The 143,811-nt window shown below is 48.4% G+C and overlaps 5 protein-coding genes across 6 annotated transcripts in view; 4 read left to right on the top strand and 1 right to left on the bottom strand.

Moving 5' to 3' along the window:
• Positions 1–29,464: 29,464 nt before the first annotated feature.
• On the top strand, positions 29,465–82,971 carry mthfd1b (methylenetetrahydrofolate dehydrogenase (NADP+ dependent) 1b). 2 transcript variants are annotated; one of them, XM_055640262.1, is made up of 28 exons: positions 29,465–29,563; positions 38,546–38,630; positions 44,369–44,428; positions 45,202–45,255; positions 46,351–46,487; positions 47,351–47,451; positions 48,419–48,555; positions 49,822–49,933; positions 51,587–51,714; positions 52,636–52,733; positions 53,558–53,731; positions 58,777–58,913; positions 60,367–60,413; positions 61,248–61,355; positions 61,452–61,526; positions 62,186–62,288; positions 63,339–63,415; positions 67,058–67,198; positions 68,041–68,109; positions 69,413–69,524; positions 69,996–70,135; positions 71,933–71,974; positions 73,605–73,705; positions 74,637–74,814; positions 76,438–76,545; positions 77,258–77,410; positions 81,567–81,675; positions 82,734–82,971. In XM_055640262.1, the coding sequence occupies exons 1-27, from the start codon at positions 29,526–29,528 to the stop codon at positions 81,654–81,656; spliced, it is 2,805 nt and encodes a 934-aa protein (XP_055496237.1). In that variant the 5' UTR covers positions 29,465–29,525; the 3' UTR covers positions 81,657–81,675; positions 82,734–82,971. The 2 variants fall into 2 exon arrangements, with proteins under 2 accessions (XP_055496237.1, XP_055496236.1); XM_055640261.1 differs by lacking the exon at positions 29,465–29,563 and adding an exon at positions 38,287–38,450.
• Positions 82,972–85,376: 2,405 nt separating this feature from the next.
• Positions 85,377–104,606, bottom strand: LOC129700078 (uncharacterized). Its single transcript, XM_055640260.1, has 4 exons — positions 104,454–104,606; positions 95,926–96,107; positions 93,018–93,844; positions 85,377–89,837 (listed from the first exon to the last, which is right to left on the bottom strand). Exons 2-4 carry the CDS (start codon positions 96,096–96,098, stop codon positions 87,397–87,399), a joined length of 3,441 nt encoding a protein of 1,146 aa, XP_055496235.1. The 5' UTR covers positions 96,099–96,107; positions 104,454–104,606; the 3' UTR covers positions 85,377–87,396.
• A 4,064-nt stretch (positions 104,607–108,670) lies between these two features.
• zbtb1 (zinc finger and BTB domain containing 1) lies at positions 108,671–116,996 on the top strand. Its single transcript, XM_055640259.1, has 2 exons — positions 108,671–108,826; positions 114,577–116,996. Exon 2 carries the CDS (start codon positions 114,621–114,623, stop codon positions 116,457–116,459), a length of 1,839 nt encoding a protein of 612 aa, XP_055496234.1. The 5' UTR covers positions 108,671–108,826; positions 114,577–114,620; the 3' UTR covers positions 116,460–116,996.
• An 11,109-nt stretch (positions 116,997–128,105) lies between these two features.
• On the top strand, positions 128,106–136,630 carry LOC129700076 (heat shock cognate 71 kDa protein-like). The gene is made up of 2 exons (XM_055640257.1): positions 128,106–128,429; positions 134,765–136,630. Exons 1-2 carry the CDS (start codon positions 128,147–128,149, stop codon positions 136,405–136,407), a joined length of 1,926 nt encoding a protein of 641 aa, XP_055496232.1. The 5' UTR covers positions 128,106–128,146; the 3' UTR covers positions 136,408–136,630.
• A 4,750-nt stretch (positions 136,631–141,380) lies between these two features.
• Positions 141,381–143,811, top strand: part of LOC129700075 (protein phosphatase 1 regulatory subunit 36) — a 22,883-nt gene continuing 20,452 nt past the window's right edge. The window contains exons 1-2 of the mRNA XM_055640256.1: positions 141,381–141,513; positions 143,041–143,105. Coding sequence (XP_055496231.1) covers positions 141,487–141,513; positions 143,041–143,105 — 92 coding nt within the window. The 5' untranslated portion in view covers positions 141,381–141,486. The remainder of the gene's footprint in view (positions 141,514–143,040; positions 143,106–143,811) is intronic.

Here is a 143,811-nt window from a genome sequence, read left to right as displayed (position 1 = left end):
TCTGGCCGACCACACAATGGGCCGTTGGACCAGAGACTCTAAACCTGCCTCAGTGTGAAAATAAACCTGAAACAAAACCATGAAAACAATAATGCCAATCCCATCCTACCCAAGCAGAATAAGTTAATACAGAATGAAGAGTTGCTTAAAGAACACTATGCAATCAAACAAACTAAACCAACACCAGACTGCTGCCACCAGTCTGAGGGGGAAGAGAGAGACGGAGAGAGAGACTGCCAGTGCACATGGTCTTTTTAAGCTGCAGCTCCGTCATCAGGCTCACATGATGCAGCTTGGGCCAGGAGCCTCCAACTTTGGAGTGCGGGAGGAAACCGGAGATCTCGGAGAAAACCCACGCAGGTGACGGGGAGAACATACAAACCAAAGATCATCTATGATAGACAATCGACAATAGACAATAGGTGCAGGAGTAGGCCATTCGGCCCCGAGCCAGCACTGCCATTCAATGTAAGTTAGGTCTTTATTCTCTGGAGCGCAGAAGGTTAAAGGGGGACTTGATAGAGGTCTTTAAAATGATGAGAGGGATAGACAGAGTTGATGTGGACAAGCTTTTCCCTTTGAGAATAGGGAAGATTCAAGCAAGAGGACATGACTTCAGAATTAAGGGACAGAAGTTTAGGGGTAACATGAGGGGGAATGTCTTTACTCAGAGAGTGGTAGCTGTGTGGAATGAGCTTCTAGTGGAAGTGGTGGAGGCGGGTTCGTTGGTATCATTTAAAAATAAATTGGATAGGCATATGGATGGGAAGGGAATGGAGGGTTATGGTATGAGTGCAGGCACGTGGGACTAAGGGAAAATAATTGTTCGGCACGGACTTGTAGGGCCGAGATGGCCTGTTTCCGTGCTGTAATTGTTATATGGTTAATGTGATCATGGCTGATCATCACCAATCAGTACCCCATCCCTGCCTTCTCCCCATATTCCCTGACTCAGCTATTTTTAAGAGCCCTATCTAGCTCTCTCTTGAAAGCATCCAGAGAACCGGCCTCCACTGTCCTCTGAGGCAGAGAATTACACATACTCGCCACTCTCTGTGAGAAAAAGTGTTTCCTCGTCTCCATTCTGAATGGCTTACTCCTTATTCTTAAACTGTGGCCCCTGGTTCTGGACTCCCCCAACATCGGGAACATGTTTCCTGCCTCTAGCGTGTCCAAACCCTTAACAATCTTATATGTTTCAATGATCTTATGATCTTTGGGAGAACGTGCAAACTGCGTACAGGCAGCACCCGTAGTCAGGATGGAACCCGGGTCTCTGGCGCTGTGAGGCAGCAGCTCTACCGTTGTGCACCAAGCCGTCCCTTTTTTCTTCATAGATTTTCTCAATTAAAGTTTCCCGTTACTGTATCCAGTATTGTATCCACACCTGGAGTATTGTGCGCAGTTTTGATCCCCTAATTTGAGGAAGGACATGCTTGCTATTGAGGGAGTGCAGCGTAGGTTTACAAGGTTAATTCCCGGGATGGCGGGACTGTCATATGCTGAGAGAATGGAGCGGCTGGGCTTGTATACTCTGGAGTTTAGAAGGATGAGATGGAATCTTATTGAAACAGATAAGATTATTAAGGATTTGGACACACTAGAGGCAGGAAACATGTTCCTGATGTTGGGGGAGTCCAGAACCAGGGGCCACAGTTTAAGAATATGGGGTAAGCCATTTAGAACGGAGATGAGGAAACCCTTTTTCTCACAGAGAGTTGTGAGTGTGGAATTCTCTGCCTCAGAGGGCGGTGGAGGGTGGCTCTCTGGATACTTTTAAGAGAGAGCTAGATAGGGCTCTTAAAGATAGCGGAGTCAGGGGATATGGGGAGAAGGCAGGAACGGGGTACTGATTGTGGATGATCAGCCATGATCACATTGAATGGTGGTGCTGGCTCGAGGGGCCGAATGGCCTACTCCTGCAGCTATTGTCTATTGGCTATTGCTGGGGTGCTGAACGCGAGTGAACAGTGACCTTGTGCAGAGGGAGCAGTGTCTGTAGCAGCAGATGCGTGGGTTAACAAGTGACATAGAACTTGCTGGATGCACTGTGAGGAAGGATTCGAAGTAAGCCATGATTATACGGGGTTGGTACATGTTGACATAAGGAACTGCAGTTGCTGGTCTCTTGAGCAAAACATTAAATGCTGGAGTAACTCAGCAGGTCAGGCAGCATCCGTGGAGCGATTGGACAGGCGACATTTTGGGTCGGGACTCTTCTTCAGATCTGAAGCATTGCCTATCCATTTCCCTCCGCAGATGCTGCCTGGCCCGTTGAGTTATTTTGTATTTTGATAAAAGTTGTTGCTCAGAGGGATATGGGACAGTTGTTTCACAAGATACGGAAAGAAAACGACGGGGAGGGTACATATAGTAGGCCTTTATTGCTAGGATTTGTGTACCGGATTTGTGTATCAGAACCTTGCCAGTGAGCAGTGAGATGCAAGCTGGGGTAATGAGTGGAGTTTAGTTCTGTCTAACCTAGGGCTGTTCCAGCTGCTACGATCAGGCAAAACGCCTCCGTTGCCATGCTGTGAGAACGGAGAGGATGAGAAGGAGTTTCTTCCCAGAGGCCATTAGGACTGTAAACTCCTATCTCACCAGAGACTAACTTTAATGTACCAATCTACTGTTTTTAAAAATCGCTGTTTTTTTCCTTTTTTTTCCTCCCACAAATATGTAATATGTGAATATGTGATTCTGTTCCATTCTGTTTGTAGTTTGTTTGTTTGTTTGTTTTTCTTGCACAGTCCGCGAGCATTGCCACTTTTCATTTCACTGCACATCTCGGATGTGTATGTGACGAATAAACTTGACTTGACTTGAGTCAGCAGCTGTTCATGCTGTTACAGCACCGTGCACCTCTCTCAGTCAGTATCTACCCTGCTGCATCATACCATCGCTTACAATAATAATCAGATAAAAAAAGGACACTTGACTTGCGGCAACTTGAATATTAGGTGTGCTTTTTTCTTAAAACCAATAGTTGCACCTACCCAGCTCGTGCAGCGAGGAAAACGTCAGCCTCATTAAAGCAGCGCCAAAAACTGCCCACTCTGTCTACTGCCTCAGTGTGCTACTGCTGCGAGGTGCTCATCCAACATGTATCTAAGTGCTTATGCATAGTGTAGGAAGGGACTGCAGATGCTGGTTTACACCAAAGATAGACACACAAAATGTTGTTGTAACTCAGAGGGTATAAGGCAGCATCTCTGGAGAGGAATGGGTGATGTTTCAGGTCGAGACCCTTCTTCAGACTGACAGTCAGAGAAGGATTGGGTGACATGAGAAAGGGTCTCGAGCTGAAACGTCACCCCCATCCCTTCTCTCCAGAGATGCTGCTTGTTCTGCTGAATTACTCCAGCATTTTATATGTTTAAGAAGGAACTGCAGTTGCTGGAAAAATCGAAGGTGGACAAAAATGCTGAAGAAACTCAGCGGGAGAGGCAGCATCTATGGAGCGAAGGAAATAGGTGATGTTTGTCATGTTGAGACCCAAAACGTCACCTATTCCTTCGCTCCATAGATGCTGCCTCACCCGCTGAGTTTCTCCAGCATTTTTGTCTGCCAGTGGTTTTTCCAACACAACTTTAAACTCTACATCTCTCACCTTAATCTAAGGTCTCCAGTCTCCGCACTGGTTCTGGCTGTTTCCTTGGCCTAGACTGACTGGAACTAGGCAGCTGTCTGTCTCAGGAATTTTGGATCAAGAGTCGAGAGTGTTTAATTTTCATATGCACGGGGGCCAGGACAATGACATTCTTACTCGCAGCAGCTTTACGAGCGCATCAACTTAACAACACAACAAATAAATATACAACAAACTATAAATCACCCTTTATACTAAGTAACCAGACCATCTGAGTGCAAGCCAAGGTATATTTTATACTTTGGAAGAAGGGTCTCGGCCCGAAACGTTGCACATTTCCTTCGCTCCATAGATGCTGCCGCACCCGCTGAGCATATAAAATTATAAAAGGTCTGGACAAGCTAGATGCAGGAAAATTTTTCCCAATGTTGGGCGAATCCAGAACCAGGGGCCACAGTCTTAGAATAAAGGGGAGGTCATTTAAGACTGAGGTGAGAAAAAACTTTTTCACCCAGAGAGTTGTGAATTTTTGGAATTCCCTGCCACAGAGGGCAGTGGGGGCCAAGTCACTGGATGGATTTAAGAGAGAGTTAGATAGAGCTCTAGGGGCTAGTGGAATCAAGGGATATGGGGAGAAGGCAGGCACGGGTTATTGATAGGGAACGATCAGCCATGATCACAATGAATGGCGGTGCTGGCTCAAAGGGCCGAATGGCCTCCTCCTGCACTATTTTCTATGTTTCTATGTTTCTCCAGCATTTTTGTCTACCTTACATTTTATACAAGGTCCATAATGGTTCTGTGCTGAGGTGGGGTTGTGGTTGGGGTTGGTACCAGAGAGGTGTTGAGGGGAAGGGTCGGCCGGTTTGGGAAGTGCGGAGATATTTAGACTTTAGACTGTAGAGATACATAGATAAAACAGGCCCTTCTGCCCACTGAGACCATGCCGACCAGCATTCATCACATACACTAACACTATCTGTAAATTGGTTACGTCCCTGTATGCGCCATTAGCGTTTGGGGTATTTACTGTATTATTCAGTCAGTACATAGCAGTGTGTTTATTCTTATAGGTCACCTAGATTTAGATGTGCTTTCTTTTTATTTCTACAAGGAAAGATGTAGCTTGGTTACTTCACTTGCTAAATAATGTAGTGCTTTATTACTAGAAGCTTCATCTACTACACTGTTCATATTATCACAACCCAACTCGTGCTGGCAGTCTACGCTGCTGCTCAGCTGAAGCAACATGCTGAAGGGTGCTAGAAGTACCTTTCAATAAATACTGTTGTACCATGTCTGTGAGCATGACTGGGCCATTTGACACCACCCTGCACACTAGGAACAATTGTCACAGAAGATAATTAACCTACAAATCCGCACGTCTTTGTAGTGTGGGAGGAAACCGGAGCACCCGGAGAAAACCCACGCAATCACAGGGAGAACGTAATACTCTGTACAGACAGAATTGAACCCGGGTCTCAGGCGCTGGGAGGCAGCAACCCGGTGGGCCGAAGGGCCTGATTTCATGCGGGTTCACAAAATGTTGCCGTTTACTTGGGTGTGTTGAGTGATGGGCTAGAGAAGCAAACAGGTTGTTGAGGAGAGGCTCACCTGGTCAGTCAGGTAGTCGAGAGGGTCGGGTTGCCCATCAGGGTCCACTCCCAGCCCACGTGCAAGCTTCTCCACGCCGCTGGCTAGTCTCCTCTCCGCACTGACTGCTCTCTGCTCGCTCTGCTCCCTCTCCCGAAGGTGCAGCCTGCAACAGGGAGACAGGGAGTCACTCGGACCGGACCCCAGACCCACACATCTCCTCCCCAGACCCACCCTCCTCTCCCCAATTCAGCCCCTTGCTCTCCCTGTGTCTGTTCACTCCACAGCTCACTCCCACTGTCTCCTTCATGCCCGCGAGGGGCGGTATCCCTGTAGTAAACGGGACCCATTGAAACATATAAGATTGTTAAGGGCTTGGACACGCTCGAGGCAGGAAACATGTTCCCGATGGTCGGGGAGTCCAGAACTAGGGGCCACAGTTTAAGAATAAGGGGTGAGCCATTTAGAACGGAGGCGAGGAAACACTTTTTCTCACAGAGAGTTGTGAGTCTGTGGAATTCTCTGCCTCAGAGGGTGGTGGAGGCAGGTTCTCTGGATACTTTCAAGAGAGAGCTAGATAGGGCTCTTAAAAATAGCGGAGTCAGGGGATATGGGGAAAAGGAAGGAACGGGGTACTGATTGTGGATGATCAGCCATGATCACATTGAATGGCGGTGCTGGCTCGAAGAGCCGAAGGGCCGAATGGCCTACTCCTGCACCTATTGTCTATTGTCTATCGACCCATCCCACAGTGGGTGTCACCACCCGAGGTGGGAAGGGACTCATCCCGCAGTGAAGTGCAATACCTTGAGGTGAAGAGGGACCCATCCCACAGTGAGGAATGACACCCCTTGGTGGGGAGAAACATATCCTCAGTCTGCCATAACCCCATTGTGCAGTGGGGCCCATCCCCCAGTGAGCAAGCACCCTAGGGTGCAGAGAAACCCATTCCCCAGTGAGCCAGCACCCTAGGGTGCAGAGAAACCCATCCCCCAGTGAGCCAGCACCCTAGGGTGCAGAGAAACCCATTCCCCAGTGAGCCAGCACCCTATGGTGCAGAGAGACCCATTCCCCAGTGAGGGTGACCTACCTGAGTCGCTCCTCCAGTTGGGAGACCCGGTTCCTCAGCTGCTGGTTGTCCGCCTGCACGGAACGGATGCTGCCGTTGGCCTGGTTGTCCCCGGCCTGGCCCTCCTGCGCTGGTCTCCCGCGGACCCTGACGGACTGCAATAGTGCAGCCTGCCTTGCGTCGTTATCCTTGTACCTCTGCAGCTCCGCGCTGAGGCGCAGCAGCGTAGCCTCGTTGGTCTCTAGCCGGCCCCGGAGATCTCGGACCTGCACCAACACCCAACCACGGTGGAGTTTAGAGACACAGCATGGAGACAAGCCCTTTCCCACTGAGTCTGCCTCGACCAGCGATTACCCAGTTCACTACCATCACACAAACCCACCTCCCTTCAATTGTCTCAATAAGTTATAAATATCCATAAAAGAAGATTGTTCCCGATGTTGGGGAAGTCCAGAACAACGGGTCACAGTTTAAGGATAAGGGGAAAGTCTTTTAGGACCGAGATGAGAAATAAAATCTGTGGAATTCTCTGCCACAGAAAGTAGTTGAAGCCAGTTCATTGGCTATATTTAAGAGGGAGTTAGATGTGGCCCTTGTGGCTAAAGGAATCAGGGGGTATGGAGAGAAGGCAGGTACAGGATACTAAGTTGGATGATCAGCCATGATCATATTGAATGGCGGTGCAGGCTCAAAGGGCCGAATGGCCTACTCCTGCAGCTATTTTCTATGTTTCATTGTTTCGATCATTCAATCATGGCTGATCTATATTTTTCCTCTCAGTTCCATTCTCCTGCTTTCACCCCACAACCCAACTCCCATACTAATCAATAATCTGTCTATCTCTGCCTTAAAAATACCCAATGACTTGGCCATGGCTGTCTGTGACGAAGAATTCCACAGATTCATCACCCTCCGACTAAAGAAATTCCTCCTCATCTCCTTTCTAAGGTACGTCCTTTTATTCTGAGTCTGTGGCCTCTGGTCCTAGACTCTCCCATTAGTGGAAACATCCTCTCCACATTCACTCTATCCAGGCCTTTTCACTATTGGGTACGTTTCCATCTGCACCACGCTGCTCGGCAAGTCCACCAGCATAAACAAGGACCAGTCTCAGCCCAGACACCCCATATTTAAACTTTACCCCTCTTCTCTGAAAGCTACGCCCTCTAGCCTTTGACATTTCCATCCTCGGATAAAGGTTCTGAATGTCTACCCCTCTATGCCTTTCGTAATCTAATACTATATACTTCTATCAGGTCTCCCCTCCCCTCAATAGAGGCATGGATGAGTTGGGTCAAAGGGCCTGTTTCTGTGCTGTGTGACTTGATGCTAGTTTTCACTCTGGTGGAAAAATCATGCTATCGGGACAATGAACCACCCTACCAGCAGATAACTTAGTAACTCAGCGGGACAGGCAGCATCTCTGGAGTGAAGGAATGTGTGACGTTTTTGCTATTCTTGCCATTGAGGGAGTGCAGCGTAGGTTTACAAGGTTAATTCCCGGGATGGCGGGACTGTCATATGCTGCGAGAATGGACAGCTGGGCTTGTACACTCTGGAGTTTAGAAGGATGAGAGGGCATCTCATTGAAACATATAAAATTGTTAAGGGTTTGGACACGCTAGAGGCAGAAAACATGTTCCCGATGTTGAGGGAGACCAGAACCAGGGGCCACAGTTTAAGAATAAGGACTAAGCCATTCAGAATGGAGACGAGGAAACACTTTTTCTCACAGAGAGTGGCGAGTCTGTGTAATTCTCTGCCTCTGAGGGCGGTGGAGGCCGGTTCTCTGGATGCTTTCAAGAGAGAGCTAGATAGGGCTCTTAAAAATAGTGGAGTTGGGGGATAAGGGGAGAAGGCAGGAACGGGGTACTGATTGTGGATGATCAGCCATGATCACATTGAATGGCGGTGCTGGCTCGAAGGGCCAAATCGCCTACTCCTGCACCTATTGTCTATTGTCTATTGTTTTGGGTCGAGACCCTTCTTCAAAATAGAGAGCGGTCCTGACCTCACATCCACCTCATTGGAGAACCTTGGACCACCTTTGATTGGACTAAACCTAGTTCCCTTTATCATGTATCTGTACACTGTAGACGGTCACTTGTAATCATGCGCAGTCTTTCCGCTGACTGGATAGGACACGACAACAAAAAAGCTTTCAACGTACCTCGATAGACGTGACAAATATAAACTAAACTCAACTCGTGAAGAGGTTTCAACTTATTCTGAATTAAAGAGGTTTCATGTGGATGGCGTGGAAATCAGTGAGGGATGTGAGCATTTGGTACCTCGGTGTCTGAGCCCTCGTACTTCACCAGTTGTCCAGCGTACTCTGGCCGTGATGTGTCCTCCAGTGCCGTGTAACGAGGCAGGGCGTCCCGGCCAAAAGAAACACCCCTCCGACCCTGAAGGAGACGGAGCTGTGGTCAATAGTAGGCCAAGCATCAATGACCTCCTGCGACAGTGATGCAGCTGGGATAGAGCCGCTGCCTCACGGCGCCAGAGACCCGGGTTCGATCCTGACCTCGGGTGTTGTCTGTGTGGAGTTTGCACATTTAGCTTAGTTTAGAGTTTATAGATATAGCATGGAAACAAAGCCCTTTGGCTCACCATGTCCACACCGACCATCATCGATTCAGTCTGAAGAAGGGTTTCGGCCCGAACCGTTGCCTATTTCCTTCGCTCCATAGATGCTGCTGCACCCGCTGTGTTTCTCCAGCACTTTTGTCTACCATCGATCACCCGTCCTATGTTATCCCACTTTCTCATCCACTCATAACACTATAGTCAGAGGGCCACCAAAAGTGCTGGAGAAACTCATCGGGCAAACTCCGCTCGAGCGTGCAAACTCCACGCAGACAGCTGCCGAGGCCAAGAATGCACCCGGATGCGCTGTGAGGCAGCAGCTCTACATTCCCCCTGTGATCGAGTGGGTTTTTTCTCCGGGCGCTCCGGTTTCCTCCCACTTCCCCAAGATGTGCGGGTTTGTAGATTAATCGGCCCTTCTGTAAATTGTTCCTAGCGTGTGGGGAATGGGATGAGAAAGCGGGACAACATACAACTTGTGTGAACGGGTGACCGCTGGTCGGCGTGGACCCGGTGGGCCGAAGGGCCTGTTGCCACGCTGTATCTCTGAACTAAACTAATCTAGGTGAGCACACCAACACAGGCATCATAGGTGGACAAAAAATGCTGGAGAAACTCTGCGGGTGAGGCAGCATCTATGGAGGCGACGTTTCGGGTCGAGACCCTTCTTCAGTCTGATGTGTGTGGGGGGGGTGGGGGAAAAAAAAGAAAGGAAGAGGCGGTCTTCAGACTGATGTGGGGGGGGGGCGGGAAAAAGAAAGGAAGAGGCGGAACGCCTCTTCCTTTCTTTTTCCCGCCCCCCCCTCCACATCCTGAAGAAGGGTCTCGACCCTAAACTTTGCCTCCATAGATGCTGCCACACCCGATGAGTTTCTCCAGCATTTTTGTCTGCCTTCGATTTTTCCAGCTTTTCTTTTGATTGATTCCAGAGTTTCTCCAGCATTTCTTTTTTAAACAGCCCAGTCATCATGCCTCCTTTAAAATTCGCAGCCAGTACAATGCTTGCTGTGAGGCCAAACACCAACCCAACACAATGTATAAATTTGCAGACGACACCACCGTTGTGGGCCGGATGTCAAATAATGACAAGACGTAGTACAGGAAGGTGATTAAAGGCCCTGTCCCACTTCGTGATTATTTTCGTCGACTGCGAACGTTGGCGACTGACACCCTAAAAACCGTCAGGTTGTACGACACTCCGCGTCACCGACACGCCAAGCTACGAACCTCTGCGTCACCCGCCTTCACAAGAACATGACCCCGAAGTGTAATAATCACATTGGAAATGAAATTATCCACAATAAATCTAAGGAACAATAACTTTTTAATGGATAAGTCGGCGCTTTTATACACCCGCGCCACCGGCCGTCACCCGCAGGACAGCGCGTACGTCAGCGTGTGACAGGGCGCACGACATGATGACACACCCAGATGTCGCCTGAAGATTTTGAACATTCCAAAATCCAGGGGCGACAGGGAGACACCGCGCGTCACGGCATGCGTCACCCCGCGTCACGCCCCGACCACGCCGCGACAACCTCTTTTCAGGCTTTGGCCGAAAATGTCACCCAAGTGGGACAGGCCCTTGTCTATCTCTCCCTTTCAATGTCAGCAAGATAAAGGAGACTGTGATGGAATTCAGGAAGTGAAGCAGTACACATATCCCAGTACACATTGATGGCACCAACGTAGACTTGGCTGAAAGTTTTAAGATCTCAGGAATAAATATCACCAACAACTTGTCCTGGACCAGCCATGTTGAAACTGTGGCAAAGAAAGCACACCAATGCCTCTACTTCCTTGGAAGGCTTAGGAAGTTCAGCATGTCCCAAACAACCCTCACCAGCCTCTACAGATGCTCCGTACAAAGTCCTCTATCGGGATGCATCACAGCTCCATCCAAGACCGCATGAAATTACAGAGAGTTGTGCACGCAGACCACACCATCACACAAACCAACCTCCGTTCCATTGACTCCATTTACACTATGCTCCCTCAGCAAGGCCACCAGCATAAACAAGGACCAGTCTCAGCCCAGACACCCCAGATTTAAACTTTACCCCTCTTCTCTAAAAGCTACGCCATCTAGTCTTTGACATTTCCATCCTCGGATAAAGGTTCTAAATGTCTACCCCTCTATGCCTTTCGTAATCTTATACTATATACTTCTATCAGGTCTCCCCTCCCCTCAATAGAGGCATGGATGAGTTGGGTCAAAGGGCCTGTTTCTGTGCTGTGTGACTTGATGCTAGTTTTCACTCTGGTGGAAAAATCATGCTATCAGGCAAATGAACCACCCTACCAGCAGATAACTTAGTAACTCAGCGGGACAGGCAGCATCTCTGGAGTGAAGGAATGTGTGACGTTTTTGCTATTCTTGCCATTGAGGGAGTGCAGCGTAGGTTTACAAGGTTAATTCCCGGGATGGCGGGACTGTCATATGCTGCGAGAATGGAGCAGCTGGGCTTGTACACTCTGGAGTTTAGAAGGATGAGAGGATATCTCATTGAAACATATAAAATTGTTAAGGGTTTGGACACGCTAGAGGCAGAAAACATGTTCCCGATGTTGGGGGAGACCAGAACCAGGGGCCACAGTTTAAGAATAAGGAGTAAGCCATTCAGAATGGAGACGAGGAAACACATTTTCTCACAGAGTGGCGCGTCTGTGTAATTCTCTGCCTCAGAGGGCGGTGGAGGCCGGTTGTCTGGATGCTTTCAAGAGAGCTAGATAGGGCTCTTAAAAATAGCGGAGTCAGGGGATATGGGGAGAAGGCAGGAATGGGGTACTAATTGTGGATGATCAGCCATGATCACATTGAATGGCGGTGCTGGCTCGAAGGGCCGAATAGCCTACTTCTGCGTCTATTGTCTATTGTTTTGGGTCGAGACCCTTCTTCAAAATAGAGAGCGGTCCTGACCTCACATCCACCTCATTGGAGAACCTTGGACTACCTTTGATTGGACTAAACCTTGTTCCCTTTATCATGTATCTGTACACTGTAGGCGGTCACTTGTAATCATGCGCAGTCTTTCCGCTGACTGGATAGGACACGACAACAAAAAAGCTTTCAACGTACCTCGATAGACGTGACAAATATAAACTATACTCAACTCGTGAAGAGGTTATAACTTATTCTGAATTAAAGAAGTTTCATGTGGATGGCGTGGAAATCAGTGAGGGATGTGAGCATTTGGTACCTCGGTGTCTGAGCCCTCGTACTTCACCAGTTGTCCAGTGTACTCTGGCCGTGATGTGTCCTCCAGTGCCGTGTAACGAGGCAGGGCGAGTTGTGCACGCAGACCACACCATCACACAAACCAACCTCCGTTCCATTGACTCCATTTACACTATGCTCCCTCAGCAAGGCCACCAGCATCATCAAGGACCAGTCTCACCCCAGTCACTCCCTCTTCTCCCCTCTCCCATCAGGCAAGAGGTACGGAGGACATTTGACAATGCATACCTCCAGATTCAGGGACACCTTCTTCACAGATTCCTTTTCAGGTAACTGAGCCATCCACTCACCAGCGAGAGAGTGGTCCCTGACCTCACATCTACCTCATGACACCCTTCAAGAGAGAGCTAGAGAGGGCTCTTAAAAATAGCAGAGTCAGGGGATATGGGGAGAAGGCAGGAACGGGGTACTGATTGGGGATGATCAGCCATGATCACATTGAATGGCGGTGCTGGCTCGAAGGGCCGAATGGCCTACTCCTGTCCTATTGTCTATTGTCTATTGTCTATCGTCTTACCAATCAAGTATCTGTTAGTCTGCGTTAAAAATACCCATTGACTTGGCCTCCATAGGCACAGGGCAACAGGGGGGGGCGCAGCGGTAGAGTTGCTGCCTCACAGCACCAGAGACCTGGGTTTGATGCTGACTACAGCTGCTGTCTTACAGAGTTTGTATGTTCTCTCTATGACTGCGTGAGTTTTCTTGCGTTGGTCCGGTTTCCTCCCACATTGCAAAGACGTACAGGTTTGTAGGTTAATTGGTTAATTTGGTAAAACTGGATATTGTCCCTAGTGTATAGGATAAAATGAGTGTATGGGTGATTGCTGGTTGGCACAGGCTCGGTGGGTAGAAGGGCCTATTTGTACGCTGAATCACTAAAGTCTAAATTAAAGCCATCTGAGGCAATGAACTCCACAGATTCACCACCTAACTAAAGAAATTCCTCCTCATCTCATTCCTAAAGGTATGTCTTTTTATTCTCAGGCTGTGCCCACTGGTCTTAGACTCTCTCACTAGTGGAAATATTATGGTCTGGATACCTAATATCGCTGATAATTTTCAGTATTATTAATGATTGCATATTTATTTGTTCAGTTATTATGATAATGTGCCTGTTAAGCTGAAGCAAGTATGAATGTCATTGCCGATGAGTATCTCACTCTAGACTGTCTCGTGTTGTATTTCCAAGTTTGCTGACGACGCATAACAAGGCAGGACTGTGAGTGGCGATGAAACATAGAAACATAGAACGTAGGTGCTAGAGTAGGCCATTCGGCCCTACGAGCCAGCACCGCCATTCATAGAAACATAGAAAATAGGTGCAGGATGAAGCCATTCTGCCCTTTGAGCCAGCACCGCCATTCATTGATCATGCCTGATCGTCCCCAATCAATATCCCGTGCCTGCCTTCTCCCCATATCCCTTGATTCCACTAGCCCCTAGAGCTCTATCTAACTCTCTTAAATATATCCAGTGATTTGGCCTCCACTGCCCTCTGTGGCAGGGAATTCCACAAATTCACAACTCTCCGGGTGAAAAAGTTTTTTCTCACCTCAGTCCTAAATGACCTCCCCTTTATTTTAAGACTGTGGCCCCTGGTTCTGGACTCGCCCAACATTGGGAACATTTTTCCTGCATCTAGCCTGTCCAGTCCTTTTGATCCAGAATCAGTACCCCGTTCCTGCTTTCTCCCCATATCCCTTGATTCAGTTAGCCCTAAGAGCTAAATCTACTGTGACTTTCTCGAAAACATCCAGTGAATTGGCCTGCACTGCCTTCTGCGGCAGAGAATTCCTCAGATTCACAATTCCCTGGCTGAGAAAGTTTCTCCTCATCTCAGTCCTAAATGGCCTACCTCTTATTCTTAAACTATGGCCCCTGGTTCTGGACTCCCTCAACATCGGGAACATTTTTCCTGCATCTAGCCTGTCCAATCCCTTAAGAATTGTATATGTTTCTATAACATCCCCTCTCATCTAAAAATGAAAGTACAAAGAGGCTACAAAGGGAGATAGACAAACTCAGAGGGCGAGGAACAAAGTTTTATGTGGAGCTGGGTGCGGAAAGCAATGAACTGATGCTTGGCTGCATGAGCGGGAGGTTATAACTCAGTGTAATTATCGAGACCTGCCCATACAGATCCATTTGCTGTGAAACACTGACATCTGGTGGTGAAAAGGTAAAATGGGAAGCTTTTTATTTTAAAAAAAGACACAAAGTGCTGGAATAACTCAGCGGGTCAGGCAGCATCTCTGGAGAACACGGATAGGTGACATTTCCGGTCGGGACTCTGCTTCAGACTGACTAGATCTGGTGACAGAGAATGTCACTGAGGCTGCAGATGCTGGAATCTTAACTTAAACGCAAGTCGCTGTAGGAACTCAGCAGGACAGGCAGCATCTTGGAGGATATCCTGAAAGATGCCCCATCTAAGCTAGCCCTATTTTCGCACATTTGGCCCATATCCCTCAAAAGCTTTCCTGTCCAAGTGTCTTTTAAATGTTGTTAGAGTATCTGTCTGAACTACCTTCTCTGGCAGCTCGTTCCATACACCCACCACTTTCAGAGTGAAAAAGTTCCCCTCAGGTTCTTATTAAATCCTTAATAAGATTTAACTTAAACCTATGTTCTCTAGTTCTTGAGTCGCTTACCCTGGGAATCTTATTCTCATGAATGTATGCATTTCTGTAAGATCCCCCGTCAGTGTCCCGTGCTCCTGGCCTGTGCAACCTCTCCCTATAGCCCGAGCCCTCAAGTCCTGGCAACATCCTCGTACGTGCAGTTCTAGTAACCTCATTACAGGAAGGATGTGGAGGTTTTGGAAAGAGTGCATAGGAGGTTTACCAGAACGCTGGCTGGATTATGGGGTATTAGCTGCAAGGAGAGGTTTGACAAACTTGGAAGGTAGACAAAATTGCTGGAGAAACTCAGCGGGTACGGCAGCATCTATGGAGCGAAGGAAATAGGCAATGTCTCGGCCCGAAACGTTGCCTATTTCCTTCGCTCCATAGATGCTGCCGTACCTGCTGAGTTTCTCCAGCAATTTTGTCTATCTTCGATTTTCCAGCATCTGCAGTTCCTTCTTGAACATTTTATCTACTCCACTTTGACAAACTTGGTTTGTTTTCTCTGGAACACTGGAGGTTGAGATGAGACGAGATATGAAAGAGGCATAGATAGAGGCATAGATGGGGTAGATAGCACAACCCTTTTCTCAAAGACAGGCCCTCATAGCTTTGAGGTGAGAGGGGCAAAGTTTATAGGCGATGTTTGGGAGGATGTTTTTTTATGCAAAGAGTTGTGGCTGCCTGGAATATGTTGGTGGTGGATGTAGAAACGATAGGCAGAAGTGGGTCTGAAATGGTACGGTGTAACACCGCATGGACATGGAGGTGTACTACGTACCTCCGACTGGCGTGGGTCACTCACAATACCAACTGTTGAATCAGCAGTTCCTCTGTGGAAGGAAGGACACAGGCCGTTAGTATTAAACCCTGGGAATACACAGTGACAATCAGCCCAACAGACTGAATCTCTGGGATTGAATGAATGAATGAATTAATAAGTTTATTGGCCAAGTATTCACATACAAGGAATTTGCCTTGGTGCTCCATCCGCAAGTGACAACATGACATACAGTGACAGTTAGGAATGATACATAAAACATTAATAATAAAACATAATTGATTAAAGATGTGCATTCAATAAAATACCAGAGCAAAAAGATACTGGCCTGCTTTTGTTTACTTTCATTTAGAGATTCAGCCTACAGATACAGGCCCTTCAGCCCACCGAATCCGTGCCAACCAGCGATCACCCTGTACACTAGCACTATCCTACACATCAGCGACAATCTACAATTTTTGCTTTAACCGAAGCCAATTAACCGACAAACCTGTACGTCCTTGGAGTGTGGGAGGAAGCCGGAACACCTGAAGAAAACTCAGCAGGTCAAAGGGAGAACGTGCAAACTCCGCACAGACAGTACTTGCAGTCAGGATGGAACCCGGGTCTCTGGCGCTGCGAGGCAGCAACTCTATCGCTGCGCCACTGTGCTGCTGAAACTGGAGCGTGCAGCTTTACACACTACTTTCCCACGCCGCTGTGTAGCCGGGATCTGAGTCTACACGGACTTGGACTGGCCACCCTGACCTTGTCCAAGCACCATCCGCTTTGCTGAGTTCAAGCCACTGCTGGATGAGCCAGGACCTCACACAGTTGTCGAGCTGTAGTTGCAGCACCAAAACAGGCCCTTCGGTCCACCTTGTCCATGCTGACCAAGTTGGTATGCCAAGCTTGTCCCGTTTTGCTGCATTTGGCCCACACACCCCACCAAGTGTTGGAGTAACTCAGCAGGTCAGGCAACATCTCTGGAGGAAATGGATAGGTGATGTTTCAGGTTGGGACCCGAAGATGTGTCCCGACATGAAGCATCACCTATCCATGTTCTCCATAGATGCTGCCTGACCTGCTGATTTACTCCAGCACTCTGTGAAACGTCACCTATCCATGTTCTCCACAGATGCTACCGGACCCGCTGAGTTACTCCAGCACTTGGTGGTTTTTTTTTTTGTAAACTAGCATCTGCAGTTCCTTGTGTCCTTAGGTTGACCCTAGTTAGGAACATTCCCTGGGGGGTATATATGTTCAGCATGTGGCGCGGCAGGGTGGTGCAGCAGTGGAGTTGCTGCCTTACAGCACCAGAGACCCGGGTTCCATCCTGACTATGGGTGCTGTCTGTACCGAGTTAGTATGTTCTTCCTGTGACCGCGCGGGTTTTGACCGGCTGTTCTGGTTTCCTCCCACCCTCCAAAGATGTACAAGTTTGTAGGTTAATTGGCTTTGGTAAAATTGTAAATTATCCCCAGTGTGTGTGAGGTAGTGCTGGTCGGCATGGTCTCAGTGGGCCAAAGGGCCCGTTTCCACGCTGTATCTCTAAATTTAAAAATGACATCGCTCACCTGAGAAGGGTCAGGGTTCTGATGAGCTCGTCCTTCTTGTCCAGCTCCCTGCGGTGTACCTTCAGCTGCTCCTCCAACTGTCGGGCAAGAAAGAGCAATGCAGTCAGCAACAAATCCCTGCATCTCAACGGGAATGGCCCTCACTGGTACATCATATTGTGCATTACGCTACATGTCCTTCCTCAAATTAGGGGACCAAAACTGCACATTAGTGATACCACACAGGTTGGTATCACTAGGGCTCTGTACTGCTTGATGCAGACACCATGCATCGCACCACACATTACAATGCTTGTTGGAGATCCCATGCAATACACTGCTCACTGGAGACACTATGCATCACACCGTGCATTACAATGCTTGTTGGAGAACCCATGCAATACTGCTAACTGGAGACACCATGCATTACACTGCTTCCTGGAGTATCGTTTAGTTTGGTTTATTGTCACGTGTACCGAGGTGCAGTGAACAGCTTTTGTTGCGTGCTAACCATTCAGCGGAAAGACAATACATGATTACAATCGAGCCGTTCGCAGTGGATAGTTACATGATAAGCAAATAACTTTTAGTGCAAGATAAAACCAGTAAAGTCCCATCAAAGATAGTCCAAGGGTAAACAAAGAGGTAGATAGTTCAGGACTGCTCTCTAGTTGTGGTAGGATGGTTCAGTTGCCTGATATCAGCTGGGAAGAAATTCCTATTCCAGTTCCAATTCATCATGTGCATGCAGAGAAGACGAGTTTATCTTGGCATCAAGTTCGTCACAGACATTCTGTCCTGTTCCGGTACTGTTGTCCGATGTTCAATTGCTCTAAGCTACGTAATGCTGCATATTGGAGCGCTGCCCACCAGTTATCTGACTCGCCCACTTCACCCCCTATTCCTCCCCACAATATCTCTGCGCCAATATGTGAGTGGAGGGTACTCATGTTCATGTCATAGGAGTGGAATCAGGCCATTCGGCCCATCAAGTCTACCCCGCCATTTGCTGATCTATCTTTCCCCCTCAACCCCATTCCCCTGCCTTCTCCCCATAACCTTTAACGTCCTTTACTAATTAAGAATCTGTCAATCTCCGCCTTAAAAATTCCCACAGCCGTCTGTGAAAATGAATTCCAGATTCACCACCCTCTGACTGGAGAAATTCCTCCTCGTCTCTTTCCTAAAGGTATGTCCTTGTATTCTGAGGCTGTGACCTCTGGTCCTAGACTCTCCCATTAGTGGAAACATCCTCTCCGTATTCACTCTATCCAGGCCTGTCACTATTTGATAAATTTTAATGAGGTTTCCCCCCGTTATCCTTCTAAACTCCAGCGAGTTCACGCCCAATGCTGTCATGCGCTTGGGATAGATGGAGAAAGGCACCGTGGAAGAGACAACACCTTGTTGTGACTCGTTACCAACTCGTTGCCAGGACTCGAGGGCCTAAGCTTCAGGACAATAGACAATAGACAATAGGTGCAGGAGTAGGCCATTTGGCCCTTCGAGCCAGCACCGCCATTCAAAGTGATCATGGCTGATCATCCCCAATCAGTACCCCGTTCCTGCCTTCTCCCCATATCCCCTGACTATCTAGCTCTCTCCTGAAAGCATCCAGAGAACCAGCCTCCACCACCCACTGAGGCAGAGAATTCCACACACTCACCACTCTCTGTGTGAAAAAGTGTTTCCTCGTCTCCGTTCTAAATGGGTTACTGCTTATTCTTAAACTGTGGCCCCTGGTTCTGGACATTGACGAGGTGGGCTGAATGGCCTGATGCCCTGCTGTATGATTCGAAACTTACTTCCATTTGCTTTACCCCATCCAGAGGATCCACCTGAGCCTTGTAGGAGCGAAACATCCTGTGATTTCACCGACAGACGTTGGAGCTTTGACTTGACGAGTTGTCCTTGCCCATCTGACGCTGCACTTCCCTGGTAACTGGGCTCCAATATTATGAGGCAACCGCCCCACCTTGCCCAGCCCACCCATTGGTGCTGCTGCTACCGGGCCCAAGAGAGATCCACTGGCCACTGGCTGCACAAGGTGCCAGTCGGCAGTTTGCTGGAGGTGGTGCGGCAAGTGTTTCTGTGTTGTCACCATCTCTACAGAAACCGTACACAGCACCTGTTACTGGAGAGCCGGGGCAATTATCAAGACAATAGCTGGTTCCTCCTGCGCCCTGAAACCCCAGCGGTTAATTACCACCCCCGTCGATGTGTAAATTACCACCAGCTAACACAGCGCTGTGAGACTCTCAATCACTGACGCTCAGACAATCGCATCCTGTTCGGAAATGTGACTCAATCTCTACTTTAAATCATGCATTCATCCCACTAATTTAAATTGGAGATGACAGCCTTTTATCTGCCTCTGATACCTTCTGCATTTCCTTTCCGAAGAACACAAAAACAGCGCAGCAGAGAAACAGGCCCATGTTTGTGTCCATAATAGACAATAGACAATAGGTGCAGGAGTAGGCCATTTGGCCCTTCGAGCCAGCACCGCCATTCAATGTGATCATGGCTGATCCCCATATCCCCTGACTCTGCTATTTTTAAGAGCCCTATCTAGCTCCCTCTAGAAACTTACAAAATTCTTAAGGGGTTGGACAGGCTATATGCAGGAAGATTGTTCCCAATGTTGGGGAAGTCCAGAACAAGGGGTCACAGTTTAAGGATAAGGGGGAAATCCTTTAGGACCGAGATGAGAAAAACATTTTTCACACAGAAAGTGGTGAATCTCTGGAATTCTGTGCCACAGAAGGTAGTTGAGGCCAGTTCATTGGCTATATTTAAGAGAGAGTTAGATGTGGCCCTTGTGGCTAAAGGGATCGGGGGTATGGAGAGAAGGCAGGTACAGGATACTGAGTTGGATGATCAGCCATGATCATATTGAATGGCGGTGTAGGCACGAAGGGCCGAATGGCCTACTCCTGCACCTATGTTTCTATGTTTAAAGCATCCAGAGAATCCACCTCCACCACCCTTTCCTCATCTCCGTTCTAAATGGCTTACTCCTTATTCTTAAACAGTGGCCCCTGGTTCTGGACTGCCCCAACATTGGGAATATGTTTCCTGCCTCTAGCGTCTCCAAGCCCTTAACAATCTAATGCCAAATTGAATCAATGTCCACCACCAGAACGTGATCTCAGCCCTCAATTCCTTGCATAGAGAACCTGGAACAGAGAAAATTTAACAACGCTTCACAGGAACAGCCCACGATGTCTGTGCTGAACATGATGCCAAGTTAAACTAATCTCCTCTTCCTGAACGTGATCCATATCCCTCTATTCCCCCGGCACATCTCCTTTATACTTTGCCACATTCACTTTAATGCTGCGCCTGCTAGTCTTTTTTTAAATCTTCGTTTTTTCCCCATTTCATTAAGGAGTTGAGGTCCTCGTGAGGGTACTTTATTACCTATTGAAATAATTGCATCAAATCAAGTGGCGAATTTGATAGGATGAATGCACAGTCTTTTACCCAGGGTAGCGGAATCAAGAACCAGAGGACATTGGTTTAAGGTGAGAGGGTAACAGGAACCTAAGGGAACATTTTTTCACTCGGAGGGTGTATGGAACGAGCTCCCAGAGGAGGTAGCTGAGGCAAGTACTATAACAATATTTAAAAGACACATGGACAGGCACATGTATAGGAAACGTTTAGAGGGATATGGGCCAAACACTTGTGAGGTTAGATGGAGCATCCTGGTCATTCACTCCTCTCTTTACTCCTGTCGGAAGGAGATACAGAAGCTTGAAAGCGCGAACTACCAGACTCAAGAACAGCTTCTTCCCTTCTGTTATCAGGCTTCTGAACGGTCCTTCCATAAGTTTAGTTTAGTTTAGAGATACAGCGTGGAAACAGGTCTTTCGGCCCACTCACCCTGTGCCGACCAGCAATCCCCGCACATTTAAAGCCCTGTTCCACTGTACGAGTTCATTCCAAGAGCTCTCCCGAGTTTTTAAAAAATCGAACTCGTGGTAAGCACGGAGAATGAACGCAGCGGGTACGTCGGAGCTCGGGGACGTCTCTTAGCGGCTCGTACCGCTAATGGCAGGTACTCGGGAAGACTCGCTAACGGCAGGTAAGCTCGGGAAGACTCGGGAGGATTTTTCAACATGTTGAAAAATGTCCACGAGAGCCCCGAGTACCGACGAGCAGCCATTACCGTAAATCTCCGTGTTCGAATCAGGGCAAACTCGGGAGAACTCTTGGAATGAACTCGTACAGTGGGACAGGGCTATTACACCATCCTACGCAATAGGACAATTTACAATGATATCAAGCCAATTGACCCTCAAATCTGTACGTCTTTAGAGTGCAGGAGGAAACCGGAGCACCCAAACAAATCTCACGATGTCACGGGGTAAACAAGTCAGGATCGAACCTGGATCCCTGGTGCTGAGAACTATATTCTGCACTCTGTATCTTCCCCTTTGCTCCACCTATTTGAGTTTGATTGCATTTATGTATGGTATATCTAATCTGTTTGGAATGCATGCAAAACAAAGCTTTACTCTGTACCTCAGCATGCATGACAATAATAAACCTAGGCTTAGTTGAGGAAGGTACAGTCATGACATTTAGTGACATTTGGACAAGTACATGGATAGAAAAGGTTGAGAGTGATTTGGGCCAAACGCGAGTCAATGGGACTAGCTTAGATGGAATACCTTGGGCTATGTGCATGATTTGGGCCAAAGGGCCTGTTTCCCTGCTGTACGAGTCTCTATCAAACAAATATTTGGATGATGTATCAAATATATTTCCCAGGTTATAAAACACATCAGGCCTTTCCAGCATTGTAATAGACACTGGCAGAAATGTGAGCCTTGTATAAAAGTATTGAATAGTATAGCACTGTTGGTGTCCATTCAGCCCATCGTACCCATGCTCACCCTTCAACAGTGCTCTCCAGTCAATAGACAATAGGTGCAGGAGTAGGCCATTCGGCCCTTCGAGCCAGCACCGCCATTCAATGTAATCGTGGCTGATCATCCCCAATCAGTACCCCGTTCCTGCCTTCTCCCATATCCCCTGACTCCGCAATCTTTAAGAGCTCTATCAAGCTCTCTCTTGAAAGTATCCAGAGAACCGGCCTCCACTGCCCTCTGAGGCAGAGAAGGCAGTGAATTCCACAGACTCACAACTCTCTGTGAGAAAAAGTGTTTCCTCGTCTCCGTTCTAAATGGTTTACCCCTTATTCTTAAACTGTGGCCCCTGGTTCTGGACTCCGCTAACATCGGGAACATGTTTCCTGCCTCTAGCATGTCCAAGCCCTTAACAATCTTATATGTTTCAATAAGATCCACTCTCATCCTTCTAAACTCCAGAGTGTACAAGCCCAGCCGCTCCATTCTCTCAGCATATGACCTGGTGAACCTACGCTGCACTCCCTCCCCTGCTCATTCCACAAAGCCTGGCAAGTATTGATTGTCTGACAGCTTCATTTGAAGCTGCTCCCACCTTCCCTTCAGGCAACACGTTCTAGACCATTTAAAAAATACTGTGTGGGCCAATTAATTATCAATTCTTGGCAGGAATAAAAAATGAAAAATGCTGGAAATACCAGTTTCTTTCCAGATGAACTTCAAACTGTTCCCTCCAGTTACAAGAGTGAACATAAAATGGGCTGCATTATCATGCCGCAGTAGAGTTGTTGCCTCACAGTGACAGAGACCTGTGATCCTTCGAGTGCTCCTGACCTCGAGTGCACCCACAGCCTTAAGACTGTGCTCCCAAAATTCAAGCAATATGTGGATTTTGAGACCAGGGGAGAGAACATCTTGGACTTGGTTTACACCAACACCCCAGAGGCTTACAAGGCAGCCCCACGCCCTCACCTGGGCCACTCGGACCACATTTCAGTGTTTTTAATACCAGCCTACAGACCTCTGCAAAAACAAGTCAGAGCGGAAAGAAAACACACCAGGGTCTGGCCAGAGGGAGCAGCCTCAGCACTGCAGGATTGCTTCCTGCACACTGACTGGGATGTGTTCAGGACAGCAGCATCCTATGATGACCTCATCAACATCGAGGAGTACGCAGAGACTGTAACCAGCTACATTGCCAAGTGCACCGAGGATGTCACTATCATGAAAACCTTCACTGCACGTGGAAACGAAAAGCCATGGATGACAGCAGAGGTGCGCTCGCTGCTGAGGGCTCGTGATGCAGCCTACAGAGCCGGTAACACAGCCGCTCTTCGATCTACCAGGACTGCACTGGAAAAAGGAATCAGGGCAGCGAAACGTGCCTACGCGGGGAAAATCCAGGGACACCTCTGTGACACAGGAGACACCAGGAGGATGTGGAAGGGAATCCAAACACTGACGGGGTACAAGGCAAGGCAGCAGGTAACCGACACGGACACTTCTCTCCCAGATGAACTGAACAACTTCTTTGCACGTTTTGATGCAGCAAACACCACACCCAAGGGGAGAGCCAGCCCCTGCTTACAAACCGACCAGCCAGTCCTGACCATAGACTCAATGGACACACTTAGGTTTGTTCACAAGGTTTTACAAGATTTGCTATTCTGGCAGAAGTCAAATTCAGGCACAAGGTACACGTTAATTAAGTATATATTTAGTAATTCAGTTTGAAAGTGCTTGGCATTGATAAAAGAAGAGTAACTGGAAGGACAATCACATGAAGTTCTGGAACGATGGGGCGATAAACTGCATTGTTCTCCATGGACCATTACTGCACTGGAACAGGCCATTCGGCCCACCACTCTCCTGAACCTGATGCCAGGTTAACTGATCTCCTCTCAAGACCCTTCTTCCGACTGATGTCAGGAGAGGGGGTGGGACAGGTAGAATGTAGTCAGAGACAGTAAGATCAGTGGGAGAACTGGGAAGGTGGAGGGGATGTTTCAATAAGATCCCCTCTCATCATTCTAAATTCCAGAGTATACAAGCCCAGCCGCTCCATTCTCTCAGCATATGACTGTCCCGCCATCCCAGGAATTAACCTTGTGAACCTACACTGCACTCCCTCAATAGCAAGAATGTCTTTTCTCAATTTGGAGAACAAAACTGCACACAATACTCTAGATGTATTTCACTGGGGCCCTGTACAACTGCAGAAGGACCTCTTTGTTCACTGCCTGCTGTACCTGCATGCTTACTTTCATTGACTGATGAACAAGGACCCCCAGATCCCATTGTACTTCCCCTTTCCCAACTTGACACCATTTAGATAATAATATGCCTTTGTGGTGCGTAGGTCTCGAAACGAAAGAGAGGACTCAGGTATTTCGAGAGGCACCTTTATTTGTGTTCCTCCCGGTTGTAGGGAAGCAGAGCTATAGGATCTTTGGTCCACACGAGAGAAAGATGGCACCCTTGCCTTTAAACCCTCTGGTTAAGGGTCACCTCCAGACTGAACCACTCCCGTGCCGAGGGGTTAGACAGTTAGGATGGCACGACCCTTGGGAGCTGCCACACCTTCCTGTTTTTGCCACCAAAGTGGATAACCCCACATTGAATGTGAAACTCTGCCACAAGACTGTCGGGGTCCTTGGATGTAGTCGAGGGGGCTAAAGGGACAGGTGTTGCACCTCCTGCGGTTGCAGGGGAAAGTACCTGGGGAGGAAGTGGTTTGGGTGGGAAGGGATGAGTTGACCAGGGAGTTGCCGAGGGAACGGTCTCGGCGGAAAGCAAAAAGGGGTGGAGATGGGAAGTTGTGGATAGTAGTGGGATCCCGTTGGAGGTGGCGAAAGTGTAGGAGGATTATATGCTGCATGGGGGGGGGGAGGGAGAGCAAGAGTGGAGCTGCGGGATATCGAGGAGACCCTAGTGAGATGACTATATCCATGTGCCTATCCGAAATCCTCTTAAATGCCACTGTAGTATCTGCCACCACCACCACCCCTTTAATTTCTGGTAAGCCTGGTCTTGGTCCAAGGGGATATGCAGTTTCTTACTTTCTCACTTTAAGGCCCGATATCCTGGCGACATTGGATCGAAGAAGGGTCCAAACCCGAAACGTCACCTATCCATATTCTCCAGACCCGCTGAGTTACTCCAGCACTCTGGGTCTTTCTTCATTAACCACCACCTGCAGCTCCTAGTGTTTTTTGAAGTAGATATTCCATTTGTTCTACTCTTCACCACCACCTCGACCTGGACCATGGCTGTCGCATGAACTTGAATCCTCCCCTTCCCAGTTCTGAATGAACATCATACTTTATTGTATGATGAAGAGCAGACCGTTTTTTTCTCTCTCCACAGATGCTGCCTGACCTGCTGAACATCTGTAATATTTTGGGTGTAGACGTAAAAAGCAGGAGTTTGAAGCATTGTGTAGACACAAAATGCTGGAGTTCAGTCTGACCCGCAACGTCCCCCATTCCTTCTCTCCAGAGATGCTGCCTCACCCACTGAATTATCTGAATGGTGTCAAGTTAGGAAAAAGGGAGGTGCAATGAGACCTGGGTGTCCTTGTACATAATCATGATCATATTTTATGTATGTTTTGCAACTCTTTTGCCATACAGTCATATCAATATAAAGCAACAGAACACACAAAATACATTTTAACATAAACATCCACCACAGTGACTCCTCCACATTCCTCACTGTGATGGAAAGCGAAAAAAAGTTAAACCTCTCCGTTCTTTGACCTCTAGGGGTCGGGGGCATCTAACCTTCCGTTGACGGGGCGATCTTATTCCCGTATCCGGCGGCGGGCCTCCCTCGTCGGGCCGATCAAGCTCCTGCATTGGGGGGGATATCTCAGCTCCCCTGTGCCGGGTGATCTACCCTGGGTCGGGGCTAGTTGAATGTCGTGCGGCTTTTGGAGCTACCCGACGTCGGTCTCAACCCGAGACTGCAAGCTCCTGGTGGTGAAATCCGCAGGCCGCGGTTGGAGCATCAATCCCAGGCAAGGAATCGGCTCTGATGGTAAGTCCACGCCCCGCGGTGGGGCTCAAAGTCAGTCCTGAGCAAGGCCTCCAGCTCCACGATTTTGGGCGGCAGAGCGATCAGAGATACGATCCGGAAAACAATCGCATCTGCGGCAAGGTAAGAGATTGAGAAAAGGTTTCTTACGCCCACCACACACATAAAACAAAACAGAGAACATTAATACATACATTTTTAAACACACTAAAAATAACAAAAAAAAGACGAAAAGGACAGACAGACTGTAGGTGAGGCTGCCATCAGATAGCCACCCGGTGGAATCAGTCAATGAAAGTAAGCATGCTGGTACAGCAAGCAGTGAAGAAAGCTAATGACACGTTGGACTTCATAATGAGAGGAGTTGAGTATAGGAGCAAACAGGTCCATCTGCAGTTGTACAGGGCCCTGGTGAGACCACACCTATATTGTGTGTAGTTTTGGTCTCCAAATTTGAGGAAGGACATTGAGGGAGTGCAGCGTAGGTTCACAAGGTTGATTTCTTATTCTTAAACTGTGGACCCTGGTTCTGGACTCCCCCAACATCGCAAACATGTTTCCTGCATCTAGTGTGTCCAAACCCTTAACAATCTTATATGTTTCAATAAGATCCCCTCTCATCCTATTGAAACATAACATTATTAAGGGATTGGACACGCATGGGTCTGGTGCCGGTGCAGTGCGGTCAGTGACTGGGTGGGCGGAGGGACCAGACCGCCCTTAACTCTGCTGCAGCTGACGGGGACGTTGCCGGGTTTATGGCCCCGTGTGTCCGCTGCCCATAGCCGCGGCCCCGCTCCAACCGGTCTCGTGTGTGTGCGCTGCCGACCCACAGCCCGTCACAGTGCGGCTGCACAGGGGGAGACGGGGCAGGGGGTGGCCGTGGCCGGACAGCGCTGACGCCGGGAGGAGAGCGGGGGCTGTCCCAAGGGATGCGCTCCTTTGGCCGCTTATACCTTGGTGCTCGGGTTCAGAGCACTCAGTCACCCTCCAGCCCCGGGCGGCCGTGGGCCGGGACTTGCCCTCAATCTGCTGGCACGCTGCTCTTTCACACGTCAGTGAGCAGCAGTGATTTTGGCGGTTTTCTCTCACGGTTACCCCGAATTCCACAATTTTATACAGTGCAAAAATGGACCATTTTGGCGTTTTTTTACCAGGTAAAAACGTACGTTCGTGTTTCGTGTATACTAATGTATGCCGGAAGCTGCCCTTGTACATTCCAGAAGGATTGAGCTACTCTCCGTATCCCCGTCCCCACACCCTTTACTCCCCTATACGACCTCAACTACGTGCAACCACCCCTATTGACCAAAACTTATCTGGATGTTTTCAACATCGGGAATGACATCAGGTCTCGCTGCAAGCGTCCTACTCACTTATCCTAAAGAGTATATCCTCCAAGTCTATCCAGTCTTTCTTCATAAGACAGTCCTGACATCCCATATTGGAATCAGTCTGGTGTATACACTGCCTGCCATTGTGAAAAGGACCCGTCACCACTTTCACTATCCATCTCTGCACTCCCTCTATGGCAATAATGTCCTTCCTCAGATTTGGAGACCAAAACTGTACGCAATACTCCAGGTGTGTGTCTCACCAGACCCTGTACAAGAACCTCCCTGCTCCTATACTCATTTTGCAATGAAAGCTAACATACCATTCACTTTCTTTACTGCCTGCTGCACCTGCATGCCTACCTTCAATGACTGGTGTACCATGACACCCAATCGGCCACGGGATAACCTCACATTTATCCACATTATACTGCATCACTCACTCAGCCTATCCAAGTCAAGGGATCCCATGGGGAGTAAAAGCAGTCCACCCCACTAGTCACTGCCTGCCACTCTCCTACTCTTTGCTTCCTAGTGATTCTGGATGATCAGCCATGATCACATTGAATGGCGGTGCTGTCTCGAAGGGCCGAATGGAGAGAGACATCAAGATGGCGGATGTGCAGGGGTGGGCGCCGTCTGTGTATGGCAGCCTGCCCGCAGTCCGTCTCTTCACCTTTTTTTATTTTAAGTCCTGTTAGAAAATGTTAGTCAGTTAGTTGGAGGCCTTTTATGTGGGGGGTGGGGGGGGGAAGGGGGAAACTTTATTTCTTAGTCCCCTACCTAGTCTGAGAGGCAGCATCCCTCCAAGCTGCTTCTTCGCCCCGTCCTCGCGGCCTACCATCGAGAATGGAGCGGCGTTTCCTGTCGGGACCGGCCAGGACTACAGCTTCGGCGGCGGCGGCCCAGTGCTTGGATACCAACAGGGAGCGGGCGATACCTTACCGGGTCGCCGTGCGGTAAGCTCCGGAGCGCTTTGGCCGCCGACTCCCAACATCGCTGCGGCTGCAGGCGTCCGGCCGCGGGCGGCGCTGGATTTGGAGCGCCGCAGAGCCTGGGATCGAGTTGCCGGGGTCGGAGCTCTAACCGGCTCGGCCTGAGGGCTACGAGTGGCCCGGTCTCCGGGGAGGAGGCAGCCGCTCCAGACTTTCCAAGCCGTTTGAGGAATGTTTCACCCAATGCCGGATGTTCCATCTTCACGGCAAGAGAGCCCTGAAAATCATCGGACTGGCTGCAAGGCCACAAATGGGCCCTGACCTCGGGTGTTTCAGAGGAAGAAGACTTAACTTTCTGGTGCCTTTCCCCACAGTGGAAATTGTTGATTCTGCTGTGGGGGACGTTTGTGTTGAACTCTATAATGTGTTGTGTCTATTTTCTTTAGTTTTTAACCTTTTTCTATGGTTTGTATGGAAACTTATTAGCTGTTTTATGTAAAGCACTTTGGTGTCAATGCGAGTTGACTTATAACGTGCTATATAAATAAAACTTACTTACTTACTCCTGCACCTGTTTCCATGTTTCTAAATATGGAAATGGTCAACAATGTTGCTTGACGTTCATTGGCAGGTCTCGCGATGGGCCGAGCCATGCCATTTTCTAGGCGTTCGTTGGTCAAACAGAAGAAGGCCGGGACAGTCTAAATCCTGGACGTTCATTGGTTGGTCTTGGAGATGGTGCACGACCATTGGCTGAGCGGCTGTTCGTCACGGCTAAGGGGTAGGTCTGTGGTGACTGGCCGCTTTGATTGGTCGAGAGTGCAGCGATCACTGATAAGTGGGGTGGGAGCTGTGTAGTGATTGGTGGAGTGAGAGCCGGGCGATGATTGGTGGAGCCCGGTAACCAGCTGGTGATTGGTGGAGCCCGGGAGCCGGGTGGTGATTGGTGGAGCCCGGGAGCCAGTGGGTGATTGGTGGAAGGTACACCAGGTGGTGATTGGAGAGCGGAACCAGTGGGTGTGCAGCATCTATGGGAGCGGTGGAAATAGGAACGACGGTTGATTGCCGAAACCCGGTTCAGATGGTGATTGGGGGGGGAGGTGGTGATTGAAGGAAGGTACACAAAATTGGGAGCGGAGCAGCAGCTCGATGGAGCGAAGGAAATAGGTGACGTTTCGGGAGGAAACCCAGCTCGGTGATTGGGGGAAGGAAGGAAAAGGGGAGGAGCGGGCGAGGGCGGGCGGATGGGAGCCCGGTGAGGTGGAGCCGGGAGGCGGCGTGCGGCGCGTGCACGTGTTGTCCGTCAGTGGCGGCGGGAGCGGGGCGATGGAGGCCGCGGCGCTGAGCGGCAAGAAGTTGTCGGCGTAAGTGAGCGGGGCTCCGGCTGCTGCCCCGCCGCACACCCTCTCCACACCCCTCTCCCCCCTCCCCCCTCCCCTCCCCCCCTCCCCCTCTCCCTCTCTCCCTCTCTCCCTCTCCCCCTCTCTCCCTCTCTTTCCCTCCCCTCTCCCCTCTCCTCTCTCCCCCCCCCTCTCTCCCCTCCCTCCCTCTCTCGCTCCCCATTCTGGGGTGTGGGGGGGGGTTGTATATAGTTGTGGACCAGCTGATGAGTGAGTGGAGCTTTCAGAAGGGTGGCAGCAGAAGGAAACTTTCAGAAGGGAGGCAGTAGTGGCAAGGAGCAGCAATGGCAGTAAGAAGGGCATAGGGGCATCAAAGAGGAGCAAGTGACAGCGGCAGAGCCACTGGGGGCATGGGCAGTTACCTGTGATTAGTTTAGTTGAGAGATATTTTATGGAAATGGGCCCTTTGGCCCACTGAGTGCAGCAATAAGAATCGTTTATTGTCATTTGAACATAAGTTCAAACGAAATTACGTTTCTGCAGTCATAATACAAACAAACAAACAAAAACACTGAATTACACACAAACATCCATCACAGGGAATCCCCAAACACCTCCTCACTGTCTTATCTCTTCTAGCAATGTTACAAAATTTTGAGATTTAAAAAATCAAGTCTACAATTTATCCCATCAGATAAAGCATAACAATAAGTTTAATTTGACACCTAATTCACTTTCATATCTCAAGTAATAAAAAAGTTATGGCCATTTTCATACTCGGAAATTAGCATCTTGTTCCCTATTGATTTTCTATGGACATAACAAAAAAGCAGTGATCGTGGACAGTCAAAAGCCCATAACCTTCTTAAAAATTAAGAGAACTGAATGAAATTTTCAGTTATCATAGATTGAAGCATTCTGAAACAAATATAAAATAATCTTACTTGGATGACCTGAAATTAAAGCATATAATTAGTTAGTTACCCAATTGTAGCTAATTTCAAACTTAAATTACTAGATCTAAACATCTATCCATTTCTTAATAAATGATTAACATTTTTAAATGGCCCAAGTGTCCAAATTATATTCCCAAATAATTCACAATAAAACATGATTTTTAAATCTCATTTACATAAATTTAAAGGCCAAATGCAAGGAATTTAGTGTTCAATTGCTGTAAATTAAAGTCAATTTAAATCAGCTTTCTAGTAGGTTCCTGTGAACGCACTGGTTTAGAACGTTCACATTGCGCTGGATTTGTGCCCTCAAGTGCCCAGAAAAATACTGCGGGATATAAAGAGCCCAAAATGAACTACTCGCTATAGAAAACTTTATATACAGGGTTATTTACAACCCCCATTTAATGTAAAAATAAGGTACATACCTTTAATTGTTTGCTTTATAAAACCCTGGGGCTGCGAGAGGTTGCGGGTTGAGAGAGTGATTTTTAAACTACTATAACTATTATACAAGGCCATAAAAACTAATAATACCTTTTGCGACGGGGTCTTTCAGCGATTTTCCGTTAATGATTTACTAGGCTGAACATTTTCGATTGCAACAGCCTAGTAAAAATCGCGTTTTAAACCCGCTCCCTCTAAACAGCGCCAAAATCGCGCACACGGGGTGGGGCAGATGCTCAGCCACGATTCAGGTAGGTTTTGTAACATACCTATCTCTTCTCCGTTCTCTGTGCCCATTCCTCTCCCGCAGTCAAGCTGCCAAACTGCTGCTTCGAGCCGATTGAGGCTCCTGTTGTTAGATGTTAGAGCGCCCCCGGCGGGCGATGGCAAGTCCCGCGGCCGTTTAAGCCGTGCCGGGCAATGTAAGGCCGGGCGGGCGAAGTTTGCCGCTGCAGGAGCTCCGAAAAGTGGTCTCCCACCGAGATCCCTATGTTACAGTCCACAGGGCCTGCAACTGGAGCCTCTGGAGCTCCGAAGTCGGGCCGCAGCCACGTGCCACAGCGCTCCGCGCTCTGAAGTCGGTCAGCTCCGCGATGGAGAGTCCGCGACTGGAGCCCCAGGTCGATTCCGGTTGGAGGCCGCCGATGTTAGGCCCAACGACAACGGAGACTCAACAAGGAAAAAGTCGGGTCCCCGTACAGGGAAGAGATTAATAAAGTTTCCCCCGCCCCCCACATATACACAATTAAAAATAATATAATAACCAAAACATCCACTCAACAGACAAAAAGAAAACAAAAGACAGACGGACTGCAGAGGCCGCTGCTGACAGGCGCCGCCATCTTGCCAAACCTCCACATTAGAGAGAGTTAGGTTTAGCTCTTGGGGCTAAGGAATCAAGGGATATGGGGGGAAAAGCAGGAGCAAGGCACTGATTCTTGATGATCAGCCATGATCACATTGAATGGCGGTACTGGCTCGAAGGGCCGAATGGCCTCCTGCATCTACTTTCTATGCTTCTATTAACACTATCCTACACTAGGGCCAATTTTTACACATTTACCAAGCCAATTAACCTACAGACCTGTACGACTTTGAGCGTGGGAGGAAACCAAAAAAACCCATGCATGTCACGGGGAGACCGTACAAACTCTGTACGGACAGCCACTCTTCCGCTGTGCCACTATGCCGCCCCTGATGGGCACATAAAAGGGAGAAACGCTGGGGGAATGGATGAGAGCGGGACTACACGGGGGTGGAGAGGACGGCCAGTAATGGGGAGTGCATTCCAGGTGAGGGATGTTACGTGATTATGGAGTGTACGTATGGGAGGGGGTCGCCTTTGGGGGAGGGGTGTGAGTAGTGGGTGCACTCATGGGGAAGGATGCGAGGGGATCTTATTGAAACATATAAGATTATTAAGGGTTTGGACACGCTACAGGCAGGAAACATGTTCCCCATGATGGAGGAGTCCAGAACCAGGGGCCACAGTTTAAGAACAAGGGGTAAGCCATTTAGAACAGAGACGAGGAAACTTTTCTCTCAGAGAGATGTGAGCCTGTGGAATTCTCTGCCTCAGAGGGAGATGGAGGCCGGTTCTCTGGATACTTTCAAGAGAGCTCGATTGGGATCTAGAAGATAGCGGAGTCAGTGAATATGGGGAGAAGGCAGGAACGGGGTACTGATTGGGGATGATCAGCCATGATCACATTGAATGGTTCGAAGGGCCGAATGGCCTACTCCTGCACCTATTGTCTATTGGCAGGATTATGGGGTATGCCAAAGGGAGGGGTATTAGGGGGTGCATATATGGGGGAAGTATTAAGGAGGTGCTCTAGAATAGATTACTCTAGCTTTTATGTTTAGTTTAGACATACCTCTTGGACACGGGCCCTTCAGCCCACCGAGTCCACAACAAACATACATTACCCATTCTCCTAGTATCTGTGAATCCCACTTTCTCATCCACTCCCAACACACTAGGGGCAATTTACAGAGGACGATTAACCTACAAACCTGCACGTCTTTGGGATGTGGGAGGAAACTGGAGCACCTGGAGGAAACCCACGCGGTCACAGGGAGCACATGCAAACTCCACACAGACAGTGTCTGAGATCAGGATTGACCACAAAAATATTATACAGGAAAAGGTTTGAGGCAGGGAGATCGGGGGGTGCAGAAGGTTTATGTAAGTTATTAATCTGCACAATTATGGAATTCTCTGCCACAGAAGGCAGTGGAGGCCAATTCACTGGATGTTTTCAAGAGAGTTAGATTTAGCTCTTGAGTTACAGATTTTAGATGATCAGCCATGATCATATTGAATGGCTCAAAGGGCTGAATGGCCTTCTCCTACACCAATTCTTCTATGTTTCTACAAGGCTGAAGTCATTTGATACTTTAACATTTTGGGTTTTTTTGTTGTATCTTTGTCATCTTTATCATTACGATCTTTATTTCATTGTTTTTTTGTTAAGCAGCTTACTTTTGAAGACTATAGTATTTATTTTTATTACTGGTTTGGTTTGATTTGGGCAATTATCTGCTTGTGATTTGAGAGAAGGTACAGCTTTCCCAGAAAAGGATTAGGAGAGTCTTGGCCTTTATGAAAACATTCTGCACAGAAGTATGCTTTGTAAGAGCAATTGTTGCTCAATTAAATTATTAATTTTAATTCTGAGATTTAACTAAAGCTGTTAAGGCAGGTAAATGGAGTTAGATTTTATAAAAAGCAAGGCCCTGTGTTCTGTGAATTGCACCAAGGCATTTATTCGTTGTCCAGTTTATTTGCTATGTTCGAGGGAGAGTAGTACCTTTGTTATTTTATAAGTACTCTGCCCTGCCCAGTTATGTCCTGAGGATCAGGCAGCTGTATTTTTCAGTTCTTGCGTTAACTTAATATCTCCACTCTTGACCCTCCGTTCGGGTTGTTTAATGTTCATCAAATGCAATGCTAACAAACTATTATGATACAGAGAGGGGCCATCAAAGATATCGAAGAACATGTAGATCAAACGAGGGCAGAACCATGAATGTCTGCATTGGTCCAATGTCATAAGATCATAAGAGATGGGAGCAGAATTAGGCCATTCGCCCCATCAAGTCTACTCCACTATTCAATCATGGATGATCTATCTCTCCCTCCTAACCCCATTCTCCTGCCTTCTCTTAACCTCTGACACCCGTAGTAATCAGAATCTATCTATCTGCCTTAAATATATCCACTGACTTTGCCTCCACAGCCTTCTGTGGCAAACAATTCACAGATTCACCACCCTCTGATGAAATAAATTCCTCCTCATCTACTTCCTAAAAGAATGTCCTTTAATTCTGAGGCTGTGACCTAGACCTCTAGTCCTAGACTCTCCCACTTGTGGAAACATCCTCTCCACATCCGCTCTATCCAAGCCTTTCACGATTCTGTATGTTTCTATTAGGTCCCCCCCCACCCCCATTCTTCTAAACTCCAGCGAGTACAGGCCCAGTGCTGTCAAACGCTCATAATATGTTAATCTACTCACAGCAGGGATCATTCTTGTAACCCTCCTCTGGATCCTCTCCAGGGCCAGCACATCCTTCCTCAGATATGGGGCCCAAAATTGCTTGCAATATTCGAAATGCAGCCTGACCAGCACTTTATAGAGCCACAGCATTACATCCTTGTTTTTGTACACAAGCCCTCTTAAAATAAATGCTAGCATTGCATTTGCTTTCTTTACTACCGGTTCGACATGCAGATAAACTTGTTGGAAATCTTGCACCCTCACTCCCAAGTCCCTTTGCATTTGCAATTTTTCCGAAGTCATAGTCCTACAGGAAGGTAAAAGGCTCTTCAGCGCAACTTATCTGTGCTGACCAAGATGCCCCCATCTAAACTAGTCCCACCTGCCTGCTTGGCTCGTATCCTTACCTATTCTTGTACCTGCCCAAGTGTCTTTTAAATGTTATCGAACCTGCCTCAACTACCGTCTCTGGCAGCTCATTCCTTCAATCCATCACCCTTTGAGTGAAAAAGTAGCCTCCGTTTCCTATTAAATCTTTCCCCACACCTTAAATCTTTGTCCTCTGGTCCTGCTGTAAATTTTGATGATCATCTTCACCGTCTACAAGACCACCAACTTCAGTGTCATCTGCAAACTTGTCTTACTAAAATCCATATAGACAACATCCATCTCCTTTGTTATCTGTTCAATGCAGCAATGTAGTGAGCCAGGACCTCCTGTCATAATGCTTTGTTGAATATCCTTCACCAGCCCTTGCCTTCCCTGTCAGGGTCTTTGACCTGAAATATTAACTCTGTTTCTCTTCCATCGGATGCAACTTCACCTGCTGAGAATTTCCAGCATTTTCTGTTTTATTTCACATGGCTGCTAATATGTGCATTTAGCACATGATGTTTTACATGGGATTGTCCAGTGAAGATTGCTGCGTGTGCATTCAACCCCCTGGGTCTGTTCCAGTGAGGGAGGTACAGATGTAAAGCCAGGACTAATACACAGCTAGTTTAAACTCCCTGGGGTTCCACCCTGCAAGAGAAGAGCCTGACAATAGTGAATTTATTAAGCTCAAGGTTCAATCGTGGTTTATGTTTTAGATCAGCTGACGTAATCAAATCAGTGTGACTTTAATCTGTCTCAAAAGGCAGGGGTCATTTCAACATTGCTCTGCTATGGCTGTGTGTTTTCAGAATGTTGGGGGTGGGAAAGTCTACAGTGCACATTTTTTAAGGCTTTAAAAAAATGCTTGTATTGTATTGACTCTGCTCCTAATGTCAATGCAACTTGATCAAAATTAAGATGTGGAATGTGAGGGAAGACTTGATCGAAGTACCGGTATATAAAATTATGAGAGGCATAGGTAAGGTAGTAGCCAGACACTTGGCCTGCCTCGAAATGTCAAAGGCCAGGTGGTATAGCTTTAAGGAGAGAGCGGCAAAGCTTCGAAGGAGATGTCCGGGCAAGTTTATTCACACGGTAGGTGGTAGGTGTTTGGTACGTGCTGCCAGGAACGGTGGTGGAGGTAAATACGTTAGTGATGTTTGAGGCTTTTAAACAGACAGGCAGATAGATAGGAAAGGAATGGAGGGATATGGATCATGCTCTCATTACTCACACTTTTCCGATATGGATTTTGTGCGCTGAAGGGACCTGTGTTTATTGCAAACTGTACAGTCATTCTTCAAATGTCAGCCTTTGATTTTCTCCTGTCTTGCATTTCTTGGATTTGCTTGGTGTGTTGCTCAAAGTTCCAGCCAGGTTTTTCATTGCTTGGATTCAACTAAAAATCTGTAATCTTGTTTGTCCTTCCCCAAAGTCCCCTTTAACTGCAAGATTGTTAATCAATTCTAATTGTTTATAGTGCACTGCAACCATCAGCTGTGGGTCTGCGAGTAACAATCTTATCTGAATTGGAGGCTGTGGTGGATTTAGTTTAGTTTAGAGACACAGCCTGAAAACAGGCACTATGGCCCATCAGGTCTGGGCCGACCAGCGAACCTTTACATTGGTTCCACCCTCACACTAGGGACAATTTACAGATGCCACTTAACCTACAAACCCGCACGACTTTGGAGTGTGAGAAGAAACCGGATTACCCAGAGAAAGCCCACGCAGTCACATGGAGAACATGTAAAGTCAGCACTCATGGTCAGCATTGAACCCGGGTTTGTGGTGCTGTAAGGCAGCAACTCTACTGCTGTACCATCCTAGTTCAAGACATGAACATTAATCCAGATGGAACACTGAGTGATGCTTTCTAAATGAGGCGTTAAACTAGACCCTGCATGGAGATTCCTAGAAGCAATCTGCAACTTCAGTGCAACAATGTGCCTTTTCTGTGTGAGTTCACTCCCAGATAACCAGCTGCTTGCAAAAAAACAGATATACTAGGTCACATGATCCTTCAAAGGTTTATCAACAAATGTAATTACACAGTTAATTTCATTTTCAGGTCACCAGCACACTTGGATTCCGTAAATGTTTCATTTTATTACAGCGCCTGTCGTCAGGATCAAACCCGGGTCAATGACACAGTAAAGTGGGAACTTTACCGCTGCACCACCGTGCTGCCCTTCTAGTTGGGTATTTCCATAGCCTTCTATACTGTGACGGCCAGAGGTTATGTGTAAGGAAGCAGACAGATATGTAGAATATCATATTAACATCATGACTGGGGAACATAGCTTTGTGTCCGTCGTCCTGGAGATAGAGGGAGTTCAGCATGAAATACATCTTCTTCTTCTTCTGTCGTATGTCTTTTAGACCTGCAGCTCCGTTGAGGTGAGCCAGGCCAACGTGTCATCGTCCAGGTCAATCAGACCTCGTTCACCATTCGGTGGCCGGTGTTTGGGGCAACTGGTGACCATGTGCTCCACTGTCTGTGTTGGGTCCCCACACTCGCAGGATGCGCTGTCCACGAGGCCCCACCTCTTCATCGCTACTCCATAGCGTCCGATGCCTGTCCTCAAGCGGTTGAGGGTTGTCCACTGCTTTCGGGGCAGGTCCTGGCCAGGGACGTCCATGGGGCCATCGATGTACTGGTGTAGCCTAGATGGTTCCGCTGACTAAGACAAAGGCAGCCTCTATGCGGCATCCTTTACGAGTAGCTTACAGGCTCATAAGCCCACAAAGCGAAACCAATGTCTTTACCGCGTCTGCAGACCGCTAAAAGCCATGCCTCCCTAGGCCAGGCGGCACCGTTAAATACCGCCAACTTTCGAGGTTTAGCGCTACTGCAGCTCAATGTTGAAGGCCTTACCATCATGAAATACATAATCAACCTGTTTTTTAAACAACTGAATTCTGATCAGGACTATTCACGTGACGTCCAGAGCGATATGTAGAATACTCTTCCTCCCTGCTCCCCTCATGAGGTGAGGGGGAATGGCAAGGTGAAGCATCAGTGTACTACACTACGACCATTTCCCCACCATCCCCCACTGTTTCTCCTCTCAATGTAGTATGTTCATTGCCATTCTGTTAAAGTTCAACCATAATTGGAACTGTACTACAGGAATTTGGACCCAATCATGATCGGCTGGCCTTGACTATATAAAAACTGCATTAAAAGACAAAGTTATTCTCAAAAGCACAGGCTACTTAAATATTCCTTGTATGCTAAGCAGAGGTGTTGATTGTAGTCTGAAGGATTTCTGTGGGAGGCATTGAGGTGGGGGAGCAAAGAGTGGAGGGAACACATCTGAAAATTGTAACTGAATTCTCAGGCAGTGACCATGCAAACAAGTAACACTATCACTGTTCCAACAAGCATCACAGGCCAGTACACTCCAGTGTGCAGGCTAAATCCTGGCACTTTTAGCTGTTTCACTGCCAGTGTCAGTCTCCGCTGTTCCCGTCAGTAATGCACGCGGTAACCCACTCTGTCTTCTTCCTCAGCCCCCTCCCACCCCTCGGTGGGGGCTCCAGGCTGGCCGCAATGCTCTTAAATGCACTAGGCTTGAGGGCAGTGAGGACAATGGCGAGTGTGGTGTCTGGAGTGAAAACCTCCACGTGAGAATTTGTAGAGTTTTTGCAGCTTTCTGTTTTGGTTTGAATCCTGCCCGGCAGGTTCAGTGACTGTGTGGTCTCCTCTTCCTCCCCCACAGACAAGTCAGAGAACGATTGAAGAATGAAGTAAACCAGATGAAGGAACAAGCCCCAGGGTTTCGGCCCGGACTGGCTATTCTACAGGTGAGCGCTTGACGGCACTGGGCCTTAACTCGCTGCAGTTTTCGAGGAGGGATCTTATTGAAACCAACTGAAAAGTGAAAAGCCTGGATAGAGTGGATGTGGAGAGGGTGTTTCCACTAGTGGGAGAGTTTAGGGCCAGAGGGCACACCTTCAGAATAAAAAAATGTTCCTTTAGAAAGGAGATGAGGAGGAATTTGTAGATTTCTTGCCACAGCTGGTGTGGAGGCCAAGTCATTAGGTATTTCTAAAGCGGAGATTGACAGATTATTGATTAATATGGGTGTCAACGGTTACAGGGAGAAGAAAGGAGAATGTGGTTGAGAGGGAAAGATAGATCAGCCATGACTGAAAGACGGAGTAGACTTGATGGGCCGAATGGCCTAATTCTGCTCCCATGACGAATGGGTATCCCTGGGACTTGCTAACTGGCTCAAACATTCCAGATGTGACAAATGTCTGCTCCAACATTCCTGACAAAGTGGTTTCATGTACAAGGAAGAGTACAGTAATCCAGGGCTCGAAATTAACGGTTGCCCGGGTGCCAATGGCGACTTAAAGTCCCGCCAGGCAACCTAAAAACTGTGCCATTTTGCTTGGCTTGCCAAGCACCCGGGACACCAATCTTTCAACTCTGAGCGGGGCTCCCCTCTCTATCGCTCTCTCTTTTGGGTCACTCTCCATCTCGGCCCGCCATCCATGTCCGGGCCGCCGGTTCTCCGCTCTCCGCCCACTCCTCATCCGCCAGCACAGCCGGCCGCCTTGCACATGCGCACTGCCATGGCCTGCACATCCTCCCCCAACACATGCACACATCCACGGCCAGCATATCATTGGCCGTGGTTGTCCCGCCTTGCACATGCACACTGCCTCCTTGACAATGGGTCGGTGCCGGGCACTTTCCCCTCCCTTTGCATTGTGAGCGATCTGGCCGCCATTGCTGTTCGGTTGCCACCTCGCCGCAACCGCTGAAAACTAACGCAGAATCACTCCCTGAAGCTGGAGTAACTCCCTGGAGTAACTCTTGCTTCTTGGTTTCCTGGTCCTCCAAAAATATTCCAATTGGACTGGTGGACCCTCCACCACCAATCTCCAAACTCAGAAAAATAACAACCTATTGCACTTTATCTGTTTTTATTGTATATACATATGGTCTATGGTATATAGACACACTGAACTTTTATCTCCTGTTCTGTATTATGTTTACATATTCTGTTGTGCTGCAGCAAGCAAGAATTTCATTGTCCTATCTGGAACACATGATAATAAAACTCTCTTGACTTGGACTTAAGCAAAAAAGGGTTCTTGGGGAAAAAAGAGCTATCTTAAATTTAGTTGCGTCTGGTTGGGTAAATATGGTAGGGTGAGGACTATTCCATGCTTTAATTGTGCGGGGGAACTCCATGGAGCATCCAGCATCTCTGGATAGAAGAAATTGGGTGACGTTTCAGGCAGAGACCATTCTTTACATTTCCTCTGGTTTTAGTGTTTTTAGTTTAATTTAAAGATGCAGCATGGAAACTGGCCCTTCGGCCCACCGGGTCCACTCCGACCACCGATCACCCGTACACTAGTTCTATCTCACACATTAGCGACGTAAGTCAAGAGTGTTTTATTCTCTCACGTCCCAGTTAGAACAATGAAATCCTTACTGACATCTTACTGAAATCTGAATGACAAATAAAGGATCAAATCTAATCTAATCTAAAACTTGCAGCAGCACAACAGAATAGGTAAACATAGTACTCTGTAAACAATATTATAAATGAGAAAACAAAACAGTGTATATGTATATATCAATATATAACTATAAATAAATATATGTATGTGTGTGTGTGTGTAATACATATATATATACACACACACACACACACAATTTCCTTCCTGGGATTAATAAACTTCTATCGTGTGTAGGAAGAAACTGCAGATACTAGTTTAAACTGAAGATAGACACAAAAAGCTGGAGTAACTCTCAGGTCAGACAGAATCTCTGGATAAAAGGAAAATATTACGTTTTGGGTTGGGTCTGGAAAAGGTTCCTGCACACCTTTGGAATGTGGAACGAAACAAGCGCACCCGGAGAAAACCCATGTGATCAAAGGGAAAAGGAGCAAACTCCATACAGACAGCACCCATATTCAGGATCAATTCCAGGTCTCTGGCACTTTTAGGCAGCAACTTTATGGCCAATGTACTGCCCCATAGTCTTGAACTGAATTAAAACATACAGTAGCTGTAAATGGGCACATTGCGCCCCTTAGAGATTTAAGACTGAAAATGGATAGTTTCTTTTTTTTAGTAACCAAAGTTATCAACGTATAATTTTTTGTGTGTTTGGAAAACAAAATATAGTGGCACAGCTGGTGGACTTGCTGCCTCATGCGCCAGAGACCCGTGTTCGATCTTGTCCTCGGGCACTGTCTGTGTAGAATTTGCACATTCTCCCTGCAAGCGTGTGGGTTTCCTCCCACATCCCAAAGACACATTGCCTTGTAGGTTAACTTGTCTCTGTAAAAAATGCCCCTAATGTATAGGGAGTGGGTGAGGAAAGTATGATAACAGAACTTGTGTGAATGGGTAGACAAAAATGCTGGAGAAACGCAGCGGGTGAGGTAGCATCTATGGAGCGAAGGAAATAGGCGACGTTTGGATCAAGACCCTTCTTCCGACTGATGTGAGGGGTTGGGGCGGGAATAAAGAAAGGAAGAGGCGGAGACAGTAGGCTGTGGGAGAGCTGGGAATGGAAGGAGGGAGAAAGCAAGGACTACCTGAAATTGGAGAAGTCAATGTTCATACCGCTGAGGTGTAAACTGCCCAAGTGAAATATGAGGTGCTGTTCCCCAATTTGTGAGGTTGCCTGGCTGACAACAGAGAAAAAATGTTAAGTGAGAGCCCTGTAACCAAGCTCTGGGATGCTCTGAAATTCAAGACAGCAACTACATCCGTTGTGAGTAAAACATTAAATTTTCATGCAATGATTCGTTGAAAGTAGTCAAAGTAGATTAGTGCTTATGAGACAAGAGTAGTATTGTATACATTGGGTATGCAAGCAAAGAATTTTGCTGTGCCTAGTCACATGTGACTACAGTATTCCTATTCCTATGTGTAGTTTTAGTTTAGTTTATTATTGTCATGTGTACAGACGCACAGTGAAAAGCTTTGTCTGTGAACTATCCAGTCTAGAAGACTATACATGAATACAATCAAGCTGTGCACAGTGCAAAGATAAAGGATAAAACATTCGGTGCAAGATATAACTGCAGTCCATTTCAAGAAAGTTCAAAGGCCTTCAAAGGTGGTTGGCAGGACAGGACTGCAGATTCAGATTCAGATTCAATTTTAATTGTCATTGTCAGTGTACAGTACAGAGACAACGAAATGCACTGTAACTGATGAGGGGTGTCTGATAACAGTTGGGAAGAACAGGTAAAACGAGATGTTGAGCTGGGGTGGCGCAGAGAACGGGTGTTAGCTGACCTCTCAGATCATGGACCCTTCTTCAGACTGATGTGAGGGTGGGGCGGGAAGAAGAAAGGAAGAGGTGGGAAGGGGAGGGGAAAGAGGGAGAAAGCAGGGATTACATGAAATTGGAGAACTCAATGTTCATACTGCTGGGGTGTAAACTACCCAAGCAAAATATGAGGTGCTGCTCCTACAATTTACGGTGGGCCTCACTCTGGCCATGGAGGAGGCCCAGGACAGAAAGGTCAGATTCGGAATGGGAGGGGGAGTTGAAGTGCTGAGCCACCGGGTTATTATCAACCGAGCGGAGGTGTTGGGCGAAGCGATGGCCAAGCGTACGCTTGGTCTCACCGATGTAGAGCAGCTGACACCTAGAGCAGCGGATGCAATAGATGAGGTTGGAGGAGGTGCAGGTGAACCTCTGTCGCACCTGGAAAGACTGCTTGGGTCCTTGGGTGGAGTTAAGGGGGGAGGTAAAGCGACAAGTGTAACATTTCCTGTGGTTGCGAGGGAAAGTGCCAGGAGAGTGGGTGGTTTGGGTGGGAAGGGACGAATTGACCGGGGAATTGCGGAGGGAGCGGTCTCTGCGGAAAGCCAAAAGGGGAGGAGATGGGAAGATGTGGCCAGTGGTGGGGTCTCGTTGGAGGTGGCGAAAGTGTCAGAGGATTATCTGTTGTATAACCATATAACCATATAACAATTACAGCACGGAAACAGGCCATCTCGGCCCTACAAGTCCGTGCCGAACAACTTTTTTTTCCCCCTTAGTCCCACCTGCCTGCACTCATACCATAACCCTCCATTCCCTTCTCATCCATATGCCTATCCAATTTATTTTTAAATGATACCAATGAACTTGCCTCCACCACTTCCACTGGAAGCTCATTCCACACCGCTACCACTCTCTGAGTAAAGAAGTTCCCCCTCATATTACCCCTACACTTCTGTCACTTAATTCTGAAGTCATGTCCTCTTGTTTGAATCTTCCCTATTCTCAAAGGGAAAAGCTTGTCCACATCAACTCTGTCTATCCCTCTCATCATTTTAAAGACCTCTATCAAGTCCCCCCTTAACCTTCTGCGCTCCAGAGAATAAAGACCTAACTTATTCAACCTATCTCTGTAACTTAGTTGTTGAAACACAGGCAACATTCTAGTAAATCTCCTCTGTACTCTCTCTATTTTGTTGACATCCTTCCTATAATTGGGCGACCAAAATTGTACACCATACTCCAGATTTGGTCTCATCAATGCCTTGTACAATTTTAACATTACATCCCAGCTTCTATACTCAATGCTCTGATTTGTATGTGACGGCTGGTTGGGTGGAAGGTGAGGACAAGGGGGACTCTGCCCTTGTTATGAGTGGGGAGATGGGGAGTGAGAGCAGAGTTACGGGGTATATAAGAGACCCTGGTGAGAGCCTCATCTATAGTAGAAGAGGGGAACCCCCTTTCCCTAAAGAATGAGGACATCTCCGATGCCCTGGTCTGGAACACCTCCTCCTGGGTGCAGATGCGGCGTAGACGGAGGAATTGGGAGTAGGGAATGGAGTCCTTACAGGAAGTAGGGCAGGAAGAAGTGTAGTCCAGATAGCCATGGGAGTCAGTGGGTTTATAGCAGATGTCGGTCAGTAGTGTTTCACCTGCGATGGAGAAGGTGAGGTCTAGAAACAGTAGGGAGATGTCAGAAATTGTCCAGATGTATTTGAGGGTGTATTTGAGTGCCGGATGGAAGTTAATGGTCAAATGGATGAAGTCAGTGAGTTGTGGAGGAATCTTACAGAAACATATTAAAATTCGTAAGGCTAGATGCAGGTAAAGTGTTTCCTATGTTGGAGGAGTCCAGACCCAGGGGTCACAGTTTAAGAATAAGGGGTACACCATTTAGGACTGAGATGAGGAAAAACGTTTTAACCCAGTTGTGAATCCGTGGAATCCTCTGCCACAGAAGGCAGTGGAGGCCAATTCACTGTATGTTTTCAAGAGAACGTTAGATATAGCTCTTAAGGCTAACAGAATCAAGGGATATGGGGGAAAAGCAGGAACACGGTACTGATTTTGGATAATCAGCCATGATCATATTGCTGGCCGGATGGCCTACTCCTGCGTCTATTTTCTATGTTTCTATTAACTGTACACTTTACATTTGTATGGGGGTGAAACTGCCTTAACAAGCACTTCTACTGGTGCATCATAGTTCTGTCCCTCTGTTCTATCATTGATGCGCTCTTGTGCTCATTCTTCTCCTCTCACTTCCCCTCTTTAATTCCTACTCTAGGTTGGAGACAGGGATGATTCTAACCTGTACATCAGCATGAAACTGAAGGCAGCTGCTGAGGTAGGAAACATTTTAAATGTTTTCACTGATACACAAACCCAGTTAATTATAAATACAGTCAACAAGTCTGTCTGGTGTTTCTTCCCCCCCCCCTTCTCAGGAATCTCCTGCATGTCGGAGTGTGTTTTACTGTGTTCAGTTTTCAGCCATAGGAAAGATAGGACTAAGTTGAATGAGCGCAGAAAAGATTTACGAGGATATTGCCAGGACTTCAGGGTCTGAGCTAAAAGGTTGGGTGGGCTAGGACTTTATTCCTTGGAGAGCGAGTACATGTAAAGTGATCTTATAGAGCTGTGTAAAATCACGAGGAGAATAGATAGGGTGAATGCACATGAAGCATCCTTTATCCAGTAGAGGAATCAAGAAACTGGTTCAAGGGGAAAGATTTAATGGGAACCTGAGGGGCAACTTTTTTACACAGAGGGTGGTGGGTGTATGGAACAAGCTGCCAGAAGAGGTAATTGAGGCAAGCACTATAACAACATTTAAAATATATTTGGACAGGTACATGGATAGGAAAGATTTTGAGGGATATTAGCCAAAGATGAGAAAATGGGACTAACTTGGATGGGCATCTTGGCCAAGGGCCTATTTCCATGCTGGGTGGATGCTGGTTATCTGAGAGAGCTTGAGTGCAAATCTGGACTCTGCAAGGAGTCTGCATGGCGCAGTGTGCCAGGATGATAAGGACATTGTTCAAGTTGCCTTGCAGTGAATCACAGGTAGGTCAAATGTTATTGTTGTTTGTTGCTGATGTATATCTCTCCCTGCAGATTGGAATGAATGCCAACCACATGAAGCTGCCAAAAACCATCACTGAAGACGAGGCAAGTATAATTCCTGCTTCCCTCCCCCCCACCCCCCCCTCCCCGCCAATCATTTGTACAATAAAATCTTTCTCCCCTCCCGCAAGGAAGCTGTCCCAGAGGGGTTTAATCTGGGAATCCCCATTCTGTTCCCCTCTCAGCCCTAGCCCCTGGCACCCCTTCCTAATTGTGAATACATGACACTCCACTGCACCTTAGTGGGGTAAGTTAATGTTGTACAAATTGAGTGTCCTTGTGCCAAGCTGCAAGGCAGGTTATTCAGTATAAACACAACCCCAAGATCACATGACTATTCACATTCTTTCTCCCTTGGCTCAGAAGTTAATCAGATAAGTGTTTGGCAGCTCTGTCCGTTTCCGCCCTGTGTTTTAGTTTGGCTCTGAATATTTACATCTCTCCCGTCCAATCACCAGAACTGAATTCCCTAACTATTGCTTATCTTTAACAACAAAAAACGTGCTTGTTATATTTATTCAGCATGGAAACAGGCCCATTTGCTTGAGTATGGCAAATATATCCCTCTAAACCTTTTCTATCTATGTACCTGTCCGAGTGTCTTGTTGCTATAGAACCTATCTCCTCTGGCAGCTCGTTCCATATACTCACCATCCTCTGTGTGGAAAAAGTTGCCCCTCAAATCTGTATTAAATCTTTCCCCACATCTTAAATGTATGACTTCTAGTTTCTGATTTCCAGCATCTGCAGTTTCCACCGCAAAATGACCTGGCCCAACAGGTCAACATCATGGGGCATGGAAACAGGCCCTTCAGCCCAACTGTTCCTTGCCTACCAAGATGCCCCATCTGAGCTAGTCCCACTTGCCTGTGTTTGCCCATATCCTTTTACACCTTGCCTTTCCACAGACCCAAGTTCATGACTTCTGGGAGCAGAACTAGGCCATTCGGCCCATCAAACCTACTCCGCCATTCAATCGTGGCTGATCTATCTTTCCCTCTCAACACCATTCTCCTGCCTTCTCCCCACAACCCCTGGCAACCTTACTAACCTGTCCCAGTGTCTTTTAAATGCTGTTATAGTACCAAATTATCTATTTACTACATGTGATCATCTTGCTGTTCCTGATGTATTTTGCAGGTGCTGAGTAACATCATACGCATCAACGAGGACCCTAGTGTACATGGACTCATCGTGCAGCTCCCCCTGGATTCCATCAACCCAATCGATGTTGAGAAAGTAACAAACGCAGTTTCCCCTGAGAAGGATGTTGACGGGTAGGAATCGGGTGCTCCTGCTTTTGCCGTAGATTCATAGTGTCACACAACATAGAAACAGGCCCAAACGGTCGATCTTGCCCATGCCGCCCACCATGTCCCCATTTACACTAATCTGCCTGCGTTTGGCCCATATCCCTCCAAAGCTGTCCAGTCCATGTACTGTCTAACCGTTTCTAAAACGTTGGGATAGTCCCTGCCTCAAGTACCTTCTCTGGCATCTCGTTCCATACACCTACCAACCTTTGTGTGCAAAAGTTGCCCCTCAGATTCCTTTAAAATCTTTCTCCTTCACCTTAAACCTATGTCCTCAGGACCACGATTCCAAATGATGTAGGAAGAACTCCAGATCATGCGCTTCTTAGTGGAGGCCAAGGAGCAGTGTTATTGAGTCATGCAGCACAGAATAAGGCCATGTGGTCCATATCCCTCTAAACCTTTCCTGTCCATGTACTTGTGCAGATGTCTCATGGATGAGCATACCCCTTCCGAATTACCACCAGGGACATTGTAGAGACCAATTGTTGCACCATCAGCGATCAGTGCTTTGAATGTTAACGGGCAATAAAGCCAGGATATTCCTTAGGGTTTAGGTTTAATGTTGTGTGTAACAAAGTGCAGTGAAAACTATTTTTTGCATTCTATCTAAATAGATCAGATAATGGTATATATAAATACAATCAAGAACACAGAACAAAGTTCTATGGAACTGAAGCTAAAAACAGAATAGAGTGCAGAATATAGTTCTCTGTATGTTTAGGTTTATTATTGTCACATGTACTTTTGGAAGGATATGTTTCGTGCGGCTCCTGGGTTGATGTGTTTTCAATTTTCTTGAAATGCACCTTTTGACAATTTCCCAGATTAACCAGCATCAACGCAGGGAAACTGGCTCGAGGAGATGTGAATGACTGCTTCATCCCGTGTACTCCCAAAGGCTGCATGGAGCTGATCAAACAGACTGGTAAGAACAGATTCTGCTATAGAAACTTGGGAAATGGAAGCAGTATTAAGCCATTTAGCAACTCTGCCATCTAGTCAGAGCATCAATGAAGCCTGTCATTGAGTTTATTTTAGGTCAGGATAGATGAATTTTTGAACATTAAAGTACATAGAATCACAACAGCACAAGAATATGTCCTTCGTCCCACAATGTCCGTGCCGAACATGATGCCAGGTCCATCTCTATAGAACATGCAGTACAGCACGGGAAGAGATAGGTATATGATCATATTGAATGGCGGTGCAGGCTCAAAGGGCCGAATGGCCTACCACTGCACCTATTTTCTATGTTTCTATGATCAGCAGATAGGTGGAGTTGTTCCACAAGATCAGTTGGCAATGTTACTAGAGGAGAAAAAGAAAACGGGAAAACTGCAAATAAAAATGTTGGAAGCTCTCACCAGTGTGGGAAACCTGTGGGAAGAAGCAGAGTTAACTATTTTGGTCGGTAGAATTGCGCAGCTGGTAGAGCTGCTGCCTCTGGTTTCCTTCCATGTCCCAGAGACGTGAAGGTTTGTAGGTTAGGTGGTTTCTGCAAATTACCCTCTAATGTGTAGGGAGTGGATGAGAAAGTGGCATAGCATAGAACTAGTGAATGGATGTGGACTCGGTGGGCCGAAGGGCCTGTTTCTGTGCTGTGTCTCTAAATTAAACAGGTCAATTACCTTTCATCAGAAATAGAAAAGGAGAAAGCAAGTTAGTTTTAAATTGCAGAGAGAAAGGGATGGATGGATAGAACAAAGGAAATATCTTGAATAAGGTGAGACCAGGGTTTTCCAGGTGATCCCAATATTTATGAAGCTTTTGATGAATAGATTAACTGGGGGGAGAGGGGGAACTCTTCTGCTTTGACTGAAAGGCAGAGGCAATTTAACACTGCTGTCGTTGCTTTGGCACTGAATGCTCTCCGCTGTAATGGGTTGTTACAGGTGTGAAGGTGGCTGGCTCCAAGGCAGTTGTGATAGGGCGGAGCAAGATTGTTGGTGCCCCCATGCGTGACCTGCTAGTGTGCAACAACGCCACCGTGACTACCTGCCACTCCAAGACAGCGGACCTCCAGGGTGAGGTAAGGTTGTACCCAGAACCATTTAAATAGTGTTAAATAATAGTCTGTTCGAACTTCTACCTTCCGGCAGATGTTACAAGGCCTTCTACGCCCGCACCTCCAGACTTAGAAACAGCTTCATCCCCAGAGCTATCGCTGCTCTGAACCGGCCCTGCTGAGTGCCCTCACCCCCATGAACTATCTCCCTCGGATGGTCACGTCGCGAATCGACCCGGCACAGACCTATTTGCACTTTATACTGTTTTACTGTTCTTTTTTTTATAAATCATGTTTCTCTGGGCATCTAAATTTTAGTTGCTTAAGTTATGACATTGGATGGAAGCTGCATACCAAATCTCTTTGTACCTATGTGCAATGACAATAAAAATATATTATTATTATTATTATTATTATGAAAACATAGAGCGTGGTTGTGCAAAGTGCCAGTGGAAACAAGCGGAGGTGTGCTGGGGACGAGCACAATAACTGGGCTATTCTAATGACGGGTCCTGACCTGAAATGTCACCTATCCTCCAGAGATGTTTCCTCACCCTTACAGCATCTCTTGGGAAGTGATTTGTGTTGTCTATCTCCTAAAGTCAAGAGACGTTCAGCTGGTATAGCAGCTACCTCACAGCGCCTGAGACCCGGGTTGGATCCTGACCTCAGGTGATATCTTTGTGGAGTTTGCATATTCTCCCCGTGAATGTGTGAGATTCCTCCGGGTGCTCCAGTTTCCTCCCGCATCCCAAAGACGTGCGGGTTTATAGGTTAATTGGCCCTCTGTAAATTGCCCCTAGTGTATAGGTAGTGCGAACGGGTGATCGATGGTCTGCATGCATGGCCGGAGGGTCTGTTCCCATGCTGTATCCCTAAACTAATCTAAAGAAGGGTCCGAATAGTTCCGAAAAGTCATCTCTCCTTTTCCTCCAGAGATGCTGCCTGACCTGCTGAGTTACTCCAGCACTTTGTGTCTATTTTTAATACCTTCACCAGGTGGCAGCAGTGTGCCAGTTTCTGTCGATCTCCAAGTAGAACACAAAGTGGTGGAGAACTCAGCGAGCTTCTGGCTCTGTGGGCTGAAGAGCCTGTTTCCATGCTGTGTCATTGTAGTGCATCAGTTCCAGAGTCAAAGTCCTCAATTTTCCTGCATTTCTGCAGGAACTGAAGAAAGATGAAGGTCTGGGATACAAGATGGTACCTGGCCGTCAGGTTGCCCAGAGGGTAAAGCCTGGCCTCTGTGTGTTACCTTGTGCGGGTGTAACCCCTGCTGCGGTTGATTTTTAGGTTGGCCGAGCGGACATCCTGGTGGTGGGAGCTGGCAGAGCTGAAATGGTGAAAGGCGATTGGATCAAACCTGGAGCGGTGGTCATTGACTGCGGAATAAACCATGTACCCGGTGAGCAAAACCCACAAGTGAACGATCAACACCAAAGATGCGAACAAGCCCCTGACGGCTTAACTGTACACCATCCTCATTGAGAATCAAAGTGTGGAAAAGGCCCAACTTGCCCACATTCACCGACATGCCCCATCTGCACTAGTCTCACCTGCCTGTGTTTGTCCCATATCCCCCTAAACCTATCCTATCCATGTACCTGTCCAAATGTTTTCTAAAAGTTGTGATAGTACCTGCCTCAACTACCTCCTCTGGCAGCTGGTTCCATATACCTAAAACCCTTTGTGTAAAAAGGAAAGTTGCCCCTCAAATCTTTTTAAATCTTTCCCCCCGTACCTTAAACCTATCTCCTGTGGTTCTTGATTTCCCCAATCTGCGTAAAAGAATCTGTACGTCCACTCGATCCCATGGTCTTATACACCTCTAAAAGATCACCCTCATCCCTGCGCTTCAAGAAATACGGTTGTGGCCTGCTCAACCTCTCTCTGTAGCTCAGGCCCTCGAGTCCTGGCAATATCCTCATAAATCTTCTCTGGACCCTTTCCAGCTTAACGTATTTCCTATTAAGTGGTGACCACAACTGATTCTCTACAACTAATGCAGGCGGAGAGATTCCTTAAAATCCAAAAGGTCACCTGTCCTGTTTTCTCATAGAAACAAGAAGCTGCAGATGCTGGTTTACACAAAGTGCAGAAGTAATTCAGCAGGTCAGGCAATATCTCACATCCTGAGATGCTGCCTGACCCGCCGAGTTACTCCAGCACTTAGAGCCCTGTCCTGTTGTTCCTTGGGTGATTCAGGTTCAAATTTTAGAAGCCTAGGGAGATGCAGCATGAAAACAGGCCATTCGGCCCACTGTATCGGTGCCGACCAACAACCACTGATCTGACATTGATCACATTTTTTTATTGTCTCCACATTGTTATCATATCCCCTTGAATTCTACCATTCGCCTACATAAAAAGGAGAATTTACAGCAGCCATGTAACGTACAGAGCAGCGTGACTTGGGGATGTGGGAGGACACCGTAGCACACAGGCGGTCAAGGAGAGCGTGCAGACTACACACAGACCGCAACTGAGATCAGAATTAAGCCCAGGCCTCTAGCGCTGTGAGTCAGCAGCTCTACTTCATTGCTCGGTGCATTGAATAGAAAGAGTCACAAAGCCAAAGGTCTTGGACTAGGCTGCATTTGGAGTGTTGCCTGCATCTTTGGTTGCCTCATTGTACCCCAATAAAACATCAGCTGTCATATTTAACTGTCCAACCATCTGATGATTCCATCCTATATCTCATTCAGAGTACCGAATAATTTAACGCCTCGATAGTGTGCATGTGGAAAAAATGATTCCACTAGTGGGAGAGTCTAGGACCAGAGAGCACAGCCTACCTTTAGAATGGAGATTAGGAGGCAGTGGAGGCCAAGTCATTGCGTATATTTAAAGGGGAGATTGATAGATTCTTGATTAGTAAGAGCGTCAAATGTTACGGGTAGAAGGCAGGAGAATGGGATTGGGAGGGAAAGGCAGATCAGCCATGATCGAATGGCGCAGCAGACTCAATGGGCTGAATGGCCTAATTGTGCTCCTAGATCTTTATGAATGAATGCCTTGATTACTAATATCCATCACTCTGCATGCTGTTGTGTTTCAGACAGCACAAAGCCAAGTGGAAAGCGAGTGGTTGGGGATGTGGCTTACAATGAGGCCAAGAGGGTGGCTTCCTTCATTACCCCTGTGCCTGGCGGTGTGGGGCCCATGACCGTCTGCATGCTCATGGAGGTGAGTTCTTGCTCTGCTGTCATTCTGCGTGTTCACTCCTGGCCTCTGGAGACTGAATGTGTCCCAGCTTGGGATTAGGTTTATTATTGTAACCTGTACCGAGGTACAGTGAAAAGCTTTGTTCTGCATGCTATCCAATCAGATCAGATAATACCATACACAAATACAATTGAGCCAAACTCAAGTACAACAGGTAGAGCAAAGGGGAAGTTACAGAGTGCAGAATATAGTTCTCAGCATTTGTCACAGCAAAGTCCTAATTTTTCCTGCATTTCTGCAGGAACTGAAGAAAGACGAAGGCCTAATATACAAGATGGTGCCCACGTCAAGCAACTCGTTGCATGCTGGTTCCAGAATCAGAATCTGAATATGCTATCATCCATTACAATCACCCCGCTCTTTTAAATCTTTATCTCAACAGCAACATTTCTTATGCTAACTATGCTCTTCTTAATCTATATCCTTTATCCAGTTTCTGCACACTGTGGGCTCTTTGATTGTAATCATGTGTGGTTAGGAATAAGGAGTAAGCCATTTAGAACGGAGACGAGGAGACACTTTTTCTCACAGAGAGTGGTGAGTCTGTAGAATTCTCTGCCTCAGACGGCAGTGGAGGCAGGTTCTCTGGACGCTTTCAAGAGAGAGCTAGATAGGGTTCTTAAAAATAGCGGAGTCAGGGGATATGGGGAGAAGGCAGGAACGGGGTACTGATTGGGGATGATCAGCCATGATCACATTGAATGGCGGTGCTGCTTCGAAGGGCCAAATGGCCTACTCCTGCACCTATTGTCTGTTGTCTTTCCGCTGATTGGATAGCACAGAGCAAAAGCTTTTCACTGTCCCTACACGTGGCAATAATAACCAAACTAACAGCTTTATCAGATAGAAACCTCACTCTCGGTCTTTTATTCTCTCTGGCAGAACACGGTGGAGAGTGCCAAGCGTTACTTGGAGAAATGCAAGCCTGGCAAGTGGGCCATTCAGTACACGAAGCTTCAACGTGTGGAGCCTGTGCCCAGGTATACCAGCGAGCCTTCCGCAGCCTGCCAGACGGTAACGTCAGAGATAATAGTGTTGCTATTCATTGAAAGATATAATATGGAAACAGACCCTTTGGCCCACCGAGTCCACGCCAACCGTCGATCACTAGTTCTATGTTATCCCTCGTTCTCATCCACTCCCTACGCACTAGGGGCAATTTACGGAGGTCAATTAACCTACAAACCCACATGTGGGAGGAAACCGGAGCACCCGGAGGAAACCCACGGTCTCAGGGAGAATGTGCAAACTCCACGCAGACAGTACCCGAGGTCAGGATCGAACCCGTGTCTCTGGCACTGTGAGGCAGCAACTCTACCAGCAGTGCCACTGTGCTGCCAGTTAAAAGTGGAAGCAGTGAATTCCATACATTAGAGCATACAGTCTGAGTCATTAGTCTCATCTGCTCTCCTGTGCTACGGACAGCATCAAAGTAGATCTCATCTTCCCACTAGTTAATATGTTATGAAGGAACCTAGAATAATACAGCACCGGAAAAGGCCCTTCAGCCCACAATGCCTATGCCGTACAAACAAAGAACTGCAGATGCTGGAGTAATTCAAGCGGGTCAGGCAGCTACTCTGGAGAACATGGATAGGTGACATTTTGGGTCGGGTTCCTTCTTTAGATGACATTTCGGGTCAGATGATGACCTAAAATGTCCCCTACCCATTTCCTCCAGAGATGCTGCCTGACTCGCCGAGTTACTCCGACACTTTGTGTTTTAGTATTAACTTGAACTTGTTACCTCGGTTCTGTTTGAATTTCATCCAGTTTTCAAAAAATAATGTTTGCTTCCCGCCAGTGACATTACCATTTCACGGTCTTGTGCGGCAAAGCACATCAGCCGCATGGCTAAGGAAGTGGGCTTGTTGTCTGATGAAGTGGAGCTCTACGGAAAGTCAAAGGCAAAGGTGCTCCTGACCACACTCAATCGCCTCATGGACCAGCCGGATGGGAAATATGTCGTTGTCACAGGGTAAGGGTGATCTTCCTTGGAATCTTCCGACTCAGTCCTTTATTGGAGGGATGTTGGATGGATACACAGAAGAAGGATATAAAATCATGAGGGGAATAGATAGGGTGAATGCACAGAGTCTTCTATCCAGGGTCGGAGAAGAGGCAGAGAGCATAGATTCAAGATTCATGAGAGTTTATTGTCATATGTCCCTGATAGGACAATGAAATTCTTGCCTTGCTTCAGAACAACAGAACATAGTAGGCATTGACTACAGAACAGATCACTGTGTCCATATACCATTATATAAATATATACACACATGAATAAATAAACTGATAAAGTGCAAATAACAGATAATGGGCTACAGGTATCAATGTTCAGAGTTTTTTCCGAGCCAAGTTTAATAAGACCGGTCATTGCAGTCTTCAGGCTCCTGTAGGTTTCATAGATATGTTTCAGGTGAGAGGGATAAGATTTAATAGGAACCTGAGGAGCAACTTTTTCACACAGAGAGTAGTGGATGTATGTGAGTGAGTGAGCGGCCTTGTGAGGGAAGTGCCCTGTGAGTAAAGTGTGAGTCTTTGGCTCGAGAGTCTTCGGCTGAGGAGAGGAGACCACGCAATACGCTTGAGAGGTAGAGACAAAAGAAGGAGATGTCAGGCAAGGCGATTCAGTACGATGCTTGCAGTATGTGGGAGGTCAAGGACACCGCTGGTGCCTCTGGCTGCTCTGGTGAGAAGTGCATCCAGGTGGAGCTCCTGAAGGACCGTGTTGGGGAACTGGAGAAGCAAGTGGATGACCTCCGGTTCGTCCGAGAAACTGAGTCGTTCCTCGACAAGTCCTACAGTAAGATTGTTACACCTAAGGTACTGGACGAGAGAAGGTGGGAGACAGTGAGAAAGGGAGGGAAGCATGGAATACCAACGTCCCCGGGTGTTGTACCTCTTGTGAACAGGTTCACCCACTTAGAAGCTGTCGGGACAGAAGACGTGTTTACACTGAGCGGCGGACTGGCTTGCGATGCGAATAGGGCTGTTGAGCCAAAACCAAAAAGGCCTAAGGCAGGCAACGCCATTGTAGTGGGAGACTCCATTGTGAGAGGTACGGACAGGGGTTTCTGCGGCAACAGACGGGATGCGAGGATGGTGTGCTGCCTTCCTGGTGCCAGGATCCAGGATGTCACGGACAGAGTGCAGAAAATCCTCAAGGGCGAAGGTGAACATCCGGAAGTGGTAGTGCATGTCGGCACAAACGATGTCGGAAAGAAGGGGATGAATATTCTGCAGCGTGACTTTAGAGAGCTCGGAAAAATGCTGAAAAGCAGGACCTCCAGGGTTGTTATCTCCGGTTTGCTTCCAGTTCCTCGTGCTGGCGAGAGCAGGAACAGGGAGATACGGGACCTGAACGTGTGGCTGAGGAACTGGTGCACGGGGCAGGGATTTAGATTCTTAGATCACTGGGATCTGGTTTGGGGTAAGGGGGAACTGTACAAAAGGGACGGATTTCATCTTAACAGATGTGGGACCAGCATTCTGGCAGGCAGGTTTGCCACTGCTACACGGGTGGTTTTAAACTGAATAAGGGGGGTGGGGTGTCGAATGGGATAGTGGAGGATGGAGTTAAAGGGAAAGAGTTTCTTAAATGTGTGAGTGTAGAGACAGAGGGGTGTAAAATGAGGGTAGAAGCAATAGGTAGCAAGGTGAAAAGTAAAAGTGGCAGGCCGGCAAATCCAGGGCAAAAATCAAAAAGGGCCACTTATAATTGTATAAGGGGTAAGAGTGTTGTAAAAACAAGCATGAAGGCTTTGTGTCTCAATGCAAGGAGCATTCGTAATAAGGTGGATGAGTTGAATGTGCAGATAGCTATTAATTACTATGATATAGTTGGGATCACAGAGACATGGCTCCAGGGTGACCAAGGCTGGGAGCTGAACATCCAGGGATATTCAATATTCAGGAGGGATAGACAGAAAGGGAAAGGAGATGGGGTTGCTGGTTAGAGAGCAGATTAACGCAATAGAAAGGAAGGACATTAGCTTTGAGGATATGGAATCGATATGGGTAGAGCTGCGAAACACTAAGGGGCAGAAAATGCTAGTGGGAGTTGTGTACAGGCCACCTAACAGTAGTAGTGAAGTTGGAGATGGTATCAAACAGGAAATTAGAAATGCGTGCAACAAAGGTAAAACAGTTATAATGGGTGACTTCAATCTACATATAGATTGGGTGAATCAAATTGGCATGGGTGCTGAGGAAGAGGATTTCTTGGAATGTATGCGGGATAGTTTTCTAAACCAACATGTAGAGGAACCAACGAGAGAGCAGGCTATTCTAGACTGGGTATTGAGTAATGAGGAAGGGTTAGTTAGCAGTCTTGTTGTGCGTGGCCCCTTGGGCAAGAGTGACCATAATATGGTTGAGTTCTTCATTAGGATGGAGAGTGACATCGTTAATTCAGAAACAAAGGTCCTGAACTTAAAGAAAGGTAACTTTGAGGGTATGAGACGTGAATTGGCCAAGATAGACTGGCGATTGATTCATAAAGGGTTGACGGTGGATATGCAATGGAAGGCATTTAAAGACTGCATGGATGAACTACAACAATTGTTCATCCCAGTTTGGCAAAAAAAAAATCAGGGAAGGTAGTGCATCCATGGATAACAAGGGAAATCAGGGATAGTATCAAAACAAAAGATGAAGCGTACAAATTAGCCAGAAAAAGCAGCCTATCAGAGCTGGGAGAAATTCAGAGACCAGCAGAGGAGGACAAAGGGCTTAATTAGGAAAGGGAAAATAGATTATGAAAGAAAACTGGCAGGGAACATAAAAACTGACTGCAAAAGCTTTTATAGATATGTGAAGAGAAAAAGATTAGTTAAAACAAATGTAGGTCCCTTGCAGTCAGAAACGGGTGTATTGATCATGGGGAACAAGGACATGGCAGACCAATTGAACAACTACTTTGGTTCTGTCTTCACTAAGAAAGACATAAATAATCTGCCGGAAATAGCAGGGGACCGGGGGTCAAATGAGATGGAGGAACTGAGTGAAATCCAGGTTAGCCGGGAAGTGGTGTTAGGTAAATTGAATGGATTAAAGGCCAACAAATCCCCAGGGCCAGATAGGCTGCATCCCAGAGTACTTAAGGAAGTAGCCCCAGAAATAGTGGATGCATTAGTGAAAATTTTTCAAAACTCATTAGATTCTGGAGTAGTTCCTGAGGATTGGAGGGTAGCTAATGTAACACCACTTTTTAAAAAGGGAGGGAGAGAGAAAACGGGGAATTACAGATCAGTTAGTCTAACGTCGGTAGTGGGGAAACTGCTAGAATCAGTTATTAACGATGGGATAGCAGCACATTTGGAAAGTGGTGAAATCATTGGACAAAGTCAGCATGGATTTATGAAGGGTAAATCATGTCTGAAGAATCTTATAGAATTTTTCGAGGATGTAACTAGTAGAGTGGATAAGGGAGAACCAGTGGATGTGTTATATCTGGACTTTCAGAAGGCTTTTGACAAGGGCCCACATAAGAGATTAGTATGCAAACTTAAAGCACACGGTATTGGGGGTTCAGTATTGATGTAGATAGAGATCTGGCTGGCAGACAGGAAGCAAAGAGTAGGAGTAAACGGGTCCTTTTCACAATGGCAGGCAGTGACTAGTGGGCTACAGCAAGACTCGGTTCTGGGACCCCAGCTATTTACGATTTATATTAATGATTTGGACGAGGGAATTGAATGCAACATCTCCAAGTTTGCGGATGACACGAAGCTGGGGGGCAGTGTTAGCTGTGAGGAGGATGCTAGGTGGCTGCAAGGTGACTTGGATAGGCTGGGTGAGTGGGCAAAAGCATGGCAGATGCAGTATAATGTGGATAAATGTGAGGTTATCCACTTTGGTGGCAAAAACAGGAAAGTAGACTATTATCTGAATGGTGGCCGATTAGGAAAGGGGGGGAAAGTAAAAGTAGGCATGCAGGTGCAGCAGGCAGTGAAGAAGGCGAATGATATGTTAGCATTCATAGCAAAAGGATTTGAGTATAGGAGCAGGGAGGTTATACTGCAGTTGTACAGGGTCTTGGTGAGACCACACCTGGAGTATTGCGTACAGTTTTGGTCTCCTAATCTGAGGAAAGACATTCTTGCCATAGAGGGAGTACAGAGAAGGTTCACCAGACTGATTCCTGGGATGTCAGGACTTTCATATGAAGAAAGACAGGATAGACTCGGTTTGTACTCGCTAGAATTTAGAAAATTGAGAGGGGATCTTATAGAAACTTACAAAATTCTTAAGGGGTTGGACAGGCTAGATGCAGGAAGATTGTTCCCGATGTTGGGGAAGTCCAGAACAAGGAGTCACAGTTTAATGATAAGGGGGAAATCTTTTAGGACCGAGATGAGGAAAACTTTTTTCACACAGAGAGTGGTGAATCTCTGGAATTCTGTCCCGCAGAAGGTAGTTGAGGCCAGTTCATTGGTTATATTTAAGAGGGAGTTAGATGTGGCCCTTGTGGCTAAAGGGATCAGGGGGTATGGAGAGAAGGCAGGTACAGGCTACTGAGTTGGATGATCAGCCATGATCATATTGAATGGCGGTGCAGGCTCGAAGGGCTGAATGGCTACTCCTGCACCTATTTTCTATGTTTCTATGGAACGAGCTGCAAAGGAAGTATTTGAGGCAGGTACTATATCAGCTTTGATAAGGCATTTGGACAGGTAAACAGGTAGGAAAGATTTGGGGGGGATATGGGCCAAACATGGGCAGGTGGGACTAGTGTAGATTAGGCATCTTTGTCAGTATAGAGGCTACTGCTTGGAAACAGGCTCTTTGGGCCAATTTGCCAATACTGACCAAGATGCTCCATTTATACTAGTGCCACCTGCTTGCATTTGACCCATATCCCTCTAAACCTATCCAAATGCCTTTTAAGTGTTGTTATTGTACCTGTCTCAACCATTTTCTCTGGCGGCTGGTTCATACACCCTCCGCGTGGAAATGTTGGGCCAACGGTCTTGTTTTCTTGATTGATGACTCTATTAACTGCCCTGGTTTCTCCTGCAGCATCACCCCGACTCCCCTGGGCGAAGGCAAAAGCACAACGACCATCGGCCTGGCTCAGGCCATCGGTGCCCACCTGGACATCAACGTGTTTGCCTGCGTCCGGCAGCCGTCCCAGGGCCCCACCTTTGGGATCAAAGGTAATCATCTCACCTCCAGTCTCGTTACGACGTGCTTTTATACCTAGAACAGTACAGCACGGGAACTGGCCCTTCGATCCACAACATCCGTGAGAAATGTGCTGCCAAAATATACTATCCCCTTCTATCTGCATGTGCTCCATATCTCTCCATTCCCGGCATATCTATGTGCCTATCCAAAATAATCTTAAACACCACTATCGTATCTGCCTCCACCCTTGGCTTCAACTGGCATCCATCACCCTCCGTGTAAAAACAAAACTAAAACTTGCTCGGCACATAGATCACTTTTAAATATTTCTTCTCTCATTTTAAAGCTATGCCCTCTAGTCTTTGGCTTTTCAGCATGGGCAAGTTGGGCTGAAGGGCCTGTTTCCAAGCAGTTGACTATACTGACCAAGATGCCCAATCTACACTAGACTTTCTAACAGTCCATCCTGTCTATGCCTCTCTTAATTTTATATATTTCTATCAGTTCTCCTCTCAACCTCGGATGCTCCAGAAATAAAAATGTCCCTGTAGTTAATGCCCTCTAATCCAGGCAGCATTTTGGTAAACCTCTTTTGCACTTTCTCCAAAGCCTCCACATCCTTTTTATTTAAGGCAAGTGAGTTGATCATCAGCTAAGTGGTTCTTATTTTGAGCTCAATTGATTAAATCCATGTTGTGTAACTACTTTAGACTTTTGAGATACAGCGTGGGAACGGGACGGATGTGTGACGTTTCGAGTCGGGACCCTTCGCCAGACTCTGAAGAAGAGTCCTGACCTGAAATGCCAGCTGTCCATGTTCTGCAGGGATGCCACCTGATCTGCTGAGATGCTCCCACACTTTTGTCTTTTTTCCCCTGATCATGAGGTTGCACATGTGCTGGCCCAAATTGAGCCGAAGAGCCTGTTTCCACGTTGTATAGCTCTGTCTACAAGTTAACCAAAGGAGATTCTGCGCAGAATGGCTCCCCACAAACCACAACTCTTTGGTAATCTCTTTTAAAAGACTCCCACTTGGCAGTTTTCTGTTTTTCCCGCAAGCATCTGCTACAAAGGGAGGGGCAGTGATGCAGACATAGAGTTGCTGCCTCACAGCGCCAGAGAACCGGGTTCGATCCTAACCACGGGTGCTGTCTGTATGGAGTTTGTACGTTCTCCTTGTTACCGCGTGGGTTTTCTTCAATTTTCCCCCCACATTCCAAAGACGTGGAGGTTTGTAGGTTAATTAGCTTCTGTAAATTGTCCCGAGTGTGTAGGATGGAACTAGTGCACGCGGTGATCGTTGGTCAGCATGGACTCATTGCTCCGAAGGGCCTGTTTCCACACTGTATTTCTAAACTAAACTAACAATGTACTTCACTAGGTCTTCTCTTGTCCCATTGAAATCAGCTTCCCCAGTTTAGGATATTAACTTGATCCACGCTGCCTCTACACGATTGGCCAATCTCTGGACTTGTGTTACAGGTGGTGCCGCGGGTGGAGGATATTCCCAAGTTATCCCAATGGAAGAGGTAATGTGTCATGGCGACCAGTGCTGTTTCAGATATTTTATTCATTTATCTTTGATAAAATTTAGGTTTATTATTGTCACGTGTACCAACGAACTTTGAAAAGCTTTGTTTTGCATGCCATTTAGTCGTCAGATAATATTACATAAATACAATCAAGCCAAACCCCAGTACAATAGGTAGAGCAAAGGGGAAGATACAGAGTGCAGAATCTAATTCACAGCATTGTAGCGCATCAGTTCCACAGACAAAGTCCAATGTCTGCAATGGGGAAGAAGTGAATCTGGCTGTAAGAAAGGTCTCGACTGAAACATCACTTGCCCACGTTCTCCAGGAATGCTGCCTGACATGCTAAGTTACCCCAGAAATGTGTCCTTTTTTGTAAACCAGCATTTGCAGTTCCTTGTTTCTACATTGGGGTGGCACAGTGGCTCAGCAGGAGGGCTGCTGCATTACAGCGCTAGAGACCCGGGTTCGAACCTCACTATGAGTGCTTTCTGTATGGGGTTTGTACGTTCTCTCTGTGACCACGTGGTTTTTCTCTGGGTGCTCCAGTTTCCTCCCACACTCTGCAGATGTGCAGGTTTGTAGGTTAACTGTCTTCTTTAAATTGTCCCTCATGTGTACGATAGAACTAGTGTACAGGTGATCGATGGTACGTACAGACTAGGTGGGCTGAAGGGCCTGCTTACACACTATCTCTAAAACTAAAATGTGCAGTTCCTTGTTTCTACATCTGGAGTAGCACAGTGGGTTGAGGTGATGGGAGGGGGACAGACCTTGCCTCCCGCGTGATGTTTTGTGGTGAAACTTTCTCCCGTTGCTTCTGTCCTGCAGTTCAACCTTCACCTGACAGGAGACATCCATGCCATCACTGCCGCCAATAACCTGGTTGCTGCTGCTATCGACGCCCGCATGTTCCACGAGGCGACACAGTCTGACAAGGTATGGTCATCCTTTCAATCTGTCCTCCAGCTCCCTGTTTGAAAATGATGAGTTTGGCAATCAATTTCTCCACTCTCTCTCCCTCTTTCATTGCAGGCTCTGTACAATCGGTTGGTGCCTTCCAATAAAGGAGCCAAAACATTCTGCAACATTCAACTGAAGAGATTACAGGTACGAATCTTTACATAGAAACAGGCGAAGCCCATTTTAACAAATTGGGGCTGCACATTAACGCAGCTGGTAGAGGTGGTGTCTCAGCACCAGAGACCCCTGTTCGGTCCTGACCTCAAGTGTTGTCGCTATGGAGCTATCGCTTTCTTCCTGTGATCGCATGGGTTTTCTCCGGGTGCTCCCGCTTCCTCCCACATCCCAAAGATGTGTGGGTTTGTAGGTTAATTGTAAATTCTAGGAGTAGAATTGGGCCATTTGGCCCATCAACTCCACTCTGCCATTCAATCATGGCTGATCTATCTTTCCCTCTCAAACATACTCTCCTGCTTTCCCACAAACCCTGTGTAGGAAGCGGATGCGAAAGTGGGATAACATAGAACTAGTGTGAAAAGGTGAATCGATGATCTGTTTTGGTGGGTTAAAGGACCGGTTCCCAAGCTGTATCTTGCAGTCGATTCAATTAAGGGTCCTGACCCGATGCGGCCTGACCTGCTGAGTTCCTCCAGCACTGTGTTTTGTTCAGTGGATGCTCGATTATGAGGCAACATTGAGGATGATTGGTCCAGCATTGCCTCGAGGAGATGCGCTTGTCATCTCTGTCGTCTCCAACTCAGCTGGAATCTGGTGAATTCTTAATCTGCAATCGTTCTTTTTCCCAGAAACTTGGAATTAACAAAACCGATCCCAGCGCTCTGACGGATGAAGAGATGAGCCGCTTTGTGAGGCTGGACATTGATCCGGACTCCATCACCTGGCAGAGAGGTAAAAAAGCCTTCTGTTTTGCTGTGCTCTCTGGGATATGGCTCATGGTGTGGGGAATGTGATGGTTTACACAGCTGGCTGTGAACATAGAGCAGAAGAGACCAGAAACCTGCCACATCCATGCCGAACATGACGCTAAGTTAAACGCCAAAGGATGGCACAGTGGTAGAGATGCTGCATCAAATCACCAGGTTCGATCCTGACAGCAACAAAAACAAAAAACATTCTCCCTGTGACTGTGTGGGTTTTCTCTGGGTGCTCCTCCCACATTACTAAAACGTGCAGATTTGTAGTTTAATTGGCTTGGGTAAATTGTCCCTCATCTGTAGGAAAGAACCAGTGTGCAATTGATCACTGGTTGAGGAGAAATTAGTGAGCTGAAGGGCCTGTTTCCACGCTGTATCTCTAAACCAAACCAATCTCCTCTGCCTGTATCGTATGTGATCCACATTCCTCCACTCCCTGTATGTCCACATTCCTGACTAAAAGCCTCGTATACGCCACTTTTGTTTCTGCTTCTGGCACCAACCCTGCTGGCTCGTTCCACGCACGCGCCATTCCTTAAAAAACAATCTTGCCCTGTGTATCTCCTTCAAACTTTCACCCTGTGACATTAAACCTATGACATTTCTCCTTGGAGCAAAAGGTGGTTCTGACTGTCCACCCTTATCTGTGCCTCTCAAACTCTGTTCCAGAGATATAGCGGTGTGAATATAATGTTATAGCTTTACGGTGAAAATAATGTTACTGTTTTCTCATAAACAGTCACGAGAAAATAGAGTTACAATTACAGTTGTAACATTGTCGTTACAATCTCTATTTGTCAGGCCAAGTGTGTCTGATCTGCACGCTTTCCAGTGTGGCCTGAACTCTGAGCTCAGCCAAACTTCTGCTATTTTTTTTTCCCTCTGGCCATCAGCTGATGGTTCATTGAAACGAGCTGTTGAAATTCTCAGTAGGCCAGGCAGCGTATGTGGAGAATGATACATCTGTGGCGCTGGTACAGACATTGGCTCGTGTCTCATGCCATACATGTTTTCTGTCTTAAAGTAATGGATACCAATGACAGGTTTCTCAGGAAGATAACGATTGGCCAGTCCAGCACTGAGAAAGGATTCACCAGAACGGTAAGGCTTTTATTTTCAGCACCTCCCCCCCCCCCCCCCCCCCCCCCCCCCCCCCCCCCCCCACCTCGTCCCTCCCATTCAAATGACGGACTGAAGAAAGATTGGTCTTGGTTCAATCACAATAGACAATAGGTGAAGGAGTAGGCCATTCGGCCCTTTGAGCCAGCACCGCCATTCAATGTGATCATGGCTGATCATCCACAATCAGTACCCCGTTCCTGCTTTTTCCACATATCCCCTGACTTCGCTATCTTTAAGAGCCCTATCCAGCTCTCTCTTGAAAGCATCCAGAAAACCTGCCTCCACCGCCCTCTGAGGCAGAGAATTCCACAGACTCACAGCTCTCTGGGAGAAAAAGTGTTTCCTCGTCTCCGTTCTAAATGGCTTACCCCTTATTCTTAAACTGTGGCCCCTGGTTCTGGACTCCCCCAACGTTGGGAACATGTTTCCTGCCTCCAGCGTGTCCAAACCCTTAACAATCTTAAATGTTTCAATAATTCTAAACTCATCCTTCTAAAGTCCAGAGTGTACAAGCCCAGCTGCTTCATTCTCTCAGCATATGACAGTCCCGCCATCCCGGGAATTAACCTTGTAAACCTACGCTGCACTCCCTGAATAGCAAGAATGTCATTCCTCAAATTAGGGGACCAAAACTGCACACAATACTCCAGGTGTGGTCTCACTACGGCTCTGTACAACTACAGAAGGACCTCTTTGCTCCTATACTCAACTCATCTTGTTATAAAGGCCAACATGCCATTCGCTTTCTTCACTGCCTGCTGTACCTGCATGCGTACTTTCATAGACTGATGAACAAAGACCCCCAGATCCCGTTGTACTTCCCCTTTTCCCAACTTGACGCCATTTAGATGGTAATCTGCCTTCCTGTTTTTGCTACCAAAGTGGATAACCTCACATACCTAGGTCTAGTGACGTTCCTTATTTGCTCGCAGTTCAGTGAAAATCTTGCCATACATCAGCACAATCGTACTTCAGTGCATGAGTGTACGAATAATAAATGACACTGAGATCACAAGAGTTGCCACTTTTCTATAATTAAAATACAAAGATGTTAAAAATATAGAGTCTTAACTTGACAAGAACCAGACCCACCCCCGGTCACTCCCTCTTCTCCCCTTTCCCATTGGGCAAGAAGTGCAGAATTTTTAAAAACTCATGCCTCCAGATTCAAGAACATTTTCGTCCCAGCTGTTATCAGGCAACTGAACCGTCTTATCAACAACTAGAGAGCGGACTTGACCTCTATCCCATTGGAGGCCCTCAGACTATCTTTAATCAGACTTTACTGGATGTTATCTTCCACTAAACGTTGTCATTTTTATCCTGTCTCTGACATGGACCTGATTGAGGGAGTGCAGCGTAGGTTCACAAGATTAATTACCGGGATGGTGGCACTCATATGGTGAAAGAATGGAGCGGCTGGGCTTGTATACACTGGAATTTAGGATGATTTGGGATATTGAAACAGAAAAGATTATTAAGGGATTGGACACACTGGAGGCCGGAAACGTGTTCCTGATGTTGGGGGAATCCAGAACCAGGGGCCACAGTTTAAGAATTAGGGGTAGGCCAGTTAGGCCAAGGAAAATCTTTTTCACCCAGAGAGTTGTGAATCTGTGGAATTCTCTGCCAAGTGGAGGCCGATTCTTTGGGTGCTTTCAAGAGAGAGTTAGATAGACCTCTTAAAGATAGCGGAGTCAAGGGAAATGGGGAGAAGGCAGGAACAGGGATACTGATTGTGGATGATCAGTCATGATCACAGTGAACAGCGGTGCTGGCTCGAAGGGCCGAATGGCCTACTGCTGCACCTATTGCCTATTGTAAACATGGGTAATCTTTTCGCTGACTGGATAGCACGCTACAAAATTGGATAGACTCGGTTTGTACTCGCTAGAATTTAGAAGATTGAGCCTGCACCGCCATTCAATATGATCATGGCTGATCATCCAACTCAGTATCCTGTACCTGCCTTCTCTCCATACACCCTGATCCCTTTAGCCACAAGGGCCACATCTAACTCCCTCTTCAATATAGCCAATGAACTGGCCTCAACTACCTTCTTGTGGCAGAGAGTTCCAGAGATTCACCACTCTCTGTGTGAAAAATGTTTTCCTCATCTCGGTCCTAAAAGATTTCCCCCTTATCCTTAAACTGTGACCCCTTGTTCTGGACTTCCCCAACATCGGGAGCAATCTTCCTGCATCTAGCCTGTCCAACCCCTTAAGATTTTGTAAGTTTCTATAAGATCCCCTCTCAATCTCCTAAATTCTAGAGAGTACAAGCCGAGTCTATCCAGTCTTTCTTCATATGAAAGTCCTGACATCCCAGGAATCAGTCTGGTGAACCTTCTCTGTACTCCCTCTATGGCAAGAATGTCTTTCCTCAGATTAGGAGACCAAAACTGTACGCAATACTCCAGGTGTGGTCTCACAAAGACCCTGTACAACTGCAGTAGAACCTCCCTGCTCGTATACTCAAATCCTTTTGCTATGAATGCTAACATGCCATTCGCTTTCTTCACTGCCTGCTGCCCCTGCATGCCTACTTTTAATGACTGATGTACCATGACACCCAGGTCTCGCTGCATCTCCCCTTTTCCTAATCGGCCACCATTCAGATAATAGTCTACTTTCCTGTTTTTGCCACCAAAGTGGATAACCTCACATTTATCCACATTATACTGCATCTGCCATGCATTTAAAAAATGCCCACTCACCCAGCTTATCCAAGTCACCTTGCAGCCTCCTAGCATCCTCCTCACAGCTAACACTGCCCCCCAGCTTCATGTCATCCGCAAACTTGGAGTCTACCTTCGATTTAAACCAGCATCTGTAGTTCGTTCCTACACATAATAAAGTGCAGAATTGATTTACTGAATCAGCAATAATATTCACAACAGAGCCCAGTTGATCTTCGAATATTAAAGGGATTAATATGGAATTGATGAAAGAATATGGCGCTGAAATTGTAGATCAGCCATATATCAAGTTTGAAGGACAGTGCAGACTGAAGGGGCCGAGTGTCTCCCCCCCCCCCCTTGTAATACACTTGGGAGATCTACCCAATCAACTCATCCCCTCGCCCCTCTGCTGTGCCCCATCTGGACTCTTATCTACTTCTCTCCTTCCCCTCCTCTACATTCCTCCCTCCTGCTAACTCACACCATCTGTTTTAATCTCTGCCCTTTGCCCCAACCATCTGCCTATCTACCCCCCACCCCACCAATACCTGGCATGCTTTGTCCAGGTGCTTCTCTCTCATAGCTTTCTTTCTCTCTCCTCCACCCCCCAGTTTGAGGAAGGGCATCGCCACCAAAATGTCACCCATCCTCCAGAGATGCTGCCTGACCCACTGATTTACTCCAGCACCTTGTGATCTTTTGTGTAATCCAGCATCTGCAACTCCTTATTTCCACCCTCCATTTGTTCCTATGAGGGAAAATGACACCTTCTGTGACCTGTGCTGCTGCCTGCCCTGGGTTGGTTTGATGGGACGGTGGTGAGGGGGCTTTTTGTGTGGTTGAGGAATCGGGGATGGTTTAAATTAGGTGGCCTGTGACACGCTAGGAGGATGTGGGAACGAGAACTTGGAACATGCTTGACACGTACCTTCACTTCTCAGACTCAGTTCGACATCACAGTGGCCAGCGAGATCATGGCGGTGCTAGCACTGACCGATGGGCTGAAGGACATGAGGGACCGGCTGAGCAAAATGGTGGTGGCTTCCAGTAAACGGGGAACACCGATCACCACAGATGATTTGGTAAGGCTGGAACTCGATCAAACTACTCAAAGGCTTGGGTGCACAATGAAATGCTTTGAAAGGATAGCGTTAAAGAAAACTTTAAAATCCACTACAAGGGTTGGGTGAGGTAACCAAGGCGATACTTTGTAGATGAGCATCAAGGACAATGGCCGTTGAGAACAGTCAAACCAGATTGTTCCCCGAACAAACATTCATATGGTCTTTTATACCGTTTCTTCACTTTAAACAAAATTCATTGTCACTGCTCTTTTATATCACAGTAACTAGTATTCTTGAAGATACATTGATCCAATGTTAGTTGCATCTCAGAGAACAGTTATCTCAACTCCAGTCTCAGTTAAATACTTGGTTACATTTACATTTTCAGTAAATCTGATGTTATTTAGTTGCTCACAGCTCTTTCTGAAACATAATCCTGGTTCACTACTGATTTCCTCACTACCCCCAGCGGCACCCTAGGTTCCAGAGCCTTTCTGCTTTCTGGATTATCCGTTTTGCCGAACCAACATCCGAGAGGAGTCCAACGGCGCCAGAACGTTCCGCAAAGTCGGCCTTGGAAGTCATCTATGGGCACGGAACTGCTGGCTCTGGCAGGGCTGGAGTGCCAGAGCCCCAGCCACAGGGGGCAAATTCGACCGCCTCACCCGGCCTAGGCTCCACATTTGGTGGGGGTGGGGGGGGGGAGGGTTTTCAAGTTCGCTCACGTAATTTTGTCTGGATTAAAGGTGGTGCCAGACCACCAGTTGCTGGAATATCAATGGTGGAGTTGTACGTAAATGTGACGGAAAGTTTACCCGCGTTCAACAAGCTAAAGGTGGTGATGTACTGTTTTCCTGCAGGGCATCAGTGGAGCGCTGGCTGTGCTGATGAAGGATGCCATTAAACCCAACCTCATGCAGACACTAGAGGTTTGTCATACTTCCCTCACAACCATTAACACGTTTATGTCTTGTTAAATCTGTTTCATCTTCGCAGCCCAAGGAGGACACATTGTTTAGCACAATTCTTGCAATGCTGTGATGTCCTGTGCTTTGAGGCCTGCTCTTAGTAGATGGAAACTTTGGAAAGGATGGAGGGAGAAAAGCACATGTTGCCTTTGATCAACATGGACTAATCATTGAGAGTCGCTGGGGGCAGCAGATGCTAGTTTACAAAAAACACAGTGCTGGAGTCAGACAGCATCCCCGGAGATCTGAGTGTTTTATTGTCATATGTCCTAGATAGGACAATGAAATTCTTGCTTGCTGCAGCACAACAGAATATGTAAACATAGTACATAACGGGAGGAAAAAAAAGTTCAGTGTGTATATATACAGATTCACACATAATAAATAAACAAATATAGTGCAATAATAATAATAGTCTGTTGTAGTTTGGAGCTTATTTGTTGTCGTGTTTAATAGCCTGATGGCTGTGGGGAAGAAGCTGTACGGAACCTGGTCGTTCCAGTATTCAAGCTCCTGTACCTTCTTCCCGATGGCAGTGGTGAAACGAGTGTGTAGCCAGGATGGTGTGGGTCTTTGATGATGTTGGCTGCCTTTTTGAGGCAGCGACTGCAATAGATTCCTTCGATGGTGGGGAGCCGGTGATGAACTGGGCAGTGGTCACAACTTTTTGCAGTCTTTTCCGCTCCTGGACGTTCAAGTTGCCAAACCAGGCCACGATGCAGCCAGTCAGAATGCTCTCTACCGTGCACAGTAGATAAGATAGGTCATTCGGCTCTTTGAGTCAGCACTGCCATTCAATATGATCATGGCTGATTATCCAAAATCAGTACCCTGTTCCTGCGTTTTTCCCCATATCCCTTGATTCCCTTAGCCCCAAGAGCTAAATCTAACTCTTGAAAACATCCAGTGAATTGGCCTCCACTGCCTTCTGTGGCAGAGAATTCCACAGATTCACAACTCTCTGGGTGAACATGTTTTTCCCCATCTCAGTCCTAAATTATTTAGCCCCTTATTCTGTCCAAGCCAATTTGCTAAATGATGAATAAATACTCGGCTGAACCCCTTTGGAAATAGTATCCATGAATTAATTTTGCGTCAGTCTGGTTCAAAATACAGAATGTCTGTCAGAGCAGAGCTCCCTCAATGCGCTCACAGCCTGACTCCTGTTGCACTGTGTGTGAGTTACTGAGGTTCTCCCACACCCCTGTGTGTGTAATAGATTTTGAATATCGTGGAAGTTGACGGATTCTTATATTGTTTGCAGGGGACTCCTGTCTTTGTCCACGCTGGACCTTTCGCCAATATTGCCCACGGAAACTCCTCGGTCCTGGCTGACAAAATAGCTCTCAAGCTGGTTGGGGCTAATGGGTTTGTGGGTGAGTGATGGAATCTCATTGCATGACAGCCTGAGAATGTGAAAGGAGCTGGAGAAACGCAAGTGATTAGTTTAGTTTATTGTCTTGTGAACAGAGGTACAGGGAAAAGCTCTTGTTGCATGCTATCCAGACAGCGGAAATACTACACATAATTACAATCGATCCGTCCACAGAGTACAGATACATGATAAAGGGAATAATATTTTGTGCAACGTAAAGTCTGACTAAAGATAGTCCGAGGGTCTCCAATGAGGTAGATGATAGCTCAGGATCACTCTCTAGTTGGTGAGAGGACGGTTCACTTGCCTGATAACAGCTGGGAAGAAGCTGTCCCTGAGTCTGGAGGGTGTGTGTTTTGGGCTGACAGGTATGTGTCTCTGTGGTGCATGACTAAATATCGCTCCCGACCTGTTCCAGTGTGACTTTGTGCCCGGCGAGATGTTGTTAACGCTCTGACTTGTTTAAACGCAGTGACAGAGGCGGGGTTCGGAGCCGATATTGGGATGGAGAAGTTCTTTGACATTAAGTGCCGCTACTCGGGTCTGCGTCCCCACGTGGTTGTGCTGGTCGCCACGGTGCGGGCTCTGAAGATGCACGGCGGCGGACCCACGGTGAGTACAGTCACCACTCAATTGAGAAGGGACCCGACCCGAAATGTCACCCATTCCTTCTCTCCAGAGATGCTGCCTGTCCTGCTGAGTTACCCCAGCACTTTGTATCTATCACCAGTGAATTGATACAGTTCATAGCAAGACCCTGAACAGCATTGATGTACCGAGGCATCTCGGGGTCCAGGTCCATAGTTCCCTAACAGTGGCAACACATAGAGAGAGTGGTAAGGAAGGAATGTGGTATGCTTGCCTTCATCAGTCAGGGCATCGCGTATAAGAGTCAGGAAGTCACGGTGAAGCTCCAATACTTTGGTCAGTCTGCATTTGAAGTATTGCGTGCAGTTCTGGTCGCCCCGTTACGGGGAAGGGTGCAGAGGGGGTTTACCAGAATGCTACTTGGATTAGATGGTATGGTTGGACAGACTTGGATTGTTTTCTCTATGATTTAGGGAAAGCCTGATAGAAGTATATAAAATGATGAGAGGCGTAGATAGGGTAGGCAGAACCATTTTTCTGCAGCATGGAAAATTTAAATAGGGTGTAGCTTAAGGATGTGGTGGGGGGGGGGGGGGGGCAAAGTTTAAAGGAAATGTGTGGGGCCAGTGTTATTTTTACACAGAGGGTGGTGGGTGTCTGGAATGTGCTGTTGTTGAGGTGGTGGTAGAGGCAGATATGATTGTGGAGTTTAAGATTTTAAATAGGCACATGGATTGGATATACAGGGATATGGACATCATAATAACGGCAGTTATTGCCCATGTTCGAATGCCCATTGACAGAGGCAGCAGACTGGAGACAAGACAGACAAGAAACATTTATTTGTCACATGTACCAATTGGTACAGTGAAATGTGTGGAGTCACATATGAGCCAGACTGTTGGGACAGCTGACATACCAGGGCCATTCCTGAACCATGTGGGTTTTGTAGCATGTTACTGACACTGGCGATCCCCATTCACCTGCCCACCTGGTTTTCATCTCCCATCGTTCAACTTCCCCATCCATCACCTCTCCCACCTGCCAGTATCCCCCCCCCCCCCCCCCCCCGTCTGGTTCCACTTATCACCTCCCCATCCCTTGTCCATACTGTTATACACCGGCGATCATTCTTCTCCCCTCTTCAGTATTGCAGGATCTCAACCCAAAACATTCACTAGATTGGCACAGTTGGGCAGCTGGTAGAGCCACTGCCTCTCAGCGGCTGAGACATGGGATCATTCCTGACCTCGGTGCTGTCTGTGTGGAGTTTGAACGTTTTTCCCTGTGGGTTTCTCCCGGGTGCTCCGGTTTCCTCCCACATCCCAAGGACATGTGGGTTGGTAGATTAATTGGCCCTCTGTAAATTGCCCCGTGTGCGCAAGGAGTGGATGCGAAAGTGGGTTAGCGTACAACTGCTGTGAGCGGGTGATCGCTGGTCGGGGTAGACTTGGTGGGCCGAAGAACCTGTTCTGTGCTGAATCTTTCACTTCAATCGTTCAACTCATTTCCCTCTGCAGGGGGGGGAATTCCACAGGTTCACTGCCCTCTGAGTGAAGAAATGGCACCAGGGATCAATCCTATATCTCTCACCCTACATTCTGCATCATTCACCATTGCCCACATCCTGGGGAAACATTCTCCCCTCATCCAGCCTGTCCCATTATATAGTGACAAATGAAGGAGGCGGTGTGACTGGGGCATGCATGCTAGCACCATCTGAATGGGCTGAATGGCCTGCTTCTGTGTTGTAAACATACTATCAGCCGGTTAGTCTTACTTTCACGGTTATGTTTTAATACCTGTAATTTTGTTTTGTAGGTGACAGCAGGTGTACCATTGCAGAAGGAGTACACTGAGGAGGTAAATGTGGCACAGTTGTTGTCCTCTGTGGTGGGTTTGTATCGTAAAGGTGAATGGATTGGTTTTGGACCAACGTCTGGATAGGGATAGTGTCAAATGGAAAGATTTTGGACATTTGAATGAATCGCATCTGCATCAGCAGAAATTTGCTCAATTAAATGCAGATCCACCATCGATTTTCCAGCACCACCTTTAATCCAGACAAAATTACAAGAGAGCGCACTTGAAATTTCCCTGGAAGTGCCCCCGAAATTGTGGCGCCGAGACCTCGTCAGGACTTCTGTGGCCGATCGGCGGGTCGACTTTGCCTCCTGTGGCCAGGGCTCTAGAACTCCAGCCCGGCCAGAGCCGGTAAATCTGTTCCCATAGCCGATCTTTAGCTCTTGGCAGACTGTTCCGGTACCATCGGACTCCTCTCTGTGGCCGTGACCTCTGGTCATGCAAAACGGGGTTAATCCGGCAAGGTTCTGGAACCAAGGTTGCCAGAAAATTGTGGTGGACCTGTATCAAGCCAGCATGAAAATAGTAAGACTGCCAGCAGAACTTGCATCTCTAGTATCTAAAGAATGTTGATGGATCTACTCAGCATCATTGTTTCGTGGGTGATATGGCTGTACATTCCAAAGGTGAGCTGCTGTAACTAGTGAGTTATCCCTTCATCCACAGAAGCAATCAAGGGGGAGATAATTCTTGATTAGTACGCGTGCCGGGGGTTATGGGGAGAAGGCATGAGAATAAGGTTGAGATGGAAAGGCAGATCAGCCATGATCAAATGGCAGAACAGACTCAATGGGCCGAATGGCCTAATTCTGCCTCTGCCTTATGATCTTAATGGGCTCATGAATGCTTTAAGAATAAGGAGTAAGTCATTTAGAACGAAGACGAGGAAACACTTTTTCTCACAGAGAGTGGTTAGTCTGTGGAATTCCCTACCTCAGAGGACGGTGGACGCCGGTTCTCTGGATGCTTTCAAGAGAGAGCTAGATAGGGCTCATAAAAGTAGCGGAGTCAGGGGATATGGGGAGAAGGCAGGAACGGGATACTGATTGGGGTTGATCAGCCATGATCACATTGAATGTCGGTGCTGGCTCGAGGGGCCAAATGGCCTACTCCTGGCACCTGTTGTCTATTGAATGGAAACACTCCAGCTAATGGCATGGGGTAGATGGGAGTTGGCCTCTTCTATGGGACTAATTAAGTAAATGTGGCATGAGTTAAATCAAAGTTACCTTGCAAAACCTGTAGTTATATATCAATGGAGTAGACAGTCTGGACCTTTTTATTTCCCCAGGATGGAAAATTCCAATATAAGAGGCCACAGCTCTGCAGTGAGAGGGGCAAAGTTTAAAGGAGATGTGTGGGGGAGGGGTTTTAATATTGTGAGTGGTGGGTGCGTGGAGGCAGATACCATAGTGGTGTTGAAGAGACTTTGGATAGACGTATGGATATGGATCACGTGCAGCTGTATATGATTGGTCTTGCCATCATGTTCAGCACAGACATTGTGGGCTGAAGGGCCTGTTTCTGTGCTGTAAAGTTCTATGGACTCGGTGGGCTGAATAGCACCTCTCCATGGGAATAACTAAGTAAATGTGGTTGACTTAACTCGTAGTTCTCCTCCTTGGTACAGAACCTGGACTTGGTGGCGAAGGGCTGCAGTAATCTCCGGAAACAAATCGAGAACGCAAACACATTTGGGGTGGCGGTGGTGGTGGCAGTCAATGCCTTCAAGTAAGGTTTCAAATAAAAGAACACAACTGCTGGAGCAACTCAGCGGGTCAGGCAGTATCTCTGGAGAACATGGACAAGTGACATTTTGGGCTGGACCTTATTTCAGACTCTGAAGAAGAGTCAAGAGTGTTTTATTGTGATTTGTTCCAGATGAACAATGACATTACATGCAGCAGCACCACAGAATATGTGAACATGGTGCTCTGTAAACAATATGCACAAGTATGTGTATCTATATAATATTAAAACTCTGTGGCTGGCTGTGTGTGTTTCTGCCTGACTTGTGGCTGCCAGCCTTTGATTCGTTGCTACGCCAACGTCAGACCCAAAAACAACAAGCTTTTTTCCATTTCGGTAGAGATTTCACTTTTCATTCCAAGTATTCACTTATTAAATTTTGTCGTGTTTATGTACACATTTTTAATAAAATCCTTCTCCCCCCCCCCACTCACTCATTTTGTCGCCTCCTGCTGGCCAGCGACCATAACGGCTGCTGGCGCCCGCATCTCGCCTCAAAGACGCCATTTAAAAAAAGCCGCACTGCTGATTCCTGAGCCACTTGAGTTGGAGGACCATGTCTCCAGTGGGGGCTATGGGTAGGGAACGGCTGCGTTGGGGGAGCAGACCCAACGGGTCTGCACTTGGTCTAGTATATATATATATATATATGTGTGTGTGTATACTCATGCATATGTACATCTATACATACGTATGTACACACATATGTATGCATTTATGTACATATGTACACATAAAAGCCACAATAATAGTGCACCAGAGATATCATCTGTCCATTCTCTGCACATATTATGCCTGACCTACTGAGTTCCTCCAGCACTTTGTATTTTGTTAATGATTCCAGCACCTGCAATTTCTTGCCTTGCATTGGGTGGTGCCCCTGTCAGCCCGTGTTCCCTTGTGTTTGCTGCAGGTCGGACACTGAGGCTGAGCTGGAGTTGGTGTGCAGTACAGCCAAGGAGGTGGGTGCGTTTGATGCTGTGAAGTGCACTCACTGGGCTGAAGGAGGCATGGGAGCTGTGGAGCTGGCTAAAGCAGTACAGAGAGCTTCAGAAATACAGAGTGACTTCAAATTCCTTTATGATTTAGAGGTAAGAATTAACTAATTAAAAACTGACTGGATAGAGTGGATGTAGAGAGGATTATTGAGATCAGTCTTGGGGCCCCATATCTGAGGAGGGATGTGCTGGCGTTGGAGAGAGTCCAGAGGAGGTTTACAAGAATGATCCCAGGGATGAGTGGATTAACATAAAATAAGCGTTTGGCGGCACTGGGCCTGTACTCGCTAGAGTTTTGATTAGAAGGGACCTCATTGAAACTTACCCAACAGTGAAAGGCCTGGATAGAGTGGATGTGGAGAGGATGTTTCCACTAGTGGGAGAGTCTAGGACCAGAGGTCACAGCCTCAGAATAAAATAACGTAACTGTAGAAAGGAGATGAGGAGGAATTTCTTAAAACAGGGAGATGAATTTGTGGAATTCATTGCCACAGGTGGCTGTGGAGCCCAGGACGGTGTGTATTTTTAAAACTGAGATTGATAAGAACCTTGTAAGTGTCAAAAATTATGGGGAGAAGGCAGGAGAATGGGGTTGAAGGAAAAATAGATCAGCCACGATTGAATGGCGGAGCAGATAATGTTTTATGGCACATCCTATCAACATTTCATACATGAACATTGTTTGAACACCTCAGTGGTTCTAAATTATCACATGTACCAAGGTACATTGAAATGCTTTTGCGTACGGTTCGGTAAAATTATTTCCATGCCCAAGTATAATCTCAGAATGTATAGGACCAACCCACTAAGCCTATATGCAAGAGTCGCCAGGTTTTGACACCATTTCCCAGTCCCAGCAGCAGCCATAAAGGCCCGTTGTGGCTCTATCCGAATCGTCTCACGAACCGTCGTCACTCTCCTCACCCGACAGCCTTCAGCCTTCGTGCCCAGTGGGTGCTTCCCGCAGCGACCTTGAGGCGAGACCCAGTGGTTCTTACCGGCCCATAATGTTCCATCAGCTGCCGTTGCCCTACTCCCTCCTCTCCTGTCGTCTGGAGCGAGAAGGGGCCGGGCTCGGCAACTTCCATCTACAGGCGGGTTTCTGGCCCTATAGCGGGCCGGGCCTGCTGCCGGCATTTGACTATAGTGCTGCCACTGCAGATATGTGTGTGGCTGCAAGGAACTGCAGATGCTGGTTTGCAAAAAAGGCACAAGTAACTCAGCAGGTCAGGCAGCAACTCTGGAGAACGAGGATAGATGATGTTTCTTGTCGCGGCCCTTCGGGCTGATGCACTTTGTTAATGTTGGGAAGATATGTTGGGATGTGGAGGCCAGTTCTCTGGATGGTTTCAAGAGAGAGCTAGATAGGGCTCTTGAAGATAACGGAGTCAGGGGATATGGGGAGAAGGCAGGAACAGGTACTGATTGTGGATGATCAGCCATGATCACATTGAATGGCGGTGCTGGCTCGAAGGGCCGAATGGCCTACTCCTGCACCTATTGTCTATTGAAAGTCACTGTGCGCTTTTTCCAATTATAAAGTGCCAGAGAACTGAAGTTATGAGGAAAGGCAAATGGAATTTACAGCACTAATGGGGGAGAGTTGACCCAAAATAAACACTTGTGGAAGCATTGTGCTCAATATATCACAGTATTTGTTTTGTCAGTCTGTCATGTTCCAAACTGCATTTCACTGTGATTTCTGTTTCTTTAAAGCTCCCTATTGTGGAGAAAATCCGTACGATCGCCCAGAGGATCTATGGTGCTGCGGATGTGGAACTCAGCCCAGAGGCTCAGCATAAAGTGCAGGTTTACACCGAGCAGGTAGGGGCTGGCTCCTAGCCATGCAGCGCGGAAACACATCGGCCACCTGTCACACTAGTTGTGTGTTGCCCCACTTTCTCATACACTACCTGCATACCAGGGACTTAATAATTAGAGGCCGATTAACCTCCAAACCTGCACATCCTAGGGATGTGGGAGGAAACCAGAGCACCCTGCGGAAAAGGGAACATGCAAACTCAACACAGACAGCACTAAGGTCAGGAATGAAGCCGGGTCTCTGGTGCTGTGAGGCAGCAGCTTTACCAGTGCCGCCCCTTGTGTGACAATAGTAAACTTAAACTATACATAAATACAATCGGCAAACTTTCGGAGGGAAAGATTTAATAGGAACCTGAGGGGTAGCTTTTTCACACAAAGGGTGATGGGCCTTTGGAACGAGCTGCCAGAGGAGGTAGTTGAGGCTGGGACTATCCCAACGTTTACAAAACATTTAGGCAGGTACATGGATCAGGCAGTTTTAGAAGAATGTGAGCAAAACACAGGCAGGTGGGACCAATGTAGATGGGACATGTCGGTCAGTGTGAGCACGTTGGGCCGAGGGACCTGTTTCCACACTGTATGACTAAGTACAATAGGTAGAGGAAAGGGGAATATACAGAAAATAGTTCTCTTCATTGTAGCGCACCAGATCCATGTGAGTAACATGAGAGGATTTCTCCCTCATCTGAGTCTCTCTCTTGTATTTGAGCAGGGATTTGCAGGACTTCCCATCTGCATGGCCAAGACTCACCTGTCGTTATCTCATGAGCCGGAGAAGAAGGGGGCACCGACTGGGTTTGTTCTGCCAATCCGGGACATCCGAGCCAGCGTTGGCGCAGGGTTCCTGTACCCGCTGGTGGGCACGGTGAGTACCGACTGGGCAGGTCTGAGTCACGAGGCCGGGTCCCAAGAGGTTTTGTATGGCCACCTGGATATGTTGTTGCTCATCTGTTTTCAGTTTCGCATTGATTTGCCCTTCATTTTTCTACATCCCCTCTAGACCCACTTCACTAAACCGACTTTAGAGATACTTCGGCCTACGGAGTCCGCGCCGACCAGCGATCCCCGTACACGAGCACTATCCTACACACTAGGGGCAATTTACAACTTTAACCAAAGCCAATTAACCTACAAACCTACACCTCTTTGGGATGTGGGAGAAAACCGAATCACCCGGAGAAACCCCACGTGGTCACGAGGAGAACGTATAAACTCCGTACAGACAGCACCTGTGGTCAGGATCGAACCCGGATCTCTGGCGCTGTGAGGCAGCAACTCTACTCGATGCGCTGTGTTTTATTAAGATTCCAGAACAGCATCATCCCAGCTGTTATCAGGCAACTGAACTGTCCACTCACCAACTAGAGAGCGATCCTGGCCTCCCATCTACCCTATTCGATACCTTTGAACTGTCTTTAATTGAACTTCTCTGGACTTTATCTTGTACTAAAAGTTATTCCCTTTATCCTGTATCTGCACACTGTGGCCGGCTTGATTGTAATTCATATATAGTATTCCGCTGACTGGTTAGCATGCAACAAAATGCATTGGTACACATGACAATAGACTAAACTAAGAGCGCGTTGTGTGGGAGTGCTACTCTACCAGCGCCTGGCGAGAGTGGGTGGTGATCAAACATTCACACAAGCTCTGTTGTCCAATCTGTCTTGATTATCACACTGCAAAATTTGCACCTCCCCACCGCCACAATGTCTGAAGAAGGGGGGGGGGGGGTCCCCACCCGAAACGTCACCTACCCATGATCTCCACAGATGCTGCCTGACCCGCTGAGTTACTCCAGTACTCTGTGAAACGTCACCTATCCATGTTCTCCACAGATGCTGCCTGACCCGCTGAGTTACTCCAGCACTCTGTGAAATGTCACCTATCCATGTTCTCCACAGATGCTGCCTGACCCGCTGAGCAATTTGTGTCTTTCAATATTCATACCATTGGGTTGTTAATGGCTCAACCCACTTCTTCTTCTTTCGTGTGGCGTGCACAGCCTAAAGTTGTTGGACAACGTGTTCTATTTGATCTTCCGTTGGTGCACGTCGAGTTGATTGCATTAGTCGAAACAGGGCGGACCACGTGAAGGTTGCAATCTTCCACCCCTTCAACCCACTGATGGCGTGATGGTTCCCCTGAGAGTAGAGGGGGCGGGGGGGGAGCCAAATATTAAAGGGTTGAGACATGAGGTTTAATTGACAGTATAATTAACTGCACTAAGTTATGGGAATGGCATCTCCTGTTACATTGCAACAGGTGAGCGAGCGGTGGCTTGAGCAGGGAGGGTGAAGAGCGTTGCTTGCTCACCTTGCCTGGGGTGCTCTACTGCTGATTGTTGGAGTGGTGGAGACACAGCTGTCTGGACCCTGGCCCCATCCACGTGGATCATTTATCCTCTTGTCATTGAAGAGCAGGGCAGTGTGAAAAGAGGCTTGACGCAAAATGCTGTCTGTTCTTCAACAATCCCTATTCATCCTGTAATCCTTCACCAGCAACACGTATCAGCTACAGACAGCGCTCATTGAGTCTAGCTGGCTTTGAGTGATGTTTGTATTCAATACCTGGCTTCATTTGGTGTCTCTGCATTTCATCCAGTTACATAACCATGGTCCTCCTGATTAAATATTACTGGTTGTATGCCATTGTCACCTTCCCCTCAGCTAACAATGAACCAGTCTACATTTCCTTATCATCATCTGCTTTGATCTGTCGTTTTCACACCTCACCCTTCTAAATCTCTAGTCTCCCTCTCTCCTGACTCTCAGTCTGAAGAAGGGTCTTGACCCGAAACGTCACCTATTCTTTCTATCCAGAGATGCTGCCTGGGAAAATGGACAAGGGAGAACCAGTGGATGTAGTCTGCCTGGACTACAGAAAGCATTTGATAAGGTCCCACATACGAGATTAGTGGGACAAATTAGAACACATGATATTGGGGGTAGAGTGCTGACATGGATAGAAAATTGGTTTGCAGACAGTAAACAAAGAGTAGGCATTAACGGGTCCCTTTCAGAATGGCAGGCAGTGACTGGTGGGGTACCGCATGGAACGGTGCTGGGACCGCAGCTATTTACAATATACATTAATGATTTAGATGAAGGGATTAAAAGTAACATTAGCAAATTTGCAGATGACACAAAGCTGGGTGGCAGTGTGAACTGTGAGGAGGATGCTATGAGGATGCAGGGTGACTTGGACAGGTTGGGGGAGTGGGCTTATGCATGGCAGATGCAGTTTAATGTGGATAAATGTGAGGTTATCCACTGGTGGCAAAAACAGGAAGGCAGATTATTATCTGAATGGTGTCAAGTTGGGAAAAGGGGAAGTACAACGGACCTGGGGGGCCTTGTCCATCAGTCACTGAAAGTAAACTTGCAGGTAAAGCAGGCAGTGAAGAAAGCAAATGACATGTTGGATGGAGCTCCTAAAGATAGCGGAGTCAGGGGATATGCGGAGAAGGCAGGAACGGGGTACTGATTGTGGATGATCAACCATGATCACATTGAATGGCGGTGCTGGCTCGGTGATGGCCTACTCCTGCACCTATTCTCTATTGTCTGTCCCGCTGAGTTACTCCAGCATTGTGTGTCTAACCATGGTTGGAAGTTTAGTTTAGTTTTGACAAGGTAGGCTGCTCTAAAAGGTTAGATCACATTGGATCCAAAGAGAGATAGCTGAATGGATTGAAAATTGGCTTCAGGGAAGAAGCAGAGGGAAATGGTAGAAGGTTGCTACTCGGACTAGAGGCCTGTGATTAGTGATGTACCTCGGGGTTCAGTGCTGGGCCCCTTTACTGTTTGTCACCAACATCAATGATTTGGATGAGAACACACAGGGCAACATTGGCAAGTTTGCTGATGATACAAAAGTGAGTGGTTTTGCAGATAGTGAAAATGGTTGTGAACGATTGCAGCAGGATCTGGATCGATTGGTCAGGTGGGCTGAGGAATGGTTGATGGAATTTAATACAGAGAAGTGTGAGGTGTTGCATTTTGGGACATCTAACAAGGGCAGGACCTACACAGTAAATGGTAGGCCTCTGGGTAATGTTGTGGAGCAGAGGGATCTAGGAGTACAGGTGGATGGTTCCTTGAAGGTCGAATTGCAGGTAGATAAGGTGGTCATAAAGGCTTTTGGCCCATTGGCCTCCATCAGTCAGAGTATTGGGTATAGAAGTTGGGAGGTCACGTTGCAGTTGTATAAGACGTTGGTGAGATCGCATTTAGAATATTGTGTTCAGTTCTGGTTCAGAAAAGATTTACGAGGATGTTGCCAGGACTAGAGGGTGTGAGCTACAGGGAGAGGTTGAGTAGGCTGGGACTCTATTCCTTGGAGTGCAGGTGGATGAGGGGTGATCTTATAGAAGTGTGTACAAAATCATGAGAGGAATAGATGGGGTAGATGCGGAGTCTGGCGCCCAGAGTAGGGGAATCGAGGACCAGAGGACATAGGTTCAAGGTGAAGGGGAAAAGATGTAATAGGAATCTGAGTAACTTTTTTGCAAAGGTTGGTGGGTGTATGGAACAAGCTGCCAGAGGAGGTAGTTGAGGCCGGTACTATTGCAACATTTAAGAAACAGTTAGACAGGTACATGGATAGGACAGTCTGAAGAAGGGTCTCGACCCGAAACATCACCCATCCCTTTGCCCCACCCAGTCCACGCCAACCAATGATTACCCTGTACGTGAGTTCTATCCTATACACTAGAGCCAATTAACCTACACCCAGGGAAAACCCTCATGGTCACAGGGAGGACGTGCAAACTCCATACAGACAGCACCCGTTGTCTGCGCTGTAAGGCAGCAACTCTACCCCTGTGCCACTGTTGTGAAGGCACCAGTGAGATGATAATCAGAATGAAGCAAGGTCACAAGGTTCATGGAGATGTGTGCGACAAGTTTTATTGAATTGAACAAGAAGACCGGCCTGTCATTGTGTCCTTTTCAGTCTTGTCAGATCAGATACTAACCCAGCCTCTCTCTGTCTGTGTATGTGTGCGCGTGTTTTTACAGATGAGCACGATGCCAGGACTGCCAACCAGACCCTGCTTTTATGATATTGACTTAGACCCCGAGACTGAAGAGGTAAACGGCCTCTTCTAACCACACACCTTGACGAAAGGTAAGCAAACCCCCCTCACAGGTCTATAAGAACATTGAGGAATACAGCACAGCATCAAGGCCCTTCAGCTTCTGGTCTTTGACATTTCTTTGGGAGGGGAAGGTTCTGACCCGAAACGTCACCTATTCTTTTTCTCCAGAGATGCAGCCTGACCTGCTGAGATACTCCAGCATTTGGTGTCTAAGTTCTATCTACCCTATCTATGCCTCTCATGACTTGCTGCAGTTGTAACACCTGTCCCTACACTTCCTTCCTTGTCTCCATCCAGGGACCAGGTGAGACAGAAGTGTTTCCTCTATCGTCATCTACTGCATCTGGTGTTGCTGACGTGGCCTCCTGTGCATCAGCGAGCCTAAGCAAAGACTCGACCACCGTTCCACCAAAGACTTGCGCACAGACTGCCAAGGCCTGCTGGATCTCCCACTTGCCATTCCCGTTCCCACACTAACCTTTCTGTCCTGGGCCGCCTCCATTACCAGAGTTAGACCACATGCAAACTGGAGAAACAGCACCTTACACACCGCTTGGGTAGCTTACAACCTAAAGGCATGATCATTGAATTCTCTAATTTTAGATACTAAACCCTGCCGTGCCTTTTCCCCCACTTCCCTGCACCCCACCTGGTCTTGCACCTATTTCGCCCGTCCTAATGATCATACACTTATTATCTTCATCTCTAGTCTTTATGCAACCATCTGCCTATCAACCCCCCCCCCCCCCCCCCCCCCCCCCCCCACCTGTACCCCACCTATCACTTGCCAGGGTTTGTCCTGCCCCTTTTCTCCCCCTCACTCCGGCCACAATCTGTCTGAAGGGTCCTGACCTGAAATGTCACCTATCCATGTTCTCCAGAGATGCTGCCTCTCCCAATGACTTACTCCACAGTCTTTGTGTGTGCAAGTAAAAAAAAAGAAATCACCTTAAACTTAGTTCTCTTGTGCTCCTTTTCCCTACTCTGGGCAAGAGTGCGTTTGCCCTTGTGATTTTTTACACTGTCCTGCACGTTGTCTTTTTCAGTGCCTTGTGTCTACTACTTGCATTTTCTGTCTGTCTTGCAGTGTCCAGAAGATTGGAGAGACTGGCAGCAGTCTGGATGACAATGGGGATACATTTCACGGCCTGTGACGGTGCTAAGATTACAAATGGTGCATGATACCAGGAATTGCTTTTCATTCCAACAATCCACCGCCCTGACAGAACTGCTGATTCACAAGCTGACAATCTGTGTATTTTGTGGGGGAAATGCTCGGCTGAATGTTCTAGTTTTCTAACAGAATAAAAGCTCGATTTCCTAGCTCTCGCCAGTTTTTGTTGCACCCCTTCTACCGCTGTGCTTGTGCCTCGGGGCTGAGCAGCACGCCCTGTTCTGGGTACAATCTAGGGAGCACAAAGGAGGAGGGGGTAGAGTGGAGGGAGGAGTGGGAAAAGGAAGGGAAATAATGAAGGATATGGATAAAGTGAACGCTCAGTCTTTTTCCCCAGTGGTAGAGTATTCTAAAACTAGAGGGCACAGGCTTAAGGTGAGACTTAAGGGAGAGATTTAAGAGGGACCCTGGGCGCAACTTTTCCCACCCAGAAAAAGACACAAAGTGCTGGCGTAACTAGGATCTTCTGAAACCCACGACAGAAAGCAAAGAACAAACAACACTTAGCTGAACCAGACACCTTGTCACATTTATCCCAGAAGCCCCCTTTACCTACATTCTCACCCATCATAACCCGTGTGCAGATCAGGCAATTAGTGCGTCTGACCATGGAGTTGTTATTGACCTTCTGGTGAGGCTGCTGGCGGTGACAGGCTTAATGCAAAACCAACGTGGGCGCCACATAGCTGTGTGACATGAGCAGAATTAAGCCATTAAGTCGATTCTGCCATTCAATCATGGCTGATCTATCTTTCCCCCTCAACCCCATTCTCCTGCCTTCTCCCCATAAACTTTGGCACCCGTACAAATTAAGAATCTATCAATCTCTGCTTTAAAAATATCCAATATCTTGGCCTCCACAGGTGTTTGTGGCAATGAATTCCACAGATTCACCACCCACTGGCTAAATAATTCCTCCTGTAACGAGGATAGGTGACGTTTTGGGTTAGGACCCTTCAGACTGTGCCTGACCTGAAATGTCACCTATCCACAATCTCCAGGGATGCTGTCTGACACACTAAACTCCAGCATTTTGTTTTTGTAAACCAGCATCCGCTGTTCCTTGTGTCTAATTTTTCCACACAGAGGGTAATCAGTATCTGAAACGTGCTGCCAGTGGAAGTTCTAGAAGCAATTACAATTACTTCTAAAAGCCATTTGGACAGATAGATGGGCAGGTAAATGTGACAAGCCCAGAATGCCAACTTGGTCAGCATGGGAAACGTGGGCCAAAGGGCCTGTGTCTGTGCTGTCTCTATGAGTCTCCACTCCCCTTCAGTTGGTAGACTGTCCTTGCTCCCAATGGGGCAGTTTTGTAGCGTAACTTAATACAGAAGATTGGTTTCTTGCTTCAACAACATTGCCACTCTGAGCGTGAGAGGCAAGCATGGATCACCCAGGGGGCAGTCGGGGCCGAGGCCCTGGAGACGGGAGGAGGGCGGAATACCAGTGCAGGGCAGATCCTTGGGCAGGGCAAGCCGAGGAGGAAGCCTTCGGGCAGATGGTGGACATCTTTCGGAGACTTGGTGGTGCCTAAGAAGGAATGGAGAAGCTTTGCTAGGAAGGACGTGGAAGTTTTTGGTGGTGGGAGCTGGCGAGAGGAAAGGACAGGGAGCGGGGGTCAGTGTGTTCCTCAGGACCCTTCCCCTACCCGGAGTCCGCACCCAAGAAAAGTGTAGAACCTCCAGGACACTCAGTAACTCTGCTCCTGAGAGACGGAGACACAGGTGAACCAAGACATTCACAGGCTGAGCTCCATGAGATGGAGAGGGGACATTGAGAGAACTGTCCCAGCTGAGCCAAGGGAAGTAGAACAGGGCAGACTGGGAATGGGAGCTCTAAAATGGGAGGTGTAGCCAATCCTAAGGAAAGGTGGTTTCGCCTTGGCCGGGGAAGACCGGAGAGGGAGCTCCAGCCGGACACGTGGATCCTTCACAAGGAGAGACCAAACCATCTCCACTTGGACCGAGGGACCAATGATGGGAGAGGTCCTACCCCAGTAGAATTAGATCACCTACCCTAGCATGAGTTCCTCGAGTTAGAACCAACTCCATTGGCAAAAGTAGAGAATGGAGAAGGTGAGATGTTTAGTGAAACATCCTGCAGGAGATGAGGTCCAACCTGGGTAAACCGGGCAAGGTTATGCCCCACCAAGTTAAGGAGCAGAGGGTGGCACCACAGGGCGCGACCTCCTCACCCACCCTCCTGCCGTCTGCTGGGAAAATGGGGCGGCCCTGGAATCTCAGCTGGGGCAGGGAGAGAAGGAGGGATGGGATGGACCTCCAAGGCAGCCTTGCACTGCCGGGTGACCTCCTGCCTTCCCCGCTGGGCAGTGGAGGCAGCATCCGCGGGTGGCAGGGAACTTCCAGAATCCGAGCTGGAGAACGGGGCGGGGGGGGGCAAGACTTCCCGTTGAAACCATCAGCCCCCCCAAAATGCATCACACAAACCTCATCTATTGCAATAAACTGTCTCCAAAGCACCAGGCAGCAACATCATCTTACAGCTGCTCACAACATTGCCCTCAGAAAGCAGTAATAATAAAAACATTAAAACTCTAGAAAAACAACTTTTATTTTCACTTTCAAAATACATAGATTAAAAATTAAAAATCACGATAGCGTAAAAAAATGATGAACACTTATACTCTAAACACACAATATGCGTGGTTTCCTGTGACTGGACATGAGCTACAAAGATTGAACCCTGAGTAAGGCTTTGCTTCTGTCACACTCTCCCACCACACTAGACTGAAGGGCCCCAACCCAAAACATTGCATGTCCATTCCCTCTGCAGATGCTGCCTGCCTCACTCGGTTTTTTAAGAGCTTGAAAAAATGTAGCATGCAAACAGGCACTTTGGAGCACCAAGCCCACACTGACCGTTGATCACGTGTTCTACGTTATCCCACTTTCTCATCCGCTCCCTGCATGCCAGGCCAATTAACCCATAAAGTGGCCTGTCTTTGGATGTGAGAGGAAGCAGGAGCAGCCGGAGGAAACCCATGGTGAAACCACAGGGAGATTGTGCAAACACACACACACACAGGATCGAGCCAGGGTGTCTGGCACGGTTGGCGGCAGCTCTACTGCTGCACCAGTGCTGTCCCGGCACTTTGTGTTTTACTGTGCAAGACTTTGCCCCTCGTCACACTATCTCAAGACACCAGCTCTCGGGAACGCTCACTTCCACTGGCCATGGAGCTGTGGCCTGTGCGTGGGGAGGATTGTGGCCGTTACTCTTAAACATGGCCCGTGACACTCCAGTTCTGGTGAAGTCATTCTTTTTTACTTAAGGAGATTAAGCTCAGGGATAGACCTGCAAAACCTATGCCCAAAACCCATCAGTTCTGAGTCTATACCTGTCCTGATACCAACCCCAACTGGCAAAGGGTTTGACCATGGCCTAGGGTAGATGGAGGTTGTTTTTTAAACTAACCACTGTATCTACCCCCCTCATAATGATATAGATTTCATGGGTCACCTCTCAGCCTCCTTCCCTCCAGCAGTAGAGATGGTGATCGGGACTAGTTTGCTTCCTGCACTTCGGTTTAGTTTAGAGATACAGCATGGAAATAGGCCCTTCGGCCCACCGGGCTCCCGCCGACCAGCGATCCCCGCACATTAACACTATCCTACACCCACTAGGGACAATTTTTACATTTACTAAGCCAATTAACCAACAAACCTGCACGTCTTTGTAGTGTGGGAGGAAACCAAAGATCACGAAGAAAATCCACGCAAGTCACGGGGAGAACGTGCAAACTCCGTACTGACAGCGCCCGTGGTCGGGATCGAACCCGGGTCTCCGGCGCTGCATAGCAGCAACTCTACCACTGCACCACCTCTCGCAATGTTTCTACGATTCCGGTGAAATAGGGTGGCACAGTGGTGCAGCTGGTAGAGCCACTGCCTCCCAACACCGGAGACCCAGGTTCGATCCTGACCTAGGCTGCTGCCTGTGTGTGGAGTTTGCACGTTCTCCCTGTGGCCAAGTGAGTTTATTCCGGGTGGTCCGGCTTCTTCCCGCATCCCAAAGATGTGCGGCTTTGTAAGCTAATTGGCCCTCTGTCAATTGCCCCCTAGTGAAGGAGTGGAAGAGACTGTGGAATAGCATAAAACTAGTGTGATGGGTGATCAATGGTCGGCGTGGACTCAGTGGCCTGTTCCCTTGATGTATCTTTTAATCAATCAATGCAGCTCTGGGATAGAGCTGCCATAACTCTGTGGACCAGCTCAGTTCCTACCCGTTCCAACTCTGCAGGGGAATAGTGAGGCTGTGAAAATACTGTGAAACTCAACCCATCACGTTCCAGTTTTAATGAACGATCTCTGAAGAACGTGAATAGGTGAAGTTTCTGACCCATGTTCTCCAGCGATGCTTCCTGACCCGCTGAGTAACTGCACCACTTTATGTCCTTCCTGTTGGGTAAACCAGCAACTGGAGTTCCTTGTGTCTCTCTTGATGAACAACCATTCTGATCCACTTTAGAGCATCCAACTGACCTTCCCTCCCACCAGACCTGTCCTGACTCCCAGCCCAGAGTAAAGCCTGAGGGAAGGGCCAAACCCGGGGCCTAGTCGCATAGACTGTTCTCCGAGTCGCTGTCAATGTCGGCTTGGTGCTGCAGAGCTCCCCCCGTCTGCTCCAGCTCCTGCTCCAGCTCTTGTTCCGAGCTCTCGGCCACTTCCTCGGCTTTGACCGATGCCAGGTGGGGCTTGTGCTGGGGCGAGGCCCCAGCTCCGGGCCGCCACTGCTGCAGGAACGTGTGCGCCGCTTCCTCCAGCAACTGCGAGCACTCGGTCGTGCCCAGCTCGGGGCCGTTCACGCTGATGTGCAGGAGGCTGTCGAGCAGCCCAGCGTCCCGGCAGCGGCCTTCCCTCAGCCGGGCCTCCACCCTACGCAAGGCTCCAGCCGCCCGCTCGTCCCACGCCGGGCCCACGGGTGCCGCCAGCGCCGCCTCAGCCACAGCCGCCAGCCCCGGGTAGGAACGGAGGCGCAGCAGGCGGCGGAGGCTCCACTCGACAGCCGTGGGCCCGGGCTCGGCCAGCGCCGAGGCAGGCAGGCTGGAGCGCCAGGCCCGCAGCTCGGGCTGGAGCCGGGCCCACTCAGCCTGCAGCCGGGCCTCGGCGCCTGCCTCCCCGGGGTGAAAGCGGGAGGCCAGGGCGGCCACCTGGGCCTGCCCGTGGGCTGCCGCTGCCTCGGGGGAGCCTGGCTCGGGCACCAGCAGCGGGTTGAAGATGGCCAGGGCAGCCAGAGGCGAGGCCCCGGCCTCAGGCCCGAGGAAGCGGCGTCGCAGCTCGGCCGCCAGCCCGGCCGTGTAGGCGTCCAGCAGGCTGCGCAGCTCGGCCTGGTCGCGGGCGTCGAGCGGCGGCAGGCCGCAAGCTGACAGGCGGCCGCCGGGCTCCAGGTCGGCCCGCAGGCGGCTCAGCGGCGCCCCGGACTCTGCCGCTTCCCGCAGCCGCTGCAGGGCGATCCGCAGCTCGGCGTCGGGCGGCGCCTGTAGCCCCCTGGCCCGGCGCAGGGCCCGTGTCAGGCCGAGAAGCGCCGCCGCCACCTCCCGCAGGATGTAGAGGCCTCCCGCGGCCCGCGGGGAGCTCAGCTGGGCCCAGAGGCCGCAGGCCGCCGCCTCCACCCCGCCCTGAGCCCGCAGTGCCCGCAGCAGCGCCGGCAGATCCTCGTACGCACCCTCCACCGACGCCTCGACCGACTGGCGGCACCGGCGGCAGGTCCGTCGCAGCCGGCGGAGCAGCGCTGGCCGGAGGAGGCGGCTGGGCGGCGAGACCTCGGCCTCTGCTCCGGGCATGCGGGCGGCCAGGTAAGCCTCGGCCAGGGCGGGCGAACGTTCGAGCAGCTCCCACAGCTGGTACAGCCAGGCCTGGAGCCGGAGCAACGGCCCGCACGCCCCTGCTCCCCCGCGCCCAGTCCCCGCCAGCAGCAGCCGCCGCCCCGGCCACGCCATCCCCAGCAGCCCAGGCCAGCCCTCCTGCAGCCGCGCCGCCGGCTCCTCCTCGCCCGCCTGCTCGGCCACCAGCCAGGCCAGGCGGCTGCCCTCCAGCTCCGCGCGGCCCAGGGCGCGGCTCACCGCCCCGGCCACCTCCTCACCCGAGTCCCAGGCTCTGGTGCGGCCTACCTCGGCGAAGAGTAAGCTCCACGTCACCTCCTTGGAGTCGGGATCCACGTACTGCACGAAGCCGAGCAGCGCGGAGTCAACGCCGGCCCCGACCTCCGCGTCGCTCCTCTCGCACAGCAGCCCGAAGTGAGCGGCACGCCGGAGGCCCAGCAGCACGCGCCTGTGCACGGCGCAGCCCAGCGCGCGGAAGACGCGGCACAGCGTAGCGGCGCGCCGGAAGTGCGTGGGCGTGGCGCCTAGCAACCGCAGCGCGGGGCGTAGCTTTGCAGTTGGCAGCCCCTCCCTCGCCAGCCAATAGGCGGCCTGGAAAAGGGCGCGCAACGAGGCCGCTTCCTGCTGTCCGCTCCGGGCCAGTTGGCGTGCGGACAGGCGGCCCGACAGCTCGGCGCGGACCGCAGCTCCATGCTGCTGCGACTCGGCGTGGGCCTGCAGCGCTGCCTTCTTGTAGCGCACAGCCGGCGTACCATTGAACACCTTGCTCTTGTTCTGCCGGTTGTGGGCGTCGTGGCGCCGACACAGGTAGCAGTACATGCCGCGGCCCTCCTCGTACAACAGCCAGTACACACCCGTGCGCTCGCAGTACGTCAGTTCCCGCTCCCACAGCCAGCGGTGCACGAAGCGGTCGCCGCCACCACGCCGGCCCGGCGCAGTCACCGTGACCGCACTTCCCGTGACGGGGAGCGCGCACCCGCCACGCACGCACTTGTAGTGGGCATGCACGCGCGCTGACTCGTAGTTGGCGAAGACGGCGCGGAAAGCAGCCTCCAGCTCGGCCGCTGCCAGCTGCTGCTGCCGCCGCGAGGGCAGCTCCTCTGGGCCGGCGGTGGCCGCTGGTGCTGGCGGCGGGGACAGGGCACCTGCCTCCGGCTCTGGCTCCGCCGTGTCTGCAGACAGAGAAAGACAGAACAGGGGTTAGTTATTATTGCAGAGAGTTGTGGACGCAGCCCAGACCATCTCAAACCAACATCCCATCCATCGACTCCATCTACACCTCACACTGCCTCAGCATAATCAAGGACCAGTCTCACCCCGGTCACCCCCTCTTCTCCCCTCTCCCATCGGGCAAGAGGTACAAAATGTGTAAAAACGCACACCTCCAGATTTAGGGAGAGTTTCTTCCCGGCTGTTATCAGAAAACTGAACCATTCTATCACAACTGGAGAGCAGTGTTGAACTACTATCTACGTCATTGGGGACCCTCAGATTATCGTTGATCAGACTTGACTTGCTTTACTTTGCACTAAATGTTATTCCTTTATCGTGTATCTACACTCTGTGGACGGCTCGATTGTAATAATATAGTCTTTCTGGTGACTGATTAGCACGCAACAATAACTTCTATAAGTCTGTGCACCTTACATGGCCCATCTTTGCATACCTTGGGTCGCACTGACTCATCATGTGAGGTGTAACGTTTCGTTCATTCAATAAATGATACACAAACATTCTATGTGCAATACATTATAAACAAGCATTCAATAACTTATATAAGTCTACAATACATTATAACAATTAATACATTCCATAAGCCTACAATTAGAACAAAAACCAATGGATTCTATAAATCTACCAACTAATTATAACAAATAATTTGGACAAGTTTACAATATATTTTTTAAATTTCAATGAATTCAACAACCGACGGAAATACTTCTCCCATTTTGTGTATTTTTTTTCAATAAACTTGTCCAACCTCTCCCTACAGCTCAGACCCTTGAAGTTAGAGAAGTCAATGTTCATACCGCTGGGGTGTAAGCTGCCCAAGTGAAATCTGAGGTGCTGCTCCCCCAATTTGCGCTGGGCCTCACTCTGACAATGGAGGAGGCCCAGGACTGAAAGGTCAGTGTGGGAATTGATGGGAATATTTAACTCCCCCTAGCCGATCTCCCGGTTGCTAAACACTTTACCTCCCCCTCCCATTCCCACGCTGAACTTTCTATCCTGGGCCTCCTCCATTGTCAGAGTGAAGACCAATGCAAATTGGGGGAACAGCACCTCATATTTCACTTGGGCAACTTATATTCATAGTATGAATATTGACTTTTTTAACTTCACGAAACCCTTACTTCCCTCTCCATCCCTCCCCCATCCTAGTTCTTTTGACTTGTTTTACAGTCCACCTGATTAAATGTTCCTGATTGTATGCTCTGTTGTCACCCTACTCATTCCCCTCATCAACTCAACGGTGGCCATTCAAAGAAAGTTCAGTATGTCTCCAACAACTTTGACCAATTTCCATAGATGCTCCATGGAAAGAATCCTGTCGGGAAAAATCACAGCTTGGTTTGGGAACAAGTTCATCCCACGACCATAAGGAATTGCAGACAGTTTTGGACGTAACCCAGTCCATCACACAGACCAGACTCCCCACCACTGTCTCCACTTACACTTCACTCTGCCTCAGAAAAGCAGCCACCATATTCAAAAACTTGTCCCACCCTGATTATTCCCTATAGCCTGTATCTGTACTCTGTGGGCGGCTCCATTATAAACATGTATAGTAGAAATACTATAGATACAATATATACAGTGCCCTCCATAATGTTTAGAACAATTAAAAAATCACATGTGGTTAAAGTGCACATTGTCAGATTTTATTAAAGGGTATTTTTACATTTTGGTTTCACTATGTAGAAATTACAGCTGTGTTTATACATAGCCCCCCCATTTCAGGGCAGCATAATGTTTGGGACACATGGCTTCACAGGTGTTTGTAATTGCTCAGGTAATTGCCCCCTTAATGCAGGTATAAGAGAGCTCTCAGCACCTAGTCTTTCCTCCAGTCTTTCCATCATCTTTGGAAACTTTTATTGCTGTTTATCAACATGAGCACCAAAGCTGTGCCAATGAAAGTCAATTAAGCCATTATGAGACTGAGAAACAAGAATAAATTAGGCTTACCAAAATCAACTGTTTGGAACATCATTAAGAAGAAAGAGAGCACTGGTGAGCTTACTAATCGCAAAGGGACTGGCAGTCCAGGGAAGACTTCTGCAGCTGATGACGGAAGAATTCTCTCTATAATAAAGAAAATTCCCCAAATACCTGTCCGACAGATCAGAAACACTCTTCAGGAGTCAGGTGTGGCTTTTCAAAGACCACTGTCCGCAGAAGACTTCATGAACAGAAATACAGAGGCTACACTGCATGTAAACCACTGGTTAGCTGCAAAACTAGGATGGCCAGGTAACGGTTTGCCAAGAAGTACTTAAAAGAGCAACCACAGTCCTGGGAAAAAGCCTTGTGGACAGATGAGATAAAGATTAACTTATATCAGTGTGACGGCATGAGCAAAGTGTGGAGGAGAGAAGGAACTGCCCAAGATACAAAGCATACCACCTCATCTGTGAAACACGGTGGTGGGGGGTGTTATGGCCTGGGCATGTATCGTTGCTGAAGGTACTGGCTCACTTATCTTCATTGATGATACAACTGCTGATGGTAGTAGCACAATGAATTCTGACGTGTATAGACGCATCCTATCTGCTCAAGTTCAAACAAATGCCTCAAAACTCATTGGCCAGCAGTTCATTCTACAGCAAGACAATGATCCCAAACATACTGCTAAAGCAACAAAGGAGTTTTTCAAAGCTAAAAAATGGTAAATTCTTGAGTGGCCAAGTCAACCACCCGATCTGAACCCAATTGAGCATGCTGAAGAGAAAACTGAAGGGGGACTAGCCCCTAAAACAAGCATAAGCTAAAGATGGCTGCAATACAGGCCTGGCAGAGCATCACCAGAGAGGACACCCAGCAACTGGTGATGTCCATGAATTGCAGACTTCAAGCAGTCATTGCATGCAAAGGATACAACAAAATACTAAACATGACTATTTCTTTCATTTACATGACATTGCTGTGTCCCAAGCATAATGGTGCCCTGAAATGGAGGGGACTATGTATAAACACTGCTGTAATTTCTACATGGTGAAACCAAGATGTATAAAAATGGCCTTTATTAAAATCTGACAATGTGCACTTTAACCAATACTTTGCCGGCCCAGCCCACAATTGCCAGGCCGTTCCTTCCCCACCTCCAGCACCCACCGGTGTCGGATACTCACGGCCACAAACGGAGCAGGCGAACTTCCTCCTCTTGGCCGTGCCGAAGCTACCGCTCTCAATGGCGTCGCCCCCATAGGCTCCGACGGTGACGGTCAGTCCGACGGGAGGATGCTCGTCCAGGCTGTTGGTCTCGTGCTGGTTAGCGGCTGGTAGCTGTACTTCCTCCCCCAGCAGCCCCTCGGCTTTCTCGGCTTCTTGGGGGTGGTCTCCGAGCCCCCTGGTCTGGGCGGCTGCCGGTGGGGTGGCTGAGGGCAGGGTGCCGCTGGCATGGGAGTACAGGTGGTCCCGCAAGCTTCCCCTGGCAGCAAACCTCTCCCCACAGTAGTGGCAGGAGTAGTGTTTGTGGGACTTGCCCCTCTTGAAGCCGAGGCCGGGGACTTGTAGTCCGCGGGCGGCGGCCGGCGTCGCTCCTGGGCTGCTGTCCTCCCCGAGCGTCGCCACCTCCTGGGTGATGGGCGGCCTGGCGTAGCGGTGCTCGGGAATGTTGGCCACTGGGCCGGAGGGCAGCTGGCCCGGCTGCTCCAAGCCCAGGCCAGGCGGCCCGCTCCGGCCTGCGCTCTGTGCCACCTGCACCTTCTGCGAGCCGGAGATCTGTATGCCGTACAGGTTGGGCGACTGCAGAGGCAGCACCTCGTGGTGGGGACCGAAGAGTGGCCCCCCGTGGCCCGGGTCATGCACCAGGTTGTAGGCGTGCAGGAAGCGGATGCCCTCCTCCAGCCGGCTGGGATCAACCGGCTGCTTCGGCCCCTTGCCCGTGTACATCAGGTGCAGCAGGTAGCTGAAGATGTCCGGCTGGATGTCCACTGGCTGCACCTTGATGTAGTCGCTGTAGGGAACAGGGGTCAGAACAGACGGGTTAGAGAACCGCACAGCGCGCAAACAGGCCCTTCGGCCAACTCCCTATACATGCATGAAAGTGTGCACTTGTCCCACCCCTCCTCCCCGCTCCCGTCCAGCAGACATTGAAAGCGCGCACAACACCTTGAAAGCGCGCACTACCACGACTCAGGAACAGCTTCTTCCCCTGTTATCAGGCTTCTGAACGGTCCTTCGATAAGCTAGGGTACTGTCCGATTCACCTCTACCCCATTGCGGACATTGGACTTTGTCTGTGGAACTGATGTGCTACAATGCAGGGAACTATATTCTGCACTCTGTATCTTCCCCTTTGCTCTCCCTATTGTGCGATTTTGGCTTGATTGTATCCATGTTGGGTAGTTTGTATTGAATTGGATAGCTTTCAAAACAAAATTCCACTTTACCTCGGTACACGTAACAATAATAATAATAATAATAATAATAATAATAAATTTTATTTTTGGGCGCCTTTCAGAAATCTCAAGGACACCTTACAGAGATTAACAGAAATAAAAAACATACAATCAGAATAAAATAAGTAATAAAGACATCACAGAAACACAAATTAAAAACAGAATTCAGTCCAAAAACAAAAAATCAAAAACCAAATGTGAAAAGAGAGCAGCGGCACCTAAAGCGCGCCAGCGTCCACTCTCCCTTCCGACAGCCATCTTGGACAAAGACTAACAGGATTACCTTACAGACAAAAAAAATCATCCCCCCACAATGGATACCACTGTGGGGGAAGGCACAATGTCCAGTTCCCAACCCCAAGTTCACCCAAAGTCAGGCCTATTGAGGCCACCGCAATTGCCTCTACGGAGGCCCGATGCTCCTGGCCGTTCTCACAGGGTGATCTTGCCCCGACGTCGGGAGTCCTCTCAGCGGCTGGGCCACCTGGAACGGCCGCTTCCTAGCTGCAGACCGCGGCTTCCGAAGCCGACAAGGCCGCGCCGGCCTGGAGCTCCCAGGCTCCCGATGTTGAAATCGGCGCCGCAGACCCGCAGCCTGGAGGTGTCGAACACGGCGGACACAGCTCACCGGAGCTCCAGCGCGTCGATCCAACGCCGCGACCCAGGCAAGGCATCGCCTGCGCCGCCACCGAGGCCGAGGTGCTGGGCGGTCCCCGCCAGGAAACGGCGCTCCAAGCCCGCTGGTAGGCCATGAGCATGGGTCGACGGGCAGCCCGGAGAAAAAGCTGCCTCACCAACCAGGTAGGGACCTAGGAGTAAAATTGCCCCCTATCCCCCACATTAAAAAGTCAATTTCTCCAACGGACGAAACAGTGGACTTACTAAAAACTTTGTTAAAAAAAGCGAAGTAAACGGACGGCTGCTGGTTAGCAGCCGCTCCCCAAGATGGCTCCTCCTCCTTATAATAAACATACACCAGTCTGTTTAACCTCCCCTGCAACCTCACCAAAGCCTCCACATTCGTCCTGTACTGGAGCGACCAGAACTGCACACTACTCCAAATTATATGTCCAATTTCTAAACACTAAACTCCCCCTCCCATACTGACCTTTCCCTCCTGGGCCTACTCCAATGTCAGAGTGAGGCCTATACAATTTGGAGGAACCACATATTTTGCTTGGGCAGCTTACACCCGATCGGTTTGATATTGATTTCTCTAACTTTGTGACCCTTGCTTTCCCTCTCTCTGTCTCTCTGTCCCTCCCCCATCCTAGTTCTCTGACTAGTTTCATTTTCCACCTGATGAAATATTACTGATTGTTAGCTATGGGGAAGGTGACAACAAGGCATACAATGTACCAATCTTTATTTCTTTATCATTGTCCTCTTTGATCTGTGCTTTCACACCTTACCCTACCATATCTATATGTCTCCCTCTCCCCTGACTCTCAATCTAAAGAAGGGTCTCGAACCAAAACTTCACCCATTCCTTCTCTCCAGAGATGCTGCCTGTCCCGCTGAGTTGCTCCAGCATTTTGTGTCTATCTTATGTGTCCAATTCATTAGCTCTTCCTGATCTTCCAGAGCAGCCGACCAGCGGAGAGTGAGTGAGGAAGGGGGTGAGGATGCCATGTACCTAGACTGATGGATGAAGATCATCTTGAAGTAGTTGGAGAAGGCAGCCAGCACGGCCCGGTGGGCCTTGAAATGGATGTCTCCCACGGCCACGGTGCAGTCACACAGGAAGCCAAACTCCCGCTGCACGTTCAGCTGCTGCAGCAGCACCACGCTGTGATTGGCCACGTCCATGCCCTCACCCTGCAGAGGAACAAAACCCACAATCAATACCGGCCCCACCCCCCTTTACATTTCACTCCTCTTTCAAACCTTTTTAGTTTAGAAATACAGCGTGGAAACAGGTCCTTTGGCCCACCGGGTCCACGCTGACTAACGCAATCCCACACACTAGGGACAATCCCGAATCTTTACCCATGCCAATTAACCTACAAACCTATAGCCGGAAACCAGAGCACCCGGGGAAAACCCGCGCTGTCACAGGAAGGACGTACAGACTCCGCACAGACAGCACCCATAGTCAGGATCGAACCAGGGTCTCTGGTGCTGTGAGGCAGCAACACTACCGCTGCGCCACCGTGCTGCATTTCCTCTCCTTATATAGGTTCACCAGAATAAGCAGACTGTCGGGTTGCGTCACAGCTTGGTTTGGGAACAGCTCTGCCCAAGAACACAAGTAATTGTCAAGAGTTGTGGATGTGGCCTAGTCCATCTCACAGGCCAGACGTCCCATCATTGACACACACCATCCCACCCCCCATCAGGCTATTACACACTACAACCTCCAAATAGGCTCTGAACTACAGACTCAGGGCACATTATTTTAGTGTAAGAAGAAACTGCAGATGCTGGTTTAAACCGAAGATACACAAAAAGCTGGGGTAACTCAGCGGGACATGCAGCATCTATCTCCACACAGACAGCACCCAACATAATCAAAGTTTTGTCCCACCCCGTTCATTCCTTCTTCGCCCGCTCCCGTCCGGCAGAAGGTACAGAAGCTTGAAAGCGCGCACCACCAGACTCAGGAACAACTTTTTTCCCCTCTGTTATCAGGCTTCTAAATGGCCCTTCCATAAGCTAGGGTCCTGCCTGAATCACATCTACCCCTATGTGGACTGTGGAGCTCATACGCTGCAAAGCTGAGAACTATATTCTAGCCCACTTCTACGGAGGTACAGTGAGGTAGAGGTTCAATGAAAATCTTGCTTGCAGCAGATTCACTGGCACATAGACAACATAGAAAATAGATGGAAGACACAAAATGCTGAAGTAACTCAGCGGGTGAGGCAGCATCTCTGGAGAAGGAATGGGCGATGTTTTAGGTCAAGACCCTTCTTCAGACTGATGTCAGGGGAGGGGGCGGGACAAAGATAGAATGTAGTCGGAGATAATAAGACTAGTGGGAGAACTGGGAAGAGGGAGGGGATGGAGAGAGAGAGAAACCAAGGGCTATCTGAAGTTAGAGAAGTCAACGTCATACCACTGAGGTAGTTTACACCCCAGCGGTATGAATATTGACTTCTCTAATTTCAGGTAGCCCTTGCTTTCTCTCTCCATCCCCTTCCCAGTTTTCCCACTAGTCTTACTATCTCCGACTACATTATCTTTGTCCCGCCCCCTCCCCTTCTCTGAAGAAGGGTCCCGACCCGAAACGTCTCCACAGATGTTCCCTGGCCAGCTGAGTTACTCCAGCATTTTGTGTCTTTTTTATAAACCTTGTGTCACGATACAAAAACATAAATTACACAGAAATTCTACAGAACGGTGAAAAGAAAATGATTGAGCAAGAAAATTAGCAAGACGTTGGTACAAAAATACACAGTTAGAAAACAAGTTTGGGCCCATATCTGAGGACAGATATGCTGTCAACGGAGGGGGTCCAGAGGTTTACGGGGATGATTCCGGGGATGTTTGGGTTAACATGCGATGAGCATTTTACAGCACAGGGCCTGGAGTTTAGAAGGATGAGGGGGTACCTCATTGAAACTTGGATAGGTCCTGCAGATACTGGTTTACACCGAAAACCAGGGAGCAGGGAGGTTCTACTGCAGTTGTACGGGGTCTTGGTGAGACCACACCTGGAGTATTGCATACAGTTTTGGTCTCCTAATCTGAGGAAAGACATTATTGCCAGAGAGGGAGTACAGAGAAGGTTCACCAGACTAATTCCTGGGATGTCAGGCCTTTCATATGAAGAAAGACTGGATAGACTCGGCTTGTACTCGCTAGAATTTAGAAGATTGAGGGGGGGATCTTATAGAAACTTACAAAATTCTTAAGGGGTTGGACAGGCTAGATGCAGGAAGATTGTTCCCGATGTTGGAGAAGTCGAGAACAAGGGCTCACAGTTTAAGGATAAGGGGGAAATCTTTTAGGACCGAGATGAGAAAAACACTTTTCACACAGAGAGTGGTGAATCTCTGGAATTCACTGCCACAGAAGGTAGTTGAGGCCAGTTCATTAGCTATATTTCAGAGGGAGTTAGATGTGGCCCTTGTGGCTAAAGGGATCAGGGGGTATGGAGAGAAGGCAGGTACAGGATACTGAGTTGGATGATCAGCCATGATCATATTGAATGGCGGCGCAGGCTCAAAGGGCCGCATGGCCTACTCCTGCACCTATTTTCTATGTTTCTATGAAAATAGACACAACATTTTGATGTAACTCAGCAGGTCAGGCAGCATCGCTGGAAAAACAGGATAGGTGACCCTTCTTCAGACTGAAATTTACCAGATAGTGAAAGGCCTGGAGAGTGGATGCGGAGAGGATGTTTCCACGAGTGGGAGACTCTAGGACCAGAGGGCCCAGCCTCAGAATAAAAGGACGCACCTTTAGAAAAGAGATGAGGAATTTCTTGAGTGAATGGGGTTTAGAAGAAAAGCCTCTTAAATACCACTATATCTGCCTCCACTACCACTCCTGGCAGCATGTTCCTGGCACACACCACCCTATGTATAAAAATAGACTTGCCCTGCACATCTCCTTTAAACTTTGCCCCTCTCACCTTAAAGCTGTGCTCTAGTCTTTTACATTTCCATCCTGCAAAAAGAAGTTCTGTCTACCCTATCTATGCCGACCAAAATGTTATATATTTCTATCAGGTCTCCCGCAAATACAACACATAATCCTCCGCCTTTTCCGCCACCTCCAACGTGACCCCACCACTCGCCACATCTTCCCATCTCCCCCCATGTCTGCCTTCCGCAAAGACCGCTCCCTCCGCAACTCCCTTGTCAATTCTTCCCTTCCCTCCCGTACCACCTCCTCCCCAGGCACTTTCCATTGCAACCGCAAGAAATGCAACACCTGTCCCTTCACCTCCCCCATCGACTCCATTCAAGGACCCAAGCAGTCGTTCCAGGTGCGACAAAGGTTCACCTGTATCTCCTCCAACCTCATCTACTGCATCCGCTGCTCTAGATGTCAGCTGATCTACATCGGGGAGAATAAGCGTAGGTTGGGCGATCGTTTCGCCGAACACCTCCGCTCAGTCCGCAATAACCAACCTGACCTCCCGGTGGCTCAGCACTTCAACTCCCCCTCCCATTCCCAATCCGACCTCTCTGTCCTGGATCTCCTCCATTGCCAGAGTGAGCAACACTGGAAATTGGAGGAACAGCACCTCATATTCCGCCTGGGCAGTTTGCATCCTAATGGCATTAACGTTGAATTCTCCCAATTTTGCTAGCCCTTGCTGTCTCCTCCCCTTCCTTAACCCTCGAGCTGTCTCCTCCCATCCTCCCGTCCTCGGGCTCCTCCTCCTCCCTTTTTCCTTCCTTCTCCCTCCCACCCCCCATCAGTCTGAAGAAGGGTTTGGGCCCGAAACGTCGCCTATTTCCTTCGCTCCATAGATGTTGCTGCACCCGCTGAGTTTCTCCAGCAATTTTGTGTACCTCCCTCAATCTTTGTCTGGTTAGCTTTTTCAGTGTGTCTTGGTCCAATTAACAACAATAAACCAATGCCAATACATCCTTACTAGACTTTTTCTTTTTATGCCCCTATAGAAGAGGGGTCTATTGAGGGAGTGCAGCGTAGGTTTACAAGGTTAATTCCCGGGATGGCGGGACTGTCACATGCTGAGAGAATGGAGCGGCTGGGTTTGTACACTCTGGAGTTCAGAAGGATGAGAGGAGATCTTGTTGAAACATATAAGATTGTTAAGGGGTTGGACAGGCTAGAGGCAGGAAACATGTTCCCGATGTTGGGGGAGTCCAGAACCAGGGGGTCACAGTTTAAAAATAAGGAGTAAGCCATTTAGAACGGAGACGAGGAAACACTTTTTCTCACAGAGAGTGGTGAGTCTGTGGAATTCTCTGCCTCAGAGGACGGAGGAGGCAGGTTCTCTGAATACTTTCAAGAGAAAGCTAGATAGGGCTCTTAAAGATAGCGGAGTCAGGGGATATGGGGAGAAAGCAGGAACTGATTGGGGATGATAAGTCATGATCACATTGAATGGCGGTGCTGGCTCGATGGGTCGAATGGCCTACTCCTGTACCTATTGTCTATTGGGTCGGTAACCTGCGGACCACGGGCCGAATCCAGCCTGCAGTAGTTTTTTTTCCCCTCAATCATCCGGCCCGCAGACGTCCGCCATCTCCGGTATCTGGAATGTCTAAGAAAGAACTGCAGATGCTGGAAAAATTGAAGGTAGAAAAAAATGCTGGAGTGAATCCTGCGCAAATCCGCCGGCATGGCAGCACACCTTGTGTGTCTGGGCTTCACTGTCGGAATCGGGGTTGTCAGGAGGCCGGGGACGAGTGAGTGTGATATTTGATCTCAGTGCTCCGGGTGACGTCCTCGAAGGGGCGAGATCTATGTGAACCCGTGATTTGATGCCTGCCATCCGGGGCGGGAGCCATGTGCACACGTGATAGATGTGGCCCGCCACCGCTCACGGACATATGTCCTGGCCCCTTGGCCGACCCCTGCTATAGAAGATCTTAGTCTTCCACACTCCCATCCTTAGCTTTACTGCTATGTCTGCCAACTTTATAAGCTTCTTCCTTGGGTTAACACTTTCAATTGGCAGACACACTTGGGCCTCTGTTCCATTGGATTTTTGTGCATAAAGGTGATATTAGTTTTTCTGAAAATCGGATCATATTATTTTACCCAGGATGCGGGAATCAAAAACCAGAGGGCGTAAGTATAAGGTGAGAGGGGAAAGATTTGATAGGAACCTAAGGGGCACTATTTTTACAGAGAGTGGTGGGTATATGGAGCGATCTGCCAGAAGAGGTAGTTGAGGAAGGTATTATAACAATATTTTAAAGACCCTTGGACAGATACATGGATAGGAAAGGTATATCGGTAGTAAGGAAGGCAAATTCAATGCTAGCATTTATATCAAGAGGAGTGGAATACAAAATGGAGATGTAATGCTCCATAAAGCGCTGGTAGGCCGTATTTGGGGTACTGTGAGCAAATGTGGACTCCATATCTGAGGAAGGATGTACTGGCTCTGGAGAGGGTCAAGAGGTGGTTTACAAGAATGATTCCAGGAATGAGTGGGTTAGCATTTGATGAGAGTTTGACAGCACGGGGCCTCTATTCGCTGGAGTTTAGAAGGTTTAGAAGGTTAGACCTCATTGAAACTTACAGAACAATGATAGGCATAGATAGAGTAGATGTGGAAAGAATGTTTCCACTGGCGGGAGAGTCTTGGACCAGGGCTCATAGTCTCAGAATTAAAGGACGCTATTTTAGAAAGGAGGTGAGGAGAAACTTCTTTAGTCAGAGGGTAGTTAATCTGGGGAACTCAATACCACAGAGGACTGTGGAGGTCAAGTCAGTGGATATTTTAAGGCAGAGGTAGACAAGTTATTGATTAGAACCGTGTCAAGGTTTATGGGGAGAAGGCAGGAAAATGGGATTAGGTGGTAGAGATCAGTCATGATTGAATGGGCCGAATGGCCTAATTCTACCTCTAGGACTTGTGGATGGAGGGATACGGGCAGACAGATGGGACTAGTGTAGATGGGGCATGTTTGTCAGCATGGACGCTGTTGAGCCAAAGGGGCAATTTCCATACTGTATAACTCTTATACCACCATCATTTGCCAGCCAAACAAGGGCCTCTGTTCTTGTTGGTTCTTTGTGCTTTTGGTAAATTATTGTCTGCACTTTGTGAAATCTAACTCTACCAATCTAACGACATCCCTCTCAATCAACCACAACCAGTTCTCCTCTCATTCCTTCACCGATTATTTTATTTATATAGATCTCAGCCCATCACAGGCTCATCACTTCCTTCCATCCAGTCCATCTTCACGATGCATTGCATCAGGAAGGCTGGAGTTATCGTCAAGGGTGCCTGGCCACCCTGGTCAATCCCTTTTTACCTCTTGCACCTTTTGGAGGAGATATTGGGATCTTGAAAGCTCAGATATCCAGACTTATTCCCCAAAGCTAACAGACTACTGAACAACCACCTCACTTATACCCCTTCCTAGAGGTGCTGCCACATACTCTTAACTTTTCCTCATTCTGCTGCAATTTCAAGCTTACAGGAGCAGAATTTGACCATCCGCCATTCAATCATGCCTGATCTCTTTCCTTCTCAACCCCATTTTCCTGCCTTCCCCCCATAACCCCAGACACTAAATAAGATCTACAAATATTGCAATTATTTTTGCACAACTTCAGATTGCTCTATAATCTTTGTACCATTTTGCTGTTGTATATATTGTTGGACTTCACTGCACCGCTGTTTATATGGCAATAAACTAATTGATCAGCTTCCACTCACTTTCAAACTCAATCTAAAAATATTGTATAGCCAGTGATTACTCTTTATCCAAAGCACATGAATTCTTCAAAGAACAATGACAGTCAAACAATGAACATAGGTCTGAAGAGTCTCAACTCAAAACATCACCTATTCTCTCCAGAAATGCTGCCCAAAGATCGCTGCCTGTCCCGCTGAGATACCTCAGCCTTTTGTGTCTATATTTAGTTTAAACCAGCATCTGCAGTTCCTTCCTACACATTTCGTCTGAACCTAGTTTAGTTTATTACCACGTGTACCAATGTACAGTGAAAAGCTGTTGGTTGCGTGCTAACCAGTCAGCTGAAAGACTATACATGATTACAATTGAGCCGTCCAGTGTACAGATACAGGATAAAGGGAATAACGTTTAATGCAAGATAAGTTCCGATTAAAGATAAGCTGAGGTTGTGTGATAAGGTAGATTTTAGCGGTATTTTCATGTCTTTGCTGCCTTTGACGCTCTTCCAGTAGAGGTGGTGGGTTTGGGAGGTGATGGGGTAGTGCGAGACTAACTGTGGTGCCTGGCTAGTTTAGCTTAGAGATACAGTGCGGGAACAGGTCCTTTAGCCCACCGAGTATGCACCGACCAGCGATCCCCGCACACCAGCACTATCCTACACACTTGGGACAATTTACAATCTTTACCGAGGACAAGTAACCTACAAGCCTGTAAGTCTTTGGAGTGTGGGAAGAAACCAGAACACCCGGGAAAACCCAGGGAGAACGCACAAACTCCATACAGTCACCACCCGTAATCAGGATCGAACCCGGGTCTCTGACGCTGTACGGAGTCTGTACATTGGCCCTGTGACCACATGAGTATTTCCCTGGTGCTCCTATTTCCTCCCACACTCCAAAGACGTGCAGGTTTGCAGGTTAATTGGTTTGATTGAAAAAAATGTAAATTGTCCCTAGTGTGTGTCGGATAGTGTTAATGTGCGGGGATCGCTGGTCGGCGCGGACTCGGTGTGCCGAAGGGTCTGTTTCCGCGCTGTTTCTCTAAACTAAATTCTACCACTGCACCACCGTGCAGGCCCATATCACCACGCGAGTGATAGGTGGATACAACTAAGGGGGTTTGATCGGCAGATGGTTGGACAAAGGCCAGAGATGAAGACAAAGTATGAGGCATAATGGTTTCACAGTTGCGAATTGGGCCACTGACAATAATATTTTTTGGTCACATGTACAAAGGTACAATGAAATTATTTGTTTTTAGTTAATAGCCGTTGTATGAAGAATAACTACTCAGGCTTTGGAAACACTGAATGAGTCTGCTTTTTGCAGCAAACAGCTTTCTTTTGATTGTATGATTGTATTTAGTACCAGAAGCTCCTCGAACTGCTTCCACTCTGTGTACCCCTCCCTCCTCACCTTCACCCTCCTCACCACCCCCCACAACCCCCCCCTCACCCCCCTCCCCCCTCCCCACCCCCCCTCATCACCCCACGTCCCCCACCCCCTCCCCCCCACCCCCTTCCCCCCGTCCCCTTTCACCCACTCCCCCCCCTCACCCCCCTCCCCTTTCCTCCCGCACCCACTCACCCTCATCCTCCACCCCTCCCCCACCCCTCCTCACCCACCCCTCCTCATCATCCCCTCCCAACCGCAGCCACTCCCCTCCCCCCTCCTCCCCCCCCCCCTCCCCCTCCCTCACTCCCTCCCCCTCCCCCTCACCCTCCTCTCCCCTGCCCCCTCACCCACCCCCCCCCCCCTCACCCACTCTCCCCCTCACCCACTCGCCCCTCACCCAAGCCCCCCCAGAAATTACTCCCCATCCCCCCCGCCACGCTGCCCTCTATCCCCGCTCCCCTCACCGTGCGGTGCAGGCCCTTCGCTGGGCTGGGCAGGACCTCGGCTGCAGACGCGGCGTGAGCCTTTCCCCGGTATCGGTGACGGAGCCGCGGCCTCTCCCGCGCGGCGTGCGCGCGCGCGCCTAACGGGCTCAGCGGGTGCGCGTGTGACGTCACCGCCCCGACCGGCGGGCGCGCGCACGGCCTGCCGGACACGTCACGTGGTGACGCACACGGCCCAGGGAACGTCACGCTGACGTTCGGCCTGTCGGTGACGTCACCTGAGGATTTCCCCTTAAATGATGTCACTGGAGAGTCAATTACGTCACCGGAGTAACTCTCTACCGTCCCTCATCAATGGCGTCACTGGGGAGCCTCTCTAACCCCGTCAATTATGTCACTAGGGAGCCTCTCTATCCACCACCCCCTCCAATTACGTCACTGGGCAGCACGGTGGCACAGCGGGTAGATTTGCTGCCTCACAGCGCTATGGACCCGGTTTCCATCCCAACTACGGGTGCTGCCTATACATTCTCCCCCTGACCTGCGTGGGTTTTCTCCGGGTGCCCCGGTTTCCTCCCACATCCCGAAGACATGCGGGCCTGTAGGTTAATTGGCTTTTGTAAATTGTCTCTAGGGTACGCGATAGAACTAGTGATAGAGTCATAGAGTGATACAGTGTGGAAACAGGCCCTTCGACCCAACTTGCCCACACAGCACAACAATGTCCCAGCTACACTAGTCCCACTTGCCTTCGTACAGGTGACCGCTGGTCGGCGCGGGCTTATGGGCCGAAGGGCCTGTTTCCATGCTGTATCACTGATCTGAACTAAACTAAATTAGAGGAATCTTCCCACCATCAATTATGACAGAGGAGTAACTGCACAATGTCGATGGGGATAAGGAGACAAAGTACTGGAGTAACTCAGAGGCTCAGGCAGCATCTCTGAGCACATGGGGAATGATCCTCTCATTAATGATGTGTGGTTAGAAAATGGAACTGGATCATTTTATCAACATGTTATTCTATATTCCTCTGACCCTCCTACACATTTCCAACATATCATGATGCCAGCCCCCAGCACAAGGTTGATCTGACAAGTGGCAAGATTCCTTTTCCCCAAAGATGCTGCCTGTAATTAAGGGTCTCGACCCAAAACATCATCTATTCCTTTTCTCCAAAGATGCTGCATGACTCGCTGAGTTACTCCAGCATTTTGTGTCCATCCTAGATCCATAATATCACCACAGTGCCAATTCACCAGAGTGAGAATTGCTGCTCCAGTTTGTCTCGCGCAATTGGTCAGGCCACACCACATACCAAGTGCCCAAGTCAATGGATATTTTTAAGGCAGAGATAGATAGATTCTTGATTAGTACGGGTGTCAGGGGTTATGGGGGGGAAGGTAGGAGAATGGGGTTAAGAGTGAAAGATAGATCTGCCATTCAATCATGGCGGAGTAGACTTGATGGGCTGAATGGCCACTAAATGATAGGAGTAGAATTACATTTGGCCCATCAAGTCTACTATGCCATTCAGTCATGGCTGATCTATCTCTCCCTCGTAACACCATTCCTCTGCCTTCTCCCCATAACCTCTGACACCTGTCTCTGCATTAAAGTATCCACTGATTTGGCCTCCACAGCCTTCTGTGGCAAAGAATTCCACAGATTCACCAGCTTCTGACTAAAGAAATTTCTCCTCATCTGCTTCCTAAAAAAAGTCCTCCAGTGGCCTCTAGTTCTAGAATCTCCAACTAGTGAAATCATCCTCTCCACATACACTATATCCAATCCTTTCACTATTCTGTAAGTTTCAATGAGGTTCCCCCCTCATTCTTCTAAACTCCAACGAGTACAGGCCCAGTGCCGACAAACGCTCATCATATGTTAACCTACTCATTCCTGGGATCATTCTTGTAAACCTCCTCTGGACCCTCTCCAGAGCCAGCGCATACTTCCGCAGATATGGTGCTTAAAACTGCTCACAATATTCCAAATGCAACCTGACCAGTGCCTTATAGATGCTCAGCATTACATCCCTGTTTTTGTATACAAGCCTTATTTAAATAAATTATTTCCTTTCTATACTACTGATTCGAATTGCAGATTAATATTTTGGAAATCCTGCACAAGCACTCACAAGTCCCTTTGCACCTCCTTGGCATCATCGAAAGTGACCTTGGTCTCGGCGTTCCACACAAGATCCCGCGGCTTACCAGCCAGGCACAGGAACAAAGGCCGCATGATCCGAGCTTCCACCGGCACGAAACGATGGTAAAAGGTCACCGTTCCCACGAACTCCTGCAGACCCTTGACGGTAAGCTGCCGAGGAAACCGCCGAATGACATCCACCTTACTGGGAAGAGGTGTAGCGCCCTGCGGAGTAAGGTGGTGCCCCAGGAAAGAGATGGAGCTGAGACCGAACCGGCAGTTGGCGGCGTTAATGACCAACCCGTGATCCCGGAGCTGCTGGAACAGCACGCGGAGGTGTTCACAGTGTTCGCGATGAAAACGGCTGGAGACCAGAATGTCATCGACATAAACTAAAACAAAGTACATACAACTCAATGTTAAATGTGCTTTGATTGGACTAAAAATACCCGAAATATTTCCGTTTTTTCTCTAATTTAATAAAAATGTGCAAGTTTTGTTCTTGACGAGTTTCAGGGGTGATTTATATCGTTTTTTTACACAATATGTAAAAATGTCATGTAGTTCCGTGACTTGGGTCATGAAACACTGGAATAAAGCTCCTCGGCCCACAGCGTAGTTGAAATGTTATAAATTGAAGTCCATGCAGACTTAATGACTATGAGATGGGTTTTTTTGTAGCCTCTGCCTGACCCTCCACAGGGGATGGTCTCCCCTGCCATTAATATATATATATAGGTATAATAATATATAGTTTAAATCGACTGCAACACGAAAATATGCTGGCCATCGTGTAATTTGGGCATTGGCCACTAGATGGCGTTTACTTTCCCGATCTCATTTTCTCGTTAGTTTAATTAATTAATGTGCAACTTTCGGCAATGACGAGTTATGACATCCTTCTCAATTATATTTCATCTAAATCTGTGGAAAATTTCATGTAGTTCTGTGAGTTGGGTCACGAAAACTGATTTCTAGACACATTTTTGATGCTCGGCCCACAGCCTAAAGGGCAAAGATGAAAGTTTACAGAGACATTGAACAATGATGATTTATTTCAAATCCACAAGTAACCATCGTGCCATTAGTTAAATGGCCCTTTATATGTTATTCTGAGAGAACCCAAAGTGTTTCAATTGTTAGAGGGTGGTGGCTGTGGAGGCCAATTAACATTTTTAAGGTGGACATTGACAGGTTTTTGATTAGTAAGGGTGTCAGGGGTTATGGGGAGAAGGCAGGAGAATAGTGTAGTGGTTAGTGTATGTGTGTGTGGGGGGGGGGTAGTGTGTGTGTGGGGGTGGGTTAGTGTGTGTGTGGGGGGTGGTTGTGTGTGTGTGATGCTGCAGGCTGCCCCCTGCCCCCCCCCCCGGCCCCCTCCTCCCAACCGCGCGTTGAGGGGACGGGATCTAACGGGTCCCACTTGGTCTAGTCCATATATATATATATATATATATATTATAATAATAAACTTTATTATGGACTCGATGTCCAGACAAGGGGCAACATTACTTTAAAAAATGCATTGCATATTTAAAAAAATATCATAACGTACATATAAAATCTTAGTATATCACTTATAAAAGCATCATAAATTATATATATTTAAAAATACAATATAGGAGTTAAAAATCCAGATTAAAAGAATGATATATATATGTGTGTGTGTACTAGTGTGTGTGTATATATATATATATATATATATATATATATATGCACTGAGCTTTTTATTCTCTCTCGTTTATCATATTGGAAACATAGAAAATAGGTGCAGGAGGAGGCCATTCGGCCCTTCGAGACAGCACCGCCATTCATTGTGATCATGGCTGATCGTCCCCAATCAATAACCCGTGCCTGCCTTCTCCCCATATCTCTTGATTCCATTAGCCCCTAGAGCTCTATCTAACTGTATAGTGTGTTTCCATATTGTGCTTTGCTGCTTTGTTCCGTCTGGGACACACGACGACAATAATTCACGCTTAACCAAATATCTTAAAGCGGAGCTTGACCAAAGATCCTCTCGCACTGTGTTTCAAAGATCCTATAGGCTGCGTTGTAACAGCGTGGGACACACGGTGCTGCAACCTCAGAGTTCGCACAGCGCGTTTCCCCTGGAAGGAGGAGAGACAGCGGCTCATTTCCTGTCGATGTGTGCAGCCGAGGCCCGAAGCTTTTGCAACCTCGCCCCGGACAGCGCGCACACCGGACTCCGGCCCACGGCAGACCGCCGGCCGCTTCTGCAAAGGGTAATGGCAAGGCCGGGATAGGGGGGGGGGCAGAAGGGAGGGAGTGATGTGTCTCCGCCGACCAGCCCCACACCCTGTGCAATGCAACCGGGCGGCTGTGTGGGCGCTGGGGTGGGGTTAATGCAACTGGCCGGGTGCGCTGTGGCTGCATTAGAGTTAATGCAACCGGCCGGGTGCATTGCAGCTGGACCCGGAAACTGCGTTAATGCAACCAAAGATCCTATAGCTTGCTATGGTATCTTTGAATGCAAACAGCCGGTGGACGCGGGCGTTGTAGCAATGCAGAACAGACGGACCCGTGAGTTGTAGCTGGCCCCTGTGCAGCTGGCTTAGACGTTAAGAGTAGTGCAGCAGACTGTTGCAGCCGCTGGTTAATGCAACCGGTTGAGGTGGTTGCACGGGCCGTGGAGGAATGTAGCCAGGCGGGTGTGTATCCACCTATTCGGCCCAACTTGTCCATACTGAGCACAATGGCCTCATCAGCACTAGTCCCACCTGCCCGCCGTGTTTGGCCCATATCACTTTAAACCCATCCTATCCATGTACCTTTCCAAATGTCTTTTGAAAGGGAATAATGTTTAGTATAAGGTGAAGTCCGATTAAAGATAGTGGTGTGTCTGAAGGACCACTCTCTAATTGATGATGCGATGGTTCAGTTGCCTGATAACTGCTGGGGAAAAAAACTGTACCTGAAACTTCTATAGGGAGGTTTCATGGCAGTCGGGTCACGACCCATGACCCGTACTGTTGCTACGCTACTCCAAATGGATTACACGCGATGAACTGCAGGTAGGCACTTACCATTGTTTCCAACGTAGCGGGCCCGTTAAAACCCGCTGAATTGTCAATTTTTGCGCTGTAAATAATTATGGAGATCGAGATAAGCGTGAGAGACATTTAGCCTACTCCAGAATTCCAAAAGTGATGAGAAATTACGTTAGATTAGAAGCAAGAGCTGAAGGGACAACAACAGCCAGAGTGCTTGCCGGACATTGGCCGTTTGCACACTGCATTTCATCAACTAAGGTGTTTTTTCTTGATTCCTTGGGCATCTAAAAAGTTTCAGAAGTGATAAATCTGGGTGTAATTTAAAAAAAATCGCCCATGGTTCCCAAGTGGGTTTTTACATACAAAATGAAAACGTATCTGAAGAAAAATTTACAGCCAGATTTATCACTTCTAAGAATTTTTAGATACCAAAGGAATCAAGAAAAAACACAAATAGTGCCTTACTTGATGAAATGCAGTGAGCATACGCGATAATTCTCAATATTTTCAATTCCGATATCTGCACGGCCAATGTTTACCAAGCACTTTAGCTGGTGCAGTCCCTTCAGTTCTCGCTTCTCTATACCTTCATTTCGCTTCACTTTTGGAATTCTAAAGTTGGGTACATGTCTCTCACACTTACCCCGACTCCCACAATTTTTTTCAGCGCAAAAATTCAACATTTTAGCGATTTTTAACAGGTAGGAAAGTACGCGTTTTTAGCATTAACTAGACCAAGTGCAGACCCGTTGGGTCTGCTCCCCCAATGGTGTGATCCCCCCAACCCAATATTCCACCATGCACCCGTCTCCTCCAATGGAACTGAAGCCGTTGCCAAATGTAAGTTTCCAGCACTCCCCTGCCTCCCTCACTTGCACCTCCCCTGCCTGCTGCAGCAGTGAAAAGTTCAGTGTTCCTGTCTTGCAGCATTGTTTCGAAGTGTGTTGGAAGCTGATAGGAAGGAGCAGCCGTCAATGAATCAAAAGGCAGGAAGGGATCCGTACTGCAGGCGGACGTCGTTTATATATATTGCCAAATGTAATGGTGTTTCCCCCAACACTCCCCTGCACCCGTCTCTCCTCCCCTCACTTGCCTCCCTCCCCTCCCCTGCTGCTGCAGCAGTGAAAAGTTCAGTGTTCCTGTCTTGCAGCATTGTTTCGAAGTGTGTTGGAAGCTGATAGGAAGGAGCAGCCGTCAATGAATCAAAAGGCAGGAAGGGATCCGTACTGCAGGCGGACGTCGGATGGATTTGAGTTTTATATATATACTAGACCAAGTGCAGACCCGTTGGGTTTGCTCCCCCAATGGTGTGATTCCCCCAACCCAATATTCCACCATGCACCCGTCTCCTCCAATGGAACTGAAGCCGTTGCCAAATGTAAGTTTCCAGCACTCCCCTGCCTCCCTCAATTGCACCTCCCCTGCCTGCTGCAGCAGTGAAAAGTTCAGTGTTCCTGTCTTGCAACTTTGTTTCGAAGTGTGTTGGAAGCTGATAGGAAGGAGCAGCCGTCAACGAATCAAAAGGCAGGAAGGGATCCGTACTGCAGGCGGACGTCGGATGGATTTGAGTTTTATATATATACTAGACCAAGTGCAGACCCGTTGGGTCTGCTCCCCCAATGGTGTGATCCCCCAACCCAATATTCCACCATGCACCCGTCTCCTCCAATGGAACTGAAGCCGTTCTCAAAAGTAAGATTCCAGTACTGCCCTGCCGCTTTAAAAAAAATCCCTGCCTGCTGCAGCAGTGAAAAGTTCAGTGTTCCTGTCTTGCAACATTGTTTCGAAGTGTGTTGGAAGCTGAGGAAGGAGCAGCCGTCAACGAATCGAAAGGCAGGAAGGGATCCGTACTGCAGGCGGACTGATTTGAGTTTTATATATATATATATAGATAGATAGAAGATAGATAGATAGATAACATATACCAGAAGTGACGGATGTCCTCCAGATGTATTTAGCGGCTCCGTGCATCGAGCCCTCTGACCCAGTGACCTTACGTGCAACCCCCCCCCTATACCTCTTTCCCGATGAGAGAGAGGAAGAAGAGGGAGTGACCAAAGTGAGACTGGTCCAAGACAACAGAATTAGTGTGAGCGAGTGATGGATGGGTGACGTGGGCTGAAGGGCCTGTTTGAATGAATAAGTTTATTGGCCAAATATTCACCTACAAGGAATTTGCCTTGGTGCTCCGCCCGCAAGTGACAACATGACATACATTGACAGTTAGGAATGACACATAAAACATTAAACATTAATAATAGAACATTATTGATTAAACATGTGAATTGTTCTGGCCTTTCCCTACCTCCAGTTGCCGTCCCCTCTTCTTTCAGGAAGAAAGGTCCCGACCAGAAACGTCACTGATTCATTTTCTCCAGAGATGCTGCCTGACCCGTTGAGTTAATGCAGCCTTTTGTTTATTTCTGTGGAGGGCAAGTGGGTTAACATATGATGAGTGTTTGACGGCACTGGAGTTTATAAGGGTGAGGGGGCGACCTCTTTGAAACGTACCGAATAGTGAAAAGGCCTGGATAGAGTGAATGTGGAGAAGATGTTTTCATTAGTGGGAGAGTCCAGGACCAGAGGGCACTGACCAAGTCATAAGTGGTAGGACTAGAATTAGACCATTTGGCCCATCAAGTCTACTCTGCCATTCAATCATGGCTGATCTATCCATCCCTCCTAACCCCATTCTCCTGCCTTCTCCCCACAACCTCTGACACCTGTACTAATCAAGAATCTATCTTTGCCTTAAACATATCCACCACTGACTTGACCTCCACAGCCATCTGTGGCATTTTATTGAACTTCAATGTTACATCTTGCACTAAATGTTGTCCCCTTTATCAGTACTCTGTGGACAGCTTGATTGTAACCATGTGCAGTCTTTCCTTTGACTGGATAGCATTGAAACAAAAAGCTTTTCACTGTACCTTGGTACATGTGACAGTACTAAACTAAACTTGTAGTAGCAACATTCTTGAATAAACACAGAAGGTGGTGGTGATGCAAGACATCGATCCAGGCAGCACAGTGGCGCAGCGGGTAGAGCTGCTGTCTCACATCACCACAGACCCGGCTTCCATCCTGCCCTCGGCTGCTGTCTGTGTGGAGTTTGCACAATTTCCATGTGACCACGTGGCTTTCCTCCAGTTGCTCTGGTTTCCATTCACATCCCAAACAAAGGTTTGTAGGTTAATTGTCTAAATTGCATCTAGTGTGTAGGGAGTGGATGAGAAAGTGGGATAACATAGAACTAGTGTGAACGGGTGATGTATGGTCGTTGTGGACTTGGTGGGCCGAAGGGGCTGTTTTCATGCTGTATATCTCAATTCTGTGGCGGCGGCAGCAGCAGCGGCAGCAGAGACCCGACTCGGCCCCGAAGCTGTGGCGAGGCAGCGACCACCCGCGGAGTTTGAACCGTCGCCTCGGCGCAGAGGGAGCACAAAGAGGGAAGAGCCAGAGACTTTAAGATTTTGCCTTCCACCACAGTGAGGAGGTGTTTGGTGAACTCACTGTGGTGGATGTTAAATTTGTGTTGAATATGTGTTTTTGTCATTTTTTTAAATTTTTAAATTATATGTATGACTGCAGGGAAACAAAATTTTGTTCAGACCGAAAGGTCTGAATGACAATAAACAAATCTAATCTAATCTAATCTAATCTAATTCAATTGTAAACAAATCATTGGCAGGAGGTTTTAGAGCCATACAGTACAGAAACAGGCCCTTTGACCCAACTCATTCATTCTGACCAAGATGCCCCATCTAAGCTCGTCCCATTTGTCTGCGTTCGGCCCAGATCCCTCTACATTTCCTATCCATATGAATGATTCTGAAGATCCAGGTAAAGGAGGAAGCAGAGGCAATGCTTGAACCTGATCCCTGGGCGTTGATGGTAAGGCCACTGGTGAAGACAGGATTGTGGGTGGGTAGGGATGGGAGAGTGGGTCCATAGAGGAACGTGTTTGAGGAGGAGAATGATGGGGAGCCGTGTAGGGCAGTGCTCTCTGCAGTGGGGACATGATACAAATGAGACGCTGATTCAGGGGAAGTTATTGTGGAAGGGAAACTGGAGGATGTACAGGAGCAGCCCTGCCACGGGGTGTCGAAGGCAGAGACCTGTGTGGTCGCTGGGTCAGTGATGGGCTGAAGTGGGGATTGACTTGGAAGCTACGGTTGTTAAATAGTCTGGACCATCCCTTCCTTTGACTTCACATTTCTCTCCGCTCCTTAACTCACAGCCTTTTGTCTCCTTTTCATGACTAGCCTTTGTCCACCCACTAGCCTTTGCCCCGGGAGACAGTTCCTCCAGAGTACAGACTGCATGGGTTTATATATATACTGCTGAACAAACAAGTGAATGTGCAGATCTTAGTTCCTTCAACAGCTTCGTCAAGTACGGAAACTGCCAAAATTACATTACTCGGATCCGTTCATAGCAGCTGTTGGTTTTTATAATAACAGATAATAACAAAGTAACAGATATCTGTACACAATGCTCCAATCATTCAGTCAAGGCTTTCCTAAGAACAATAAGTTTCGCAATACGTATCAACAAGCAGAACAGCTATGGCCCTGTCCCACGGTACGAGTTCATTCCAAGAGCTCTCCCAAGTTAAAAAAAAAATCAAACTCGTGGTAAGCACGGAGAATGAACGTAGCGGATACGTCGGAGTTTGGGGACGTCTCTTAGCGGCTCATAACGCTAAAGGCAGGTACTTGGCAAGACTCGCTAACGGCAGGTAAGCACGGCAAGACTCATGAAGATTTTTCAACATGTTGAAAAATGTCCACGAGAGCCCCAAGTACCGACGAATGGCCATTACCGTAAATCTCCGAGTTCGAATCGGGGCAAACTCGGGAGAACTCTTGGAATGAACTCGTACCGTGGGACAGGGCATTAAAGTCACACTTATGAAAGTCTTTTGTCGAACTTTGTATGTGTCTGCAGTGCACTGACCCGTGTATCTCCCTCTGCAGAGCCTGTGGCCCAGTCTGGCCGGCCCGGCCTGGCCTGGTGCAGGATGTCTCGGCCCAGCCACAGTGAGTATGTGCTGCAGCAGCTGAACAGCCAGCGCGAGTGGGGCTTCCTGTGCGACTGTTGCGTGGTGATCGGCGACATCTACTTCCGGGCCCACCGGGCGGTGCTGACGGCCTGCAGCTCCTATTTCCGCATGCTCTTCATCGGGCAGCAGCAGCAGGCGCAGGCTGCCCCGGCCCAGCTCAGCCTGAACGAGGCCGAGGTGAGCGCCGACTCCTTTGACCTGATCCTGCAGCTGATGTACCTGGGCCGTGTGATGGGCCAGCCCTCCGACTTCCAGCAGCTCCGCGCCGCCATGTCCTTCCTGCAGCTCTACTACGTGCCGCGCAGCCTGGAGGAGCTGCGGGAGGCCGGGGCCCCCTCCTCCTCCTCATCCCCTCCTCCCCGGCCCTCGGGCCCGGCCCAGGGACCCATGCTGTTTGGAGTGAGGATGCGAGGCCCGGTGAAGGGAGGAGGGGTAGTGGCGACAGAGGCAGCGGTAGCTGCCGTGCTAGTGGAGGGAGAGGCCGAGCTAAGACCTAGCAGTGAGGTGGGCCCGGAGCTGGAGGTGAACCAGGCCCCGGGCAGGCTGCCTACCCGCAAGCAAGGCCGCAATGGCAGCGGAGGGATGAAGGGCCGGCGCTTTGGCCGGCGTTACACCTGCGACCGCTGCGGCTTCGTCTTCAGCTGCGAGCGTTTGCTGGACGAGCACTCGCTGACCTGCGGCAGCTGCATGGCCTTGCCAGGGGAGGCCCGGCCCGTCACCACGGATACAGGGAGCCAGGTAGAGGGCCCAGCCAGGCCTGTGGTCAAGACGGAACCTGAGGACACGGCTGCCACGGGGCTGGGCGACCTGATGGTGGTGGAGGTGCACGAGGAAGAGGAGGCGGCCATTGCCGGGGGTGACGAGGATGAAGCCTGCGGCCGTCAGCTGGGCTGGACAGAGGACGAGGAGGAGGAGGAGGAGGAGGGAGGAGAGGAAGTTGAAGGCCTGAAGGAGGAGACGGAGACAGAGGCCGGTGACGGGTCGCTAGGCCCAGCCTGTGAGCTGTGTGGTGTGGCTTTGCCCGAGAGCCAACGGGCTGACCACTACGTGTCCCGCCACATAGAGAGCGTATGTGCCTGCGGTAAGTGTGGCCGCATCCTGGTAAAGGGGGGCCGCATGCAGGAGCATGCAGAGCATTGCTTGGGTGACGGGCAGGCGGGTCAGGCCTCGGGCCTCTTCTCCTGCCACGTGTGCGGGGTCGGCTTCCGCAGACGGCGCCAACTGGAGGAGCACATGCGCCAGCACAGGGCAGGCATGGCCTTCCGCTGCCCTGGGTGCACGCTGGCCTTCGAGGAGGAAGGGGCCTGGGCCGAACACATGTCCGCCTGCCTCCTGCCCCAGGCCGGGCCTCCGGGCCCGCCCCTACGCAATTCCCATCGCAAGCACGTCTGCCAGCTGTGCGGTAAGGCCTTCTTCCAACGGTGCCACCTGCGGGAGCACCATGCCACACACACCCGCGAGAAGGAGTTCACCTGTCACATCTGCGGCAAGAACTTCCTGCGGGAACGCCTCCTGCGGCTGCACCTCGACATGCACCGTGGCGTGGCCCGCTATGTCTGCCCCAGCTGCGGCCAGGGCACCTACCGCAAGCAGGACCATCTGCGCCACCTGGTCTCGCATCTGTCCGCCGGCCAGGTGGTCTGCGACGTCTGCTTTCAGGTGCTGGGGGGCAGCCAGCAGCTGCAGAGGCACATGGACCTGCACCTGCACACCTGCAGCTTCTGTGGGGACAAGTTCAAGCACAAGAAGGACCTCAGCAACCACCATCTGACCTTTCACACCAAGAAAGGTCAATAGGACCTCAGCAACAATCATCTGGCCAGCCACACCAACATGTGATAGAACTTCAGCCACACCCAGAATGTGTAATAGGACCTCTGCTACCATCATCTGTCCAGCCACATCAAAAAGTGCGACAGGACCTCGTACTGTCAGACCAACCACATTGATGCGCTAGCCGAGACGACACACCAATTCCTCGACTTTCTTTGCCTACTGAGGAAATTCATCATGTCTCCAACCACTCTGAAAACTTCTAAAGATGCACTACAGAAAGCATACTGACGGTCACAGGGTGATGGGGTGAATCAGCTGGTCATGCAGCATCCCTGGAGAACATGGATAGGTGATCTTTCTGGTCGGGACCCTTCTTCAGACTGATTACTGTGGTGGCGGGACATTTGTCTGTGGAACTGATGCGCTACAATGCTGAGAACTATATTCGACACTCTGTATCTTCCCCTTTGCTCCACCTATTGTACTGGAGTTTGACGAGTTTATTTATGGTTTTTCTGACCTGTTTGAAGAGCATGCAGTACAAAGCTTTTAACTGTTCCTCGATCCATGTGACGATAATGAACCCAAACCTGACCAGATAGCAAGAAGTTGCGACGGGGATCTTAGACAACATCCCCAAAAGCCCCTCCACTATGTCCAAGCTCCTTTTGGTTGCGATTATTAATAGGAATCTGAGGTGCGACGTTTTCACTCAGAGGGCGGTGGGTGTACGGAACAAGCTGCCAGAGGAGGTTGACAGAATGAACTGCAGGTGCTGGTTGATACACAAAAGGACACAAAGTGCTGGAGTAACAGGTCAGGCAACATATCTGGAGAACATGGATAAGCGACGGCTCGATCCGTAACGTCACCTCTCCATGGTCTCCACAGATGCTGCCTGACATGCTGGGTTATTCCAGCACTTTGTGTTAGAGGAGGTAGTTGATGCAAGTACAATTAACAGCATTTAAAGGACATTTGGACAGGTACATGGATGGGAAAGGTGTGGAGGGATATGAGCCAAACGTGGGCAGGGCGATGCAGGGGTAGAGTTGCTACCTTACAGCGCCAGAAATCTAGGTTCGATCCTGACTAAGGGTGCTGTCTATACAGAGTTTATACGTTCTCCCTGTGAACGTGTGAGTTTTCCCTGACTTTTTCCTCGCATTATCCAAAGACAAGTAGATTTGGAGGTTAATTAACTTCTGTAAATTGTCTCTAGCATGTAGGACAGTGCTAGTATACGGGGTGATCGCTGGTTGGTGCAGACTCGGTGGGCCGAAAGGTCTGTTTCCACCTAATATGTCTGTCTAAAGCAGTATGTGGTGAACCTTTTCATGTTGGAATGTCGCGTTAAGTTAGCTGTAATCTAATAAGGCTGCATCCAAAAAACTTCAATTAGATATATTTCAAAATATACACTATTTTGTTAAAATAGCCCTCATGACTTACTCATGTTTTAATTGTGGCCGTCAGTCGGGGAGGATTATTTTGTTGAATCTTCTTTTACTCTTTAGTATTTTAAATAAGTTCATTTTAAGATAAAAATAAAAATAATTAAAATAAAAATAAAAGACGAACAAAAACATACTAATAAAATTAAAAGGATTTGTTCTACAAATTTTGGATTCATTCAAAAGGCCGCACTTAATGGCCTAGAAGGCCGCATGTGGCTTTAAGGCCACAGGTTCCCCACCCCTGGTCTAAAGTAAAGGGGGGACTAGTGTAGATGGGGCATCTTGGTCAGCATGGATGAGCCTGTTTACGTGCTGTATGACTCCATTCCTCGTGCAGATTATTTGAAGGCACACGGAACTGCAAACGCTGGAGTCATGAGCAAAACACAAAGTGCTGGAGGAACTCAGCGGGTCAGGCAGCATTTTAGTTTCATGCAGAGACGTAGCGTAGAAACAGGCCCTTCAGCCCACCAAGCCAACGCCGACCATCGATCGCCCTTACACACTAGTTCTATGTTATCCTACTTTCTCATCCACTCCCTGCACACACGGAGCAATTTACAGAGGACCAATTAACCTACTAATGTGCATGTCCTTGTGATGTGGAAGGAAACCGGAACACCCAGAGGAAACCCACAGGGAGAAGGAGCAAACTCCATAAAGACAGCACCTGAGGTCGGGATCAAACGCGGGTCTCTGGCGCCGTGAGGCAGAGACTACACCACTGAGGACAAAGTTGCCACAGGGCTGGGAGACCGGACGGTGGTGGAGGTGCACGAGGAAGAGGGGGCGGCCCTTGCCAGGGGCGACGAGGATGTGAAGCAGCAACGACACCATTGTGATGCCCACGGAGGGGAAATGGACAGGAGACATTTTGGGTCACAAGCTTTTTAAGACTGACTGACTGTGGTTGGGGGGGGGGTTGAGATCGGGGAGTGCTGGCGAAAGAAAGGAGGGAATCTATATCCCAGCCTCAGCCACATCGCACCCTCTGGATTTACATTTCACACCTTCTCCCAGCCTGCTCCTTTCCCCTCCCCCCGCCTCCAACTCCCCCATTCATCCTCCCTCTTCCCCCCCCCCCCCCCCCCCCCCCCCTGTTTAGCTCGGTTAACTACCCCCCGTTATTCTCCCGTCTCTGTGCCCCACCTGGATGTGCATCCATTTCTCTCTCTTTCCCCCCCCCCAACCCCCCCCCCCCCCCCCCCCCCCCCCGTCCCAACGTTCCCTTCTACCAATCAATATTCCTTCCTCCAGCTTCATAGTTCATGCCTCTTCACTCCTTAATTCTTATCTCACATTTTTTTGTCTTTTCATCTCCGGCCCTTTGTCCAACCTATCACAGCCACCACCTCCACACCAGTAACAACCTTTCACTTGCCAGAGATGTAAGGAACTGTAGACAAAAGGCCACAAAGAGCTGGGGTAACTCCAGAGCTCCCTGTGGCAGTAAATTTCAAAGATTTGTGACTTTGCAGATAACCATCGGGTCTGTGGCAGGTATGGTTTGCCAGTGGCTGGTAGAGAGGGGGAGATTTCCTCTGCCTTGTTATATCTGTAGAAAGGAACTGCAGTTGCTGGTTTATACCATAGATAAACACAGAGTACTGGAGTAACTCAGCGGGTCAGGCAGCATCTCTGGAGAACATGGATAGGCGTCGTCTTCAGTGTGCAGAAGGGCGCTGACCCGAAACGCCACCAATTCATATTCTCCAGAGATAATAGACAATAGGTGCAGGAGTAGGTCATTCGGCCCTTTGAGCCAGCACCGCCATTCACTGTGATCATGGCTGATCATCCACAATCAGTACCCATTTCCTGCCTTCTCCCCATATCCCCTGACTTCGCTATCTTTAAGAGCTCTATCTAACTCTCTTGAAAGCAACCAGAGAATTGGCCTCCACTGCCTTCTGAGGCAGAGAATTCCACAGATTCACAACTCTCTGGGTAAAAAAGGTTTTTCCTCATCTCTGTTCTAAATGCCTTATCCCTTATTCTTCAACTGTGGCTCCTGGTTCTGGACTCCACCAACATCGGGAACATGTTTCCTGCCTCTAGCGTGTCCAATCCTTTAGTAATCTTATAAGTTTCAATAAGATACCCTCTCATCCTTCTAAATTCCCGAGTATGCAAGCCCAGCAGCTCCATTCTATCAACATATGACAGTCCCGCCATCCCGGGAATTAACCTTGTGAACCTACACTGCATTCGCTCAATAGTAAGAATGTCCTTCCTCAAATTTGGAGACCAAAACTGCACACAATACTCCAGGTGTGGTCTCATTAGGGCCCTGTACAACTGCCGAAGGACCTTTTTGCTCCTATACTTAACTCTTGTTATGAAGGCCAACATGCCATTAACTTTCTTCACTGCCTGCTATACCTGCATGCTTACTTTCAGTGAGTGATAGACAAGGACACCCAGATCTCTTTGTGTTTCCCCTTTTCCAACATGACACCATTCAAATGATAATCTGCCTTCTTGTTATTGATACCAAAGTGGATAACCTCACATATATCCACATTATACTGCATCTGCCATGCATCTGCCCACTCACCCAACCTGTCCAAGGCACCCTGCATCCTCATGACATCCTCCTCACAGTTCACACTGCCACCCAGCTTTGCGTCGTCTGCAAATTTTCTGATGTTACTTTTAATCCCTTCATCTGAATCATTGATGTATATTGTAAATAGCTGCAGTCCCAGCACTGAGCCTTGCGGTACCCCATTAGCCACTGCCTGCCATTCTGAAAGGGACCCGTTAATCCCTACTCTTTGTTTCCTGTCTGCCAACCAATTTTCTATCCATGCCAGTGCCCTACACCCAATACCATGTGCTCCAAGTTTAAATTTATTTGTCACATGCACCATAAGGTGCAGTGAAATATTATTTACCATGCAGCGTTACATTTAAAAATGGACACAATACACGGCATAATTCAACACAGACATCCACCACAGCATTCTTCACCGTGGTGGAAGGCAATACAGTTCAGACAGTCCTCCTTCTCCTTCTCCTTCCTTGTTCACCCATGGTCGGGGCCCTAACCCTCCGTAGTCGCCGCTACGGATGGCCCGATGTTCAAGCCCTCTGGTCGGTATGCCGACATCGGGACAGGTCGGAGCCGGAGCTCCCAAATCGGCCACCTCCTTCCGGAGACCGTGGCTTCCAGATGTTGTAGGCCGGCGGTCGGCGCTCTTCTCCGGCGACGCCCGGCGAGGGATCGCCTGCTCCATGATGGAAGGTCCGCTCCACGCCTGCCACCAGAAGCTCCACAGACCGAGGCTCCAAGATGTTGTAGGCTGCAGGCCAAAAGGTTGGAGCGCTGCCTGACATGCTGAGTTACTCCAGCACAATCTATTTTCAGGCAGATACTGTTGGCTTTGTTTTCAAAACACAATGCTCAGCTGCTTTACATGAATGACTAGAGGATTTTTGGTTGCAAAGATTTGTTTGGTGCTTTCCTGCTTCCCTCACTGTGTCTTGTTACATATGTTAATAATAAACCAATGCCAATATCACACTTGGAAGTTCCTCGAGTATCGGTCAAAACCCATCTCTTTTTTATTGTAATGGTAAGTGCCATGCATCTCTTCACTACTGATTCGAATTGCAGAATAACCTTTTGGGAATCCTGCACCGGCACTCCCAAGTCTCTTTGCACCTCCGATTTCTGGATTCTCTCCCCATTTAGACAATAGCCCACGCCTTTATTCCTACAATCAAAGTGCATGATTCCACACTTCAACAGGTTAACATACGAGTAGGTTAACGTCTGATGAGCGTTTGACAGCACTGTGCCTGTACTCACTGGAGTTTAGAAGAAGGACCTCATTGAAAAGTACCGAATAGTGAAAGGCTTGGATAGAGTGGATGTGGAAAGGATATTTCCACTATTGAGAGAGTCTAGGACTAAAGGTCATAGCCTCAGAATGAAAGGACAGTCTTTTAGGAAGGTGATGAGGAGACATTTCTTTAGTCAGAGGGTGGTGAATCTGTGGAGTTCTTCGAGCCAGCACTACCATTCAATATGATCATGGCTGATCATCGAAAATCAGTACCCCGTTCCTGCTTTTTCCCCGTATCCCTTCATTCCTTTAGCCATAAGAACTAAATCTATCTTGAAAACATCCAGTGAATTGGCCTCCACTGCCTTCTGTGGCAGAGAATTCCACGGATTCACAATTCTCTGGGTGAAAACGTTTTTCCTCTTCTCAGCCCCAAATGGCCTACTCCTAATTCTTAAACTGACCCCTAGTTCCGAACTCCCCCAACATCGGGAACATTTTTCCTGCATCTAGCCTATCCTTTAAGAATTTTATATGTTTCTATAATAACAATCCCTCTCATCTTTCTAAATTCCAATGAATACAAGCCCAGTCCACCCATTCTTTCATCATACTGTATGTCAGTCCTGCCATCCAGGGAATTAACCTGGTGAACCTACGCTGCACTCCCTCAATGGCAATAATGCCCTTCCTCAATTTAGGAGACCAAAATTGTACACCATATTCCAGATGTGGTTTCACCAGGGCTCTGTACAACTGCAGTAGGACCTCCTTGCTCTTAAACTCAAATCCTCTCGCAATGAAGGCCAACATGCCATTAGCTTTTTTCACTGCCTGCTGCACCTGCATGAAAAGGACCTGTTAATTACTACTCTTTGCTTCCTGTCTGCCAACCAGTTTTCTATCCATGTCAATACCCTACCCCCAATACCATGTACTCTAATTTTGCACACTATTCTCTCATGTGGGACTTGGCAAAGGCAGATACATCACATCCACTGGCTCTCCCTTATCCATTCTACTCAAAAACCCCAGAAGATTATTCGAGCATGATTTCCCCTTCATAAATCCATGCTGACTTTGACTGATCCTGTCACTGCTTTCCAAATGTGCTTCTATTACATCTTTAGTAATCAACTCCAGCATCTTCCCCACTACCGATGTAAGGCTAACTGGGCTATAATTCCCCGTTTTCTCTCTCCCTCCTTTCTTAAAAAGTGGAGTTACATTGGCTACCCTCCAGTCCACAGGAACTGATCCAGAGTCTATAGAACTTGGAAAATGACCACCAATGCATCCACAATTTCTAGGGCCACCTCCTCCATGAGTACTCTGGGATGCAGCCAGCAGGTCCTGGGGATTTATCTGCCTTCAGTCCCAACAATTTACCTAACACCATTTTCTGGTTAAATGGATTCAAAAGTCAAAGGTCTTTTATTGTCACGTGCACCAATTAAGGTACAGTGATATGTGAATTACCATACAGCTACAAGACACAACTACATAAGTTAACATAACCATCCACCACAGCGGATTCCCCACATTCCTCACTGTGATGGAAGGCAAAAACGTCTAACCTTCCTCTTCATTCTGCCACGGTCAGGGCAGTTGAAGCCCCTGTGTCGGGGCGATCGATGCTCCCGCGTCCGGGAAGTCAAAGCTCCCGCATTAGGGCGGTCGAAGCTCCTGTGGCTTGGACTTCCCGAAGTCAGATTCTGACCAGAGACCGCGAGCTCCGTGACGTTAAGTCCACAAGCACCCACAGTTGGAGCTCCGAGGTCGATCCCTGGCAAAGGCCGCCAACTCCTCGATGTTAGGCTGCAGTGCAGACGGAGATACGGTATGGGGGGTGGGAAGAAAACATTTAAAAATCGCATCTCTGTCAACGTAAGAGATTAGAAAAAGTTTCCCCCAACACCCTCCCCCACATAAAACAATCTAAAGAAGACTAAAAACATACATTTAACACATACTATTAAAACACAAAGAAGGAAGGGACACACAGACTGTTCCCTTCAGTTTCTCCCTCGCTCTAGGTCCTTAGTTCCCTAGTATTTCCGAGAGATTGTTTGTGTTTTCCTTAGTGCCGCCATTTCCTTGTTTCCCCATTATAAATTCACCTGTCTGACTGTAAGGGACCTACATTCGTCTTCACTAATCTTTTCTGTTTTACATACCTAAAGAAACTTTTACAGTCTAGCTTTCTTTCATGCTCTTTTTTTCCCACTCTGTCCCTTTGTCCTCCTCTGTCGTGTTCTAAATTTCTTCCAGACCTGTGGTTTCATCTCACAACCTGCCTACTGCTATTTGGTGGGCTGCATACCACGCCAACCAAAGATCTTATAGTGAGCAAGATGGTCCACTCCTGCGAAATACAATGGACTGACGTATAGTACGCACCTGAGCGTAACTTCCGTCATTCCTAATTTGAGGCAGGACATTCTTGCTATTGAGGGAGTGCAGCATTGATTTACAAGGTTAATTCCCGGGATGGCGGGACTGGCATATGCTGAGAGAATGGAGCAGCTGGGCTTGTACACTCTGGAGTTTAGAAGGATGTGAGGGGATCTCATTGAAATATAAGATTATTAAGGGTTTGGACACGCTAGAGGCAGGAAACGTATTTCCGATGTTGGGAGAGTCTAGAACCAGCGGCCACAGTTTAAGAATAAGGAATAAGCCATTTAGAACAGAGACGAGAAAAAACTTTCTCACAGAGAGTGGTGAGTCTGTGGAATTCTATGCCTCAGAGGGCGGTGGAGGCAGTTTCTCTGGATGCTTTCAAGAGAGAGCTAGATAGGGCTCTTAAAAATAGCGGTGTCAGGGGATATGGGGAGAAGGCAGGAACGGGGTACTGATTGGGGATGATCAGCTGGCTCGAAGGGCCGAATGGCCTATTCCTGTACCTAGTGTCTATTGTCTATTTCAGTAACCCCGACCCAACTTCAGTTATGCCTCTCGCAGCGTTGCGGGGGAACAGTTTATGTTCCAACTAGCGTTTTCTGCCCTTGGCTATTTCGCAGTTCTACCCATACCAATTCAACACCATCCAAGCTAATGTCTCCTTGCTATTGCATTAATTTCCTCTTTAACCTGCAATGCCACCCCACTTCCTCATCCTTTCTGTCTATCCTTCTGAATATCGAATATTCAGCATGTTTAGCTCCCAGCCTTGGTCACCCTGGAGCCATGCCTCCGTAATTCCAACTATATCATATTCCTTAACTCTAACTGCACATTCAATTCATCCACCTTATATCAAATGCTCCTCGCATTATGGCACAAAGTTTTCAGGTTCGTTTTTTTAAAATCTCCCTTCAACCTTTCGCTTCTGTTGTCCTTTTATGGCCCTCTCTCTCCTTGCATTGGGTCCCATCCCTCTGCCCTGTTAGTTTAAACACAACATTTCCTACACTCTCTCGTTAACTGCATGGATACGTATCCATGTTATTGATTCCACCCCGCTCTATTTTTTAGTTTAAACCCATCAGTGTAGCACAAGCAAACCTTCCTGCCAGAATGTCAGTCCCAAATCCCTGCCCCCTGCACCAACTTCTCTGCCACACATTCAGATCCCCTATCTCCCTGTTCCTACCCTCACTAGCATGAGATACTGGAAGCAGATAACCACCCTAGAAGTCCTGCTTTTCAGCCTCCTACCTAGTTCTCTATACTCGTGTTGCAGAACCGCCTTCCTTTTCTTACCCATGTCATTTGTGCCTATACGTGCAACTACTTCCGGCTGTTCACCTTTCCTCTCAAGGATATTCTGAGGTCGGTCTGAGACATCTTGGACCCTGGCTGCAGGGAGGCAACACACCATCCTCGAGTCTCGCCTGTCGCAGCAGGATCTCCTATCCGCACCTTGGACAATGGAGTCACCCACAACTATGGCTCTGCCTAACGTCGGTCTCGCCAGTCGAGTCTCAGCGCTAGGATTTGCGTCACAGACCTGTCCGCCTTTCGGACTGAAAGCGTCGTCTGCCCCAACAGCTCCCAAGAGGGAGTACCTGTTTTCAAGAGGTACTTCCACCCAGGTCTCCTGCACTCACTTCATCCCCTTTCTTTCCGTCTCTACCCGTCACACCTCCTGCACTGTTGGAGTGACGAACTGACTGCAGGCCCTATCCAGGAAGCTTTCATCATCCCGGATGGACCCGCAGGTCATCCAGCTGCTGCTCCAGTTCCCCAACTCGGCTCCTGAGGAGCTGCATCTGAACACAGTCCCCACAGGTGTAGTGGTCAGTGACACCAGCAGTGCCCCTGAGTTCCCACATCCTGCAACAAATGTATTGCAATAAAATTCCTGCCATCACATGTATAAATATTACACACACACACTTACACACACACACACACACACAGACACACACAAGATTCAAGTGTAGCCTCCTTGCCTCAGCCTCCTCGGCGAAAACACTTGAGCCAAAGACTCGCACTTTACCTCACCAAGGCGCTCCCATAGACCTGAATTTAATTTTACCTAATCGTCAACCATCCACTCAACTAGAAGACAGACACAAAATGCTAGAGTAACTCAGCGGGAGAGGCAGCATCTCTGGAGAGAAGGAATGGGCGACGTTTCGTGGTCGAGACCCTTCTGCGGAGTGCCACGAGGTTCCATCCTTGACCCCATTCTCTTCTCACTGTATATGCTCCCCTTAGGCTAAGTCATTCAAAGGCACGACATTTCCTTCCATTGCTATGCAGACGATACACAACTCTATCTCCCCATGATGCCCAAAACCCGATCAAATCTACTTAACCTTATCCACTGCTTCGAGGATATAAAGTGTTGGATGGCCCAGAACTTCCTCCAACTAAATGAGAGTAAGTCTGAGGTCATCCTCTTCGGCCCTTCAGACTCCATCAAAATGATAGCAGGCAGCCTTGGAGGCCTTACCCCATTACTCAAATCTCGCGTCATCGTGATATTTGACTCAGCATTGAAATTTGACAAACAAGTCAATGCAGTGGTAAAAGCTAGCTTCTTCCAGCAGGACGATAGCTAAAATAAAACAATTCCTCCAGTTTGATGACCTCCTCCAGCCTTGATTACAGCAACTCCCTCTACACGGGCATCAGCCAATCTTCCCTGTCTTGCCTGCAACTGGTCCAAAACGCCGCAGCGAGACTCCTGACAGGCACCCGAAAAAGGGACCACATCACCCCGATTCTGGCTTCTCTCCACTGGCTCCCTGTGCGGTTCCGAATAAATTTCAAGATCCTTTATGTTTACAAAGCCCTTAACGGGCTTGTCCCCTCCTACATCAAAAGTCTGCTTACCCACCACACCACCTCCAGGTCCCTCAGATCGGCCGACTTGGGGTTACTGAACATCCCGCGGTCTAGGCATAAGCTCAGGGGCGACCGCGCCTTTGCGGTTGCAACACCTAGACTGTGGAACAACATCCCTCTTCCCATCAGAACAGCCCCCTCAATCGACTCTTTTAAGTCGAGACTTAATACTCATCTTTACTCTCAAGCCTTTCTTGATGTCCTCTGAGGGAGAGCTATATGTATGTATTTATGTATGTGCTTAATCTATGAACCAATGTTGTACAACATTAGTACAGGTACCTCCACCAATGTAAAGTCCTTTGGTCAACGATCCACTCACTCGCTCGCTGGTCTGGCGGCTGCTTCTGCTCTGCCATCTTCCAGGTGAATTGAATCTGAGATTCATTGCCACACCGCGGACATTCGGGTGTTTTAGGGGAGGTGTTGACAGATTAGTGCGGTGTCAGGGGTTACGGGGTGATGACTGGAGAATGGGGAGAGATAAATCAGCCATGATTGAATGGCGGAGTAGACTCGATGGGCCGAACGGCCTAATTCTGCTCCTACAACTGATGAAAGGGTCTGGTCCGCCAACCACAGCTCCATGATGTTGAAGCAGTAGGCACAACACTCCAGAGCTTCAAACGGCGATCCAGGTAAGGCGATGAATCCAATATGTATTTTAAAACCATCTGTTTAATGACAACATACAATAGGATCTAAAAGTGCCACACTGTCGGGTAGTCATGGTCCTCTAGTCGTGGGGGTGGGGGATTAGGAGGGGGGGAGGCTCACAAGTGAAATAGCTTAGGGCCTCTCTTCATCTAAATCCGTGGGGCCGTTGCTGGGCAGCGTCGTCACGGGTTCGTTGCTAGGGGCCGTTGCTTGGGGCCGTTGCTGGGCAACGTCGTCACGGGGCGACGCTCGTCACCGCCCCGCCGGCCACGTGGCCCCGCCGCACCCATTGGTCAGAGTTCCCGCGGATCCCATTGGTCCATGACCCGTGGTGAACGCTGATTGGTGAGCGGGTGGACGAGCCCACGTGGCCCGCGGGGTTGTGATTGGTCGGTGTCCGCGGGGAGGCGTGGCTCCGGGACAAAGGGTGTGGTGCTGTGATTGGCCGGGGTTTGCGCGGGAGGGAGCGGGCGGCCGCGGCGTCTTCAGCTCCGCAACCGGCGCCATGTCCGCCCACTCGCCGGCCGTCGGCATCGACCTGGGCACCACCTACTCGTGTGTCGGCGTCTTCCAAAACGGCAAGGTAGAGATCATCGCCAACGACCAGGGCAACCGCACCACGCCCAGCTACGTGGCCTTCACCGACACCGAGCGGCTGATCGGCGACCCCGCCAAGAACCAGGGGGCCGTTAACCCCACCAACACCATCTTCGACGCCAAGCGGCTCATCGGCCGCAGGTTCGACGACCCGACGGTGCAGAGCGACATCAAGCAGTGGCCCTTCACCGGTGAGAGGGCTGCGGCCGTGCGGCCCCTCCACAGCCTGCTGTCACCACAGCTGTGGGCTCACACCTCAACATCTGGACCAGTCATAGAGTCTGAAGAAGGGTCTCGACCCGAAACGTCACCCATTCCTTCTCTCCAGAGATGCTGCCTGTCCCGCTGAGTTGCTCCAGCTTTTTGTATCTATCAATAGCCCCGTCTCCACTAATCCCACCAGCCATGTCTCACCTTTATCCCTCTAAACATGTCCTATCCATGTATCTCACCTATTAAATCTATCCCCTCTCTCCTTAGACATACAGTTCCCTTCTTCCCGCCCCCACAATCAGTCTGTGGTATCGTCTGTTGTCTTTCCGCTGACTGGTTAGCGCACAACAAAGGTTTTTCACTGTACCTCGGTACACATGACAATAAATTAAACTGAACTCACATACTGAAGAAGGGTATCACAAAATGCTGGAGTAACCTAGTGGGTGAGCCAGCATCTCTGGAGAGAAGGAATGGGCGGGACCCATCGGGATGGGCGGGACCGAGTCGGGACCCATCTTCAGATTGATGTCGGGAGGGGGCGGGACAAAGATATAATGTAGTCGGAGACAGTAAGACTAGTAGGAAAACTGGGAAGGGGGATGGGATGGAGAGAGAAAGCAAGGGCTATCTAAAATTAGAGAAGTCAATGTTCATACCGCTGGAGTGTAAACTTCCCAAGAGAAATATGAGGTGCTGTTCCTCCAATTTGCGCTGGGCCGCAATCTGACAATGGAGGAGGCCCAGGACAGAAAGATCAGATTGGGAATGGGAGTAGGAGTTAAAGTGCTGAGCCACCGGGAGATCAGGTAGGTTAAGACGGACTGAGTGGAGATGTTCAGTGAAACGATCACTGAGCCTTTGCTTGGTCTCGCCGATGTAGAGAAGTTGACACCTGGAACAGCGGATACAGTAGATGAGGTTGGAGGAGATGCAAGTGAACCTCTGCCTCATCTGGAAAGACTGTTTGAGTCCTTGGATGGAGTTGAGGGGGGAGGTACAGGGACAGGGGAAAGTACCTGGGGAGGGGGTGGTTTGGGTAGGAAGGGATGAGTTGACCAGGGAGTTTCGGAGGGAACGGTCTGCGGAAAGCAGAAAGGGGTGGAGATGGGAAGATGTAGCCAGTAGCGGGATCCCGTTGGCGGTGGCAAAAATGTTGGAGCAATGGCTGATGGGGTGGAAGGTGAGGACTAGTGGGACTCTGTCCTTGTTACGAATAGGGGGAGGGGGAGTAAGAGCGGAGCTGCAGGATATCGAGGAGTTCCTAGAGAGAACCTTATCTATAATGGAATAGGGGTACTCCCGTTTCCTAAAGAATGTGGACATCTCCGATGCCCTGGTATTGAACACATCATCCTGGACGCAGATGCGGCATCGATGGAGGAATTGGGACTTAGGGATAGAGTCTTTACAGGAAGCAGGGTGGGAAGAAGTGCAGTCAAGATAGCTATGGGAGTCAGTAGGTTTGTAGTACATGTCGGTCAATAGTCTGTTTCCTGTGATGGAGACGGTGAGATCCAGAAACGGTTGGGAGATGTCGGAGATGGTCCGTGAATTTGAGTGCAGGATGGAAATTAGTTGTGATACTGATGAAGTCAAAAAGGGTCCTGACCCGAAGCATCACTTATCCACGCTTACCAGAGATGCAGCCTGACCAGCTGAGTTACTCCAGCACTTTATTTTTTTTTTTCTGGAGAAAGATGGAGGGAATTAAGTTGTGTGTATGGGGTGGAGGGATATTGTAATATGTACAAATGTCATGGTGCAGTTTTATAAAACTATGGTTAGGTTGCATTTGGCGTATGGTGTCGAGTTCTGACATAGTAAGACCCTTAATAGCAAAAGGATTTGAGTATAGGAGCAGGGAGGTTCTACTGCAGTTGTACAGGGTCTTGGTGAGACCACACCTGGAGTATTGCGTACAGTTTTGGTCTCCTAATCTGAGGAAAGACATTCTTGCCATAGAGGGAGTACAGAGAAGGTTCACCAGACTGATTCCTGGGATGTCAGGACTTTCATATGAAGAATGACTGGATAGACTCGGTTTGTACTCGCTAGAATTTAGAAGATTGAGGGGGGATCTTATAGAAACTTACAAAATTGTTAAGGGGTTGGACAGGCTAGATGCAGGAAGATTGTTCCCGATGTTGGGGAAGTCCAGAACAAGGGGTCACAGTTTAAGGATAAAGGGGAAATCTTTTAGGACCGAGATGAGGAAAACTTTTTTCACACAGAGAGTGGTGAATCTCTGGAATTCTCTCCCGCAGAAGGTAGTTGAGGCCAGTTCATTGGCTATAATTAAGAGGGAGTTAGATGTGGCCCTTGTGGCTAAAGGGTTCAGGGGGTATGGAGAGAAGGCAGGTACAGGATACTGAGTTGGATGATCAGCCATGATCATATTGAATGGCGGTGCAGGCTCGAAGGGACGAATGGCCTACTCCACCTATTTTCTATGTTAACTACATTGATGTACAGAGGGATCTTGGGCTCCAAGTACACAGCTCCTTGAAAGTGGCTACACAAGTAGATAGAGTGGTAAAGTATTTGTTATGCTTTCTTTCAGTGGTCTGGGCATTGAGTATAAAGTCAGGAAGTCATTATGCAGCTTTACTGGACTGTGGTTAGGCTGCTTTTGGAGCAGTACGTGTAGTTCTGGTCACCCCATCAGGGGAAAGATGTGGAGGCTTTGGAGAGAGTGCAGAGGAGGTTTGCTAGAATGTTGTCTGAATTAAAGGGTATTAGGTACAGGGAGATGTTGGATAGACTTGGATTGTTTTCTCTGTAATGCTGGAGGTTGCGGGATAGAAAGGTATAAAATTTATGAGAGGCATAGATAGGGCAGACAGTCAGAACCTTTTTCCCACCATGGTAGAAATGTCAAAGGCTAGAAGACAAAGGAGTGAAAGGAGGAAGTTTAGATATGTGGTGAGACATTGTAGTACACAGGTGGGTGCGCAATCATGCTGCCGGATGCGGGTGGAGGCAGATATGATAATGGTGTTTAAGAGGCTTTTGGATGGGCACGTGGATATGCGGGGAATGGAGGGATATGGATCACGCGCAGGCAGAGGAGATTAGTTTAACTTGGCATCATGTTTTGCACTGACATTATGGGCTGAAAGGCCTGTTCCTGTGCTGTCTGTTCTATGCTGTATATAAGAGCCCAAAGGGGTCATGATGGGTTAGAAGTGGAGATGTTTCCTCAAATGGGAGAGCCTCAAACCTGTGGACAAAGTTTCAGCATAAATGGTTATTTCATTTAAAACTGAGCTGTGAAAAACTGCACCCAGATGAACACAGAATATTACAGCACAGGAACAGGCCCTTCAGCCCAGATGGAGTACAGGTGTACTTGTACAGGTGTTTAAAATCACGAGGGGAATAGATAGATGAATGCACACTGTCTGTCCCCAGAGTGGGGAATCGAGAGGTAGAGGGTATAGGTTTAAGGTGAGAAGGGAATGATTTAATTATAACCTGTGGGACTACGTTTTCCACAAAAAAGGCGATATATATTTGGAATAAGCTGTCAAAGGTAGAGGTTGAGACGGGTAGAACGACATAATTTAAAAGATATTTGGACAGCTACATAGTCATACAAGGAAACAGACCCTTTGGCCCAACTTGCCCACACCGACCAACATGTCCCATCATTAGTCTCGCATGCATTTGGCCCATATCCCTCTAAACCTGTCCTATCCATGTACCTGTCTAATAGTCCGGCAGCTCGTTCCATGCACCCACCGCCCTTTGTGTTATAGGAAAGGAAAGGTTTAGAGCAACATGGGTTAAAGGACTTGGACTTGGGGACTCAGTTTGCATTAACTAGTTGTGTCAAAGGGTCTATTTCCGTGCTGGGAATAAGATTTAGTGCATTTGTCCTATCTATTCCTCTTAATTTTATGTATCTGTTGAATCACCCCTCGGCCTACTCCGTTCCAGGGGTGATTTAACAGAGGTTTGTAAAATTAAGAGAAATAGTTAGAACAAATCTCAGCGTATCCAATCTCTCCATAAAACTAATGTCCAATAATCCAGGCAAGATCCCAGTTAGTCCACTGCATTCTCTCCGGCACAACCAACATCCCTCCTATTGTGTGGCGATCAGAACTGTGTGCAATACTCCAAGCAGCATCTAACCAGCGACTTGTAAACTTACAAAATTTATATACCCCGTTCCCTGACTTAAGAAGGCCTTCTTCACCACTCTATCTGAATCATTATAGAAACATAGAAACATAGAAATTAGGTGCAGGAGTAGGCCATTCGGCCCTTCGAGCCTGCACCGCCATTTAATATGATCATGGCTGATCATCCAACTCAGTATCCCGTACCTGCCTTTTCTCCATACCCTCTGATCCCCTTGGCCATAAGGGCCACATCTAACTCCCTCTTAAATATAGCCAATGAACTGGCCTCAACTACCCGCTGTGGCAGAGAGTTCCAGAGATTCACCACTCTCTGTGTGAAAAAAGTTCTCCTCATCTCGGTTTTAAAGGATTTCCCCCTTATCCTTAAGCTGTGACCCCTTGTCCTGGACTTCCCCAACATCGGAAACAATCTTCCTGCATCTAGCCTGTCCAACCCCTTAAGAATTTTGTAAGTTTCTATAAGATCCCCTCTCAATCTCCTAAACTCTAGAGAGTATAAACCAAGTCTATCCAGTCTTTCTTCATAAGACAGTCCTGACATCCCAGGAAACTGTCCTTAACTGGACTTAAATCCGAAAGTACCTCTGTCAGCTTTCCTTCATGCCCAACAATTGATGGTATTTGTCCTACTGCTCTGACTTCTTTAGTCAGAGGGTGGTGAATCTGTGGAATTCATTGCCACAGAAGGCTGGAGGTCAACTCAATGGATATTTTTAAGGTGGAGATTGACAGATTTTTGATTAGTACGGGTGTCGGGGATTACGAGGAGAATGGGGTTGAGAGGGAAAAAATGATCAGCCATGGTTGAATGGCATAAGGAACTTGATGGGCCGAATGGCCTTATTGTGCTCCTAGAACACAAATTATGACTTCCCAAATTACATCAGTTGCACTTGTTATTAAATTCCATCTGTCAATGCTCCACCCAATCTTTTATCTGATCCACATTTTACTGTAGCCTTAGACACTTCCTCACTATCACATCATCACTGACTTTCATGTAATTTACAAAGTTACTGACTATACCTCCTACATCCATATCCAAGTTATTAATATCTACAGGGGTCCTAGCATCATAAGGTCATAAGTGATAGGAGTAGAATTAGGCCTTTTGGCCCATCAAGTCTACTCCGCCATTCAATCATGGCTGATCAATCTCTCCCTCCTAACCCCATTCACAGTTGCCTGATAACAACTGGGAAGAAACCCAAGAATCTGGAGGTGTACGTTTTCACACTTCTATAACCTTTTGCCCAATAGGAGAGGGGAGAAGAGGGAGCGACCAGGGTGCGACTCGTCCTTGATTATGCTGCTGGCCTTGCCAAGGCAGCATGAGGTATAAATTAAGTCAATGGACGGGAGATAGGTTTGTGTGAAGGCCTGGGCTGAATCCACAATTCACTGCAATTTCTTGTGGTCTTGGGCGGAGCTGTTCCCAAACCATGCTGTGATGCATCCCAATAAAATGCTTTCTACGGTACATCTGTAGAAGGTGGTGGGAGTTGTAGGGAACATCCTGAAATTCCTACGCCTTCTAAGGAAGTAGAGGCATTGGTGTGTTTTCTTGGTCGTTGCTTCAATATGGGTGGTCCAGGAAAAGCTGGGTGACTCCTAGGAATTTGAAGTTTTCAACCATCTCTACTTCAGCACTGTCAATGCAAACTGGGGTATGTGTAGCGCTTCACTTCTTGAAGTAGTTTACTGTTTATTGCCCTGCCTTCATCAGTTTTCTTTGTTAGTTCCAGAAAACATTTAATCAGTAATCGGGAGGCACAGTGGCGCAGCCGTAGAATTGCTGCCTTACAACGACCCGGGCTCGAACATGACTACGAGTGCCTGTTCCTGTGCTTTAGTGTTCTACAGTATTTAACAGGCGATCAGTGACGTGGTCTCAGTGGGCAGAAGGGTCTGTTTCTGACAGAAAATGGTGGAATGTAGAAGTTTTTGGAAGGTGACCAGTTTCATTGTAGACTGAATGCAAAAAAATGAGTCAATGGTAGGGAGGTTGGTTTGTGTGATCATCTCAGCCATGTCACAAGTTCTCTGCAATTCCTTGCGGTCATGGATGGAGCTGTTCCCAAACCATGCTGTGATGCATCCCGATAAAATGCTTTATAATTTAAAACCTGTCTTAATTAAATATGTCTTCATTATTTTCCCAGTGATAAATGATGACGGGAAGCCCAAAGTGCAGGTGGAGTACAAGGGAGAGAATAAGTCTTTCTTTGCTGAAGAGATTTCTTCGATGGTGCTGACAAAAATGAAGGAGACGGCAGAAGCATACCTCGGCGGTCCAGTCAGCAACGTGGTCATCACTGTGCCGGCGTACTTCAATGATAGTCAGAGACAAGCCACCAAAGATGCTGGGACCATTGCTGCTCTTAACGTGATGCGGATCATCAATGAACCCACCGCAGCAGCCATTGCTTACGGACTGGACAAAGCGGGATCCGGTGAGCACAGCGTCCTCATCTTCGACCTGGGTGGCGGAACATTCGATGTCTCCATCCTTACCATCGAGGACGGCATCTTCGAAGTCAAGTCCACCTCTGGCGACACTCACCTGGGAGGGGAGGACTTTGACAACCGCATGGTCAACCACTTCATCGAGGAGTTCAAGCGTAAGTTTAAGAAGGACATCTCCCAGAACAAGCGTGCGGTGAGGCGGCTGGGTACATCCTGTGAGCGGGCCAAAAGGACACTGTCCTCCAGCACGCAAGCCAGCATCGAGATCGACTCCCTGCACGAGGGTGTCGACTTCTACACCGCCATCACCAGGGCCCGGTTTGAGGAACTCAACGGCGACCTCTTCAGAGCCACGCTGGAGCCCGTGGAGAAGGCCATTCGCGACGCCAAGATCGACAAGTCACTGATACAGGACGTTGTCCTTGTGGGAGGCTCCACCAGGATTCCCAAGATCCAGAAAATGCTCCAGGACTTCTTCAACGGGAAGGAGCTGAACAAGAGCATAAACCCGGACGAAGCCGTGGCCTACGGGGCAGCAGTGCAGGCGGCCATCTTATCGGGAGACAAGTCTGAGAACGTGCAGGACCTGTTGCTCTTGGACGTCTCTCCTCTGTCCCTCGGCATCGAGACAGCCGGGGGGATCATGACGGCCCTCATCAAACGCAACACCACCATCCCCACCAAGCAGACGCAGGTCTTCACCACGTACTCGGAGAACCAGACCAGCGTGCTGATCCAGGTGTACGAGGGTGAGCGGGCCATGACCAAGGACAATAACATGCTGGGTCGCTTCTCCCTGACCGACATCCCGCCGGCGCCTCGCGGCCTACCGCAGATTGAGGTGACCTTCGACATAGACGCCAACGGCATCCTCAACGTGTCGGCCATCGACAAGAGCACCGGCCACGCCAGCAAGATCACCATCACCAACGACAAGGGCCACCTGAGCAAGGACGACATCGAGCGCATGGTGCAGGACGCGGAGCAGTACAAGACGGAGGACGACATCAACCGCCAGAGGGTGGCGGCCAAGAACGCCCTGGAGTCCTACGCCTACAACATGAAGCAGGCCGTGCAGGACGACAAGCTGAAGGGGAAGATCAGTGATGAGGAGCAGACGGTCATCCTGGCCAAGTGTCAGGAGGTCCTCGGCTGGCTGGAAACAAACCAGGCCGCGGAGAAGGAGGAGCTCGACTACCAGCAGAAAGAGCTGGAGCAGATTTGCAAACCGCTGCTGAAGTTCCTCAGATGCCCCTGCAGTGGGATTCCCCAGAGTGCTGCAGGTGCTCCCCCCGTGCCTGAAGCTGCATCTGGGCCCACCATTGAAGAGGTTGACTGAGTGGTGTGGGCCGGGGTACTGGACTAACTGCCCACTCACCAGCTGCTTATTGCCCTGCTGGGAGGGGAGGTCTGACAATGTACTATCAATCATGATCCATTCAGATAATACAAAAGACTCCACCCTTTTCTTTTTCTCTTGCTTACTGTAGATTAATTGCCAGAGCTCCTGAAGCAATTACCATCCATCGCACCCACGATGCTTTCAGTTTTTTTTAACATTATCACGGTATTCCAGAGCACAAACAAGAGACCTGACATAAAGTCACAAAGTGCTGGAGTAACTCAGCAGGTCAGGCAGCATCTCCGGAGAACATGGATAGGTCGACCTATCACTTGCCAGTCTTTGATTCCCCTTCCCCCACCCCACCCCACCCCCCCACCACAATTAGTTTGAAGAAGGGTCCCGATCCAAAACGTCACCTACCCACATTCTCCAGAGATGCTGCCTAATATTCATATTGAAATATAGAAAGATAGGTGCCCGTGTAGGCCATTCGGCCCTTTAAACCAGCACCACCATTCAATATGGTCATGGCTGATCATCTTAAATCAGTACCCCGTTTCTGCTTTTTCCCCATATCCCTTGATTCCTTTATCCCTAAGAGCTAAATCTAATTCTCTTTTGAAAACATCCAGAGAATTCCACAGATTTACATCTCCTTGGGTGAAAAAGTTTTTCCCCATCTGAGTCCTAAAAGGTCTACCCCTTATTCTTAAACTGTGACCCTGGTTCTGGACTCCCCCAACATCAGGAACATTTTTCCTGCATCTAGCCTGTCCAATCTTTTAAGAATGTTATATGTTTCTATAAGATTCCCTCTCATCCTTCTAAATTCCAGTGAATACAATCCCAGTCGACCCATTCTTTCATCATATGTCAGCCCCGCCATCCTGGGAATTAGCCTGGTGAACCTACAATGCACTCCCACAATAGTAATAATGTCCTTCCTCAAATTAGGAGACCAAAATTGCATACAATAATCCAGGTGCGGTCTCACCAGGGCCCTGTACAACTGCAGTAGGACCTCCTTGCTCCTAAACTCAAATCCTCTCGCAATGACGGCCAACGGCTTTTTTCACTGCCTGCTGTACCTGCATTTTCAGTGGCTGATGTACAAGCACACCCAGGTCTCTTTTCACATCCCCTTCTCGTAATCTGACATCATTCAGATAATAATCTGCCTTGCTGTGCTTGCCACCAAAGTGGATAACCTCACATTTATCCACATTATACTGCATCTGCCATTCATAACGCGGCAGCTATATAAATGTTGGCTTCTATTTAGTACTTTCCATGCAAAAACAGTTAATAGTGGGGAGGGGAAACTCTATTTATTGGAGGAGCAGGAATCACCTGTTCTTATTGGAAGAAGGATTGTAATCTCTCTGTTCTGGGAAAGGAGGATGAGCTACACAGCTTCATTGGGCTTGTGTGGAAGAAGTAACCATTGCTATATATGACCTTCTAACATTTGACCTGCCATAATGTAACAACTCACAATTTTTCAGGCTTAACTTCATCTGGCATTTCCCTGCCCATATCTGCAACTGCTCTGAAGCACAGTGGCACAGCGGTAGAGTTGCTGCCTCAGATCGCCAGAGACCCAGATCCCGACCTAAGAAGCTGTCTGTGAGGTGTTTGCACATCCTCCCTGTGACCGCATGGGTTTTCTCCCAGGTGCTCTGATTTCTCTCTCACATCAATTCGATGACGTGCGGGTGTATAGGTTAATTGGCCTCTGTAAATTGTCCCAAGTGTGTAGGACTCCCTGGTCAATTCTTCCCTTCCCACCCGCACCACCCCCTCCACGGGCACTTTCCCTTGCAACCGCAGGAGCTGCTACACTTGTCGCTTTACCTCCCCCCTCGACTCCATTCAAGGACCCAAGCAGTTGTTCCAGGTGCGACAGAGGTTCACCTGCACCTCCTCCAACCTCATCTATTGCATCCGCTGCTCTAGATGTCAGCTGATCCACATCGGTCAGACCAAGCGCTTGGTCTGACCGATTCGCCGAACACCTCCGCTCGGTCCGCATTAACCAACCTGATCTCCTGGTGGCTCAGCACTTGACTCCCCCTCCCATTCCAAATCTGACCTTTCTGTCCTGGGCCTCCTCCATGGCCAGAGTGAGCACCACCGTAAATTGGAGGAGCACCACCTCATATTCCGCTTGGGCAATCTGCACCCCAGCGGCTTGAACATTGACTTCTCCAATTTCTGGTAGCCCTTGCTATCTCCTCCCCTTCTCAGCTCTCCCTCAGCCCTCTGGCTCTTCCTCTTCCTTTCTTCTTCCCGCCCCACCTCCCCCACCCTACATCAGTCTGAAGAAGGGTTTCGGCCGGAAACATTGCCTATTTCCTTCGCTCCATAGATGCTGCCTCACCCGCAGAGTTTCTCCAGCACTTTTGTCTACCTGTAGGATAGAACTAGTGTACTGGTCGGCATGGACCTGTTTCCACGCTGTATCTCTAAACTAAATTAAACAAGAATAGCCTTAAAGCCAAACAGTCTCTTCAGTGTCAAAGGAATGAGGAGCTGATGACTTTTTCTTACCTCTGGAAATTCAGGGACTCAACACTGCCATCTCTGGTCACTCTACTATAAGGCAATCTCCATAAATCCCATTTACAGTGACACCATTCACTGACAAAGGTAATGACTTCCATAACTTCTTACGTCCACCATTTAACCAGCTTTATTACTTTCCTCTGAAATTGCAACTATCAGTCTTGATCTTGGCTAGTGATTTTATTGAACATACTGTCACAGTGTTCTTGTCCAACTTTGGTGACCAGTGCAGTCATAGTGGATGGGACAGGCCGTTTTGACCCACAACGTCTCTGTGGTACATGATGCCAAGTAGGGCCTGTCCCACTTTCACTGGCGAGTTTGCCCTTGACTCATACTCGCAGCATGGTCGTCTCGAGGACGTGATGCTAGTCGTAGGTTCTCGTGGCATCAAGTAGGTCGGGGCGTTTTTCTAGCATGATGAAAAATGTCCACGAGTAAAAGAGGTCGTGAATTAGGTCGTGAAAGTGGGACAGGCCCTTAACAAGTTGCACATGATCCATATCCCTCTGTATCATAGTCACACAACATTGAAACAGGCCCTTCAACCCAACTCATCCATGTCAATCAAGATGCCCCATCTAAGCTTGTCTCATTTGCCACAAGAATTTGGCCTAAATTCCTTTAGACTTAAGAGATACAGTGTGGAAACAAACAGGCCCTTTGGCGGACCGAGTCCATACCGACCAGCAAACGTCCCTTACACTAGCACTATCCTGCACATTAGGGACAATTTACAATTTTACCCGAACCAATTAACCTACAAACCTGTACGCCTTTGGAGTGTTGAAGGAAACCGGAGCACCCAAAGAAAATCCACGTGGTCACAGGGAGAAGGTAAAAACTCTGTACGGACAGCGCGGGAAGTCAGGATAAAACCCGGGTCTCTGGTGCTGTAAGGAGCAACCCTACCCCACACCATATTGTTGCCCACTCCTGCAAATAGGAATAGGAATACTTTATTGACACATGTGACTAGGCACAGTAAGATTCTTTGCTTGCATACACAATGCATACAAATAGCGGCCACCTACAAAGGTACAAAGCACGCCGCCATGTATCTATATCTAAATGCCTCTTAAACATAATTATTGTACCTGCCCCAGGTAGGCAGCAGAGTCCAGCCACCCACACTCTAATTGGCCCGCACATCTTTAAACTTTGCCCCTCTCACCTTAACATCAAGTCTAACATCTAGTCTGAAGAAGGGCCTCGACCCGAAACGTCGCCTATTTCCTTCGCTCTACAGATGCTGTCTCACCCGCTGAATTTCTCCAGCATTTTTGTCCAGTTTAATAATTATTTATTCTACATTTTCCTTGATTCACATTCCCTTTGCCCTGATTTCGCACCATCACACTTCCTTATCTATGTATCTCTCTCCCGCCCTCTTGACGTCAGCCTGAAGCAGGGTCTCGACCCTGCGTCACCCATTCCTTCTCTCCACAGATGCTGCCTGTCCCGCTGAGTTACTCCAGCATTGTGTCTAGTCTTTGTCATTTCCTTCCCTTCACCAGATTCCCGTATACTTAGCGATCACGGTAACGTACTATTCTGTGTGACATCTTTAAAAAGTTCAATTATAAGTGTGTTTGAGTATAAATAGAGTAAATCGGCTGGCGAGGCGCCACTGAGCATGCTGGATTAACGGAGTTTAGTTTGGAGATACAGCCCTACGGCCCACCGGGTCCCCGCATATTAACCTGAAGAAGGGTCTCAACCCGAAACGTCGCCCATTCCTTCTCTCCAGAGATGCTGCCTCACCCGCTGAGTTACTCCAGCATTTTCTGTCTACCTTCGATTTCAACCAGCGTACGCAGTTCTTTCCCACACACTTCAATGAGTTATCGGACTTCCATTGGCTTCTCTGGCCGCGAATGTATGCGTAAGAAGGAACTGCAGATGCTGGTTTAAACCGAAGATAGACACAAAATGCTGGAGTAACTCATCTGGTTAGAGAAGGAACGGGTGACGTTAGAGAAGGAATGGGTGACGTTTCGGGTCGAGACTTCTTCAGACTTTGTGTCTTCTGCCTAACTTGGTGTCTATATATTGTTTAAGAAGGAACTGCAGATGCTGGCTGAGTTTCTCCAGCACTTCTGTCCAAAGATCCTAGAGGAGCTCCTCTATAATCTTTGCTTCTGTCTACCTTTGGTGTCTATATACTTGGCTTCACTGGCTACTCTAGTACCAATGTAGCACTTCGGCAACGGCATGGAGCGTTACAATTGGCCTCTCTCCGCCAATGTAACACTTTGATGGGGATACTTGCTTCTCATTGGCCTCTTTCCGCCAATGTAACACTTGGATGGGGATACTTGCTTCTCATTGGCCTCTCTCCGCCAATGTAACACTTTGATGGGGATACTTGCTTCTCATTGGCCTCTCTCGGCCAATGTAACGCTCCATGCCGTTGCCGGCCTCCCATTGGCGTCGGTGGCCGCGGTGTGGTCAGCGCCGTTGCCGGGAGACGGGACGCTGGCGACGGACTGACCCGAGCTGCCGGCGATGGACGCCCGCCTCAGCCTGGAGCAGGTGAGATGCCGGCGGCGACGGCGAGGAAACACCCGGGTCCGGGCTGCCCGGGTTGGCGTCCGCGGCTCCCGGACTCTGGTGCAGTTCAACTGTAAAGAATCACCGAGTCACACAGCAAGGAAACAGGCCCTTCGGCCCAACTGGCCCACACCGACCAACGTGCCCCATCTACACGAGTCCCAACTTGCCTGCGTTTGGTCCATATCCCTCTAAACCTTTCCTATCCACGTACCTAACATGTATCTTAAACGTTCCGATAGTTCCTGCCTGAACTACCCCTTGTGAAAGCTCTTTCCATACACCCACCAGACCACAGTTACCCCTCGGGTATCTATTAAATCGTGCGGTCCCCCCCCCCCCCCCCCCCCCCTCACCTTAAACCTATGACCTCTTGAGTTCTTGAATCCCCTACTCTGGCCAATAGACTCTGCGTCTACCCAAGTGCAAAGAAGATTTACAAGGATGTTGCCAGGGCTCGAGAGCCTGAACTACAGAGGTTGGTCAGGCTGGGACTTTATAACTTGGAGTGCAGGAGGCTGAGGGGTGTACAAAATGACAGATGGGGTGAATGCATGGAAAAATACATTGAGTGCTGGAGTAACTCAGCATCTCTGTAGAACATGGATAGGTGACGTTTCATATCTGGGCTGTGTCTTTTATCCAGAGTAGGGGGATCAAGAGGACAGAGGTTCAAGGTGAGAGGGAAAATATTTAATAGGAATCTGAAGGGCAACTTTTCACACACAGAGTGGTCGGTATATGGAACGAGCTGTTGAGGCAAGTCGTATAACCTGCATTTACCTTGGACAGGTGATTGGAAAGGAATGATTTGGAGGGATGAACTTTTCATGTGCGTCTTGATCGACATGGATGAGTTGGGCCGAAGGGCCTGTTTCCATGCTGTATTACGCTTTAACTATCCAATTATGGCTCAATCTGGATCATATGTATTTCATAAGATCACCCCCACACACTATTTGCTACAGAAAGTTACGATACAACTCCATGGAACTTCATTTAGGCGACATTTCGAGTATTGTGTGCAGTTCTGATCACCCCATTGTAAGAAGCATGAGGAGGCTTTGGAGAAGGTGCAGAAGAAGTTTAAAGGGCTTGTGGAAACTCGGGTATTGTTGAGATAAGAGTGTGTGAATTGGAGTGTTTATACAGCCATGGTGCTGTACAGCACGGAGACAGGCCCTTCAACCCACTTTGTCCATGCTGAGCAAGTTGGCATGCTGGGCTCGTACCATTTTCCAACAGGAGGCTGAGAAAACAAGGCCCTGTGAATCAGATTCTGAATGATTGGAACCCCTGGGACAATCAGCTTGGGGCTCGCCAGAATTTAATAACAACAAGACCATGTTTGGTCAGATTGTGACTGCCCACCGCCCATTACCACCCCCCCCCCCCCACCCCTACCCACGGTGACCTTTCACCCTTCCCTTTGATCTTTCCTCTCTCCACTCAAACATATTTCATGCGATGTGGCGCCAAGGATTGATTTTGGCATTCCGTGTTCTGCAGCTGTTTGCGGCCATACCAGCGCAGTGGGTGTGGAAGGATGATACCAATAAACTGGAGTTGGTCAGGTAAGCCAGTTAACCCTATTATGCCAGACCTCAGGAGTCAAGAGTGTTTAATTGTCATTTGTACCAACAACTGAACAATGAAATTCCTAGAATAACATAGAGTGCTGGAGTAACTCAGTGGGTCAGGCAGCATCTCTGGAGAACATGGATAGGTGACGTTTCAATTCAATTCAATTCAATTCAATTCAACTTTAATGTCATCGCACAAATACAAGTATCAGTACAACGAAATGCAGTTTTGCGTCAGACCGTAGTAGTTGTACATAAAGAGAAAAAACAAGAAAAAAATAGAAAGAGAGAAGATACAGAATAATCAGGAAATACAGAATGATTAAACAAAGGGGGAAGGAGGGACCAGAGAAGTCTATCGTCGGGACTCCGAGTTCAGCAATGTGATTGTGTTGTTATAGAAGCTTTTCCTCATCCTGCTGGTACGTGACCTGAGGCTCCTGTACCGCCTCCCTGATGGGAGGAGGGCAAACAGTCCATGGTTGGGGTGTGAGGGGTCTTTGATGATCTTCCCAGCCCGACTCAGACACCGTTTTCGGTGGAGAGCATCCATGGCAGGGAGCGGGGCACCGACAGAGTGCTGGAGTAACTCAGAGGGTCAGGTAGCATCTCTGGAGAATAGAATAGAATAGAATGCCTTTTATTGTCATTCAAACAGACAAGGTTTGAACAAAATTTAATTCCTACAGTCAGGACA

Source organism: Leucoraja erinacea, chromosome 9, assembly GCF_028641065.1.
Source record: "Leucoraja erinacea ecotype New England chromosome 9, Leri_hhj_1, whole genome shotgun sequence".
Classification (NCBI taxonomy): domain Eukaryota; kingdom Metazoa; phylum Chordata; class Chondrichthyes; order Rajiformes; family Rajidae; genus Leucoraja; species Leucoraja erinaceus.
This window is presented reverse-complemented; position numbering and strand designations above follow the sequence as displayed.

Bases quoted from the DNA above. Each gene is read 5' to 3' on its own strand.
- LOC129700076 (XM_055640257.1), top strand. From the start codon at position 128,147: ATGTCCGCCCACTCGCCGGCCGTCGGCATCGACCTGGGCACCACCTAC. The intron at 128,430-134,764 runs GTGAGAGGGCTG...TTATTTTCCCAG, and splicing joins CAAGCAGTGGCCCTTCACCG to TGATAAATGATGACGGGAAG.
- zbtb1 (XM_055640259.1), top strand. From the start codon at position 114,621: ATGTCTCGGCCCAGCCACAGTGAGTATGTGCTGCAGCAGCTGAACAGC.
- mthfd1b (XM_055640261.1), top strand. From the start codon at position 38,302: ATGCACGCGGTAACCCACTCTGTCTTCTTCCTCAGCCCCCTCCCACCC. The intron at 44,429-45,201 runs GTAGGAAACATT...CTCTCCCTGCAG, and splicing joins AACTGAAGGCAGCTGCTGAG to ATTGGAATGAATGCCAACCA. The intron at 45,256-46,350 runs GCAAGTATAATT...TGTATTTTGCAG, and splicing joins AAACCATCACTGAAGACGAG to GTGCTGAGTAACATCATACG.
- LOC129700078 (XM_055640260.1), bottom strand. From the start codon at position 96,098: ATGGACGTGGCCAATCACAGCGTGGTGCTGCTGCAGCAGCTGAACGTG. The intron at 93,845-95,925 runs GTACATGGCATC...TGTTCCCTACAG, and splicing joins ATCTTCATCCATCAGTCTAG to CGACTACATCAAGGTGCAGC. The intron at 89,838-93,017 runs GTGAGTATCCGA...CTCTGTCTGCAG, and splicing joins CGCCTGCTCCGTTTGTGGCC to ACACGGCGGAGCCAGAGCCG.